Genomic DNA, 133860 nt, shown 5'->3' with positions numbered 1-133860 from the left:
ACACTACGTGCCAGGCACACCTAGGCTTCTTTCACAGGATGCCTCCAGCTCCAAAGAACCACACGCTCAGCCCTGAGCAGGTGTTATTGGAAGGAGGCCCAGCAGGCTCAGCTAGGAGCTCCAAACGCGTGTCCAGGTGGAAGCCGGCCCAGCCAGCAGGAAGGGGCCTTGCCTAGGAGAGATGTGGGTTGTAGACCTGTGCCGACCATGGGACCGGGACAATATGCTCAGCCAGACTACTGTTAGTTCCTTCTAAAGCTGGGGACTGTCTTGTTCATCGTGCTCTCCCTCCAGTACATATCGTGGTTGGGACCCAAAGTATCTTGGCTGAGTAAATTAATCAATGAATGGCACTGTGTCTGGACTTGCCTGAAGATAAGTATCACCTGGGGTGTATGTTAAACTACTGATTCCTGAGTCTCAATCCAGGCCTTTAGCATTCGAATTTGGAGAGAGACCTTGGTAATCTACATATTTAACCAGTACCCCTGTGATTCTTATCAGACAACTTTGAGAACCTGGGTGAGCTCGGGTCTAGTTACAGCTTGGAACCCACCTCTCTGCGTTCAGTTTCCTCATCTGTAAACCATGACTGGAGATACTTCCTTCCATGAAGATTAAATAAAACAAATGCGAAAATGCTTTGCAAGTGCTTAAAACCTGGTGTTTTTGTAAAGCCTTAAGCATACAGATTATTATGGGTGCTCCGTGGTTGTCATTCAACTTCCCCAGCCTGGGGGCTTGCAGCCTGGGGCTTGTCAGTCCCGGCCCTCTGCATCAGACCCCTCCCCAGAGGCAGAAGGTGCCCTCACCCAGGTTATGAATATATAAATAAAAAACAATGAGAGATTGTGGTTAGACAGAGGTATAAGTGTCAGCCTTCCCCCAAACCTACATGTCCTAGAATCCAGGGGGTCCCTGTTTAAACAGGGGCATTCAGAATGTAGTAGTCTTATCCACCAGCATTAGGGAAGGAATAAAACAGATGATCTCCTTCCCGTACTGGACCAGAAGCTTCTTGAAATTAAGCTTTATTCATTCTGTGTCCCTCCTACTATGTGGCATATAGTAGGAGCTCAGTAAATATTTCATTTAAAATGACTGATAATAACGATAGCTAACGCTTATTGAGCGCCTAATGCAGTAGGCATTCTGGTAATCACCGCATTGATTTTATTATCATCCCCACTTCAGGGATGAGAAAACAGAGGCTCAGAGGGAACCTGGTAACTTGCTCAAGGCCACACATTTACAAGTGAAAACAGCCAGTATGTGAAGTGTACTGCTTGTTACCCAAACCCATGCTTATAGCCTTCTGGCTTCCCCATAGATGAGAGGATGGACATGGGCCTTGTCCTAAGACTTAAAAAAAAAAAAACAACTCTCAAATAAAGTCTTGCTTTTCCCAGGGTCCGGGAGCAGCAGACACAACTCATTTCTGATGTGTATTGGCCCAAAGCCCTGTGGGGAACTGCTTTCTGACCAGCAAGAGGGACTCTGTCAAAGCCCATTCATCACTGAACTTTCTCCAGCTGGGGCGCTCTTCAGGACGGAGGCTAACAGTCATTCTTCTCATTTTTAAAAGGTACTTGTTCATCCAGGATCTGTTTCCTGCAAGAGGGACCAGAAGTGCCTTCTTCCCAGGAGGGGAATGACACCTACTCGCTTCCCCTGCCCCAGACAGACTGACCGACAGATTACCTGACCTGGGAGATAACCTTTCACGGCCAACCCAGCTGGCTGGAGAGTGGGGAGCAAAGTCCCTCGAAGTTCTCGAATGCTTTCCATTGGGCCGTTCTGGACCCTTCCTCCACGTGAGCAACGATATGCAGGGTTAAGTGCTGGGGCTCTGAGGTCAGGCTGCCAGAAGGCAGACTCTGGATCCTTCTCTATCGCTACCTGGGCATATTAGATCACTTACCATCTTGAAGCATTTGCTCCCTCAGCTGTAAAATTGAGATAAAGAATAGTATCTACTTGACAAGAATGCTGTAAGCAGTAAATGTGTGTAAAGTAGTGCTTGGTCATTTGTTTATTCATTCATTGAACAAACCTGCTTATCTAGGAGTCTAAGGCAGGTTACCGGCAAGTGCTAGATTCTCAGGAAGTCAGGGCAGGAAGGCATTTCAGTTCCGCACATATTTAATGAGCATTTCCTATATGCCAGTGTGACACTGGCTGTCCTCGCATATATGTTAGCCTATAGAAGCCTATGTAATCCTGTTTACCCCCTCCCTGAAGCTCTGTAAGGTATGTAAGGCATTTTAGAGATGGGGAAACTGAGGTACAGAGGAATTAAATGGCATCATTATTTTGAAGGTGGAGGGCGTCTGCTTTAATCACGCTCCTCCCATGCCTGGCACAGCTCCTGACACACAGGAACTCAGTAAGGACTTGTCAGGTGATTGAATGAGGTCCATATTCCTGAACAGGTTCCCAGCACACCTCTGCCTTTCACATGCTCCTTCTCCATGCAGCCTCCTGCTGTTTCCACTTAATCTCCCTGGTAAACTCCTTCTCACCTATCAAGACACAGCTTAAACGCTGCTGCTTCCTCTACAAACCTGTCACTAGCTCCCTAGCAATTTGGCAGAGTCCTCTTCTAAGCAGAGCGCCGAGGAGCAGTTGTCCCAGCCCTCATGAGTAACTGCCATCAGACTGTGAGCTCCCTGGAAGTGCAGACGACTCCTGTCTCTGAAGCCCCAGCCCCTGCTTCCTAGCTGACCATTGCTTGCTGTGATCCTCAGCCTGATGCAGTCCTGCAAATGGCAGAGGCGGGACTAAGCACAGGCTTCTGGCTTCCACCTCCAGTACTTGGTGCCCTTCCTGTACCCCTCACTGCTGGTCTTGGAGGGCCAATCTAGGTGCCTCTACTGGGCACATGTGGCTCTCTCTGTGATCTGGAGATAGAGACCTCAGCCTTCCTCTACAATCCCCTTGTACCCCAAATGCACTCTGGCCCCATGGAAACACCCACCCTTCCCCAAAGTTCAGAGCTGTTCTTGCTCTGCCCAGAATGATTTTTGCCTCCTCTTCATTCACACAGAATACACCTATTTATCCTACAGAATCCAGCTCAAGGGTCTCCTCTTCCACGTGGCCTCCTTCCCCCTTCAGGCTCTGGTCCCTGGAGCCCCTAGGAGTTTTCCACCAGGAGCCTGCTGCTGGCTGGCTCTGTATTCTGCAGTGTTCAGCAAAGGGCCTGGCCTTGGTAGGTAGAGCTTGCAAATCTGCCTGCAGCCCACCTTGGCTGATCCACAGTGTTTTGTCTGCTCCCAACAGTGTTTTGAAAGGTTTTTATTTAAATCACCAATACTGAAAGTTCATAAGATTTTGCAGAAAATAGTTTGTTTTCATCATTTAAGAAATGGGAAGGGCTAGGCCCTCATTTTAACAAAGCAAGCATTCCCTTAAGCTGAATAGGATCTGCTTCCTTTAGGCAGGGTCTGTTCTCTAAGGAGCGGCACAGTCCCCTCCACTCCTTAACTTACTGCACCCATGTGCCTGGCCCTAAAGACAAATGAGTTTGAGACACTTGCTGTATATTGGATGAGAGTAAGACACTCCGGAATCAGTTTGGAAGTGCAGGCTCGGGATTAGCCCACCCCATTGTCCTTCTCCAACTAACCCATGGATTGTGGGTACCTGGCCCAGGCTGGATGAAATAGAAATAATCTATTATTTAATAAGAACTTACCATGGGACTTCCCTGGTGGTCCAGTGGGTAAGACTCTGCGCTCCCAATGCAGGGGGCCTGGGATCGATCCCTGGTCAGGGAACTAGATCCCGCATGCATGCCGCAGCTAAGAGTCCGCATGCCACAACTAAAATAAAGATCCCATGTGCTGCAACTAAGACCCAGCACAGCCTAAATAAATAAATATTTTAAAAGTCACTTATTGGGCTTCCCTGGTGGCGCAGTGGTTAAGAATGCGCCTGCCAATGCAGGGGACACGGGTTTGAGCCCTGGTCCGGGAAGATCCCACATGCCGCGGAGCAACTAAGCCTGTGCGCCACAACTACTGAAGCCCGTGCGCCTAGAGGCCGTGCAGAGAAGCCACCACAGTGAGAAGCCCGTGCACCACAACGAAGAGTAGCCCCCGCTCGCCTCAACTAAAGAAAACCTGCGCGCAGACCCAACGCAGTCAAAAATAAATAAATAAAAATAAAATTTAAAAAGTCACTTATTAATAAGTACTTACCATAATGTGCTTGAATTATCTAATTTACCCTTCCTATCACTCCCATGAAGCAGACTGGATATTTACTTCCATTTTACAGGTGTGAAAACTGAGGCTCTGCAGAGTTAAGCCCCTTGCCCAGGATGGAATGCTTGCAAACGGTAAGGCTGAGATGGATACTCAGTCATTCTGACTCTGGAAGCCAGACTGGATATTGCCATGTCCCCACATGGTCGTTTATTACCTCCTTTACAGGAGGGGCCTTTCCCCTGTCTAAATGGACCTCCTGCACTCCATCAGGTCACCCTGTTCATTTCCTCCACAGCACTTCCATGGTTGGAAATTAAGTTGTTTACTTTGGTACTGTTTGTTTATTTTTTGTCTGTTCCCCTTCCCCAGCACTGGGCTGTCAGCCAGACTCCTGTCTGTTCAGTTCACCACTGAACCCCCAGTGCTTAGCACAGTTCTCGATTCTAGGACTCAGTACGTATATGTTGAAGGAATACATTTAACCCAGTCCCTGGACTGGGGGACACAGAGGTAAGAAGGCGGGGATAGGGGAGTCCCTTCTCCTCCAGTGGCCATCAAAAGGGTATGAGCCCCGCAGGTCACCAGCTTCCTCTGGTTTCAAGTTCTTCACTCTCCTGTGCACATGTAGGGTACATAGTAGGTGCTCAGTAAGTGCTCAGTACACCTGCTTTGGCTTGGGGATGTCTTGACACCAGCAAGAGAATGCCTTCCTGGCGCTTGTGACTCCTCGTGAACATGCTTCACGTTATTGCACCTTTTGCATGCATCGCTCATGCCGCCCTCTCGCCTCCATCCTCTCCCCTGATCCTTGCAGGAGCTGAGGGACCTGAGCAGGGCTGGTCTCTCCCTCCCAGAGAGTGACTGGCCCGAGATGGTAGAACTGGTAAGGGCCAGGCCTGTCTGATTCTAAATCTCCTGCTCCCTCCAGCTCCTGTGGCCAGACTCTCGTCCCAGCCCCTCCTGGGTGGAGCCGAGGCTCGACTTGTGCTTCCCACAGGGTCAGGAGGTGAAGGCTCAGCCTGCCCTGGGAAACAAACAGAGAGACCACCAGGAGGGTCCCTCTCTTCCCACCCCAGAAGCTTCTCAGAGATTCCCGCAGCGCAGTCTGCCACCCCTGCCTTCGCCTTCCCACCCCCCCATTTCCCTTCCACAGAGAGTCACTGGTCCTGGAGTTGAGCTGGAGTTTGATGACCCAGCTGAGCCTGGGACCGGGAGAAAGCTCTGTGCCTGTGTACATGCGTGCGTGCGTGCGTGGTGTGTGTGTGTGTGTGTGTGTGTGTGTGTGTGTGTGTGTGTGTGTGTGTGTGGAGGGCAAGGAAAAGAATCACTACTAAGAACAAACCCTTAGGGGAGTGCTTCCTGTGGGGGTAAGGAGTGCTTGGGGAGCGCTTACAGTGGACCAGGCACTGACTATGCTAAGAGGTTTATGTGCACTATTAGCTCAGTGTCTCCCAAAACTGTTTGACCATAACAATCCCCTGGGGCACTTATTAAAATAAAGGGAGTCCCAAAAGTCATAGTGTGCTATTTTTAGTGCTCTTTTAAGCTTTAATAGCCTCAAAAATATAAATGATAGAAACTTACAAAAACCATCCTTTGATAGTTTAATTTTTTAAATTCCTTTTACACCTATTTAGTTTTGTGAATTTTAAAAAATTAATTAATTAATTTTTGGCTGCGTTGGGTCTTCCTTGCTGTGCGCGGTCTTTCTTTAGTTGCGGCCAGCGGGGGCTACTCTTCATTGCGGTGCGCAATCTTCTCACCGCGGTGGCTTCTCTTGTTGCGGAGCATGGGTTCTAGGCACATAGGCTTCAGTAGTTGTGGCTCATGGGCTCTAGAGTGCAGGTTCAGTAGTTGTGGCGCAGGGGCTTAGTTGCTCTGCGGCACGTGGGATCTTTCCAGACAAGGGCTCGAACCCGTGTCCCCTGCATTGGCAGGCGGATTCTTAACCACTGCGCCACCAGGGAAGTCCCTAGTTTTGTGAATTTTTAATAATACATTTTTAATTAAAATTTTTTGTTTTAGTAAACATTTGCTATTTTTTAAAACATAATTAAAATTTCATTATGCAAAATTCAAAACAGTGGATGATTGGATAAACAAATAATGGCATATATCTGTACATTGGAGTACTACCTGAAATAAAAAGGAATGCATTATTGATACATATAACAAGGATGAATCTTAAATAATGATGCTGAGTTGAACAAGCAGACAAAAGACAGTATATATACTGTATGATTCCAATCATATAAAATTCTAGAAAATGCAAACTAATGTTTGCAGACAAGCAGATTAGTTGCAGAATGTGGATCAGTGGTTGTCTGGCAGGAGAGGGGAGAGGGAGGATTCAGCAGGAGAGTTTTGTGGGTGATAAATATGTTCATTATCTTGATTGTAGTGGCAGTTGTACACATGTGTCAAAGCTTACCAAAATGCACACTTTATTTGCAGTTGTTGTGTGTCAGTTATACTTTACTAAAGCTGTAAAAATGAACATAAATACAATAAACTTTTAAAATATAAGAATTACTATTAAAAATTCATGTAACTAAATAAACAAAAGAAATTTATTTTTTATGTTTTTTATTTTCCCAAATTTCTTACCGTTTAACAAAAGAAATTTAGATAAACTTTGTGTTCTTTGTAAGTTTGTAGCATTTATACTTCTGAAATAGAACTATACTTAATAGAATATTAAGTATATTCGACTAAATATTAAGTATATTCTAATAAATAGTATATTCTCCTGTACTTCTACTACAGCTTAAGAATGCACTAAACTTTAAGGACACCAAAGTCTCATAGGTCTATGGGCTCAGTAGGCCTGGAATGGGACCCAGGAATCCCTGCCCTTCCAGAGAGCCTTATCAGGTAAGATGCAAAACACAGCATCATCTCTTTCTCTTTTCTTCCCTCTCTTCTGTCTTTCCACAGACACACAAGGTAGATGCTTCTGCTGGCTTCTTTCTACAGCTGAGGAGTCTGAGGCTCGGAGAGGCCGGGCAACTTGCCCAAGGTCATGCAGTTAATTAATAGCAGTGCTGGGATTTGGGGCCAGGCAGTCTGACTCCAAAGCCTGCACGTGGGGTAACTCACGCGGGGGACTTGTATTTCCAACTCTCCCACCCCCACCCCCGCGCAAGCCCTGTGCCCTGTTAGCCACTGACCTCAGGGCTAGAGGGATCCCAGGCTGGTGCATCCCCCATTCACATCAAAGAACCCCAGACTTCAAAGGCAGCTTGAAGGGAGATGCACATACCTGGCTGGGTATGCAGGGAAGCCCTGGAGAGCTAATATGATTAACCAGAGACCCAGTGGGGCAGGAAGAGTTTTCATGAAGCAGATAACTCAGTGGAAGCAGTTTGAATCCATTCTCACCCACCATTCACCCTCAGAGCCTTTCATTCTATGGCTACTGGCGGAACCTCCAGACACCTGGGAATTGGGGGTGAGGGGAGGGCTGAGCCAAACCTGTGTCCATTTCATAGATGGAAAAACATGTTGAAAGCCAGCTGTTACCTTTGTGCCGGGCATAGTGCTGAGTGCTTTGGACACATGCCTTATGCACAGCTCTAAGGAGCTCCTTTCACACTGTGTTCTATAATGATTCCCGTTTTACCGATGAGAAAACTGAGGGCTGGATTGCTTAAACACTTGCCCAGGGTCAAGTTGGTGCTAAACAGCTCGGCTGGATTGGAGTCCAGGTCTGTTTTGACCCTAACCTTCATTCTGACTATCTCCTCTGCTGTTTCAGAGCCAGAGGATCAGGGTTGTGAGGCTTGCAGGAGGCTGTGCTTCCTCAGCTCCAGTCTTGGCCACACTGGCTTCCCTCCCCGGGAGACCCCGGCCCAGCCCCCTTCCCAGCCTACTCCTGGCTCTCTTCATTCTTGCCCTCCCCACTCCCACCCCAGCTCTCAGCTCCCCTTTTCCATCCTCCCTGTGGACTACACCCCTCAGAACTGTGTTCCTTCCCCACTGGTAAGAGGGCGCTGCCCTGCTGGGGAGTCCAGTCAAGGAAACTCCCAAAGAGCAGGGTGGGGAGGGGGAGAGGGTATTGGTCTGAATTAGTACCAGTTAGATTGGCATGCAGGAGGGGAGGGGGCGAGGACATCTAGGGCCTCCTCTCAGCTCAAGCCAGACCAGCATGTGACCTTGGCCAAGCCACATGGCCTTGTTGAACCTCAGTTTCTGCATCTGGGATTGTCCCCAGCTCTGTCCCCCACTTGGCTATCCTGGACTTGGTGGAGATCTGAGACCAGTGAGTGGAAGTGTTTCCTAACATTCAGGTCCTGCACATGTGGGCTTTGCAGTTTCTTCCTCCTCTGTTCATCCCAACCAGTTGATGAAATGTTAACAAAATTTTTCCGCTTAGTTCCTTGTATTGTGCTTTTCTGTGTACAGAATTAACGTATATTCACTGTAGAAAATTTACTGCATAACAGTACATAGAGGAAAAGAAAAATCCCCTCTAATCCTGCAATCCATATGTAACTGTGGTTCTCATTTTGGAGTATGTCCTTCCTATCCCCCCTCCCCCGGGCATTTATGTGCACATGTGTCTTTTACTTAGAACAATCACACTGTGTGAACTGTTCTGTAAACTGCTTCTTTCATGTAACCTGAACATATTTCCAGGCCAATAAGCATCCTTCACCACTATCTAAAAGGAAATGTTGCTTATTTTAAGAGACCACCTCCTCCAGGAAGCCAGCTGAGATTTCTGCAGTCCAGTCAGCCCTCTCTCAGGACCCTTAACTCATGCCCCCTATTACCCACCTCCTCTTAGACTATGAGCTTTTAGGGGACAGAAGTCTCCTCTGCACCCCTGCACTCAGTGCCATGTGTACAATAGGTGCTAATTAAGGGGGATGAAAAAGTACTTTTCTTATAGAGCTTGCTTTCCCCAGGCAGGTTGATTGTTGTCATCGGGAGGTGACGGAGGCAAAGGAAAGGAACACTCATGGAAGCCGTGCCCTTCAGCGTGCATGCCTGCCTCTGGCTTTGCTCTCTTGTTTGTGGAGAGGAGTCCTAAAGGGATGTGTGCAGGGCGGTGCCCAGTCCCGCCAGCCGCGCCCGCCTTCTTGGGAAAGTGCTCGGAGGGCGACCCAGGCAACTCGGCCGCCAGCTAGCCAAAGGAGCGGAGTGGGCTGTGGCGCCAGAGGAAGCTGGAGGAGGCGGTGAGTGGCCTGGAGCCCCGTCGCGGGTCCCCAGCGCGGCGGCGGGGTGTCTCCTCCCCAGGCCCCAGTGGGTGTGAGCGCTGCAGGTCTTGCCCGTGTGTCGCTGTGCCCACGACTTGGCGCTGCACCTCGGGCAGCTCCCCCGCCCTGCGAGTCTTGCCACTTGGTCCCGGACTGGAGCCCCGAGAAAGAGGGACCCTCTGGAGTGAGCCCCCGACCTGGACGTAGTGGTCAGGGATCTGGGTCCGCTGGATGTGTTCCCCTCCCGTCTATCCTGTCCCCCCCCTGGACCTACTCTGTAAGCTGGGGCCTCAGGAGGACGTTATGGCTCAGGGCCATCTGCAGAGCCCCGACTTGGTGCCAGGCTGGCTCTGGGGTGGGGGTGGGACAGGTGCGGTGGGTCACCACCACCTTTTCGTGCTCCCCAGCGCTTCTGCCCCTGGACTTAGGGAGAGCAGAGCCCCCCACCCCCACCCCCAGGGGAGCCCAGTCCGCAATAGCCACTGTCACAGTTTGTCAGAGCTCACCCGCAACCCTTTGCACAGTTATCTCATTTAGTGCTCACACCTGTGCACGGTGGGTGCTGAGAGATGATGTCAGTTGCTTCAGGCGAGGGCAGCCACAGGTGGAGTTAGTTACCTTGAGGCTGATGAAGGGTAAGTTTCACGCCCCTCCAAGGTCCCCAGCTCTAATTTGTATTTGTATTTTTGTGTTCTTTCCTTCAAACCCCCTCTCCCAACAGTATGAGGCTCGGGCCCCATAACAAGTGATCTTTCCTGGGTACCTGGTCTTGTCTGCTGTCCCCTGCCACACTGCCCAGGGTGGGGGATTGCCAGAGCTGGGCAGTGCAGGCCTGGCAGGGAGGGAAGGGCGTGCAGACCCATCAGGGGCCCACATGACCTCTGCACCATTCTTGGCTCCCCATGACTCCAAACAGCCTGCCCACCACCCGGCTCCCTGGCCCCCTAAGGAGCCAGCTTGGGCAGAGCCCTAGTGTGACCTTGGGCCCCTCTCTGGGGCTCAGTTTCCCTCATCAGAGAAAGAGGTGGTTGTTACAGGGGTGACTAGAGAAGCCAGGGTGAAAGTGGAGGAGCGGCAGAAGAAAGAGGCTCTGGAAAGCTGCGGCGTCCTGCAGCCCTGCCTGTGTCCTCCATGCTCTCCCAGCCCCCATGCCCCAGGCCAGTTCCCATCAGAGCACCCCACCATGCCCTGACACCCCGTCTTTACAGCCACACACCCCAGTCCCCTTCCAGCTGCGCATCTTCTCGAATTGTCATTGATGGTGCTGCCTTCCCACACTCCCTGCCTCCTGGTCACTCTTCACCTCTGAGAGCATCTCCCCTCGCTCACCATGGACACTGCCCTGGCTTGGGTTGTGGGACACTCATGTTGCCAAATTGGTTTAGTCCTGCTTGACCTCAAGGCAGCTTTTGACACAGTTGAAACACTCTCCTACCCCTTGACTTTGGTGCCACCAAGCTTCCCTCCCACCTCCCCGGCGCTCCTGCTCCCGTTCTCTAGTGCCCCCCACCCACTCGGCACTGATGGCTCCCTCCGCTCCCTCTATATCCTTCTTCTGGAGCGTCTTGCCCTTCTAAGGCTTAAACCCCACCCGATGCTGATGGTGCCCTGCCTTTCTCTATGTCTGAGTCCAGGACCCACACCCACCGCCCACCTGTGCATCCCCCCTGGGCTCCCTCATGGGCTTCTCCAGCTCCCCTCCCATCCAGGACGGAGCTCTTCACGTGCTGCTCCCGCAGTGCTCCCACTTCACTCAAGCCCCTCCCTCTACTCAAGCCAGACACCCTGATTCCCTCCTCTCCCCAACATCCCAACATCCGATCCAACACTAGCCCCACCGATCCTGCTTTTAAAATCGTTCTCTAGAATCCATCTGTCCCTCTCCATCTCCTCTGTCATCACCCTGGTCCCAGTCACCCTTTGCGCTGCACTGGCCTCCTGGCTGGTCCCCACAGTCCGTTCCTCCCAGGAGCGGCAGCCGTGGGTGGGATTGCAGCGCTTCCCTCGTTGAAACCCTCGGAGCTCCCCTTGCCTCGGGATCAAATACAAGCTCCTGAAGCCCAGGCCCTGTGCCTCATGCCTCATTGCCCTCCACCTGCAGCAGCCTTCCGCCTTCTTTCAGTTCCTGGAATCTGGTGAGCTTGTTCCCACCTCAGGGCCTTTGCCCTTGCCATCCCCTCTGCCCAAATGCCCTTTCTCCTGCTCTGCCTGGCAAACACCTACTAGCCTTCAAGTCTTTGCTTAAATGTTACCTCCTTGGAGAGACCTTCCCCCAGCACGCTGTTGAAAGATGACCCCCTCACACTCCCTCAGAGCACTTATTGTCAGCTGTGGTTACATCTTTGCTCGGGGGCTGTTGGTTCATGTTTGCCCCCCACCCCCAGCAGACTGTAAGCGCGGCAAAGCCTGTTGGGTTTACTGTCTGTGTTGCTCTGCACCCCTGCACTTAGCATGGTGCTAGGCACATGGAGAGCACCTGGGAAACACCTGTTGTGAAGGAGAGGAGCGTGTGTCTGCCAGGGCTCTCCTGCTTCCATCTGTCCAGCAGGTGGCCTCCCAGGGCAGAACTTCATTGGTCCTCTGATTCCAGGACAGCTCCCACTGCGACCCCACAGCCCCCAGTCAAGCAGCAGGTGCAGGAGTCAGGCTCCCCTCTTAACGTCTTCCTGCCCCACAGAGCCCTCTGTTCTCCGCTCTACTCTTTGAGATTTGGGGCTCTGCATCGTGGTTATGTTTACCAGCATCTCCTGCAGGGGGCTAGAGGCAACTTGAAGCCAGTGGCCAGATCAAACCCGTTTCTTTTTCCTTGGTGCCTGTGCAGAGCTCAGAAAACTGAATGACCAGTGGGGCGGTTGTCATTAAGGCTTTGGAGCCTGATTGGTTGGGTTCTAACCCTCACTCTACTGCTTACTAGTTGTGAGACTCTGGGCAAGTTACATAACCACTGTGTGCCTCATTTTCCTCCTCTGTAAAAGTGGTAATAGTTCCTGTCTCATAGGCTTGTTGTGAGACGAGAATGAGGAAATACACAAGTATCTAGCATGGTACCTGGGTGTAGTAAATACTCAGTGAATGACAGCTTTTACTACTGAACAGTTCTTTACCCCCATGGGAATCCCCATTCCAGATGTGGGAGAGACTGTCCGTGCTTGTGCATGACACACACACACACACACACACACACACACACACACACACACACACAGAAAAACGCAGGAACAACACATACCTCTCCCAGCTGTGGGCTCAGGCAGGCCAAGGTGCCTCCTTTGCCAGGACAGGGGAGCCCAGGAGATGCCCAATTGCCTTCCTGGCACTGTGTCTCCTGCATTCAGTGCCAGTGGCTTGGCAGGACAGTTGCCATGGCAGCAAGTGACCCGGCCTGCAGACAGGGACAGTGGCTGGCTTTTGCTGAGCTCTCTGACTCTTTAGAAGGGGTGGTTTCCTGCCAAGGCACAGGCCCTCCTGCTGACCAGACATTCAGCTGGCATGGGCAGCCTTGGCCACACCCAGAGCCCACCAGTCTCCCTACCCTGGGAACTGGGAGGCTGAGCCAGCCACTTACTCTGGGCATTCCCTCAGAAGCCCTGGTGAGTTCAGGTTGGGCCTGGCACCTCGTAGGCCTCTCTTGCATGTTTTTGGGGTGAATGAAAACACAAACAATGAATTCCCTCTCACCACTTTGAAGAGTAAAAGTTTGAGACATAATCTGACCTTCTCTAGAAATGGCCTTCTCACCCCACAAATATTTATTTAGTACCTACTGTGTGCCAGCCATTGCTCTAGGTGGAGCCAAGATTTGAACCCAGCTAGACACGTTCCTGCTCTCAGGGAGCTGACATCCTAGTAGGGGGAGAAAGACAATAAACAAACAAACAGCCAGAACAAGGAAAGTATCAGATAGTGATGGGTGCTGTGGAGAGAATTAGGGTGACGGAATAGGGAGAGAATGAGGGACTGCTTCAGGTGGAGGCGGCAGAGAAGGCCTCTCCAAGGAGGTGGCAGGTAAGCAAAGACCTAAGTGGAAGGAAGGAAGATCTGGAGGAAGAGCATCTTAGGAAGAGGGATCAGCAAGTGCAAACACCCCGAGGAGGGACCACAACTGGCCAGTTTGAGGAACTGAAAGAAGTTAGGCTGGAACTTAATGGGCAAAGGGGATGATGAAAATAATGCATAAAGTGTACTGATTTTAAAGTCATAATCTGATGAATTTTCACAGCTGTATTCGTCTATGTAACATATCCAGATCAAGATATAGAACATCCCCAGTGCCCCAGAAGTTTCCCTCAGGCCCCCTCCCAGTCAATGTCGCCCCTCACCCAGAGGTGACCACCCTTCTGCCCTCAATCATCATAGGCTAGTTTTACCTGTCCTAGGAGTTTGTCTAAATGATGGAATCTTACACTACATTTTCATTTGGATCTAGCTCTTTTCGTCCATGATGTTGGTGAATTGGTAGTTCATTCATTTTAGTTGCTAGGAAGTATTCCATTAAGACACTGCACCACAATTTGTTTTTGTTTTTTTTAAAATAATTTTTTAATAGATTTATTTATTTTTATTTATTTATTTTTGGCTGCATTAGGTCTTCGTTGCTGTGCACAGGCTTTCTCTAGTTGCGGTGCACGGGCTTCTCATTGGGGTGGCTTCTCTTGCTGCAGAGCACGGGCTCTAGGCATGCGGACTTCAGTAGTTGTGGCACACGGGCTCAGTAGTTGTGGCTCGCGGGCTTAGTTGCTCCATGGCATGTGGGATCTTCCCAGACCAGGGATCGAACCCTTGTCCCCTGCATTGGCAGGCAGATTCTTAACCACTGCGCCACCAGCGAAGTCCCCTGCACCACAGTTTGTTCATCCATTCTTCTCTTGATGGACATTTGAGTTGTTTACATATTTTGGGCTATTCTGAATAATGCTGCTAGGAACATTCTTGTAGATAGCATGCCCGAAAAGATATTATACATGCACTTTTAGGTATGTTATATACACCAGTGAAGGATCAGCAAGCTCTACCCTTTCATTCTGCAGGTGGAGAAACAGGCCCAGAGAAGGGAATGGACTTGCCCCCAGGTTACCCATGCAATCAGTGGGTGAGGGGGGATGCTGCTGACCGTTTTTGCACCACTTGTGCTAGGCAGAAGGCCCTGGGTCCCCAGGAGGGAAGAGGAAAGAAAAGAAATTTTTTGAGCACCTACTGCGTTTCAGGCCCTTCATAGGTATTATATCATTTGTGCTAATCCTCAAAGAATACCACCAATTAGGCATTATTGTGCCCATTTTACAGATGGGGGGCCTAGTCTAAGAAGCATATTTATAGAGATGGAATCAGGACTCAGGCAGGCCTGTCTGATTCTAAAGCCTGACACCTCCGTGACATGCTGCCACCCAGGGGAGTGAAGGCTCCACGTGCCAGGGCTGCAAAGGCCGAGTATAGAACCTGCGGGGAAATGAGAAACTTGAGAGGCTCCTCACATTAGCAGGTCCCCAGGCAGGATGGGAAGCAGCTGGGAGAAATAGCCTAGGTATTCTGTTTTAAACTGCTGCCAGACCCCAACTGGCCTGTATTTCCCTTCTGAGGACAGCTCAGGGCTGGGTCTTCTCAGTGGGCCTTGTGGTTAACTTGCTGTGTTACCTTGGGCCAGGCACTGCCTCTCGGTGCCTCTGGTACCTTCTGGCTCTGACCTGGGGTTGGGACTGGGGGTCTCCAGGCCTTCACTGGCCTGACAGGTGCCCTTTGCTCCAGGGCTGCCACTGGGGAGGCTGGTGGGGAGAGGCGGCTTTGGGACTCCCAGGACCGCTCCATGGGGCTGGTGTGGGGTCTCTACCTCCCAGACAGTGGTCTTCCTACTCAGAGCTGGAACTCTGGCCCACTTGGGACTTCTTGGTGAGGCCTTTTGTGTCGGGGGGAGGGGGCAATTATTTTCTCCATTCTGTGGGTTTTTTTTAAAATTAATTTTTATTGGAGTATAGTTGCTTTACAATGTTGTGTTAGTTTCTACTGCACAGCAAAATGAATCAGCCACACACATACATACAACTCCTCCTTTTTGGATTTCCCTCCATTTAGGTCGGGTTTTTTTTTTATTGTTGTAAAATATACATAACATAAAATTGACCATTTTAACCACTTTTAAGTATACAGTTCAGTGGCATTAAGTGCATTCACATTGTTGTGCAGCCATCACCACCATCCATCTCTAGAACTTTTTCGTCTTCCCCAAATGAAACGCCATACCCATTAAACACTAACTTATTGAATAGGGGTTTTTGGAGGTGGGGGTAGGAGGTCGCTGTCCCTGAGTGACCAGGGGGAAGCTGTGAGAGGAAGTAAGAGAACGTGGAACAAACTAGTGAGGAAGGCAGGGATTTGTGGCAGAAACTGGGGCCCCTGAGCAGGGAGACTTAGCCCGCTCCCCTCCAAGACCCTGTCCTGGGCTGTCCTGATCCCCTGCACGGGGCTCTTTATTTCCTTCCCACCGGCCTCCCGCTGCCTGCCCCACCCCCATCCTGGCCTCTCCCTCTGTCTCCCTACAGAATAGTGAGCATTTTTAACGGCTTCACTGCTTCACTGCCAGCAGCAGCTAGAGATTTGAAGGGGGGTGGTGACAGGCTGGGAGGTGCGTGCCTTCGGGCTCCAGAAGGACACTTGTCTGCAGGTTTCTGAATGTCAAATGTCAGCTAGGTGTGAAGTCAGAGCCGGGAGACCAGTTCCCTGGGGGTAGGGAGGTGCTGAGTGGTGAGAGAGAAGGGTTTCATTCTCTTCTCGACCCCCTTGGGAAAGAGCTCCCTGGGGGACCTGGAGGTGGAATAACAGTTAAGGCCTTTTCCGGTCTTGGAAGTTCTCACGGGTCTTGGAAGCTCCCACGGGGCTTTGAAAGCCCAGGGGTTGTTTAGCTGGAGAAGTCTGCAGGCAGGGTAAGAGATGGCATTTCTCAAATATTTGAAAGGAAGAGGTATGTACCTGTGCGCTGGTGGTCCCAGGGTGGCTGGGACAGGACCAGCTGGGGACTGAGGAGAGTGGCTGGGAAGTGGAGGTCAGATTCATGTTAGGAGGAGGACAGTTCTGCAGAGAAGTCTCCCTAGGGGGTGAGCTCCCATCCCGGGGAAATTAAAGTCAGGTAGCACTTTGGCTGAACTCAAGGGCTCTGAGGTCAGAGATGGCTGAGGGACGTGGGGCAAGTTCCTCAACCTCTCTGTGCCTCGGTTTCTTCATTCAAAAAATGAGGATAGTAGTGGAATATGCTTTTCAAAAATGAGGAATGGGACTATGGATCTGAAGTCTAATACAGTACCTGGCACTTAGAAAGCACCCAGTAAAGGATCGGAGTACAGTGGGGAGCATTCTTGGGTGAGGTGGGGAGTTGGGTTAAATTCCTGCAAAGAGCCCCTCAGCCCCTCAGCCCCTGATGTTCCATGGAAGGAGAACCATGGGGTTCATTCTGACAGTGCACCAGAGTTGTCTGAAGTTTGTCATTTACCGCCAAATGGACAATTTGTCCACCTATCCACCATAGATGGGGTCTGAGAAGAGTACCTGTGTTTATGTGCAAGGCAAGAGTTGTTTATCTCATTTTACAGATGAGGAGACTGAGGCCCAGAGAGTTTCCTTTAATTGCCCAGTGTAGACATGGTGAGGCAGGATCTCGATTAGGGCTTGAATCTCCAGAAGCCTGGTCAGGGGCTCTGTCCAAACAATCCGTCTGGTCATGGCCTTTATCAAGACCATGGCCTCTTGGTTTTCTGCTCAGTTAGAGGGGTTGCCTGACTCTCTTGCTGGAAAAAAGGTGGGATGAGGGGTACCAGGCAAGGTTAAGGAAGCTTCTTTTCCCCAGGGCCTAAATGTGGACCCCTTTTCCCTGCTTTTGCCCCAGGAGGGGTCCCTGCCCAGGGCTTCTTGTGGACCTGCTACAGTGAGCAGGGCACAGTAGGCTTTGGCGTCAGGAGAGCCATCCTCAGAGGAGTGACATCACCACTCCAAGCCTCAGTGCTCTGGGACGTGGGAGTGGCACCTACTTCTCAGGTTGACTGAAAATAGCCAGCACGGTAATTTTGAGAAAGCCCTTTGTAATCCAAAAGCAGGACTTGAGTCCAAGCTTGGTGTATGTAGGTACTCAGGACTTGAATTTCTTCCTTGTTTCCTCTGCCCAAGACCACCTCTTACAGTGGAAGCGGCTGTCCTGCAGCATTTGGAGGTTTGGCCTGGCCAATTATACAAGCATTTATTAAGCTCCTAGTATATGCTGTGCCCTGGGCTGGAACACAGCAATGAACGGTACATATTTCCCTGCCCTCCGGGAGCTCAGAGGTAACAGTACATATTTCCCTGCTTAGTGGTGGAGGGACAGGCAAGCCAATGGATCATGCCAGGGGTGGCAGCCTTGAGGTGTGCTATTCTGAGCTCCCTTGCAGAGAACTTGCTGCAGGATGCAGTTAGCTGACTGCCCTCAGCTGCCCCACCTTTGGGATCCACTGCTGCGTTCACACGGAGGCCACCACCTCCCTGGGCTCCTGGCCAGTGGCTGAGCCCCGGGCGGGTACTAGAGCTGGGCCACATCTGCCAGATGCAGGACTCCTCTAGTGGGCAATCTTTCTTCGGGTCTCCCGCTTGGCCTCGCTGAGGTGTTCTCAGGGCTGCCCTGGGCCTGGGGCTCTTCCTCTCAACCCTCCTTCCTTCCCCATCCTTGCATAGGTGTCAGACCTGCAACATGGTCTGAAGGCTCTCCCCACTCATTCCTACCTCCTCGCCCGTTGTCTTTCACTGGCATTTCCCCCAATAAACCAACTGCACTGCTAACTTTGCCTTGGCCCCCACTTTCCAGAAATCATAACTGACACGCACTGTGGAGGGACACATAGCCTGACCCAGGGACGCCTGGTTACGCAGAGCATAGTCTCGCTGACCACACTTTGGACAGCAGATGTCTGGCTCGGTCGCTGGAGCACAGGGGCAGGCTGAGCTTTTGCTGTGGGTAGAAAAGCAGATCTTTGAAGTCAGGCTGCCTGGTGTGAATCCCAGCTTGGCCCCTTACCAGCTGTGTGCCCTGGGGTGGGTTAGTGCATCTCCCTGAGCCTCAGTTTCCTCACCTGCTAAGGAGGATGAGATGACTCCTGCCTCGTGGGGCAGGGGTGAGGCTTCAGTGAGTTAATGCATGTGAACTGTGGCACAGAGTAAACACTCAGTGTCTCCCTTCCCCTGTAGGAGGGAAGACCTTGCAGGGGAGGGGGCGAGATGCCATCTCTGAATCTGTGCCTCTGGCCTCAGAAAGCACCCTGGATTTTGGGGGGCTGTCTGTGCCCTTCTGAGCCTTGGCCAGCACACTCTTAAGAGGAGTTGGCATCACCTGGTCCCCTGCCAGCCGCAGGTGGGAACACGACACCCTGGGCTGGGCTGGGGGCAGGCCAGAATCTTGGTACAGAGGCAGGCTGCTAAGAGTCGGATTGGCGCTTTGCAGAAGAGGGACTTGGAGTTACTTGGCCCAGTGGTCCCCAAACACCAGATACTTGACTATTGCCTTAGAACCACCCAGGGGGCTTTCCCAGGCTCCAGCCCTGGAGATTCTGGCTTAGGAGGGCTGGAGTGGAGCCTGGGAATCTGTGGTCGAATCCCTCCTGCTGGTGATTCAAATGCACACATAGGCCAGCTGGGAACAGTTGTCCAGTCCCGGCCCCAGGTTTACCCCTGACTGCCAGGACAGTGAATGCCTGTCTCAGACGGCCTGTGGGGGGGGGGCGCCTGGAGAGGCCTTCCAAGCCAGCAGGTCTTTAGTCGCCTCCAGTTTACGTGAACGTGCCTGGCGTGCCATTATGCTTCTGAGTTTGTTTTGGAAAGGAAGGGGACTCTAATGAGCTGGGCTGTTTCTCTGTGGCTTTGAGCTGCTCTGCCCATGGCTGCGTGCCTCCAAGACAACAAAGGGAATGGGGGCTGGTGTCTGTCCCTTCTGAGAAGCCTAGCTCTAGGCCATTAGGACAAAGAAGGAGGCTGGGTCAGGAGTGAGTTCCTCGTCTCTGGGAACAGTCAAGCAGAGGCAGGGACCACTACCCCTCAGAGATTTCATACAGGGAATCCCTCTAGGTCTGGCAGGGTGCTCTGTCTGGCCTCTTAGACTTCATTTCTTTAAGATGTGTTTACTGCATCCATCATATTCTGATGGAGGTTGGGGTGAAATTGTGTAATGTCTGCGGGTTGCTTTAAAATACTCCAGAAAGAAAACCAAAAGAGAAAAAAAAGATAACAGTAGATGAAGCAAGAGTGGCAAAATCTTCATAATTATCATATCTGATAATGGGTATATAGTGTCGATTATGCTATTCTCTACTTTTGTGCATATATAAAGTGTTCAAAATAAAAATAAAAAATGACAGTTATTAGGAAATTCCCTGGCGGTCCAGTGCTTAGGACTCTTCACTCTCACTGCCAAGGACCAGGGTTCAATCCCTGGTCAGGTAACTAAGATCCCACATGCCTCGTGGCATGGCCAAAAAAAAAAAAAGACAGTTATTCGAATATATCATAGATGCATAGGGTAAAAAAAGCCAACTGTACAAAAGGATAGTGAGTGGAGGGCAAGCCCAATTCCCCTCCCCAAGCTTCCTGCTTCCCCTCCCCAGGCCTCATTTATCCTCTGAGGGCTAAGCCCTCTTCCCAGCATCTTCTGTAGACTTCCAGAGACTGACCCTGTGTATACAAACCTATCAGCTGATTATTATTATTTAAAAATAGGTAACACATCCACATGGGACAAAATTCAAATGCACAAGAAGGTATGCAGTGAGAAGTTTCCATCCAGCCACCCAGTTCCCTGGAGGCAATTAAAATCACTGGTTTCTTACCTGTTCTTCAGAGACATTTAATGTACAGTTTACCCTTGAACATCGTGGGGGTTAGGGGTGCCCACCTCCGTGCAGTCAAAAATCCGCGTGTAATTTAATTTATAGCTGGCTCCTGGTGGTATCTCCCGTTCTGCATCCCCAGATTCAACCAACCGTGAATCTTGTAGTATTGTAGTAAAAAAATTGCATATAAGTCGCCCGCTGCAGTTCAAACCTGTGTTATTCAAGGGTCAACTGTATTCTGTGTGTTTATGTATATATAAGCAACTCTCCATATCCAGTTTCCACATCAGCTGATACCCACTGTACGTACAGCTGATACAGCTGTACTACTATATAAGGGACTTGAGCATCTGCAGATTTTGGTATCCATGAGCGTCCTGGAACCAACCCCCCAGTGGATATTGAGGGACAATATCTATACAGCTCCTAAAGTGCTAGAATATTAGAGACCTGTCCTGCAATTTCCTCTCCTCCCTCCCCACTTCCCTCCTTCTTTTTTACCTCAGCTGCAGTTGAGTAAATAATTTTCCTCAATCATCATCAATATATGTGAGCCTTTCTCTTGCATTGTTCTCTTTGTTTCATTTCCCCTTCATCACATTCCTTTTTCTCATAGGCACCCATGGTAGTGTGTTTGATCAGTGTTCTTGCATAACGCACATATCCTCATTTTTAAAAAACTATGGTTATTCTTCTGTGTATGAGTGTTGTTACTTTACATCAATGGTATTGTATGGCTAATCCAGCTCTATTATTTTATCACAGCATACTGTGTTTTCAAGCTCACTCCACATCTTTGCATGTGCACCTGGAGTGTTGGGTGTACCTGTTGGATGGGATTCTGTGGTTGGAATCCATGTGACTTATCTATTCCCCTAGAGACAGATGCCAACGCTGGCTCCAGTGCCCACTGTCACAGACTACGCTGCCCTGACCGTCTCTGTCCATGTCCACTCCTGGACTTTGCTCCCAGCTCTAGAGATCATTTTCCATCAGCCCACATACATCTGCCTCGTGTTTTAAAATAGCTGCATGGCCTTTCCAGTTTCTAGATGTTCCGGAGTTTATCTAGCCAATCATCTCTCTGTCCACAGACTTCGGCTGTTTCCAATCTTTCACCATCGCAAACGAGGAATAACCTTGCACAGTTGTCAATCTGTCCGTGTGCAGGCACATCTCTAGGCTAAATTCCTAGAAATGGAATTGCTGAGGCGAAGAGTCTGCATTTGTCGTGTGGATAGATACTGTCAAAAAGTGTGAGACCGTCCCTTTCCTATCCCTCTTCCTTTTTTTTTTCCTATCCCTCTTCTGGCACTAAGGTTGTTTGAGGCTCAGAGAGGTGGATGACCTGGCTGGGATAACACAGCCAGTGAGTTTTGGTACCGACACTAGACCTCAGGAGGCTGAGCCTGGGCCAGTGATCTTTCCAAGGCACTTCGTTGGCTCCTGTGTGTCCCAAGCTTTGGGGAGTCTGGGATCTTCCCTGTAAGTCTGGGAGGTCTTGGCCTCTACTGGAATGTTTCTGGTAAGCAAGCACTCCTCGCTGCCCACTCCTCTGGTGAGGGGTCAGCCCAGGAGCTCTGTTCCTGGGGACCAGGAACTTGCCATCTGAAGGCCTTGGGAAGGCGCTATCAGGCCTCTGTAGCTCCCTTGACCCCCACCCCACCCCCTTTTCCCTTGCAGCATCTTCATAAATGGCTCTGTCAGAGTGAGACATCCTTGGGCTCCTGAGTAGTGTTGCTTGGATACAACTGGGCAACAGATCTGGGTTATTTAAGGGAGAAGGATAGTGGGAGGGAAGGGGTGACAGCCTATTTATTCAGGGATGGATGGTCTTCCTGCTGCAGGGCTTGGCAGACCCCCTCTCAACACCCCCCATCCCACCCCACCTCATTATTTTCAATGTCCAGGGCCTGGGGTTCTGCAGTGAGACCCAGCAGAAGGCCACTTGGAGCTCCTTTCTCATAGCAGTGGGGGCAGGGGATTCTCTGCACGTTATGAGAGGGGAGGGAGAGGAGGGAGGAGGTGAGGGCAGATGGAGACCCCTAGGAGGGGATCTTCTGATGATGCTAGCAGCCACAACTACTATTATGTTATTGAGCGTCTTCTTGGACAGCTATTTGTTCAGGACTTTAAATTTGTTAGTTCATTTAATCTCAAAATCCTGTCGAAGCATGTGTGACTGTCCTCATTTTATAAGCACTTTTTAAAAATTTAATTTAATTTATTTTTTGGCCAGGCTGCGTGGCATGCGGGATCTTAGTTCCCAGACTAGGGATCGAACCCACGCCCCTTGCAGTGGAAGCACAGCGTCTCAACCACTGGACTGCCAGGGAGGTCCCAATCCTCATTTTATAGATGCGGAAACAGAGGCTCAGAGAAGCTCAGAAACTTGCCTGAGGTCACGTAGCTAAGAAATGGCAGAAACTGAATTCAGACTCAGGTCTCTCTGATGCCAAAGCTGAAACAAATCAGTGTACATCACTGAGCTGGTAGGGCCCTCCCAGGACATCCACTTCCACTCTGAGCTGACCTGGGAGGTGGTGCTGGTGTCCTCTTCACAGCCCTCCCAGCACCCTGGTCCCCACTCCACCCTGCAGGAAACACATCTCTCTGAAAATTTACTGCTCTGCCTGCCTCACAGGTCTGGGAGCACCTAGGGCAGGGTGGGGTCTGCACCCTGAGACCAGGGTCAGGCACATAGTAGGTACTTAACGTTGCAGCTTGGAGCTCAGATGCTTGAGCAGCTCACCTGAGACAGGGATCCTCACTCACTTCCCTACAGCCCTGCAGGGACCAGAAGACAGTGTCCTGCCTCTGAGCCTTCTCTGCTCCAATTGAACAGACCCGGACCCTTCAGCATTTCCTGGGGCTGGGCTCCAGATCTCCACCCTCTTGCTATCTTGCTGGGAGTCAGCACCCATGTTCCTGGGCAGGTGTCATCTGATCAGCGGGAGACCACAGAGGCGCAGGTGGGGTGCTGAAGGCTGCTGGTATCTGTCCCTGTGCAGCTCAGGACACCCACCAGAAGGAACTTAACTCTTCAGTGGCCCAGCTCTTAGGGAGGACTGGTCAAACTGGGCTGGGCTGAATTGTAGGGTGGGGTGGGAGTAGGGAGCTGTGGCTTGGGAAATGGGGAGAGACATGCCAGGTGAGCTGTGCAGAGGAAGAAGCCAATACGTGCGTGGGTCCTGGGTTTGTGCTGTAATCAGCGTGTCCCCTCATCATCCTTTGAACCCCAGTACAACCTTACACTTTGCGGAACTTTATCACAACCTGCCTTCAGTCACGCTTATCCATCGAATAGCGATGATGGTAAAGGCCACTCTGTGCTACATACTTTGAAGTCATCACCCCATTTAAGTCCCACAACCACCAGCTCAGGTAAGTGAGGTAAGTGTCATGAGTTACCTGAGGCTCAGAGACCTCCACTGTTTCTAAAGTAGCCCCACTTTTCTTTACCATTCTATTATTTTCTTCATTGCATGAATCACTCAGGAATGATGTTGCCTCTGTTATTATTTACTTGTTTATTGTATCCTTTGCCCCGCCCTACTAAAATGTCAGCCCCATAAAGGGACATTGCCCCATGACGGAACTTGTCTGCCTCATTCACTGCTCAAGGCCTAGAACAGGGCTTGGAAGATAGAAGGGGCTCTGTAAATGTTTGTTGATTGACTGACTGACAATGAATGAATGAAATATCTGCGGACTGAATGAACCAGGATTCCTTCTCCCTTTTCTCTCTTCTTCTTCTGATGGAGGGCTCTCCTTTTAGTACTTGAGGAATGTTCTGGAGATAGAATCACCCTCCTCCCGCATGTCCTGGGCACTCTTCAGTCAGGCATTGAGAAGTGCTGGGGGACAGGTAGGGGGGAGGTCCCCTTGCCCTCGGGGACCTCATTGTTCTTCAAGGCATTTTCAAACTGCAGGTCACAGGTAAAATCAGTTTTGTGCACTGTAATCAGTAAAAACAAAAAGAAATAGGATAGGGGCTTCCCTGGTGGTGCAGTGGTTAAGAATCCGCCCGCCAATGCAGGGGACATGGGTTCGAGCCCTGGTCCGGGAAGATTCCACATGCTGCAGAGCAACTAAGCCCGTGTGCCACAACTACTGAGCCTGTGCACCTAGAGCCTGTGCTCCACAACAAGAGAAGCCACCACGATGAGAAGCCCGCACACCACAACAAAGAGTAGGCACTGCAACTAGAGAAAGCCCGCGCGCAGCAACGGAGACCCAACACAGCCAAAAGAATAAAAATTAAAAATATATAAAAATAAATAAATTTATTTAAAAAAAAGAAAGAAGTAGGATAGGATAGATTAGAAAGTATCAGAGTGCATCACATGCAGTAAAGCTAAGCATTTTTTTTTTTTTTGGTATATTTATGTCTCTGTGTAGCTGGCGGTCCCAAAGTAAAAAAAAAAAAAAAAAAAAAAAATATATATATATATATATATAATATAGTTGATTTACAATATTGTGTTAGTTTCAGGCCATGATAATATTGTGTTAATACAACCAAGTGATTCAGCTAATATATATTTTGCAGATTCTATTCCATTATAGGTTATAAGATGTTGAATATAGTTCTCTGCGCTATGCAGTAAATCCTTATTGCTTATCTATTTTATGTATAGTAGTTTGAATCTGTTAAACCCATGTTCTTGATTTGTCCCTCCCTCCCTCCCCCTTTGGTAACCATAAGTTTGTTTTCTATGTCTGTGATTCTGTTTCTGTTTTGTATATAGATTCATTTGAATCCTATTTCAGATTCCACATATAAGAGATATCATACAGTATTTGTCTTTCTCTGTCTGACTTCACTAAGTATAATATTCTCTAGGTCCATTCATGTTTCTGCAAGTGGCAATATTTCTTTTTTTATGGCTGAGTAATATTCCATTGTATAAATATACCACATCTTCTTAAGCCAAATGTCTGTTGATAGGCACTTTGGTTGTTTCCATGTCTTGGCTATTGTAAATAGTGCTGTTGTGCACATTGAGGTGTATGTATCGTTTTGAATCAGAGTTTTTGTTTTTCTGGATATATACCCTAAAATGTATTTCTTTTTTTTAAATATTTAGTTATGGGACTTCCCTGGTGGCGCAGTGGTTAAGAATCCGCCTGCCAACGCAGGGGACGTGGGTCTGATCCCTGGTCTGGGAAGATGCCACATGCCGTGGAGCAGCTAAACCCACGCACCACTACTGAGCCTGTGCTCTAGAGCCTGCGAGCCACAACTACTGAGCTCACGTGCTGCAACTACTGAAGCCTGAGCACCTAGAGCCTGTGTTCCACAACAAGAGAAGCCACCACAACGAGAAGCCTGTGCATGCCGCAACTAGAGAAAAATCCCACGCGCAGCAACGAAGACCCAACTCAGCCAAAAAATAAATACATAAATAAATTTTAAAAACTACTAAAAAATTATTTATTTATTTATTTAGTTGCATGGGGTCTTTGTCGCAGCAGGCGTGTTCCTTAGTTGCAGCTTGTGGGCTCCTTAGTTGCAGCTTGCGAGCTCCTTAGTTGTGGCATGCAAACTCTTAGTTGTGGCATGCATGTGGGATCTAGTTCCCTGACCAGGGATCGAACCCGGGCCCTCGGCATTGGAAGCGTGGAGTCTTATCCCCTGCACCACCAGAGAAGTTCCTAAAATGCATTTCTTACTTTGAGTTTCGTCAAAAAATTTGAACCTAGTGTGTGAATTTAGGAGGTGGGAGATGCTATCCTTGGACCTAGACCCAAAGGAGGGCCAACCAATTAAATTAATAATCCAGCTGATAATTATAATGTCAATTATTGAACGTGTATTCTGTGCCAGGCAGGAGTGCTCAAGTACTAGGGCCCTGCACAGAGGTGAGGGGGAAGGAGTCCAGGGCAGACAGAGATCCTTTGAGCAGGGAAGACTGCCTGGAGGTGGTGGAACCTGAACTGAACTCAGCCTCGGAGAACCCCTCTGCCCTGGCAGGTGCAGGGCTGGGTGAGAGTGTGAGCTCAGGTGGCAATAATAGTAACAATAACAATAGCTTCAGTCAGTGAGCTCTGGCCAAGTGCCAGGCACTCCTTTAATCCTCCAGACATTTCCTGGAGGCATAAACTGCTCTTCATACCAGTTTACAAATGAGGAAAAAAAGACTTGGAGAAATGTGGTGACTTTTAGGGTAAGGGTCACATAGTGGTAAAATTGCTGAGGTTAGATCCAGGCAAATTGGCCCTACTCAGAGCCCGTGTCTTTCAGCCCTGGACTGCACACAGCAAGGCCCGAACAAGAGAGGGCTGCTGGATCCTGGTGGTGGGGCGGTGGGCCTGGAGAGGCAGACAGCCAGAGCAGGACCCTGAGGCAGCTGGGGCAGGTGGGGACGGGTCTGTGTTGGGCCTCAGAGACCACCTGGCTCACAGGGAAGACTGCAGGCTCCAAGACGCCCACCAAGGAGGGCCCACGTGGGTCCCAGTCTTGGCAATAACATGGCCACGGGGAGTAGCGTCAGATTGGCTTCCTGCCCTGATGTTGTCTATTCCTCGGGCCCAGTGTCCCCCAGCCTGTGGTGGGCTTGGCGTGCAACGAGGAGCAGAGAAGAGCAGTAGAGCCTGTTTCTCATCTTTTGTCAAGTCTCATCTTTGTTGGTTTGAACCCAGCTCCTCTGCCTTCCGGCGAGTCGTTTCTACCTGTCAGGAAATAATTCTTGGCCTGAGCGTTCCCACGAGGGAACCGGGGGTTCGCACAGCTTATGTTTCTTCGCAGGGATTGAACTTGGGACTTGCTTGCCTGGGCAGAGGGGGCTGTGGATGGCCACTGGCAATTTTCATGGAAGCGTGAGTAATGGGGTGGTTCACTACCCTTTGCAGTAGCGGCTCGCCTGGTTTTGGACGGTGGTGGGTTAGTTTGTGTGTGTGCTACACATGCCCACATACACACACATGCTCACTCCTACAACCACACTCACACCCACTAGACACTCGCACAAACATGCACACTCTCATTCACATCTCTGCAAACATACATGAGCAACACGAGCATATATGTGTACATACACGTGTTCACACACGAGCACACAGTTGTACTGCAGGGCCACCCGCGTGGCCTGGCATTCTTTAGATGATAAGGTGGTGTCTCGGGTGCTTGTGCATCTGGGATGTGGGGTGGTGGCGGTAGTTCTGGTGGAGGTGCTGGGTCAGTAGGGGTGGGTCCTGAGCCCTCTAGTTTCTGAGATCCTGTTTGGGGACCACTGATCCTTTCTCAGTGGACTTCTGGGCTTCTGCTCTGAGCTTACAGACTTCTTGGGGAGCTTCTGCGGCAGTTTGCGCTGAGAGAGTTGGCCCAATTGATTCTTCCGTTCTGCCTGGGGTTGGAGAGAGAGGGCAGAGTGCCTTCTTTGGGGTATACCTAGGGCTGCTGTGTCCCTTCCTTCGTCTCTTCCTCAACATTCAGTCCCCTTCCCCCTTCCAGGCCCCTGGGTCCGGTGGGGGGCAGGATCTGGTCCTGCAGGCTTTCTTGTGGTGGGGGGAACCCCCAGCATTTGCTGCTCTGAGCAAGGACTTGACAGAACCTCAGGGGCTGGGGACGGGCTGGTGAGGCCGGACACTGTGATCTGGATGCCATCTGTACCCTGTTTCTGAGATACCTCTAAACCTTTAGCCCTCTACTTCTGGGGTCTACCAGCCCCGAGGCTGTCTGTTGGAGCCAGAAGGGCAGTGATTCTGGTTCTTCCGGGGACATCTCTGCCCTGGGCTTTTCTGCTTGATTCAACCAGAACACCTACTGTGTGCATGGTGAACACGAATGAATGAATGAATGACCAATGTGCCAGACACTGTGCTGGGGACCAAAAGACAGGTCAGACACAGACTTTTGTCCTCCAGGAGCTCAGTCTAGAGAGGCAGCCAGCCACAGATCCCAGGGAGGAAGAGTAGTGTGTGCGTGCATGTGTGTATGTGTGCATGTTTGTATATGTGTATATGTGTGTGCTCGAGCACAGTCTTAGTGCACATACGCACCCCTACCTTAGTCCTGGCTGCAAGGGGGTATTATCCTGGATAATGCAGGATAATGAGGATGCATTATCAGCATCCTCAGTATGGCAGGGGCTTCAGTTGGGGAATCTGACACGGGGTGGGGTGGTTTATGAGGTTGTACAAAGAGGAGGAAGGAAGGGAGCAGTGCCCAAAGATGGTGCCTACAGTGTGCCACATGCCACGCCAAGGCATCACATGCCCCAGCTTCCTGGCTTGTCAACACCTCTTTGAAGGAGGACAGACCATATTCTGGCTGAGGCACTTGAAGATCAGACAGGTTATGTCACAGACCACACAGGCAGTAAACTATGAGCCAACTTGAGCCTAGCTCTGCTGGTCTCTGAAGGTCAGGTCTGCTTCCCAAGGCCACTCCTGGGTCTTCTCCCCTCCTCTCCTCCTCGCACATCTTGGTTGTTACAGGAGGAGGCCTGGAGCTGAGAGCGAGTGTTCCCTGGGCCTCAGTTTCCTCATCCACTAAAAGAGGGATAATAAAAGTAGTTATCTCATAGAATCATCCAGTGAAGCTACTTGAGACCTGGGTGCTGGAGACTTGGTAAGAGCACCACAAATAATAGCCATTCCGCTTGTCTTTATTTGTTCTTAGGGCTCCCATGGACTGCAGGGCCTGCCTGCTCCTCTCCTAGCCCAGCGCCTCTGGCCTGACTTTGGTGAGGCCTGTGCTGCCTTCATCCTGGGGAAACTCAGACTTCACCGACTCCTGCTGCAGCCCTGATTGTGGGTGAGGCAGGTAGTGACAGGTGAGGAAGACCGATTTCCCCAGTGTGGAGCAGAGTGAAGGAAGAAGTGACTCACCAACCACGACAAAGCCCATCTCCCCCAGAGGAAACAGTGGCGAGAGAGCGAATGCCCTTGGGTGACTTTGGGGGCACGCGCCAGCGGAGGGCTGGCATGGCTGCTGGGGCGTCGTCAGGGTGCGCCTGGCTGGGCTGCCGAGCCCTGCCAGTGGGAGGCGGGGATAGGCCCCCCCTGGGGGTGGGGATTGTACGTATCACTGCAGGGAGCCATGGGGTGGGGGCAGAGGGACCCCTCCCCTTCCAAAGTTTCTGCCCCATTCTTCCCTTTTCGCCTCCGGGGACTGAGGGTGTCTAGGGCTTGGGAGAAGCCCACGATTGAGTGGACAGTCTGCTTTTTAAGGGCTCAACCGTTGACTCCTGTGGTGGCTGAGGTCCAGAGAGGGCAATCGCCTTGCTCAGGTTGCACAGCACAGCGAGGATTCTTCCGGTGCCCAGCTGCTTGTCTCGGTCCCGCCGAGGCTTGGCCTGGCTTTAAAAAGCGGAGAGTGGCGAGGGCCAGCCGATTTCCCGGGGAGCTGGAGTCTGGGAGGGGGTGTGGCGCCGAGAGCTTTTGCTTCTTTCTCCTGCCAGGGAGGCTGGATGTAGGGTTTGGGCTTCTTCCAGAACTAGCCTAACTAATGACAAGGGAAGAGGAGCTGGCTTCCCAGGCCATCTCCCCCGTCCCAAACTTTTCCTCCCAGGCGGAGGGTGGATGGGCGAAGGGAGGAAGCGGGGCGGGAAAGGTGGGGCCAGCCGTTCCTCCCCGCCAGGCTGCCGAGGCTCTGGAATGCCAATCTGGATGCTGCTTGGTGAGTGTGTCTTTAAATCCGAGACCCCCGCCCCCTTGGCGGCTGGGGCCGGGGCTCGGGCTGGCCGGGCGGCGGCGGGCTCGGTGATTGGCGGCCTGGCCGGATCCGCCCCTCGGCTTGGGGGTCGTGGGGCGCGGGGAGCGGAGCGGCGCGCTCGTTCTGGGGTGGGCAGCTCCCTTCGCCGGCGAGCGCGGGCTCCTTCTCTCGTGGCCTCGCCTCGTCGTGCCCGGCCTGCCAGCCTCCGGAACCGCCTCTGCCCACGGATGGGCTGGGGAAGTTGGGAGGAGCGAGCCGGAGCCCGCGCCGGGCGCGACCCGCCGCTGCCTGACTCGGCGCCCGCCGTTCGGGCGCAGCGCGCCAGCCGCAGGAGCGCGGATGTCCCGGAGCCGCGGGCTGGCAGGTACCGATGCGTCCGGACCCGGGCTGGCGAGGGAGGGCTGATTCAGGAGTTCTCTGGGCACTCCCGGGCCGGGGTTGCGCCGACCACCCACTTCCCATCCCCCAGATCGCACGCCTCCCTGGGCTCCGCGGAGAAGAGAGGTCCTGGGCCCCCACCCAAACCCGCGCGGGATCGTTGCCTGGGAGAGAAGCGGAACCTCACATATTAAACAGTGAGGAGTTATTGAGTCCTTCTGTCTGTCCGGCTCTGGGCTACCGACTTCCTCGAGGAGGTTTCCCTCGGACTGGGGTAGATGTGGGCTGGCGACACCTCCACTCGAAATGGCTAGGCCTGGGGCAAGGCCCAAGAGCTGGGCTTCCTGTGCAGCTGCGGCGAGGCAGGACGCTTCATGATCCACACTTGGGGTCCCTGGGCTCATCTTTAGGGGCTTGAGGCCCATGGCACCAGGAAGAGTCCAGAGAACCCAGTGGGTGCAAGCTTTGATGCTGGGCCCCATCTGGTCCTTTCCTTCTGTAGGCCTGGGACTCCTAGGGGAGCCCCCTTTTCATCTTCAGAGGTTTTTCCTGAAGGGGCAAGAGGCCTGGTCAGAAAGCAGAGTGCAGTGTGCGGGAGACTGTTGCCTTGGACTTTCGAAAGTGGCCAGGGTGGTTGGAACGTGTTCTTATCTCTTGGGGAGTCAGAAATGGAAGAAAAGCTCCACCGACTTCAGGAAGCTTCCCAGCTTCCCTACTCTCTCGACCAGAATTCCACGCACCGACTCCTTGGCTTCCTGCAGAGCAACCTGGACCCGTGACTGAGCATTTCCTAAACGCCAGGGAGGGTGGCAGTGGTGGAAGGTGTTGGAGGGTTCTCCCTTTAGGTGGCTCAGCCCCACGGGGGGAGACAAGACATAAACACAAAGAAAGTTCGCTAATACAGGGTTTCCATCCCAGTTCCGGACTAATTATAATACTAGTGGAAATACCAAGAGCATACACATGATTAATTGCTGAGTGAGTGACAGGGTCTGCAGTTGCTAGGGGAGCTGGGATGCAGTTCTCAGGCAGCCGTGCAAATATGTTTAAAATGTTGAGCCTCCATACCCATCCTTTGTGATTACCGTGCTAGTGGTCAGGCCCTCTCGCCACTTCCATGGATAGGGAGCAGCTGGAGTGTGCCCCAGCCCCACTCCCAGGTGTTTTTTGTTTTTATGTTTTCCTGCTGGTGGATTTCTGAAGAAGCACATTTGGTTTCTGGGGTCAGGCTGCCCATAGGACTCTCCCAGCCTCCCTGGGGCTCTTGAGGTTTAGGGTCTAGATCCAGCCTTACAGGAGGAAGTCCTCTCTTCCTTTCGGAAGAGCCTCTGTCGCTGGGGGCTGGGGATGAGTTTGTCAGGCTGGAGGCCCTGAGCCAGACACTGTTTCCTGTGAGTGCAGACAGACAATCTTCCCCTCGCTGGCCATCCGGGGTTGGAGTTGGGGTGTTGGAGGTGGGCAGGCCTGGCAGGGCTGGCTTGAGGTGAGTGGTACCTGGGGCATCCTGACCTCACCTCTGAGGTTCTGCTTTGTCTAGGGCTCTGCCCTCTCCCGCATCATCCCTGGCAAGTTTCTGTTTTCTGGAACACTTGGCAGAGGTGGCAGTGTGCTTGTGCCTGTGGTCTTGGGAGCTGTTCTGGGGGTGGGAGTTGCTGAACTCACCCTTTAGCCCTTGGCCGGCACTGTGAGTACTTGGGTGAACACAGCCACCTGCCTCCAAACAGGTGGCACACACAGGGTCACCAGGGCACAGGTTGGGGGAATGCTGGCATGGGAAGAGATGTGCGCGTGTGCTCAGGTTTATAACTGTGTGGGCAAGGGCTGTGAGGAACTGGATACAGATGGACACGAAGGCAATGGAGGTGGGCAAGCAACCCAAGGCACAGACACGTGCAGGGGCAGACAGTGTGAACACACAAGTGTGGACCACGCACAGGCCGCAGATACTCTATAGGTGGACCTACGCTATCATGGAGATTTGGCTGGTAGAAGTGGACAGGCATATGGGTGGGCTCACGGAAGCACAGACAGGGATGTGAGCTGACACTCACCAACGCGAGACATGGAGCTGCACGGACGTGCCTTGAATCCTGGGCAGACGTGGAGTTGGCTCTGGGCCCCTGGGACACAGACCACACAGACAGTTATGCCTGCTGAGTCTTCTGGCAGCAGAGGGCAGAACACAGTCGGAGGTAGGTACCAAGATATAGTATGAGGCAAGTGCTGCTCAGTTATCCCTGTGACTCTGTGTGGCAGCAGTGCCTGAAAGCTGACCTGTTTGGGGTGGAGGTGGTACAGGTGCTGTGTGGTGTGGCTTCATTTCTGGATTCCCGCTTTGGAGTTTGAAGACCCCAAAGGGCTCAGTATCCTCTGTTTCACCCTGAGAGTTCTTTGACCTCCCTACGCCCTAAATTACAGGGCTGGGTGCATGCCTTAAACACCATCAGGGACTCCTTGAACTTTGAGGCTCATCTCCCCTGGGTCTCCAGAGCTTCCTGAAGTGAGGTCGTGTGGTCAGGGTAGGGGAGGTACCTGGCTGGGGACTCTCCTTCTGAGCCCAGGCCTGAGGGTTTTTGGCAGGGAAGGGACAATCCCTGGGGAAGAGAAAGAGTAGACATGTAGTTGGGTCTTTGATGAGACCTTTGCTTTCTGGTATGGATGGACTGCCCCTCCCCCAAACCCTTGGACAGGGAAGGCCCCCCTGCCCCCAATCTGGCTATGGCTCAACCTGGAGATTGGGAGATACAGCTCGACACTAACTCACCGTGTTACCTGGGCAAGTTACTTAATGTCTTAACTAGCTCTTTAATGTCTTAACTAAATCTTTAAAGTGAAACGCCTCATCTTTAAAATGATGCCAGTAACCCCTCGCCCTTGGGGTGTGGTGAGGGTTAAATGTGAGATAATCAGTGGAAAATGTGTGGCCCAGGGTCTGGCATAGAGCGAGCACTGTCAGTGGGGCCTTGGTGACCAGCCTTCCCCTGTGGCCAGGACTCTCCAGAGCTGCTTCAGCAGCCAGGTGCCTGGCCCTGGGAAGGCTAGCAGGCCAGGCACCTCTCGGTTGAAAGATGGAGGGCTTTGTCCTCTCCTCCTGCCCACCAGTCGCTCCTTAGCCCTGTGGGACTTCTGCACGCCTGCACGCAGGGTGTATGAAGCTTGGGCCTGCCTCCTGCTGGGCCTCTGGGAGGGGAGCCAGTGGTTTGCTAAGAATAGCCCCAAATTATGGCTCTGCCTCCCAGCGGGCAGCCGTGCATCTTCCCAGCCTGGGCCAGGGGGCTTGCAGATGGGCCTTTTGTGTTTCCTGTAACTGGTACTCAGCACTGGGATGAGCTTGGGAGCAGCAGGCTGGATCTGGGAGGAGGCCCTGCTGTTCTTCCTAGGTGTTTGGCTGGGACCTGGGGAAAGGGAAGGTCTGGGGAGAACTAGCCTTTAAAATCTCTGAGTTCCTCTTCCACTTAGAGCTTGTCCTGACAAGTGACCACCTTCCTACCCCTCAACAGACCTGTAGCGATTAAGAATACCGGGCCTGGAACCAGACCACTGTGGTCTGATTTTCGGCTTCCTCTCTTGCTAGCTGTATGGCATCGGACAACTCACTTAACCTCGCTGTGCCTGATTCCCTTGTGTAACAGGATTAATAATAGTAACTCTCTTATAAGAATGTCACAAGGGTGAAAGGAGGTAGCACATGGAGAGCCCTTGGGGTAGTGTGTGGCTCATAGTAAGTGCTCAGTAAACATTAGGTGCTTCTGTTATCATGGTTCCAGTTAATCTCAGCAGAGGGAGAGACCTGTGAGGCCACAGAGGCCAGGCTGTTTGCACAGTGCCTCATGGTGGGAAGGCACCAGGATGGCTTCTTGGTTCCAATTCCTGGCCTTTCCTGCCCCCAGGTTCAGTATGAGGTGCAGGGGACCAAAGGTGAGTGAGACTCAGTCCCTGCCAGATGAGAGAGGCACATGTCTACCTTCTCCCACTGGTACCTTCCCGGGGCCTGTGCCAGCTGTGATTGGAGCCGGAGGGAGGGAAGGGCTTGCCTGGGGACGGGGTGGTGCTTCAGGTGGGCTTTGAAGGATGGCCAAGAGTTTGCAAGGATGAGAAAGGCTTCCCAAGCAGAATGAGCAGCCCATGCAGAGATGTGACAGCTTGGCGTGTTTAGGGAACGTGAGCGGATCCACGGACCTGGGGTGGGACCCACGCTCAGCACTCCTGGCCTGTCAGGAGAGACCTTTCTGCGTCCTGCTGTCCCTCCCACACTGGGCTCAGAGGCAACCCTGGTGTGCCTCTTAGGACATAAGCTAGAGGCCCCCCGGAATTCTGGCCTCCCCCTTTCCTTTAAAGAATCACCTTCACCGTCCCCCCATTCTCCAGGGGACCTCCCCACCCTCTTATAAATGCCTGCCAGCCCTTCCTGGGACCCCTCATTTTTGAGCTGGGGACTCCAGACTGCTCTCACCCCAGCATCAACATGCCTATTTTTGCTCTTAGCTGAGATGCCTATAGGTTAACAGGTCCCCTTCCTCAGGAGTGAACTGAAGCCTTTGAGACCTCTCCTAAGGAGTGAATGTCTAATAGTAGAATTAGAAGGTGTTTTATTTCCTGTAGCTGACATGTGGACTGGCTTTAGCTCTGAAGGGTGCCCCTGCTTGGGCTGGAGCTGGGGCACACTGATGAGGGAGAGACATGGGGCATCTGGGGTTACCTCCATGCCCATGGCAGGCAGTAGAGAGCATCTTGGAACTGGGTGTGCCGCTCCTGACCCTGTGGGCTCCCAGGGAGCAGGGCTTTCAGAAATTCCAGGAGGAGGGAGGGTGTGGTGCTGGGACAGCTGTGGGTGCACGGCTTGGCTTCCCTCCCTCGCCCATGAGAAACAGCCCCACCGCCAAGAGGCTGCGTCGGGGGCATGTCGGGGGGGAGAGAAGTGAGTGCCCTCAGATGACCTTGGGCTTTGCCAGACTCTGCATCCTGCTGAGCCCCAGGCCCTGCCTATCTGCAGGCGGTGTGTCTTCTGTCCTGGCCCTCCCCAGAGTGGAGGACCGGGACACTGGGCGTTTTTGAAGATTCTGTTTAGAAAGCAGAGAGGGGAACTTCTCCCCTTTTCCTTTTCCTGGAACTGCAGACCCCAGGAAGGACTTAACCCCTCTCCTGCCAGTCACAAAGTGGCTGGTGGAGTGTCCACTTTGACTGCTGCCCTCTAGTTACTGAGTCCTTCTCCAGGGTCCCTGATGTTGGTGCTGACCCCTCAACTCCCCAGGGCCCTGACTGGCAGGACCTAGAAGACCTCATCCACCCTGGATCTGATCGGAACCCTCCCTACCCCCATCCTTGCTTTAGCCTTGGTTAGACCACCCGCTTGGTAGTGGTGCTCACTCCCTGCCCCCATGGCAGCCCTGTCTATTGATGGAGCTCGCAGACTTTGGGAGTCTCCTGCAGGTGCTGCTGTGCTGGCTTGCTCCAAGGCCTGTCGGGAAGCTCTGGTTTTCAAATGCCCCAGAGCCAAGGGCCTCTCTGGAGATCGGGCCCCGGTGCCGCAGAGCCTTCTGGGGAAGTACAGAGCAGGTCTCTCTCTTCTACTGGGTGTAGATGCTCTGAACTGGGTCTGAGGCATAGGTGGATAAGCCCGGGACCAGCAGTTGACTGCTTCCTCTGAGCCCAGTTTTCTCATCTGCAAAATGGGCGTAATAAATTTTTACATCTACTTAAAATAAAATAAAAAAAATTGAGGCGAAATTCACTTGACGTAAAATTGACCATGTTGAAGTACACAGTCGAGTGGCATTGAGTACATTCGCAGTGTGTGGGACCACCACTTCCATCAAGTTCCAGAACATTTTCATCACCCCAAAGGAAGACCCCTTTCTCATTAAGCACTGACTCCATTCCTTCTACCTCACTTAGAAAGGAAGTTTTATTGAGGTACACGTACCATAACAGTCACCCAGCCTAGGGGGCAACTGGCTGAGTGTCGGTGAAGGCCATGGGCGTGCAGCCCCACTCCAGTCGAGTGTGCGAACGCTTCCATCACCCAGAAGCTTTCCTGGGGCTCCCCTGCCGTCAGTAGCCCCTCCCACGCCTGGTCCCCGGCCGCTTATCTCCTGTCACTCTGGTTTTGCTTTTTTCTAGATTTTCACATAAGTGGACTCAGGTAGATAATAGGTATTTTTTATTTCTGCCTATTCTACTAAGCGTAATGTTCTCGAGTCTCATCCACGTTGTCGTGTGTTCTGGGAGTGCCTTCCTTTTTCATCCCAATGTGTGCGGGGAGCATAGCTTGCTTACCTAGTTTCCAGTTGATGGATGTCTACCCTGCTTTTGAAAATGTTTTCAGTTAAAACAAAATTAAGTAGTTATCTTTATGAAGGATTCAGGTAGTAGCTTCATAGAGAGAGAGAGAGAGAGAGAGAAAGAGAGTAAAATCTGAAAGCCACTTCCCCCTCCTGACTTCCTCTCTTCCCCCGAGGTATCCCTCTCAGCAATTTGTGAATATCCCACCATCTTCTTTTCTGTGCCTCTGTGTGAGTTTGTGTAGTTTTGATTTGGGGATATAGATGGGATGGCACTTGGTCCATGGCTTTGGGGCCCGCTTCTTCACTTAGCCCTTGGTCTTGGGGGTGTTCCCAGCACAGCCATCTGAGTTCTTCGTGTTCCCTGGGAGCCAGCCCTGAGCTGAGGGCCCAGAGGTGGGGGCCTGGGCCAGGTGAACAGGTGTCCACTCTCTCCCCCTCCCCCAGCTCCGAGCTGGGGCTCAGTGAACCTTTGGGGAGACAGAAGAAGGCTTCCTGGAGGTGGTCAATTGCAAGAGGTTTGTGGAGGAGGGAGGCACTGGGACAAAAGGGGTCCGTCTGTCAGGGGTGGACGTGCACTCCTGCTGGCTTCACCAGCGCCTCCCACCCAGCAGCTGCCGGCAGGGGCTTCCTCTTCCTGTCTCTGTAAAGTGCAGCTGGAAGGAATAGGCCCAAGGAGAGGGAGATTTGCTGGGTCGACAGAAGATGGGCCCTTGAGGCCTCCCTTCTTGTTGCCGCGGAGTTGCCCCTTGCTGAGGCTGGAGGCAAGCAGCGTGCTTGGATAGGGACCCTGTCCTGCGGGCAGGCTGTGCTGGGCGAGTGTGGGTGAAGGGTGAGGATGTCGGCTGCCTCCCCAGGATGGGGGACTGCCTGTGCTCAGATGTGCTGGCTCCTGGCTCTGGCCCATCCCCAGCCAGCTGTGTCACTGAGGTGCTGAATCTTTATCGTCATGCTTCTTTCCTTGACGCTGCCGCTGATGTATACGTGAATCACATTCCCTGCGTACTTACTGACATTGGTTGTTTTCATTGTTTTTAAGTTTTTCCGAATTTAATAATTCAAATAGTGCCGTAATACTGTTGTATGAAGCGGATTCCAAGGGATAGGAATCCTGTGCTGTGGTGTCTGAGGGCAGCCAGCTGCTCACCCTGGGTGGGCTTGGCTTGTGACTTAGGGTTTCGTCTTAGCCTCTGTCGCCTGAGCCCTTGGGCACAGTATAGGCGGAGGAAGAGTAGAGTAGGCCTGGAAGGGAAGCCGTGAATAGGTGGGTTTGTTGATTTCCCTGTGATTTTTCCAGCTTAATGCAGCTCAAACCTGGGTAATAGGTCGACCCTCCCCCCCTTTTAAAAATAGCTTTATTGAGATTTAACTCACAAGCCATACAGTTCAATGATGTAAAGTATACAGTTCAATAGCTTTTAGTGTATTCAAAGAGTTGTACATCTGTCACTACAGTCTAGTTTTACAACATTTTCATTAAACCAGAAAAATACCCTGTACTCATGAGTCATCACTCCCCACCCCACAAGTCTACTTTCTGTCTCTATAGATTTGCTTGTTCTGGACATTTCATATGAATGGAATCATAAGTATGTGGTTTTTTCTGGACTCCCTTTTAAAGGAAAAAAAAGCCTCACCTGTTAATTTAAACTTTCTTATTAGAATATAACTTAAATGTACAAATATAAAACTTGGTGTAAGTGCCTCAGACTTACATAGTTTTTACATAAGTATAAAGCAAACATGAAATAAAGCCAGAATAAAACTAATAAAACCAGAAAGCCGGCCCATTTCAAATGAGCAATATTAATTTTTTTTAAAAAATAAATTTATTTATTTATTTATATTTATTTTTGGCTGTGTTGGGTCTTCGTTTCTGTGCCAGGGCTTTCTCCATTTGCGGAGAGCAGGGGCCACTCTTCATCGCGGTGCGCAGGCCTCTTACCGTCGCGGCCTCTCCCGTTGCAGAGCACAGGCTCCAGACGCGCAGGCTCAGTAGTTGTGGCTCACGGGCTTAGTCGCTCCGCGGCATGTGGGATCTTCCCAGACCAGGGCTCGAACCCGTGTCCCCTGCATTGGCAGGCAGATTCTTAACCACTGCGCCACCAGGGAAGCCCAGCAATATTAATTTAATTGGAAGGATGTGAACTGAAACGAAATTGCCATCGTTGGGTTGATAGCAGAGAGCTGGCCCCTTCTGTTTCCCCTGCTTCTGTCGCTTGTGCCTGCTGGGCTGGCTGGCTGGTTTGGGGTGATTCTGATTACAGTTGTCCCTCGGCAGCATCCTGGGCGGGGGGATTGGTTTCAGGACCCTCACGGATTCCAAAGTCAAGATGCTCAAGCTCCTTATATAAAATGGCACAATATTTGCATATAACCTATACACTTACTCCCTTATCTTTTAAATCATCTCTAGATTACTTATAATACCTAGTATAATGTAAATGTTATGTTAATAGTTGTAAATACAATGTAAATGCTATGTAAATAGCTGCCAGCACACAGCAAATTCAAGTTTTGCTTTTTGGAACTTTCTGGAATTTTTTTTTTTCAAATATTTTCAATCTGAGGTTGGTTGAATCCGAGGATTACAGAACCCAAAGATGTGACTGGCCGGCTATACCCACATTTGAGCCTGAACTGCCGATGAGTAATCCCCAAATGGCTGTTTTAATAGTACACCACTTGATAACCTGGAAAGCTGGCTCATTTGATCAAAGATACGGGTGTAATAATGGCGTTATTGAAATCTGCATATAGTGGCTGTTAAGCCCACTTCTCGTGGGAATCAGGAATTTGGCACAGAGATGGGCTTTGCTCAATTCACACGGATGCTCTCAACGTGAACACAGTCCTGACTGCTAAGAGATTGGGCCTTTGAACTGGGCACATCCAGGCTGCCATGGGCTACAGGGTGGCTCGATTCTCCACCCCACCCCCTTCTCTTATTTGAAGCACAACCTTTGTTTGTGTTGTGTGCAGTGATGTCATTTGGCCTTCACAAAGAAGGAACTGAATCATAAACACAGGAGCAGACCGAAGCCCCAAATTGCACAGCAGCACTTGCTTGTGAGATGGTCATTTGGATGACCCAGGGCATGCTCTCATTACTTTTAAAAAATTTTTTATTATTTTTTTTAATTTTTATTTTTTTAACATTTTTATTGGAGACTTAAAAAATTGAGGTGAAATTCATATAACATAAAATTTACTGTTTCAAAGTGTGCAATTCAGTGGTATTTAGCACATTCACGAAATTGTGCAACCATCACATCTACCTAATTCCAAAACATTGAAAACATTTTTATTTTATTGTGGTAAGAACACTTAACATGAGAACTACCCTCTTAACACATTTTTAAGTGTATAATATCTTATTTTATTTATTTATTTATTTATTTATTTATTTTTGGCTGTGTTGGGTCTTCGGTTCGTGCGAGGGCTTTCTCCAGTTGCGGCAAGCGGGGGCCACTCTTCATCGTGGTGCGGGGACCGCTCTTCATCGCGGTGCGCTGGCCTTTCTCTATCGCGGCCCCTCCCGTTGCGGGGCACAGGCTCCAGACGCGCAGGCTCAGCAATTGTGGCTCACGGGCCCAGCTGCTCCGTGGCATGTGGGATCTTCCCAGACCAGGGCTCGAACCCGTGTCCCCTGCATTAGCAGGCAGATTCTCAACCACTGCGCCACCAGGGAAGCCCTAATATCTTATTTTTGACTATAAGGACAATGCTGTACCGCAGATCTCTAGAGCTGATTCACCTTGCTTAACCGAAACTTTGTGCCTGTTGATTAGTAACTCCCCATTTCTCCCTTCGCCCAGCCCCTGACAACCACCATTCTACTCTGAGTTTATGAATTTGACTATTTTAGATCCCTCATGTAAGTGGAATCATGCAGTATTTGTCTTTCTGTGACTGGCTTATTTCACCTAGCGTAATGTCCTCCAGGTTCGTCCATGTTGTCGCATACTGCAGAATTTCTTTCTTTTTAAAGACTGAATAATATTCCATTGTGTGTATGTACCACATTTTCTTTATCCATTCATCCATCAGTGGACATTTGGGTTGCTTCCACCTCTTGGCTGTTGTGTCTCGTGCTGTAGTGAACATGGGTACGCTAATGCCTCTTTTGAGATCCTGATTTCAATTCTTTTGGATAAATACCCAGAAGTGGGATTGCTGGATCATCTGGAAGTTCTATTTTTAATTTTTAGGAACCTCTAAACCTGTGCAGTTTTCCACAGTGGCTGCACCATACTACATTCCCACCAACAGTGTGCAAGGGTTCCAATTTCTCCACATCCTTGCCAACACTTGGCTTTTGTTTTTTTATAATAGCCATCCTGACAGGTGTGAAGTGATATCTCATTGTGCTTTTTTTATCCCCTTATTTATTTATTTATTTTATTTGTTTTTGGCTGTGTTGGGTCTTCGTTTCTGTGCGAGGGCTTTCTCCAGTTGCAGCAAGCGGGGGACCACTCTTCATCGCGGTGCGCGGGCCTCTCACTATCGCGGCCTCTCTTGTTGGGGAGCACAGGCTCCAGACGCACACTCAGTAGTTGTGGCACACGGGCTTAGTTGCTCCGCGGCATGTGGGATCTTCCCGGACCAGGGCTCGAACCTGTGTCCCCTGCATTGGCAGGCGGATTCTCAACCACTGCGCCACCAGGGAAGCCCTCATTGTGCTTTTGATCTGCGTTTCCTTGATGATTAGTGATGTTCAGCATCCAAAACATACTCATCGCCCCAAAGGAAACTCTGTATCTACAAAGCAGTCACTCCTGATTCCCCCCTCTCCCCAGCCCCTGGCACCACTAATCTACACTCTTGTCTCTATGGATTTACCTATTTTGGGTATTTCATGGACATGGAATCATACAGTATGTGACTTTTTGTGTCTGGGCTTCTTTCACTTGGTGTAATGTTATCAAAGTTCAACTACATTGTAGTGTGTATCAGTGCTTCATTTCTTTTTGTAGCTGAATAATAATCCATTGTATGATATACCACATTTTGTTTATCCATTTATCATTTGATGGACATTTGGATCGTTCCTACCTTTTGGCTGTTGTGACTAGAACATTCGTGTACCTGTTTTCAGTTCTCTTGGGTATGTACCTAGGAATGGAATCGCTGGGTCATATGATAATTCTATGTTTAACTTTTTGGGTTTGATATTCTAGAATTAGGTAGTAGTGATGGTTGTACAACAATGTGAATGTATTAAATGCCACTGAATTGTATATTTTATAAGGGTGAATTTTATGGTTATGTGAATTAAATCCCAGCGGTGAGGGGGACAGGGGAGAGCTCACGGATCCCGAAGCAGACATCCCTGGAGTCTGGATTGAGTCATATTCTCAGCTCTGGGCAACCCAGAGTCCTCATCACCTCCTGGGATCCTGCGGACTTCCTGGGTGGTGAGGACACCGGGCTTCAGCCCCATGGTCCCTGTTTGGGGTGGTAGGTGGGAGCTGTCTGCCTCCCAGCCTTAGCTCACCCTGGCCCTTTCTGGCTTCTAAATGAGAGGTGCTCACTGTAGAACTCAGTGCCCTCAGTTTCCCCACCTGTGACGTGGACCCATGAGCAGCCAGCCGTGGCCGTGGCCCAGGCTCTGTGGGCAGCAAGGCCTGTAGTGGGTCAGACGTGTGGCAGGTCAGACCTCCGACGCCACCTTCCCCTCTCTGGCTTTCGTATTGCTTTCCAGAGGGAGCTGCACAGACCTCTTTCTTTTCAGGTCTCCAGGCCCTGCTGCTTCCTTCTGAGATTGCAGTGGGATGGAGACCATGGCCACCCTGTCTGTCTGCTCAGCCCTCACCGCACATTGCTTCCCCCTTTGTCCCATCTCAGTGAGTGGCAGCCCCATCCCTTTAGTTGTTCAGGCCAAACCTGAAGTTGTCCGTGGTTCCTCTGTGTCTCTCACACCTCAGAAACGTGTCAGCAAGTCCTCTTGGCTTACCGTCAAAATGGGTCCAGGACGAGCCATGCTGCGGGCCCAAGCCGCTAGCATCACTTGCGCGGGTGCAGAAGACTCCTAACAGGCTGTTGGCTTCCGTGCTTGGCCCCCGACAGCCTCTTCTAGCACAGCAGCAGGGTGACCTTGTTGGAATGTAAAAGTCAGCTCAGGGCACTTCTCTGGCCCAAGCCCCCGCCATGTAGTTCCTCATTTACCTACAGGGAAGGCCAGTGTCCTTACTGTGGCCTCCATCTAGTACCCACCCGCTCGCTCTCACCTTGCTCGTGGCTGCCTCACGCCTCCTTCAAAACATTGGGAACACCCCACCTCAGGGCATTTGCACGAATGATCCCTTGACCAGGGATGCTTTTCCTCCCCAGAGCCACATAGCTTGCCATGTAACTTCCTTCAGGTCTTTACTCAAATGTGAAGCCTCCCTTGGATACCCTAAAATTCCATGCCTCATCTCCATAACCCTTTTCTTTCTTATCAGTTATCACCTCCTGATATACCATGTATTTTACTAATTTGTATAGTTTATTTCTGTGTCTCCAGCTAGCATGTATGAGGCAGGAATTTTTATTCTGTACTGTTAGCTCCTAGAACAATGCCCTGCACATAGTAGATGCCCCAGAAACGTTTGTAGAATGGCTGCATCAAGAGGGAGTGAATTGGGCCATTTTATAGATGAGGAAGCTGAGTCTCAGAAAGGTTGACTTGAACCTAGTCTCTTGACTCCCAGTGCTCTTTTGCTGAGCCATAGTTCCACCTCCTTCTCCCTATGGCCCTGTGTCTAGGGACAGCCATGCTAAACCTCGTGGGTCTGAGGCTTCCAAGCTCCCCTTAGGAAGCTCCCTTTGTTAAAATGGTAACTACGGAGTTGACGTTCATGCAGGTGATGGAACAGCCTGCCCCGTTTGTTGAGCGCTCACTCTGTGCTAGGCGCTGGGCTCAGCAGCTTAGATGGATTTATTTCTCAGTTAAACCTCACCGCATCCTGAGGAGGAGGAGGTGTCATTTACCCCATTCTGTGAATTGGGTGTGGAGAGCTTTTGTGTGGAAATAGAGAGCTTTCACGTGGGCAAAAGTGGAAAGGATCCATAACTTCTTGAACCAATGAGGATGTGTCTTAAGGAATTCTGGTTGCTGTATGATGTGCTACAACCGTTTGGAAAAGTAATACGGCACTTAGTTACTCTAGTTTTTAAAACGCACGTGCCTTTTCATCTAAGCAGTCCAAATTTTGGTAGCCTGTCCTAAAGAAGTCAAATTATCAGGACATAAGGCTTTGTGCACAGGGATTGAGTGGCCGTACCCCAGAGACCACGCTGTCTCCTTTCACTTCTGTGTTCTCCCCACGCAATACCCTGGCACGGGCTGTGTTCCTCTTCCTGGCCTGCTTTTCACGTGGCCCAAACCTTCCTGTTCTTTAGATGTCAGCGTAGGCCTTCCGTGACCATCATATCTACAGTATAGACGGTCCCCAACTTACAGTGATTCGACTTAGGACTTTTTGACTTTAAAATGGCGTGAAAGAGATCTGCAGTCAGTAGGAACCGTACTTGGAATTTTGCGTTTGGATCGTTTCCTGGGCTAGTGATGTGCGGTGCGCTCCTCTCCCGTGATGCTGGGCGGCAGTAGCCACGGCTCCGTCAGCCACGCGGTCCTGAGGGTAAACAGCCGATACACGTGTAACCATTCTGCACCCACACGACCGTTCTTTTCACTTTTGGTAGAGTATTCAATAAATTACACGAGGGATTCAACACTGTATTATAAAACAGGCTTCGTGTTAGATGATTTTGCCCAACCGTAGGCTAATGTAAGTGTTCTGAGCATGTTTAAGGTGGGCTAGCTAAGTTTTTCAGTAGGTGAGGTGTGTTAAAATGCATTTTTGACTTGCGATATGTTCAATTTATGATGGGTTTATTAGGAGGTAACCCCGTCATAAGTTGAAGATCTGTATGTCCTTTTCCTACCTTCCTCATTTTCTGTCTCAGCATCTCAGCCCTTGGAGCCCTCATCACAGTGTATGCAATGTGTCACTATTGTATTTCTTTTTTTTAAAAAAATAAATTTATTTATTTTATTTTGGGCTGCGTTGGGTCTTTGTTGCCGCGTGCGGGCTTTCTCTAGTTGCGTCGAGCAGGAGCTACTCTTCGTTGCGGTGCGCGGGTTTCTCATTGCGGTGGCTTCTCTTGTTGTGGAGAACGGGCTCTAGGCATGCGGGCTTCGGTAGTTGTGGCACGTGGGCTCAGTAGTTGTGGCTCGCGGGTTCTAGAGCGCAGGTTCAGTAGTTGTGGCGCATGGGCTTAGTTGCTCCGTGACATGTGGGATCTTCCCGGACCAGGGCTTGAACCTGTGTCCCCTGCATTGGCAGGCGGATTCTTAGCCACTGCACCGCCAGGGAGGCCCCACTATTGTATTTCTTTGTTGACTCCCTCCCTCTCTTTTTCTCTGTTGTGGGAACGGCTGCTCCCAGGTGCCTATCTGGTTGACATGGTTAATACTTAGTAGCTCTTTGTTGAATGAATAGTGATACAATGAAATGACACACCACCATTAAACAGACAGGGTTGGAGTTGTATGTAATTAACTGGAAGGGGCTGTTTGTGTTGTCTTGCTAAGGAAAAAAAGCTTGTTGTAGAAGGAAGCTTAACAGGTGGGCTTGGAGGGAGATGAGACAGGCATAAACTTTTTCTTTATACATCCTTGTTTGACTTGTGGCATTAAGTACAAATTTCGTAATAAAAAATCTGGCCAACAACAACAAAATCACAAAAGAAAAGATCATATCCAGTCAGAGGGAGCATCAGGACTTGAACCCTGGTCCTTCTGACTCCCAGCCTGTGTTCTTACCCACCACCCAACACCTTTCTTAACCTTTCCACATCCAGCTTCGCAGTGTCACCTCACTGCAGTCCTCAGAGGAGGACAGAGTATGAGTTATTAGCTGTTTGGATTTTATTTTGTAAATTGAGATAAAATTTTCAGACAGTAAACCAGGGCGTGGTTTGATGAATTGTTACAGGTATATCACCTGTGTGACCCATACCCAGATCAAGATATAGAACATTATCAGTGGCCTGGAAGATTCCCTGGAGTCCTTTCCCAGTCAGTTAACAGACTGTCCCATCCTCTCAAGTGGCCATGCTTCTGAGTGCCTTTCAAGGATTAGTCTTGCCTGTTCTTGAACTTTATGTGATTGGAACCATATGGTATGAGCTATTTTTTTTTTTTAATAAATTTATTTATTTATTAATTTTTGGCTGTGTTGGGTGTTCGTTTCTGTGCGAGGGCTTTCTCCAGTTGCGGCGAGCGGGGGCCACTCTTCATCGCGGTGCGTGGGCCTCTCTGTCGCGGCCTCTCCCGTTGCGGAGCACAGGCTCCAGACACGCAGGCTCAGTAGCTGTGGCTCACGGGCCCAGCTGCTCCGCGGCATGTGGGATCTTCCCAGACCAGGGCTCGAACCCGTGTCCCCTGCATTGGCAGGCAGATTCTCAACCACTGCGCCACCAGGGAAGCCCGGTATGAGCTATTTTTATCTGGCTTCTTCTGGCTTCTTCCTCTCAACATGAACTCTGCGATTCATATGTGATGCTGCAGCTTGTCTTTTTCATTGCTGTGTATTATTCCATTGTGTGGATGTATCACTATATATATATATATTTTTTTTTTTTTTTTTTTTTTTCCCCTGTAGATGGACTTTTGCCTAGTTTCCAGTTTTGGGGGGATTATGAGAAAAGCTGCTGAACACTCTTGCCTGTGGACACAAACACTCACTTCTCTAGCATGTAGATCCAGGGGTGCTTGCTGGGTGCTGGGATAGAATCCAGAAGTAGATCCAGTGTAGATCCAGAAGGGGAAGTACTTGCTCAAGGTCACACGATGACTCATGGGTGAAATCAGCCTACCTACCCCACCCCCGAAGCCCTCTCACCCTGGTCTTACCAACACTTTCCACCCCTGGCCTGCTTCTTCTCACCCCGGCCTTGTGGAGGGTCAGACCCCTCCTCGTACTGGAAAGAGCCTCGCGGAGCGGCTTCGTCTGGGGCTGGCGCACGCCTGGCTGGGACCGCCTTCTCTCGCAGCCCTCCCAGGCCGCAGAGGCAGCCTTGTGTCTCTTTCCTCAGCTCCCTCCACTCAGTTCTGTAGCACCAGCTCCTCGGGAGGTGGTGCCTTTAGCTATTTCCATACCTGTCCCACCTCTCCACCCTGAACTCTCCAAGGGTGGGGACAGAAAAGAATATGGGCATTTTTTTTTTTTTAATTGGAGTGAAATTGCTTTACAGTGTTGTGTTAGTTTCTGCTGTACAATGAAGTGAATCAGCTATATGTATAACTATATCTCCTCCCTCTTGGACCTCCCTCCCTCCCCTCCCCCCTTCCCCCTTCCCCCCCTCCCCCGCATCTAGGTCATCACAGAGCACTGAGCTGAGCTCCCTGTGCTTATTGAGGTAAAATATACATACCATACAATTTACCCTTTTAACCATTTTTATTTTTATTTATTTATTTATTTTTAACATCTTTATTGGAGTATAATTGCTTTACAATGGTGTGTTTCTGCTTTATAACAAAGTGAATCAGTTATACATATACATATGTTCCCATATCCCCTCCCTCTTGCATCTCCCTCCCTCCCACCCTCCCTATCCCACCCCTCTAGGTGGTCACAAAGCACCGAGCTGATCTCCCTGTGCTATGCGGCTGCTTCCCACTAGCTATCTATTTTACGTTTGGTAGTGTATATATGTCCATGCCACTCTCTCTCACTTTGTCACAGCTTGCCCTTCCCCCTCCTCATATCCTCAAGTCCATTCTCTAGTAGGTCTGTGTCTTTATTCCCGTCTTACCACTAGGTTCTTCATGACCTTTTTTTTTTTTTTCCCTTAGATTCCATATATATGTGTTAGCATACTGTATTTGTTTTTCTCTTTCTGAAACCATTTTTAATTGTACAACTAAGTGGCATTAAGTACATTCACATTGTTGTGCAACCATCACCACCATCCAGCTCCAGAACTTTAAAATTTTCCCAAACGGTAACTCTGTGCTTATTAAACACTAACTCCCCATCACCCGCAGCCCCTGGTAACCCCCCTTCTTCTTTCTGTCTCCGTGAATTTGACTACTCTAGGTTCCTTATATAAGTGGAATCATTGTAATTGTCCTTTTGTGTCTGGCTTATGTAAACACTTAGCATAATGTCTTCAAGGTTCATCCAGGTTGTAGCATGTGTCAGAATTTCATTCCTTTTGAAGGCTGTAATTGTTCTTTGGAGCACATTTTAAAGGAACCTCAGATCTTCAGGATTGAGTGAGGGGATCAACTTGACTGTGGGAGTGGGAAATAAATAACATTTATTCACATCTCCTAGGCGCCAGCCCTTCCCCTATGTTGTCTCATGTAATCCTCACCACATCCTTATGAAGTAGGTACTAACATTATCCTCATTTTACAGATCAGGGTACTAGGCTCGGTAACTTGGCCAAGGTCACACAGCAAGTCATTGGTCAGCCAGGATTGGACACTAGGTCTGCCTGCCTGCACAGCCTGTGATCCGAGTCCCCACCGCCACCCAGGGCAGTGCCCCGCTCAGGCTGAGAGTCATTTCCTCGAATTCTTCTTATCAGCTGATTGGAGCTGAGTGTAGGGCCGATGGGTGCCAGCTGGCTCCGAGGAGACAATGGCAGTGGCTCCTCCTCCCTGGCCCAGGTCCCCCTTCCTGGGCCCTGGTTTCTGTTGAAAGCCCCTTTGTGAAGCAACCTCCTTGGGCCGGGCAGGGGTCTGCAGGGATGTGGGCCTCAGTGCCCCCCCTCCCCCCGCCCCCAGCACAGGCTGGCAGGGGCCACTTCGTCCAGCACAAGCCTGGCAGGGCAGCCAACAGCAGGATGTCACTCTTGGCAGAACTTTCTCTGAACAAATAACTACCAGGAGTTTTGGGATTGAGAGGATAGATAAACAGGAAGAGGGAGAAGCTTAGAAATATTTTTCTTCCTCTCCTGTGCCCTGGAGATTTCTCCCTGCTCTCCCCTTGGCCACTGGAGGTTTGAGGTGGTGGAGCTCTTCACCTGTCAGAAACCGCCCTGAGGCCTGGGGAGCCATGGCTGGCGAGTTTTAGGTTTTAGGGTTTCAGGCTTTGTTTTGCCTGATGGGCTGGGATAAGCCTGGGCACTGGGGCCAGAGAGTCCCCAGTTTGAATCTTGGCTCCGCTGTTTCTTTGCTGTGTGATCTAAGCTAATTAATTCAGCCTCAGTATGGGTCAGAATGGAGAAATGACGTAGTGAATATTCATTGAATACTGGCTGTGGGTGCTCAAGTGGGCATATACAAGGATTATAATGTCAGTTAATCCTCACAGCCCTCAAAGGTGGGCAGGGTTATTGTCTTTATTTGACAGCTGTTGAAGCACAGAGAGGTTAAGTGTTTCTGTCAAGGTCACACAGCTGCTGGTGGTGGAGCTTGGGCTCGAACCTAGGCAGCTGTGTACTTAGTGCCCTTCTATTTTATCAGTTTGGCATCTGGTACAGACCTTGGCACACTGGACTGTTGGTACTCTTAATTGCTTTCCCTTCTCTTTTACAGAGAAACCAAGTTTAGTTGGGGGTAATGTCATGGTGGTGTGAGGCCTGCTGAGCTCTGGGCCCCAGCAGTCCCAGAGCAATATTTAGCCCTTTCTGAGTTGGCTTCCCACAGGCTGCCTCCTCCATGCAGCCATCTTAGGTTGACACAGGGTGTCATCATGGCTCTCTCCAATTGCCCCGGCCTGGACAGCACATCTCACCCCACGGAGCAACATCCTAACTCTCTGACATGGTCCCCAAGGCACTTGGGGCTCAAACCAACCTTACCCCATCCTGTATTCTAGCCTCACAATGCGATGATAATAATACTTCCTAGGAGGCTCTGCACAGTGCCAAGCATCTCTCTCTCTATGCTGTTCCCTCTGTTCAGAATGACTTTCTTGTCTGTCAAATGTTGCTCATCATTCAAGGCCCAGCTCAGTGGCCTCCTCTTCCAGGAAAAGTTCAGTGGCCTCCTCTTCCAGGAAGCCTTCCTGGAGTTCCCAACCCTGAATTAGCATCTCCCTCCTCTGTGCAGCTCAGGGTAATGGGAAAGGTCCTGGAGTTCCTGCCGTGTTGTCAGCCTCTCTAAGCCTCAGTTTCCTCATCTGTGGATTGGAGATTATTGGACGAGGGAAAGGAGAAAGCCTGGATTCTCAGGCCCTGGCCTGTGTAGAGTTCACCAGGGCTGGTGAAGCTTGGCCCCTTCAGGGTTAACTCCCTGCCATGCCAGGGGCGGAAGTGAGGAGGACAGAGTGTGAAATGAAGTCACTTCCCTGCCTGGGGGTCTGCCATGTGCCTGGCCTTCTGCAGTAAATCCTGTTTCCTCCTTGGCCACTGTGTGCCCACCCACTCCTGGCTCCCATGACCCTGAAGGTCACCAGCAGGTGGGGCTCCCCATGGAATGTTGGCCTGTGGTTCATCCGGCGAGGTCACTTCCTGTCTGGATACGCTGGCCACCTTTCCTGCCACAGCCTTCCACATGCGGGTTTCATGGGAATCATGGGTGTGGGGTCCAAGGGAGGCTTCCCGAGGTCAAGTTCAATGCCCAGTGGATGCCTTTTATTCTGGGGGCACTGGGGCCCAGGGAGGGCAGGGCACTTCTCGAGGTCAGGCCTCTGGACCACACTGCAATTGTGGGGCCTCTGTGGGTGTCCCCCAGGGTCGCAGGCCTGTAGGGTAAGGTGGGGAGGTCATTCAGCCTCCCTGGGCCTCCTTTTTCTTCTTCTGTGGAACCTGGGGGAGCCTGTGTGTCAGATCTGCCTCGAGAACTGACCTGGTCAGCCCAGGACATCCTTGACCTCATTTAATCCTCACTTCACTGCAGGGGCCCTGAGGCTCATAGAAGCTCAGGAACTGACCTGGGTCTCTGGTGGGGGGATGGTGCTGGGAGTCTACCCAGGCCTCTCTGACCCCAGTGTCCTGGTTTATTCCACGGGAAGGTATTTAGCTTTTCCTCAGTGGCAACTCAGGAACATCCCCACTCCTCTGCTCTTTTCCTGTGGGATCAGGGTCTCCTTGGGCTGTAAAGTTGATGTAGAACCCTGGTCCCTGGCATCAGTGTAGTGTGCATACTGTGTAGTTCCTTTTTCCCCCTTCTTTTTTCTATAAATAGTATATATAGGAAAATCAGAGTAAATAAAGATATGCAGGAAGATTAGAAAAATCATCTGTGATTCCACTTCTCAGTGATAACCACAGTTTATCATTAATGTTTTGAGATTTGTCCTTCCAGACATTTTTTGTGGTGTGTGTTTGTGATTGTGTGTGAGTGTTTGTGCTTGTGTACAGGAACCCTCTCTCCTTTTCAGTGGGATGAAGCTGTAAATTACTGTTTAGTGTCTTTTTTTTTTTTTTTTTTCAAACTCAACATACAATAGATATTTTCCTATGTCAGTAAATAAACTGCTCCTTGCTTCTTTTGAAGGAAAGCTTTTTTGGAAACTTTTAAGTTGAAATTTAACGCACATCACAAGTATACAGCTCGATGATTGTACGAAGTGAGCACAGCCTTCGGAGCCTCACCAAGTCAAGAAACAGAATTCCTCCAGCACCCCGACCCTGTACCCCATCACCGTCCCCACCTCCTTCCTGCTCCAGATGTGACTTTGTGCCTGATTTCCAACACCATACACTAGTTTGGCCTGATTTTGAGTTTTAGATAAGTGGAATCATATAGTGTTTGCTTGTGTTGGCTTCTTTGGCTCCACATTCTGTTAGGGACGGTCATCTGATGCTCTGTCCATTTTAATGACGATGTGATGATGTCCATGATACGTTCAACTTTGACCACTGTTGATGTGAAAGATGTTTCCAGTCTTTGACTAATATAAACAAAGCTGTACCCAACACCTTTGTGGCCGTATCTTTGATTATTTCCTTTGACTCAGTTGACGAATTGCTGGGTCAAAGGGTTGTAAATTGTTAAGGTATTTTAGGAGTATTGCCAGATTGTCCTCTAGGGAGCTGTGCCAATTTACATCCTGCCAGGTGCTTAGGAGGGAGCCCATCCCTGGCACCTATGCAGAGACCTGTTGTTTTCATCCTGCTGTGCTTATGATGCCGTGAAAGGCAACACGTGGCAGCTCCTCGTTCCCAGTTTTTAAATTAGGTGAATATCTTTTCTCACAGTCATGGTCGTTTGTATTTCTTTGTTGAGTTTTTGCTTTTTTTTTTTTGGTATGCTTTACTTTAAAAAAATTTCTTTTTAAAGTTTTTGTCCACGCTGCGCGGCATGCGAGATCTTAGTTCCCTGACCAGGGATCGAACCCGCGCCCCCTGCATTGGAAGCTCGGAGTCTTAACCACTGGACTGCCAGGGAAGTCCCTGGTATGCTTTACTTTTAAGACATACTTGCTTTCTCATTAAAAAAAAACCCCTCTATATTAAATATGATAAATAAAAATATGTTGAAAATATTTTTATCCAATTTGTCATTTGCCTTATAACTTTGTGGTTTTTCTGTGTTGGTTAAAAGCTGACCATTTTTTAATGTAGTCTGGTCTATCGATATATAACTTTATGTCTCCTCTAGCATTTGCATAGAAAGTTCTGTTATGCCCCAAGATTATATAAATATTTACTCATGTTCTCTTCTTTCACTTCTCTGGTTCCCTTTGTAGTGTGTCATTGTTCATCCTTCTGTACTTACCTTGGGAGCATGGTGTTAGGTGAGGGACAACTTAGAGGTTAAGAGCATGCACTCAGAGGCTTTCAGCCACCAGTGTACCCTTGAGCAGATTACAGAGACCCTCTGTGCCTCAGTGTCTGTAGCTGCAAAATGGGAATAATGCTAGGACACGATAACCAAGGGCTTATGGTGGGGGTTAAATCACGGTTATTTGTAAACTTTTTAGTCTCAATATTCCTTCCTTTACACTCTTAAAAATTGAAGACCCCAAAGAGCTCTTGTTTATGTGGGTGATATATTTATAAATTGATATTTACAATATTAGAAATTAAAACAGTATATTTAAAAGCATATATTTATACATTCATTTAAAAAATAATGATAGCAAACCCATTATATGTTAAAATAAATAAATTTTTTCCTAAAAAATAACTATGTTTTAAATATGGTAGGAAGAGTAGCATTGTTTTGCCATTTTGCAAATCTCTTTAATGTCTGGTTTAATAGAAGACAGCTGGATTCTCATATCTGTTCCTGCGTTCAATTTGTTTGTTTGCTTTTTTTTTTTGTATTTATTTATTTTTTTTTGGCTGCGTTGGGTCTTCGTTGCTGTGTGTGGGCTTTCTCTAGTTGCGTCGAGCGGGGGCTACTCTTCTTTGCGGTGCGCGGGCTTCTCATTGTGGTGGCTTCTCTTGTTGCGGAGCACGGGCTCTAGGCGCGTGAGCTTCAGTAGTTGTGGCACGCAGGCTCAGTAGTTGGGGCTCACGGGCTCTAGAGCGCAGGCTCAGTAGTTGTGGCGCACGGGCTTAGTTGTTCCGCGGCATGTGGGATCTTCCTGGACCAGGGATTGAACCCGTGTCCCCTGCATTGGCAGGCGGATTCTTAACCACTGCGCCACCAGGGAAGTCCCCAATCTGTTTTGATATGTTGTTTCAATTGAAGTATAGGAAGAAAATCCAGCTTCACACAGGTAAGTTTTTGGAAAAGGGAGGAGCATTTTGTTAGCCTGTGGATATTTTCCTTTGATACTACATAAAAGTTCAACAAGTGATAGTTTCTTAAAGGGAATGTAGAATCTGAAAACATATTAATGAACTTTTCATATTTTGTTACATTAAAATTCACTGGACTCTCTTCTACTATGAATGGCTCTTTGACCAGGTGTGATTTTGTAACACCATCTATCAGTCATTGGGAAAATATTAGTTCACTGAGTTGTTCAGATGTTCCAAATGTGGCACAATTCATTTCATCATATCCAAAAATTACATATGTTAACCATATCATCGCAAAATCTTTGTGTTTTATGAAGCTTTTAAATTCCTGGTGGATGATGCAAGTTTTTGAGAATTCTAATTTTTCCTTAAAAGTTCAAACTTTATCACTGACAATAAATGCTGTCAGTTGTTTTCCTTGAAGGGACAGGCTCACTTTGTTCAGTTTTGAGAAAATGTCTACCAAATATCCAATTGTGAATAACCATCATTTGTTTGTCAGCCATTCTTTCACATGAAAGTGGTGCTCCACGGACAGAGAGGCTGGTTCAGCCGACAGCGCAGAGCAGCTCACAAGGGCTTGTCCTGCAGACATCTGTCGTTTGCCACTAACTAGCCCATGTGCTCTTCCCAGGTCAGCACACAGAGTATTGAAGAGACATGTACTCAAGGGCTGAGAGTCAGTGAAATTAATCGGTTTCACTGCTCCATCAAGGACATTCTTAAGTGACACTGGTGTATTTTGTCACCGCAAGTGATGACCAGCCCAGTTCCGGGCCACTGCTGGGCCTCCTGCTGAGCCTCTAGCAGTTTCACCCACCGTGGCCTTTGCTCCTCATGGTGAGAAAGGCAACGATGTCTTAGTACTGTCCTGAGAACACTTTGACCTTGTGCTTCATTCTCTGGAGCAAGAGAGCTCTTCCTGGTCAGGGTCTTCCCTGCTCAGTAAAGTGAAGCAGAACAGCAGGGAGGTGCAGGGAGAGGGGTAGGAGGCCCCCGGTCCTGGCCCTGCTGGCCACTGTCTCTGTGACTGGGCAGGTCTCTGGCCTACTCTATACCTTAGTTTCCTCTTCTATAGAATGAGGGGGACAGACTAGGGTCTCAAAGGTGGCTATGACTCTAAGATACATGTTGGTGCCTAAGGGGAATTTAGACCCTGTCTTGTGTTTGCGAGTGTGTGTGTGTGTGTGTGTGTGTGTGTGTGTGTGTGTGTGTTGGGTGTTGGGGGATGAGGCCCAGGGCAGGCAGTGGGCTGGTCTGAGCCCCTACCCTGGGTACAGACTGAAAGTTTGATGCCCCCTTCTTCTCTAACCTCCTCCCCCAGCTCTCCCCTGGCCCCATAGTAGGGGAGCCCTGGAGCATGGTGACTTCCTCTGTGTTTGTTCTGCAGCTGAGGCAGATGTTTCCTGCAGCTGGCCACTCAGCCTCCTGCCCTATTTTTAGCTCCATTGTTACCCACCCCAGGCATCTGGCTGCCATGGGTGTGTGAGGGGCTGTGGCCCTGGAAGGGGCACTCTTCCCTGGGTTTAGCTTGTTCTCTGCCTTCTGCCGGATCCCTGGGTTAAGCTTCCCAGTGTCTTTTGGGAAAGTGAGGGTGGCTACGGGAAAAATGGAAGAGTAGATGGATGCGTGGATGATGCAGTACAAAGGGCCCAGCCTGCGAACCAGAGGCCTGGCTGTTGTTATGTAATAAACTCTCCATGCCTCAGTTTTTCCATCTGTTAAATGGCATAATAGCTTGCACTTCTGCCTTTCTCATAGGGTTGTTCTGAAGCTGAAATGAGATAGTGGATGTGAAATTTGTTTAGCAAAATGACATTAGGAACCTACAACTATTGTGGGTTCAACCCTGTGAGGGCCCCGGAGGAGCATCAGATCCAGAGTGGGGAGATGAGGCATGTACTTTCCAAACACTGGGCCAGTGGACGCAAGGTCAGGGTCGTGTGGGGTATAGGCTGCGTTTTGGAAGGTTTGGAGGGGAGGGGAACATTTCCACTGGATGTTGATGGATGGGGTGACGGGGTGAGGGTGGGGATGGTGTTCCTGGTTGTTGGACCAGGAGGGCAGAGGCATGGAGGCAGGGAAGGGCCGGATGTGTCCTGGGAGGTCCAAGCAGTAAAGGGCCTTGAGCATTTCTGGCCGGTAGCTCTGGAGCTGCTCCCCTAGGAAGGGGCCCCACGGTGGGTCTGGGGGCAAGAAGCCCAGCAACCCCCTTCCTGAGCTGGCAGCCAGCACAGCAGCTCTGCTTCTGGCTGTTTTACACACTGGACTTCCATGAAAGATTGATTTTGTGCAAAGGATTGAGCTGCTAAAATGTCCTACTCATCTTGTCCAGCTCCCTCACTTTCCAGGTGGAAATCGAGTGTGGCCCAGAGAGGGCTGTGTTGAACTTGAGGCCTCTCCGAGAGCCTGTGCTGGAGGGAAACATCTCCTGGGGCTTTTCCTACTCCACACCATAGGGCAGCTGGGACCTGGCTTTGCCTGGAATGTCGGGGGTGTGGAGGGTAAATAGGGGATGATGAGGGTGGGAACGGGGGTCTTGAAGGCCAGGCAAGGGAGTCTGGACTGGAGGCTGCCGGGGTGGGAGGGATGGGGACAAATCTCAGAATTGGGTCATGGTTCTTCCCAGCTCCTTAAAGTGATACTTTGGGTCCCTGTGGCATTGCTGGAGGTCAGAATTGGGGTTCAAGTGTAAGTTCCCACTGACCTTTTGGGGCCCAGTCCCTGGAAGCAGCCAGGAGAGTGTCAGCAGGGCCAGGGTCCTGGGTGTGGTGTCAGGAGACTCTAGGTTTCTGCTGACCTTGAAAATGCCCAAATGCCCAGCTTCTTTGTGCACCATCACTGAGCACGTGAGCACGTGAGCATGTCCATATACTTTTAACCCTGCTCTCCCCAGGGCCCTCCCTCTATTCCCAATCTGAGATGGACGGGGGCTTTAGGCTCTTTCAGGCACAGAATGAATGTCCTTCCCAGAGTTGACTGGCGCCTCCCTGGGGATTTTTACACTCGCCTCCTGCTCGTCCTTGAAAGAACCTACAGGCAGGGTCCCTCCCAGCCAGATAATACCTTTTTGTTTTCCAGGGAGTTCCCCTGCTCAGAAAGGCCCCCGAGAGGGACACAGAGAGACTCCAGATGGGGAGACTCTTGCGATTTCTCTCTACCTTTTTGGAGGAATGGAGCCCAAGGCTCTACCTACACTGTAGAACAAACATTTAGCAGCTTGGAACTTTCTAGATTTATACAACTGACTCGGGGAGAGCTCCTGCACCACACGGCCTGTCGGTTGATGGTCCTGTGACGCGTGTGCATCTCCTCAGCTGCCCCATGGGCCCTGGTGGCCAGGGATAGTGTCTTCTGTATTCGTGAGCCGCCGTGGCCCCAGCAAGGGCTGGGCTCACAGGATCCTGGCATCGACCTGCTCGAGCATGACCGGCAGGGAACCCAGTGTTCTACCGTGAAAGGGGAGAGAAGGAAGTTGTGCCTTGCAGTGTATGGTCATTGAGGGCCAACCCTAAAAATGACGGAGTGCATCAGTCAGGATTAGATTTGCCTGTGAGCAATAGGAAAAGCCAAATAACAGTGGCTTACACGAGAGGGAAGTTTATTCCTCTGTCCTGTCCGAGCCCAGAGCTTTGCGGTCCAGGCCTGGTGCGGTGGTTCGGCTCCACAGATTCCCGGGGTGTGGCTTCACGTGCTGGCAGTTCAAGACGGCTCTGAACCGTCAGCCATCGCGCCTATGTTCCAGGCAGCAGGATGGAGGAAGGGGGCAAAGGGGGCTCGTAAGGAAGGATCTGGAATTTGCCAAGGGCACGTACTGCCCCTTATGTTCCATCGGCTAGAATTAGTCACCTGGCCCCAGGTAGCTGCAAGGGAGATAAGGAGTGTGGTCTTGGCCATGGGCAGCCATGAGCTCAGCTAGCTGCCCCGTCCCTCCTCTGGTTTGTTTAGTGCAGACGGAGGGAGGGAGGGAGGGGATGAAGGCATTGTGGGCATTTTGATCAAACCTGAGGATGTTCCCAGGCTGAGAAACTGGGCCAGCGGTTCGGGGGCAGCAGAGCCTCACCCAGGGAGATTTCTCAGGAGGAGGCCAGTCCTGCCTTGGGGCCAGAAAGCTATGCGCCCCAGGCCAGGAAGGGAAGCAGGGGCTGAGCCTGAGGGAGAAAGGCTTTCAGGGGGCTGGAGCCAGCCCCGTGGCGTGGTCAGAATGAGGGAGGTGGGCCACCCTCTTCTCAGAGGGTCGGGGTGTGCTGAGAAAGTGCTGTCCCCCGTCCAAGATCCCATATAAGCAGAGCTTCCTATCAGGCACAGCTGACCCACCATGGGGAGCTCCAGACCTGGGGGGTTCCCCCGGCCTGGAAGCAGGTAACTAGGGGTGCTGGAAAGGGCCCTTTTCTTTCCCAAGGGTCCTGAATTCCAGGAACCCCCAGCCCCACTGGAGCACCTGGTAGCAAGTTTCAGGGTCTATTGCTGGCCGCGGAGCAGGCAGGCGCCCCCTCTCTGCCCTCCGCCTGTCAGGTGAGCCGAGAGGGAAGCTTGTTGCCCCTTCACTGAGGGCGGGGCCTGCAGCTTCTCCCAGCCCAGGGGCCCATCTGCAGGGTGATCCCCCGGCTCCGCTGCTGCCCCACACCGGCCCCCGCTCTCCACAGCTCCTCGGCTGGCCGCCCGGTCACTCTGCCCACCTTCGCCCCACCTCCAGAGGCTCCCCCCGGTTTGCAGGCTGAAGCCCGGAACACAGGGCCCACCTCACGGAGGCAGCCCACCTGATGGACACATGGCACTATTTCCAAACATTCATCCACCTTCTGTTTTTAATTTTTAACCTTTTTTTTTTTTTTTTGGTTTAGAAAAACTAAAAACACTTCAGAAACATATAATTTAACTGGTGAAGGTCTCCTGCAATCTCAGACCCCAGACAGCTTTATTTTTTAAAAATTGATCTTGTCCTAATTTTTAAAAGAAGGAGGCTAAGGGGCAGCGGTTGCGAAGGGATTGGTCTGGGTTACCACCAGAGACATGAGGTGAAGGGCTACGACGCAGCAGAAACCAGAACTCTGCTTCTACTAAGCCACGTAGCCTGGGGAAATTCACATCATTGACCCTGTTTAGCTGCTTCCTCTCTGCACAGTGGGAGCCGTAAACCCTGTCTCGCCTCCCTTGAAGGTGGTTGTCAGCAACAAAGACAGAGAAACCACAAAGACACAAAAAGCACCACCAGGCTGCAGGAATGGAATGATTATCATGGGAACATGGATGACCACAGGCAGAGGGTGGCAAAGGCCCTGAGCCGAGGGAGCACAGGGGGACTTGGGGGTGGGTGAGGTGGGGGATGCACTGGGTGAGGAGCTGTGACCTTTGTCCAACTTTGAAACTATTACACATAACCACACTTAAAAACATTCCCAACGTAATCATGTTCATTGTAGGAAATTTAGAAGTGATGGATAAGCAAAAAAGAAAATAAATACTGTACTCAGTCCCCCAGCTCAGGAATGAGTACCGTAATGTTTAAACATCTTCCCCCTTTTGTACCTGCTTGTTGTTGGGTGCCATCCTTGGTCCCATCCACAAGGAGCTGGGCAGGGTGGGAAGGTGAAGTGATGGAGCTGATTTGTTCCATCAGCAATTGTGTGTCTGGCTCCCTCAGTGGGGCAGAGCCAGGAAGGACACAGGATGGCCCCTGCTGGGAACAGCATGCAGTGGAAGGGAATGGAATGTCCCATTTTGTGATGCTCACAATGGGCTGTGGGAGTTGAGGGATGGGGGTGGGTGTGTAGTCAGTCTGGGAGAGCTTCCTGGAGGAGCTGGGCTTTAACTTCCAAGGGTGGGTAGAATGTGGGGGAGGAGGGCAGTCCAGGTGAGAAAGTGCGGGGTGGGAGCATCTTCCCCCGCACCCTCTTTTGTGCACTGAGACCTGCTCCTTGATGCCGGGTACTCTTCTGTGAGTCCTGAGAGCTGCAGATGCCCCCAGGTTGTCATCTATTCATCTCAGAAACATTTCCTGAGCATCTACTGGGACCCGGGCACTGTTCTGGTGCTGGGGCCATGGTGTGGACAAATTAGGCACCGTACTGCTCTTGGGAAGTCAGGGAGGCTGCTGCTACAGACATAATCCCGTCAATGAGGCAATTGAAAAATAAAAGGAGGTCATAAGCTGGAGAAGAATTGAGGGGTGTGTGTGGACAGACAGCATCGCCGGGACCTCAGAGAGGCTTCTGAGGAAGGACGTCTGAGCCAAGACTAGGGGAGGGGGCGGCCACATGAGCAGGCTGCGTGGTGCTCCAGGTGGAGGGGTGGTGGGTAAGAAGCTTTCGTGAGTAGGAGAGGGTCTGGGGTGTTGGAAGGAGGAGGAGGACGTGGCCAGTGGCTGGGGCATCATAGCGAAGGGAGGGGTGGGGGCCTGTCCGCCGGGCTGAGGGGTTTGCATGTTACAGTGTGATGGAAGGAAATGACATGACCTCCGCCCGAGCGCCCTCTGCCTGTGATCGTCCGTGTTCCCGTGGTGATCCTTCCATTCCTACAGTCTGCTGGGGCTTTTTGTGTCTTTCTGGTTTTTCTGTCTCTGCAACTGACAGCAGCCCTTGAGGGAGGCGAGACAGGGTTTATGGCTCCCACTTTGCAGAAGAGGAAACAGCTAAGCAGGGCGAACGATGTGATTTAGGACTTTAGAGATCCTTCTGGCTGCTGCATGGAGGATGGATTGCAGGGGTCATCCATCCTTCCGGAGGGAAGGAGAGAGACTCCTGGAGGCTGCTGTAGTCACTCTAGGCAGGGGCCAGTGACCAGTGGTGGCAGAGCAGTTTGGACCGACTAGGGGTGCGAACCCATACATCTGTGGGTGGGCTTTCAGAGCAGTCAGAGGACTTATCCAAGGCCCCAGAGCAGAGCTAGGCTCTCTTGGTTCTTGATTAAGACCAGAAGCAGATGGAAATCTCCCTAGATGGCTCACTGGGCAGAGTGAAACGGGGAGACTTGTAATTCTGTGTTACTACAGTAGGGCAGCTGCTGCGGCCCAGCCCCACTCGGCCCTGTTGTTTGCCCGGGATGAGAGCCAGGGGATTGCAGAGCCCACTTATTCCCTCAGACTATTCCTTTTATAGGCAATGTCTGGGCACGGCCCTGGCCCTGGCCTGGGGGGTTTAGATCTGGTACCAGTCCGTGGTTGCAGGGAGGGGATATGGAGAAGGTGGGGAGAGAGTGCAGGCAGAGTGGGGCCTGGGGGGATATGAAGGGCTGCTGGTGAGTCGCGCCCTCGCTGTGTTTGGGCTGGGTAGGTGTTGCCTTAAACACACATTCACTTATTTCATTCCCATACGATCCAATTAAGGAGGTAGAGTTATGGTCCCCAGTTTATAGTTGGGGAAACTGAGACTCAGAGACGTTAAGCATGTGCCACACGACTAATACGTGGTAGAGATGAGAAGATCGGAATCAGCCAGATTTCGGCCCCAGAGTCGAAACCACTGGATCCCCCAACTAGGTGTGAGGGTGTTGGGGAGTTCTCACTTTCTATCTGTTAAATGGAAATGCTGCCACTGCCTTCCCGGGGTTTCCTCATGCCTCAAACAGAGGGTTTTAAGTTCTTGCCTGCAGCAGGCATTTGGCTCAACTCTGAGGACCCTGAGCTGCCGAGAGGGGCCCTCAAGGACCACGGAGGACTTGAGACTCAGCAGCACTGTCCAACAGGAGTACAGGTTTCCCCGCTACCCGAAGGCAGAGCATTCCTGTGGAAGCTTCGTTAGCTGAAATGGCATCCAGCGGAGAAACAGTTACCTTAGGACAAATGCACTTGCTAACGATGCACAAAATAAGTTGGATAAAGCACAGATGCGCACCGATGCAGTTCAAACCTCTGGGCTTGCTGCTGAGATGTTGAGAGTGGTTCCTGGGAAGGAGCTTGGCGAGGGGTGCGCGGCCCCTGTAATGGCTCCTGCAAAACAAACGCTCAACACTGTTTTTGTTTTCCAGGTTTTTTTTGTGGTAAAAGCAAAATCCTCTTCAGATTTCTCTTGGTTAGCGGAAACAGTTACTAATGTAGGTCTTCCGTAAAAGCAAAGTGGCATAAAGCGAACTTTCAAAAAATGGGGGATACCTGTATGAAGTGAGCCACGTGTTTTTTTAATTGAAGTATAGTTGGTTTGCAATGTTGTGTTAGTTTCACCACGTGTCATTTTAACTGGCCACATAAAAAAGTAAAAAGAAATAGGTGAACTTAATTTTAGTAACATGTATTATTTAATCCCAGTATATCAAAATATTCTCATTTTGACATATAATCAATATAATAAATTGTTAATGAGATATTTCACTTTTTTTGGTACTACTGTCTTCGAATCCAGTGTGTATTTTACACTTGCAGCACATCCCAGTGTGGACCAGCCACATCGCAAGGGCTCAGCAGCCAGTGCAGTGGTGGTTACTGTATTGCACAGCCCAGCTCCAGAGTCTGATTGATCCCTGCCCCCACCTCTGCAGTGCATGATAACAGCTGATTTTTATGGAGGACTCACTGATCAGGCCCCGTTCTGATGACTTTCATAGTTACACAGTGGACCCTTGAACAACACAGGTTTGAACTGCGCAGGTCCACTTATACGTGAGTTTTTTTCAATAGATAGCTACTGCACGATCTGTGGTTGGTTGGATCCAGGTACACGGAACTGCGGGTACAGATCTTAAGACTGCCCGGAGGGTCAACGCCCCTAACCCTCGTGTTGTTCAAGGGTCAACTGTATTGTTGAACCTTCATAGCAACCCCTCAGGGGAGGTACTGCTGTTGTCCCCATTTCATTGATGTGGCAACTGAGGTCCAGAGAGGTAGCTTGGCTGAGGTTGCACAGTGGGTGAGTTGTGGAGCTAAGGAGGAAGGTGTGATGAGGGAGGCAAGCTCCTCTTGTTTTTAACAGATTTATTTAGGCAAACTTCATACGACAAAATTCACCCATTTTAAGTGTACAGTTCACCACTGGCAAATGTATGTAGTTGTGTAATCAGCACATTCAATACATAGAACAATTCTATCCCCTAAAGGTACCCTCGAGCCCTTGTGCAGTCAACTCCCCTGTCCCTGACAGCCATCGATCTGCTTTCTGCCCCTGTAGTTTTGCCTTTTCTCGGATGTCATATAAATGGAGCCATATAGTTTGAAGTGTCTGGGGCCTGCTTGTTTCTCTTAGTACGATGTTTCTGAGGTTCATCCCATGTCATGTGTATATCAGTAACTTGTTCCTTTTTTATTGCTGAGTAGTATTTCATTGTATAAATGTGCACGTTTTTCACATTTTTTTCATCTGTTCACCAGTTGATGGACATGTGAGTTGATTTCAGTTGGGGGCTACAATGAATAATGCTGCTGTGTACAAGCCTTTTTCTGGACATGGTTTCATTTCTCTTGGGTAGTTAGTTACCTGAGAGTAGAATTGCTGAGTCATATGGTAATTGTATGTTTAAATTTGTAAGAAACTACAAAGCTGTCTTCCAAAGTGGCTGTGCGATGTTACACTTAAGCACCGTGTCTCCAGTCCCTCCACAACCTTACCAACACTTGATGTTGTTGGCCTTTTAAAATTTGTCATTCTATGAGACTTTCCTGGCAGTCTAGTGATTAAGACTCCATGCTTCTACTGCAGGGGGTATGGGTTCAATCCCTGGTCAGGGAACTAAGATCCCACATGCCGCGCGGTGCAGCCAAATAGAGAAAAAAAAAATTGTCATTCTAGTGCATTTTGCTGATGACATAAGATGCTGAACATCTTTTATATGCTTATTTGGCATCTGTATGTACCTTTAAATCTTTTGCCATTGTAAATTGGATTTTTGGTTAACTAAATATTGAGTTGTAAGAGTTGGCACCTCTTTTTTTGGTCGGGATTAAATGAGATAATATGCGTCAAATGCTTTGCAATCAGAGGTCCACCCACTGGCCCTCCTGGCGTCCCTCTGGGTCAACACTCAGGGTCACTGGCTATCTTAGGCACCCTGTTTAGACCCTCCCCTTCCTGCTCACCCAGGGTAGGCATAGGAATCACATACTTGACCAACACCCCCTGATTTGGCTAGCAGTACAATGTCTGCTCAAATCGATCTTCCTGCACTCACTGCAAAAGCTTCCCCTTGCCTCAGGCCAGAGTCAGCATGGCCCAGCCAGGGGGCCTGGAGTTGGGAGGCAGGAGCCCTGCGTCCCAGTTTTGTCCTTATGACCTCTTCCCTTATGACTTGGAGCGCATCACTTTCCCTCTCTGGACCTCAGTTTCCTCATCTGTAGAAAGAGAAGGTTGGACTAGGTAACCTCCAGGGGTGTAGCCAGCTCTGAATCTCTGCTTTTGGGGGCCTTGGTGACGGCCATTTGTGGAAGTTCCTGTGATCACAGCATTCCCTAAGGCAGGACTTGGGGGATTTTGCAAGAGGGTCTGGCGGGCAGGAATGGCAGGAGAAAGGGATGGGGCAGGGTGGTGGCTGGGTCAGGAGCAGATGTCCAGCTTTCTGCTTCAGTTGCAAGAGCCAGACTCTGCTTTGGAAAAGCCACCATTCATCTTTTCCAAGCCTGTAGGGTTTGACAAGCTGGAGGTCATGGCTGCTGTTCCATGACCAGGACAGAAGACATGGGAGAGGGGGGACTGTGAGCTTTGGATGAGAGATGGGGAAACTGAGACCAGAATGGTGATGATTCACTTCTACCAAGAATCATATGAAAAGAAATGGACTTGGGCTCCTGCGATGTTTAGGTCCGGGGCCTTAGGAATCAGCTGTTGAACCTCTTGTCTGTCTTCCCCACTCTAGGACCCGGAATGGTTGTCTGCAGCATCCCCTTGGCTTGAATACAGCCATTGACGAGAGGCTCACTGCTCCGGCAAGCTGGGCGTTTATGCTATAGCATCAGGCAGTTAGTTGATGACTTGGAGCTAATATTCCAGCTCCTGAAGTTTGATTCTTCTTGGAGAAATGAGGTCACCTCTCTGTGAAAGATTCCATAGGGTGGTTTCTTTTCTCTTGGGACTTGTCAGTCGCTGTTATACTGAGGAACAAGTCCTGAGAGCAGGTGAGGGGATTAAGAAGAGACGGGGTCAGGAGGGTGGTGTACAAGCACACACACCTTTATTTCCCATCAAAACTCTTTTTATAGATTGCAGTAGGCAATACATGTTTTTGTTAAAATCACAAGACAGAATCATCAGACAGTATTTCCTTAATGTTGAAGTTATAGTACAAAACATACTGCGAACCAGAATATAAACATGCGTGAGAACAGACTGTGATTACCAAAATATGCCAAGGACAAACTATAGTTAGAGAAACCGCAAGCAACCTCATGGGCCAAGACTCATATCTTCTCTAATAACTCTTTCGGGTCCTGTCAAGAATTAAGCAGGACTTTGCCATGCTTTAAGCTGCAAGGACTGCGTCAGCGTGCAGCTGGTTCCCGACAGGGACTGACTGCTGTGTGATTGCCCAGAGGCAGGAGGGTGGCACGTCCATGTGTAGAACTTTCTCAAATGCTGTTGTAACTGCAGCCCAGATGATTCTGTGGCTTCTTAGCTGGTCACTGAGGACTTTTGTGGGTGAAATGGAGTCTGGAGTCCTCGCTCCCTGCATGGGAGACTGTGTGTCTCTCTTCCCCTCTAGGAGGTCGTGTCTGGGTGCCCTGGCAGAGAGTGGAGTGGATGGGGGTCCCTAAGGTCCCTGAGTGGCGGTCAAGCAGATCCAAGAGGGAGAGGAGAGTGTGTGGGGTGTTCTTGCTGTCAGGGTCAGCTGTGAAGAGGCAGGGAGGCAAGCTTACGCTGCCACTTAGCAAAGGCCAGCTGTCCTCACCTGAAATGGACACAGTGAGGCCTGAACCTTATAGGGTTGTGTGTAGGGGGCACCATATGTTGTAAAACACCCAGCATGGTGCCTGGCACTTAGTAGGTGCTTTGAAATGTTAACAAACAGAAGCAAAGGAGAACCGTGGAAGGGGGCCTGTATTTGGTGGGGCATGGTCTTCCCTTAAAGCAGTGGTTCCCTTTTATTTGCCAAGAGCCCCTGTAGCAGAATGGCAGAAGCTCACAGATCCCTTCTCGGAATGATGTTTTTAAATGCACAAATTAAATATTTGGGATTACGGAGGGAGTAAATTTTATTGAGAGTGCTATCAAAATACTAAAAAACAAACTTGTGATGTAGTAATACGTGTCCTTAGATATTCTTGCGTTAACACGATAATCCATTAAGTGAGTTAAGGTTAAATTTTATTTTTTTAAAGACACACCAGCGTCAAGGCTACTGTTGCTTGGCTTTGATGGGGACATTCATCTGGCGTGTGCCTTTGAGGGCATGTGGCCAGCATGGTGGACATGCAGGCATTTGCGATTGGTTCGATGGTCCCAAGTGTGGAGAACCCCATTTTGCAAACGGCATGGCAGCTTCTTTACAGCTGGCTTCGTAAGGTGAGGCTAGGCTTCTCGCTCGGATCGTCACATTCTCCACGCTTGTTGAGTGAAAGACGGTTGTGTGAATCTGGATCCCGCTCTGGGGGATCAAGACCACCAGGCGCAGAGTTGCCCAGAGTTGGCCGGTCCTGTCACCCGAGATCTGGGGGCAGGGGACCCAGGTCTGATAATTACAGTGGTGTGAAGGGAGTGATGAGTGCAAGCCACGTTTCCAGATACCTGCACGGCTGCTGTGTGATGTGAAAACGTCTCTGAGCTCAGTGGTGACTGTGTCCTGGGCTTTGCGACACAGCAGCAGTGACCTTCACTTGTGGTTAAGGAAATGTTAGCTTTTAGTTAGAAGTTAGGAAAATAAGGCCTAATTGTTTGCAAAACCATCCAGGCTCATAGACCGCCCCCCCCCCGCCCCCCCATCTTACTATCTAGTCTCATCCTAGTCTACCCCGATTCTCCCCCCAGCAGAGGTTTGAGCACTAGGGACCCCACCTACATGTCTGCCCTTGCTGACCCCTGGCCCTGGCAGTGGACAGCAGTGGTATCACCACTAGGACTGCCAATCTTAGGAGCCAGATCCATTTGGAAGGGGCCTTCAGACTGTCCCATCCTTCACTGTCATTTTATGGCTGGGGCTGCCAAGGTCCAGAGGGGAGAAGTAAGTTGCCCAAGGCCCCACAGCATGTGGCCAGCAGGATGAAGGGTCCTTTGCTGGCGAGGCTCACTCTAGGTGGGCTGGAGAGACTTCAGGGGGAGAGTTGCAGAGTGAGAAGCCTGGGAATCCCAGGGTTTCCCCCTCCTCTAGACATTTTGGAGACAGGTCAACTTTCAGACGATACGGTCTTTCCCCCACGCCTGCAGCTGTGCACATCTGTATTGTCTCCGGGCTGTCCTTATAGGGACCGGCTGGGACCTGTCACCGCCTGTGGAGCCCTTGAGAGACTTAGAAGGCAGGAGCTGGAGCTTTGGGGGAGGCGAGGGGCAGGCGAGATGGAGGTGCCAGGCCTGGCCCGGCCCCGTGGGAGCAGGGCCCAGCCTTGGCCTGGCAGCTGTAGCCAGCTGTTGCCTCCTGCAGGCCCTTCCCATGTCCTGTCCGTCAGTCCCTCCTTTGGGACAGCCTCCTGAGTCCTGTTCTGGGAGGAGGCTGTCCCCACCCATGCCTCCTTGGCCCAGGCTGCTGAGAGGGGTCTGGGGAAAGTTGGTGAGCCGTGTTGGGGGCCTGCTGTGGCAGGCGAAGCGGAGAGAAGGTTCTGGCTCTGCTGACGGTCAGCTGGGGGTCCACTGTGCAGCCCCTCACCTGCTCTGAGCTCCTGTGTTTCTGTTTGGAAACAGAGGCTCATTCCTTCCACCTTCTACCGAGAAAAACAAGAAGAGAGATTGGACCGGGTGTGGAGAGTTGTGATGAGGCTCTTACAGAAACACTAGGTTAGCGTGTTAGCAGCGCTGTCACCCAGCTGCTGGGAGTTGTCAGGGGTGACGAGGCTGGGCCGGAGAGAGGTGGGGAGCCCTTTCCAGACTGGAGAGCGAGAGGGGGGTGGTTTGGCGTGCTGGGAGGGATGGAATGAGCGGTCGTTCTGTCTAGGTGGCTCTGGGGAGGCGGAGCCTGAGGGCACAGCCCCGGGGAGGCCCTGGGAGCTCCCGCCTTGGGACCAGGAGCTCTGACTCAGGATCTGGGAGGGGAGAGGGCGCAGTGAGCTCAGCCTTCAGACTGACATGCTGACCCCTGACCCCACCATCCACTGCCTGAGGTGCCGCTGCTGCTTATGAGAGGGCAGGGGCGGAGCGTGGATGGTGGGGGACAGGTAGCCCCCGCTGCCTGAGGGGGAACAGCTCATGCCAGGCTGAGGGCAGCTTGGGGAGCGGAGGGGAGTCGTCAGGTTCTAAAGACTGCTTATCACCTCAGAGGGGAAGTATCTCAGGGTGCAGGTCGGGGGTGGGGGCTGGCCAGGCAGGTCGCTCCTTCCCCCTCCTGATCCTGGTCCGTCAGCGCCACGTGGGGCCAGCTGCTGCTGGGCTCTCAGAAAGTTCTTTGAGCCTCTGTCTCCCATGTCTGTCGCCCCCTCTCTTGGGTCTGTGTGGAATTCCCAGCCCTTTCCCTTCCCTTCCCAGCCGCCCTGGTTCTTGGACGCCTGAGTCAGTCCTCCCCACACCCTCTACCAGCTCTTAGCAGCTCTCCTGGCCTGCTTCCCCAGCCATTCTTTTTATTTGTTTTAAATAGATTTTATTACCCAGTGTTCAGAGGAGAAAAATCAGAAAATGCAGATAAGGCAAAAGGAGAAAATAAAAATTGTCTGTAATCTCATCACCAGGTGATGACTCGGGTTAGCATCTTGATGTGCCTCCTTCCAGATTTTTCTCCTGATACATGTTCATGCATTAAAATGAGATTATAGCCTGTGCTTGCTTTGCAGCCTGCTGCTTCCACTCCTGTTTCCTAGATATCTTTCCACATCAGTCAATAAGATATTTTTAAGGCTGTTTAACATTCCACCTTAGAGATACCCCACAATTTATTCAGCAAATCCCGTTGCAGGCTGTTTGCAGTGTTTTGTTACTATAAGTAACATTGCGATCAACAAAACACCCTTGTAGCCCGCTTGTTACGCGCAACTATCAATATTTCCCTAGGAGAGAGCCCTGTGAGAGGAATTGGGAATCCACGAGGATGCCTGGCATGCCGGATGTTGGGCAAAAGCTTTGGCTGTTGAGATGTTGATGGTGTTGAGGTTATTGATGTAGAGTTCAGGGGCCTGGTGCTTTTGTTGAACCCTTGATCTGCTGAGAACTCACCCAATCTGGACTTCCCTGGCCTCATTTTGTGACATTCACGGCTAGAATATCCTCCTGCGTCCTGTTCCCATCCAAATCCTTCAAATCTGCCTCCAGACTTCCCTCTGCCTCTGCCTCGGGTTCTCCCTCTGGTGAGGGCCTCCTCCTTCTCCCAGTCTAGAGGGCGTGGCCTCCATGTGGCCTGACCCAATTACTTGGAGCCCTAGGTCCTGCCCTGATGGGGATGGTTAACCCCTTCCTGTCTTATCTTCACTAGGGGAGTGTAAGCTGTAAGGGGTCAGGGGGCTACATCTTCTTGACTCTCCATGTCCATAACTCCCCCCAAGGCAGCAGCAGGGGGCCAGGCACACAGTAGGTGCTCCGCGAACATGTGCTTTGCTGGGCACCGGTGTGGAGGCAGCAAACCCACCCTCTGTCTCCAGCTGCAGGGTGAGCTGGCCTTCTCATGGGCCTCAGACTGTGTATCTGTTCACAGGGTAGGGATGGTGGGTGGGCTGGGTCCCTTCCTGCTGTGGCTTTTCCCACGCCCTCCTTGACCTCTTGCCCCACAGGTCTTGGGTCCTGAGGCCGCCGGCAGACTATGGGTACAACGGCCAGCACAGCCCAGCAGACGGTCTCAGCCAGCGCCCCCTTTGAGGGCCTCCAGAACGGCGGCACGATGGACGGTCGGCACTCACTCAGTGTCCACTCCTTCCAGACCACGGGCTTGCACAACAGTAAGGCCAAGTCCATCATCCCCAACAAGGTGGCCCCCGTCGTGATCACGTGAGTGGCAGGACGAGTGTGACCGTGTCCCCTGAAGACATGGCTGGGGGGAGCTACCTGGAGGGGTGGTGGCATACAGCACTTAACGTCTCCAAACTGCTTTCATAGATGAAGATACTGAGGCCCAGAGAGGTTAAGCAGTTGGTCTGGAGTCACACAGGAAGTGGGTGGCAGAGCCGGTGTCTGTCGCGGGTCTCTTAGCCCATATTACTTACCATGTCACAGTGCCAGGGAGTGTGGAGAGGGAAGAGTGGCTGGGGGAGGGGGTACACCCTTTTGAGAGTAATTTTTGGCTGACGTTTTCAAAGGAAGTTTAATTCTTAGATGCATAAAATGTAGATTCCCCCCCCCCCCCAACCTGTAATTATGGTTCGAAACTGAGGTTAACACCGGGCCATTAAAGGGCCTTGGGCTGAAAAAGCTAGAAGCTGTTGGTCAACTCTCCTAATTAGGCCCTTCAAGGACATTCCCAGAGGGGGCTGAGGGTTTGTTCTGGCCCCATATTTTGAGAGAGCTGGACACACTGCATTTGTCCTGTGGGCCCAGGGAAGGAGCGGGTGCTGGGAGCCTGAGGCCAGGGAGACAGAAGGGGCATTGGATCCGTCTCCTGGTGAGTCAGGAAGCCTTGTCTTATATCATATCTGCCCACCGAGCTTCCCTGCCTCTGGACCCCTCCAGGATGGAGGAAGTGGGACATGATGAGCTAAGAATTAAATGTGTTCCACGCAGAGACGTTTGGCAGAGAGTTAGCAGATGGGGCCTTCTGTATAAGGAAACCTGAGGAGTGGGAATGATAAATCCGGCCTGCCGCCTTTGGGGCCTGACAGGAAAATTGCAGTCATTAATACGTTACTGTGCTCATGATAAGGGGAGGAAAAGAGATGTTAAATAAAAGGGACTTGAGGGCTTCCCTGGTGGCTCAGTTGTTAAGAATCTGCCTGCCAATGCAGGGGACATGGGTTCGAGCCCTGGTCCGGGAAGATCCCACATGCCGCGGAGCAACTAAGCCCGTGTGCCACAGCTACTGAGCCTGCGCTCTAGAGCCTGCGAGCCACAACTACTGAAGCTCATGCGCCTAGAGCCCGTGCTCCGCAACAAGAGAAGCCACCGCAATGAGAAGTCCGCGCACCACAACGAAGAGCAGCCCCCGCTCACCGCAACTAGAGAAAGTCTGCGCGAAGCAACGAAGACCCAACACAGCCAGCAATAAAAAAAATAAAATAAATTTATTAAAAAAAGAAAAAAGGGACTTGAAATATAGTCTTTGGACTAGCAGATGACAAAACTAGGTTCGGGTCTTGAGTGCAGTGTTGGAACCTCGTGTCCTGGGCCTGGCTCTGCCTCTGCCCTGCTCTGTGACCGTGGGCAGATACTTTTCTCTCTCGGGGCCTCAGTTTCCTTATCAGGATATGTGGGGATGAGATTCAAAATATTTAAGCGTGGTGTGGCTCAGGACAGTCACCCGTCTGCTTCAAAAATCCACTGTAGTGAGACTGTGTGCTCCCTGGAGCCAGCCGTGACCCAGTGATCCTTGGGTTGTAGCTTGTTTGAGGTTCAAGGGACCTTAGAAGATCATCCAGTACAGGGGCTGGCAAACCATATCCTTCAGGCCCATCTCCTGTTTCGGTAAATAAGAGTTCATTGGGACACTGCCACTCCCGCTCATTTGCATATTGTCAGCGGACGCTTAAGGCTGCAATGGCAGAGTTGAGTAGTTGCAGCTGACTGCGTGGCCCACAAAGCCTAAAGTATTTACTATCTGGTCCTTTATAGGAAAGGTTTGCTCACTCCTGATCTGATAGCTATTAGATCAGATGTGAAAACTGATCTCTAGACACAGAAACTGAGTCTCGGGAGGCAGAAGGGTTTGCTCGCCACGGGTCCCGTGTGATGGAGGCAGAGCTGGCCGAGGGAGCCCAGGTCTCTGGACTCCTGTCTAGTGCTCCCCACCGCACTCATTCCCCCACCCTGCCTTTCCTTTTGTAAAGAGGCTCAGACCCCAGATCACGAGCTCTGGGAGGCTGTGTCTTATTCATTGTTATAATCAGCACAGAAACTTGTTGGGTCTTGAGTGCACAGCACTCCCCCTGGTTTAGCATCTACAGAAAGCTGTGGGTTTTGTTTGAAATGGCCCTGTGTGGAGGTAGAACTACTGCTAGTAATTGTAGTTAGATTACTAAACGATCACAGTCTTCGAGGCACTGGGCTAAGCACTTACTTCATTAGCGCATTGTCTTCTCACAGCAGCCCTTAGGAGGTTGCAGTTACTGGAAACGGAGCTATAGAGCAAGTAACTCCAAAGCCTGGAGTTACTGAGCAGTGGAGTTGGAGTCATACCCAGGCCACATGGCCCCAAAGCCTGGGTCCTGAACCACTGCACTGTGCTAGGGGGTTGTCGGTGTGGGGTTGTTCTCAGAGACAATCTGATGGAGGGACCGTCTGGGATGGTCCTTGTTAAGCCTTGTTTAAGGAGGCCTTAAACAAGACAGAAGCTTCTCTCTACACAAAAGTCCAGGAGGTACTCCCGGCTGATGTGGCTGCGCCATGATCAGTCAGGCTCCTCCTCTCTTGTTGCCCCACCATCATCAGCATCTACTTTCTGCCGTCATTTCTGGATGCTAGACAGGGAGAAGGAGGGAAGGGTAGAGGGCACACATCTTCTCTTTAAGGGGATGGGCCAGAAGTTGTACACATCACTTCTCCTCACATCCCATTGGCCAGAACTGAATCACATGATCACACTAGCTGCAAGGGAGGCTGGGACATGTAGTCTTCAGCCCGATGGCCCAGTCACAATTCCAGGGTACTAATGCTGAGGAAGAAGGGGAGAGTGGCTATTGGGGGACAGTGGGCAGCCTCTATCATAAATGCGTGGGTGGGATGGGGTGGCCCTGCCATAGGCCTGGTGAGGGTGGAGCGGATACTGGCCGTGGAGGTTGCCTGACTCAGTCTCCATTCTGCCCCTGGCAGGTACAACTGCAAGGAGGAGTTCCAGATCCACGATGAACTGCTCAAAGCCCATTACACGCTGGGCCGGCTCTCAGATGCCACCCCAGAGCACTACCTGGTGCAGGTGAGGTTGGGCCTGTCCCTCTCTCCCCCTTGCGGCCTCTCCCACCCTCTTGCCCTCCTTCCTCACAGGCTCCCTCCCTAATCTCCTGCTTTCCACACTGTCCCCCTTCTCTGCTTCACTGCCTCACCCCACCCTCTGGGGTCCTGATCCCACTTCCTCTCACCCTCTGGTTTCCTGGGCCCCGTTCCTCCTGCCCTGTGGAGCCCCCTGCTCTTCTGTCCCCATCTGTCCCCTGCCTGGCCCCATCCTGCCCACACCTCTCTCTCAGAGCACCAGGGTGAACAGAGAAGGGAGCCTGAAGGACCTGGGACCCCAGACGGCTCCCCCCAGGCTGGGAATCTCCATCGCATTCTCTTTTGAAGTTTCAGAACTTCTCTGGAATGTAGATAGAGATGTAGATGTACATGTACATCTATCTATCTGTCTTTGTATCTTTTTTTTTTTTTTGCCTTAAATATCCCCTGGAAAGTAAAGTCTACAAGGGCAGATGACTTTTCATGTGTCTTGTTCACTGCTGTAGCCCCAGGCCCTAGAACAGTGCTTGGGTATAATGTAGGTGCTCAATAAATAGTGAATGAATGAATGAATGAATGAATGATAATCATGATGATTAAACTGTATTTGTTGAAAGAGGGTCCGGGTAGGAGGTGGCAGTGGATGGGTAGATGGGTGAACAGGTGGATGAGATGACCTCATGGTTCCTTTTTGCCCAGGAATGTGTCTTCTGGTTCCTCCTGCTTTCACCTGATCCCTGAGTAGTCTTTTCCTCTTTTCTCTGTAGTCACTGCCTCCCCACCTGGGGAGGGGAGAAACCTGCCCATTCCCAGAGCTGCAGGCCTCTAGGAAGTGGCTAGCAGTTTTCTCCTGGTTGGTTCCTGGTGCCCCAGCTGTGACTCCCTACTCGAGCCCCTTTTCCATGAGCTTCCTCTGGGTGTGAGAGTTCTTTCCTATGTGCTCGGGGAGCTGCAGGCCCACCCTAGAGGCAGCTTTGGTCTTCTGTTTCATGTCCCTGGAGTGCCTCTCCCTGCTCTCCTTCTTCAAGGCCAGGCTCAGGTGCCACTTCCTGCATGAAGCCTTTTTGGATTCCCCCTCAGGAGGAGTTGCCTTTCCTTTTTCCACACTGTACGACACTTCTCCTGGCGTCACGGATAGTCACGTATTTTGTCTACTTTTTCCATGAGTCAGCGGACAACTTGAGGACCATGTCCCCCACCCCCTCTCCCTGCTCCCCATCCCCTGGGGCCTGGGACAGAGCCCTGTTTGTAGAAGACGTCCCTGAGTCATCTGAGTGACCCCCTGTGGCTCTCCCCCTGCCAGGGCCGCTACTTCCTGGTGCGGGATGTTGCAGAGAAGATGGATGTGCTGGGCACTCTGCAGAGCTGTGGGGCCCCCAACTTCCGGCAGGTGCGGGGCGGGCTCACTGTGTTCGGCATGGGGCAGCCCAGCCTCTCAGGATTCAGGCGGGTTCTTCAGAAACTCCAGAAGGACGGACACAGGGTAAGCATGGCCATTCCCCAGGCAGGGGCTAGCCCCCAAATCTGGGGAAAGGGGTTCCCGGAGGGGCAACTTCAGAGACTCTGGAGGAGCCTGGCCATATCATAAGGAGGGTGACTGGTGACCAGGACCAGGCCCTGCCAGGCCTTCAATGCCATTATGGTCACTGTGATCAGCATAACTGGGAAATTCTGGCTAAATGTTTATTGCATTGTCCTGTGTGGACATGGGAGCCCCAAGGTCAGAAGCCCCTTATACACCCCACAGGATGATGATCACAGCTAACACTTAGGTCCTCATGTCAATCCTATGAGGCAGTTATTCTCCCATTTTATAGAGGAGGAAACTGAGGCCCAGAGAGGATAAGTGACACAGCCCCTGAGTGGTGTCCCAAGACACAAACCTAGACCCCTGGACTCCACGTGCCTGCTTTACATGCCTGCTCTCTCCTGCCTGATGTGGAGGTGGGGTTTTGAGTGTCTCCAGGACAGAGGATGAGTGTCCGCTGTGATTGCAGGCTTATGGCGGGCAGCCGAGTGTGATTTGACCTGGGTTAAGATGGAGAGTCCTTAGTGAACCAGAGTGGGGAGGGGGTGTTAGCTGAGCATGGATTCCACCTTCCCAGCAAGTTCTCCAGGGCGGGGCCTGCCCACACATCTCTCTGTACGGTGCTCAGTGAATGAATGATTACATGGTGTTGGTGGGCGGCATTCACTTCTTCAGCTGATGTTTATCAAGCACTTGATTTACCTAGGGCTCTGCACTAGGAATTGTGGGGACATAAAAATGACAAGGACATGATTCTACCCACAAGGAACCTGTAGTCCACAAAGGGAGAAAGATGTATTCATTGATAACGTTAATCCAGAGCAGGAGTGAACACCACAAGATTCAGATGAAGGGCTGTTGGCCCTGAGAGGAGGGAGGGTCAGGAGCAGGTGGCACTGGGACCTAGCTTTGCTTCTGGGGTAGGATTCAGGTTGCAGGGGCAGAGTGGGGTGATGGGCCCGCGATGAGGGGGAGCGGCTAGCTCGGAGGCCCAGAGGTGGGGCAGTGGAGCAGGTGTCCACTCCGGGTAGTGGTGATGGGTCCTTCCTTCTTGGGTTCCCAGCAGGAGTGCGTCATCTTCTGTGTGCGGGAGGAGCCCGTGCTGTTTCTGCGTGCTGATGAGGACTTCGTGCCCTATACGCCTCGAGACAAGCAGAGTCTTCACGAGAACCTCCAGGGCCTCGGACCTGGGGTCCAGGTGGAGCGCTTGGAGCTGGCCATCCGGAAGGAGGTGAGGGCCACCGGTGTGGGTGGGAGGCCGCCCTCCTGGTAGGCCTTGGACAGCTGAGTTGAGCCCCAGCCCCCAGCCCCGCTTTGCTCTCGCTGGCCCACGCTCGCTCACTTTTCTGCCCTGCTTGGGTGAATGGCTGCTGCAAGGCTGGCTCCGGGCAGCCAGGGGAAGGACTTCTCTTCTCGGCTCTGTTTGCCTCTGCCCCTTTCCCACCCTGCTTTTCTCCTCCAAACTCAGCATCTTTATTTAGAAAAGGGTCTGGTGGAGGGGAAAGAGCACGAGACTAAAAGCCCCAAGACAAGTTCAGCCTCCTGTGTGAGGCCTGGGCTGGGTCACTTCTCTCCATGGGCCTCTGTTTCTGAGGTCCCTCTGTCCTCCTCCTTCACAGCTGGGAGGTTTGTCAGGGTCTCTGAGGCTGTTGATGCACCACAGAGGTGTGTAAATAGTGGGTGGGGGTCATGGCATCCCCTGCCTCCCCTGGGACATCCCGGGCAGGAACGGAGGCCGCAGCTCAGGCTTTCTCCCCTCGAGCTCCCAGCTGACCGAGCTTGCTCCTGTCCTTCAGCCTGGCGGTTTAGCCAATTCCTGCTGCCCACTGGGCCAAGCCCTTCCAACCTGGCCCCAGTGTGGGCCGTATCAACTCAGGCGTAGCTGGCTGCCCTCGGGCCAGCGGCCACCCTGGTCCCGTCAGGGCTCCCAGGGCACAGAGAGGACCTCTGGTGTGTAGTTCTCCCTGGAGAGAAAGCAGCCTGTCCATGGCCTCTGTGTGGCCTAGGCGCTCCAGAGCTCAGCCAGGAAAGTCCGTCATGGCCCTCTGGCCCCCTACCTCCTCTAGATCCATGACTTTGCCCAGCTGAGCGAGAACAAGTACTACGTGTACCACAACACCGAAGACCTGCGGGGGGAGCCCCACGCCGTGGCCGTCAGGGGCGAGGACGATGTGCACGTGACCAAGGAGGTGTACAAGCGGCCCCTCTTCCTGCGGCCCACCTACAGGTACCGAGGGCCTGCCCAGGGCCCCAGTGTGCTGGGCGTGGCTGCTCGCTGGGCCTGCTCTCCAGCTGCGGCCTCAGTCTCACCATCTGCAGGTTGGGCTGAGTTCCCCACGCCTGTGTCTCCCATGGGAATATGGGGTGGAGGGGATGTCCGGGGTGTGTGGCCTGCCTGATGGGCCGCTCCCCCTCACCCGGTAGGTACCACCGTCTCCCCCTGCCAGAGCAAGGGGCCCCCCTGGAAGCCCAGTTTGATGCCTTCGTCAGTGTCCTCCGGGTAAGTGGGGGCAAGAGGGGTGGTGGGAGCACAGAGGGTGGGCAGGTGCCTGGAGAGTGGGTCTGTGTCAAGGCCCCGTCTCCATGGAGATGCCCTGGTGGGTGTGGCTTCTGGAGGAAGGCTGAGGGTGTGAGTGTGTGGGCTGTGTGTGTGTCTGGTGTGGGTGTGTATTTGTACATTCTCTAATGACAGAGCCCAGCGCTGACCGTCTGGAGGCCTGGACTCTGGCTGTGGCTTGGCTGCTAACTTGCTGTGTGATCCTGGACAGATCTCCTAACTTCTAGGCCTCAAGTTCCTCATTTCTATATTGGAACTAAAAATTCTTACCTTCCAGGCTTCAGCTGATATCTCCTGAGTACCGGTGTTTCTGTCCCAACCACCTTGGGAGGTCACCTTATTTAATTTGCCTCTCACAGCAGAGTAACTGTGGCCCTGTCCCCTGTGAGTAATTCTCACCTCCAGGGCCCTGGGAAGGAGGCAGGGCCTGTGCTCCTGGGGTAGGTGGAGCAGATCGGGCCGTGGGGCTGGGCGGCCCATGTCATGACCCCCCAACCCCAATTTGGTCCTCAGCTGAGGGCTTTCCGGTCACGCTGTTACCTGCTCTTCATGGTCCTTCCCCAGGAGACCCCCAGCCTGCTGCTGCTCCGAGATGCCCACGGGCCTCCCCCTGCTCTCCTCTTCAGCTGCCAGACGGGCGTGGGCAGGACCAACCTGGGCATGGTTCTGGGCACCCTCATCCTGCTTCACCACAGTGGGACTGCCTCGAGGCCGGGGTGAGTGGCCTGTGGGACCCAGTGCCCCAGGGGACTGCAGGGATAAGGAGAGGGGAGGGCGGGGCTGCCCCAGGTTGCCGGGGACACGTCAGAAGCCCAGAGCTACAGCTGGAAGTTGGGCAGCTGGGGTTCACTTCCCGGTTTGCCGCAAACTTCGCTGGCTGACCTGGAGAAGGTCACTTGACCTTTCTGGGCCCCAGTTTCCCCAGTGGAACAAATGCCTCTTGTCTCCCCAACTGATTTGGAAGGAAAACTTGGAGCATGTAGTCCGGTGCCTCTCAGCGGGAGGGTGTGGACAGCGGGGCGTCCTCCAGGCCTTTGGGAGCGCTGATTATGCTACTGCCCCTTCCTGTCAGGGCTGCCCCTACGAAGACCAAGCCACTGCCCATGGAGCAGCTCCAGGTGGTCCAGAGCTTTCTGCACATGGTGCCCCAGGGGAGGAGGATGGTGGAGGAGGTGAGCGAGGGGGCTGGGCAAGGAGCTGGGGGCGGGGCGGTGGAGGGGCACTCGCTCCCCTCACTGGGGGACCTCTTCCTCCCCTGCCCCCTCCTTCCCTTCCCGGCCAGTCATTCTCTTTCCCCCTCTCTTCTCTTCTACCTCCTGCCACCTTTCCTTGGCCCTGCTCCCTCCCTGCTGCTGTCCCCTCTTCCCTGCCCTGGTCTCTGGCACCAGGTGGACAGAGCCATCACCGCCTGTGCAGAGTTGCACGACCTGAAGGAAGTAGTCTTGGAAAACCAGAGGGAGCTGGAAGGCAGCCCGCCGGAGACCCCGGCTCAGGTGAGGCACGGAGAGCTGCTGCTTTTGCCTGAGCCCGGCAGCCTTGTTTGGTTGGGCCTGTTGACTGGCCCCCTTCAGACTGGCTTTTCCTAATTGCTGCTTCTCCCATGAACAGAGCAGTTTTCAGAGGAAGGGGAGATGGGGAGCTGGACCTGTAGGAAGAGAGGGAGTTTACTTTCTCTGACCAGGACCCCTTGATGCAGAATAAACAGGATGGAGGAAGGGGCTGCTGGCAAGGTGCTGGGGGCCTCTGGCTCCAGATACTTCCCAGGCTGCTCCCGGCTCCCCCTGCAAATAAAACCCTCGCTGTTCTTTGGGAAGGCCAGGGTTTGGTCCAGCCGCTGATTCTGGAAGAGTGATGGGCTCTGGGCTGTCTCAGCAGGCCTGTCCCTGTGCTCTGGGGAGAGGAGGTTGGCTTGTTCGCACACAGCGCATGGAAAGAATCTAAAGCCCGCAGAGTCTTTTTCTTCTTTAACACTTAAAAAAGTGTTTTAAAAGCAATATTATATTATAGAAAATTGAGAAATTAGAGAAGGAATAAAACTGCCCGTCATCCAAGCCCAGCTGCCGTGAGCATTTTGGCTGCCTTCCTTCAGTTTTCATATTTCTGATGTTCTTTTGTAGGTTGCCTAGGGCACGTTTATGTCCTGCTTATTTCATGTAACCCCGTCTTTCCCATGTCATACCTGCTTGTCGTTGTTGAGGTTTACTGGCTGTGGAACCAAAGCCATTGCGAGGCTCAGCCATCATTGGCCTGATAGGTTAGGAGCAGAGCTCTGGCTCGATTGCCTGAGTTCTGTTCCTGGCTCTGCCACCTAGAGGCGTGTGGACCTGGGCAACCTGCTTCACTGCTCTGTGCCTCAGTTTCCCCACTCGTAAAATGGGGCCACTAACAATAACTACCCCATAGGGTTGTTGTGAGGATTAGGTGAGCTCAGGTCATAAAGCCTCAGAAGGGAGCCTGACAGAGCAGGTGTTCCTCCTGGCCATCACCTGCTGTGATCTGCAGGCCCCTTCTAGTTGCACAGTGGGGTCAAAGTAAATACTTTGCATTGAACTACTTCATGAAAATGAGGCTTTTGTGTATTTAGGATTTTTCCCCTTATAAGGTCTAGATTAGGGGTTGACAGACGATGGCCCACGGGTCAAATCCAACCCACCACCTGTTTTGATAAATAAGTTTTGTTGGAACGAGGTCTTGCCCATCCATTTATGTACCGTCTCTGGCTCTCTTATGCTGCCATGGCAGAGTCCAGCTGTTGCAAGGCAGATCGTGTAGCCCACAAGCCTAGAAAATTTACTCTCTGGCCTTTTACAGAAGTAAAAGTTTGCTGACCTCTGGCCTGGATTCCCAAAGATGGGATTAAATTTCATCCAAGGGCATGACCTTTTTTTCGGGCCTATACGAATCTCACTTGCCCTCCAGAAGGTGGTGCTGACCCAGCAGGGGAAGCCTGAGATCCGAAGGTGAAGAGAGGGACCCTTGGAATTTTCTGTGACAGCCCCCTGCCCAGAGGACGCTGGGGTGGGGAGGGTCACAGCTCTTAAGCGAGGGCCTCTGGTTCCGGGAAGGGTGTTTATACACTTGCTGCTTCAACATGGATTGTGGGCGGCCCTGCATGGTGAGTGGCATTGGAGCAAAGCGGCGAGGCCCAGCCTATCTCTGGGCACAGAACCTCACCGAGAGCTGTAGTGCCTGCTGGGGTCACCAGTAGCTCTTCCTGCACCATGGATAAACCACAGCAAATGGGATAGGGTTGGAAGAACTTCTAACCTGGCGAAACAGGGTTACGCAGGGTTGGGGTAGATTGTCTAATGGGAATTTCTGAGGCTTAACTCCTGCCCTTCTGGGGATGGGGATGGGTGGCTTAGCAGCCTCATCTTTACTGCCGGCCCTCCTTCCTGGTCCCTTCCTCTCAGGAAAGCGGCAGCCAGCGCGGCGTCCGGCAGAGGGCGCTGCGGAGCCTGGAGCGATACTTCTACCTGGTCCTGTTTAACTACTATCTCCATGAGCAGGTGGGGTGGGGGGATGAGCGAACCCATCCCCCTTTCTCCTGGGGCCCCTCCAGACTCCCCACCCAGTGACTGGCATGGGGTTGATGGGGACCCCTGTGGAGCTGGGGAGGGGAGTGGGGACATGTGTGTTGGTTCCAGAGGAAGGCGGGTTTGGGGGAGGCAAGGAGAGACCCAGATAGAGGGACGGTCCCCGAGCAGGTCAGGCAAAGGGAGGCCCCACGTCTCTTTCCTCTGGGCCCATCTCTGTACCCTTAGCCAGGGCATCGGGGCCTGGAGGGATCTCGCTTCGGATATCCTGGTCCTCTCTCCCCAGCCCCTCATCCCTGCCCTGGGCCGTGATGGGTATCTCTTGGGGTCCCCTGACCAGAGGGCAAGCAGGGAGAGTTTGGGATGGCCATGTGCCCCTGAACTCCCGTCTCTCTCTGCCTCGGGCTGCAGTACCCGCTGGCTTTTGCCCTCAGTTTCAGCCGCTGGCTGTGTGCCCGTCCCGAACTGTACCGCCTGCCTGTGACACTAAGCTCAGTGGGGCCTGTGGCCCCTCGGGACCTCATCACCACTGGCTCCCTGGTGAGTGCGCCTGGCTGGCTGGGGAAGTGGGCGTGGGTGTGGGCTAGCCCTGGGGTTGGTTACAGCCTTGGTTCTTGTGGGGTTGGGCTAAGCATTGCCCTCACAGGAAGCAAAGGGAGGATGGCCTGTGGGGTGATGGGATCCTCCTGTGAACAAACTGGGGCCATTCTCAGGCCCTAAGAAGCATTTGCAGCTCTGGCTATTGTTCCAGTACCCGCTCCTCATTCTCAAACCCAAGCGCTCTGGGCAGGGAGTCAGGAGACCTGGTGCTGGTATCTTTGCCACCAGCCTCTCATCTTTGAGCCTCAGCTTCCTCATCCGGAGAGTGGGCACCATTGCACTTGCCCTTGCCAGGGTGGTTATGAGGCTCCAAGTGTGCAAAAGTGCTTTCTAAACTGTCAAGTGCTGGTCTCACCCCCCCGCCCCCCATGCCCACTTGGGGCCAGGTTCTGAACCTCAGTCGGCCGCTGAGGGTCCCAGGCTTGCTCCTCTCCCAACAGGGGGCAGATGACCTCGTCTCCCCGGACGCACTCAGCACCGTCAGAGAGATGGGTGTGGCCAACTTTCGGCGGGTGCCCCGTTTGCCCATCTACGGCACGGCCCAGCCCAGTGCCAAGGTGACCAGCCAGGGGACCCACTTGTGGGGTGAGGGGAAGGGGGGTTGAGCTCTTTTACTGACGGCCATCTGTCTCCCCAGGCCCTGGGGAGTATCCTGGCCTACCTGACCGACACCAAGAGGAAGCTGCAGCAGGTCGTGTGGGTCAACCTGAGAGAGGAGGCCGTGCTGGAGTGTGACGGGCGCACCCACAGCCTGCGGTGGCCTGGGACCCCCACGGCCCCTAGCCAGGTGGAGGTGAGGCCCTCCTGCCTTGTACGCACCCCTGCCTTGGAGGCCCTCTGGGGACTTGGCCTGAAAGGGTCTTCAGAAGCGTCTGTGCTCCTACTGTACAGATGAAGAAACTGAGGCCCCGAGAGGAGCAGTCTCAGGGAGTGGCTGACTCAGGACTCCCTTGCAGCCCCGGGTCTGGTTATAAACCTTGAGGCTTGAGAAGGGGGAGGGATGGGCCCGAAGGCCAGGACTATCCTGGCCACAGAGGCTCTGGTCTTTCAGGGCTGGCCCAGGGGCTGCCGCGTGGCCTGAGCCCTCCGTCCCACCCTCCCCTAGAACCTGGAGACCCAGCTGAAGGCCCACCTGAGCATGCCTCCCGCAGGCACCCAGGGCCCACGGACCCACAGGTTCCAGACGTGCCTCACGACGCAGGAGGTCTTCAGCCAGCACCGCGGGGCCTGCCCTGGCCTCACCTACCACCGCATCCCCATGCCAGACTTCTGCGCCCCCCGCGAGGAGGTGAGGGGGCTGTGTGGCTGAGGCCTCTGGGGAGGGAGAGGACGCCCCCCCTGCCTCCCTCGGGCCTGGGCCTTGGCTGTGGGCACAGCTCCCCAGAGGGACTAAGAGCTTGTTCTGCAGGGTTTCAGATTGGCCTAGGTGGTTTATTCACATGCCTACCAAGCTCCGTGTTGGCGTGTGTGCACACGCACCTGTGTGTGTGTGCATCATGTGTTGTAGGTATGTGTGGGGTGGGTGAGCATGTCTGTGTGTGTTCAGAGTGGGTGGGGGTGTGGTTGTGGAGTGTGTGTGTGTGTGTGTGTGTGTGTGTGTGTGTGTGTGGTGTGTCTGTGTCTATGGAGGCTGTGCCGTGCCACTTGTCTTTACTGGGGGACGCGTGGAGAGCGTGTCTGGTGGGGAGCTGTGTGGTGTGGTGTGTGTAGGGGGTTTGTGGAGGAGGGTGCTGGGGAATGCTGTGTGTGACTGAGGGAGTTTGTGTGTGCATGTGGTATCTGTAGGTTTATGCCTGTGAATGTCTGTACGGTCTGTGGGTCTTCAAGGTTTGTGTGGTGTGTGTGCCTGGCATGTATTGTGTGGGGGTCGCTGTGTGCCTGTGTGATGTGTCGGTTGTTTGGGCGATGCGTCTGTGTCTGTCTGTCTGTGAGACGGGTGGTGACCGGGCTTGTATTGCCCCCTCACTTTGCTCTGTGGGTCTGGTTGCCCGTAGTTTGTTGCCCCCTAGTGGTCTGGCGCTGCAGTGATCGGCTGAGGTCGGGACTGCCCTCAAACTGGGATCTGGGTTGGGTCCACCTCAGGGGGGCAGTAGGGCCGGGGGTCCACGTGCAGCCCAGGGGCGCAGCACATAGGAATGTGCTTGTTTCACCTGGCAGATGGTGGGCACCAGGAACCTCAGGTGTGTGCCCGTGTCTGCTCATACGTCCAGTGCCTGGTTATATGGGAGTGAACGTGTTTACGTGCACGTGGTCTTGTGTGTACTGCAGTGAGCTGAGTGTGTGTGCATACAAGGTTGTGAGCCTGACACAGCCAGGCTCAGGGCAAACACTCCCAGGACAGCTCCCGGGGTTGCCATTTGGAGGGATGGGCCATCTTGGGAGTCTGTGCAGCTGGGAGCACCCACTGACTCAGACCTCGGTCTCCCTGTGCAGGATTTTGACCGGCTGCTGGGGACCCTGCAGGCTGCGCTCGCCAAGGACCCGGGTACCGGCTTCGTGTTCAGCTGCCTCAGCGGCCAGGGCCGGACCACGACCGCCATGGTGGTGGCTGTGCTTGCCTCCTGGCACATCCGAGTATGTGTGGCCTCCTGTGTGAGGACAGGGGTCTGCCCAGGCAGGGCGGGCATTCGGTCCCTGGGGACCCTGGCTGTGGCAGGAAGGTGTGGTCCCAGAGCCCCCTCTCATCAGCCCTGGGCAGACGGTGCATGGGCTGGCAGACCCCCGGCACGGGCTCCAGCTGTGGGCAGAGCTGGGGGAGGGTGCGGTCTGGTACCCATGCTCCCAGTCCCAGCAGCTGTCCTCCCTTAGGGCTTCCCCGAGGTGGGCGAGGAGGAGCTCGTGAGCGTGCCTGATGCCAAGTTCACCAAGGGCGAGTTTGAGGTGAGCATGCCCTGTGGGGTCCCCGGGGGACACCTGGGGGAGGGGAGGGGTGAGTCTTGCTGGCAGGTCTGGGGGAGATCTTCAAAGCTCCTTCTAAGGCCATTATCTTCTTCCACCTCATCGTATCAGCCCTTCCCTGTTCCCATTTCACAGATGAGCAAACCAGGGCACAGGGTAGCTTGGCTCTGGGCCCTGGCAGATGGTGTTTGGAGAAGAGGGGGCGGATCCCCCCCACTCCTGGCCCTGCTGCTGGGCTACTGGCCACCATCTTGTCTGGGTAACATTGATGACCACCTCACGGGCACCTGGGACCCAGCTGTGGTTGGTGACCCTGGTGCCGGGCCCCGGACCGCCCCACCCCACCCCCATTTCAATTCAGGGCACTGGATGGACAGTGCTAACATCTCACATTTAGCCACCCATGTATCGCACCTCATGTGCCTCATGTCATCTTCCCTGACACCCTGTAAGTAGGTGGCAGTGTCCCCATCTTACAGATGGGCACGTGGAACTCAGAGTTGGCACGTGGCTGCCCGGTGTCGGTGTTGTGGTCGGCTCCTGCCTACCTGGCCGGCCTGGCCAGTGCCCCTCCCCTGCCCTCCCTACTGTCCTGACACCCTGGCCTCCATGCAGCTCCTCAAACTCACCAAGCGCTTTCAGCCTCTGGGCCTTTGCATATGCTTTTCCCTTGCCCTGGACCACTTCTCTCTTCCTTCTTCTGGCTGATTCACTGATTCTTTTCTTTTTAATTTTTTATTGTGGTAAAATATACATAACACGGAATTTACCGTTTTAACCATTTTTCAGTGTACAGTTCTGTGGCGTTAAGTACATTCACATTATTGTGCAACCATCTCCAGAACTTTTTCCTTAGGACAAATTGACCGTATCCATTAAACACTAACTCCCCATCTCCCCTCCCCCAGCCCCTGGCAGCCACCATTCTACTTTCTATCTCTGTGAATTTGACTGTTTTACATACCTCATATGAGGAGAATCATACAGTATTTGTCCTTTTGTGACTGGCTTATTGCACTTAGCATAATAGCATCAAGGTTCATCCGTGGTGTAGCATGTGTCACAATTTCTGTTTTCAAAAGGCTGAGTAGCATTCCATTGTAAGTATTGACCACATTTTGTTTATCCATTCATCTGTCTGTGGACACTTAGGTTGTCTTCACCTTTGGGCTATTGTGAATCATGCTGCTGTGAACATGGGTGTACACGTATCTGTTTGAGTCTTTGCTTTCAATTCCAGAAGTGGAATCACTGGATCAACTGGTAATTCACTGTTTAAATTTTGAGGAACTGCCATATTGTTTTCCATAGCAGCTGCACCATATACATTCCTACCAGCAAAGCACAAGGGTTCCAGTTCTTCCACATTCTTGCCAACACTTGTTGTTTTCTGTTTTTTTTTTTTTTTTGATAATAGCCTTCCGAGTAGGTGTGAAGTGACATCTCACTGTGGTGTTGATTTGAATTTCCCCACCGACTAGTGATGTTGAACATTGTTTCATTTGTTTTATGGCCATTTTTGTATCTTCCTTGGAGAAATGTCTATTCGAATTCTTTGCCCATTTTTGATTTGGGTTGTTTTGTTATTGTTGAGTTGTAGGAACTCTTTATATATTCTGGATATCAATCCCTTGTTAGATATGTGAGAGTTCGGTGGGTTGCCTTTTTAGTCTGTTGATAGTGTCCTTTCATGCAAAAATTTTTAATTTTGATGAAATTCAATTTGTTTATTTTTTCTTGTTTCCTGTGCTTTTGGTGTCATATCCAAGAAGTCATTGCTAAATGCAATGTTATGAAGCTTTTTTTCTGTGTTTTCTTCTAAGAATTTTATGGTTTTAGCTCTTACATTTAGGTCTTTGATCCATTTTGAATTAATTTTATTTTTTAAATTTTATTTATTTTTTTATATAGCAGGTTCTTATTAATAATCCATTTTATACATATTAGTGTATATATGTCAATCCCAGTCTCCCAATTCATCACACCACCACCCCACCATCACCACTTTCCCCCCTTGGTGTCCATACGTTTGTTTTCTACATCTGTGTTTCTATGTCTGCCCTGCAAACCGGTTCATCTGTGCCATTTTTCTAGGTTCCACATATAGGCGTTAATATACGATATTTGTTTTTCTCTTTCTGACTTACTTCACTCTGTAGGACAGTCTCTAGATCCATCCACGTCTCTGCAAATGACCCAATTTCGTTCCTTTTTATGGCTGAGTAATATTCTATTGTATATATGTACCACATCTTCTTTATCCATTCGTCTGTCGATGGGCATTTAGGTTGCTTCCATGACCTGGCTATTGTAAATAGTGCTGCAATGAACATTGGGGTGCATGTGTCTTTTTGAATTATGGTTTTCTCAGGGTATATGCCCAGTAGTGGGATTGCTGGGTCATATGGTAATTCTATTTTTAGTTTTTAGTTTTTTTTTTTTTAACATTCTTTTTTTTTAAAATTAATTAATTAATTAATTTATTTTTGGCTGTGTTGGGTCTTCGCCTCTGTGCGAGGGCTCTCTCCAGTTGTGGCAAGCGGGGGCCACTCTTCATCGCGGTGCGCGGGACTCTCACTATCGCGGCCTCTCCCGTTGCGGAGCACAGGCTCCAGACGCGCAGGCTCAGCAATTGTGGCTCACGGGCCCAGTTGCTCCGCGGCATGTGGGATCTTCCCAGACCAGGGCTCGAACCCACGTCCCCTGCACCGGCAGGCGGACTCCCAACCACTGCGCCACCAGGGAAGCCCCTATTTTTAGTTTTTTAAGGAACCTCCATACTGTTCTCCACAGTGGCTGTATCAATTTACATTCCCACCAACAGTGCAAGAGGGTTCCCTTTTCTCCACACCCTCTCCAGCATTTGTTGTTTGTAGAGTTTCTGATGATGCCCATTCTAACTGGTGTGAGGTGACACCTCATTGTAGTTTTGCTTTGCATTTCTCTAATACTTAGTGATGTTGAGCAGCTTTTCATGTGCTTCTTGGCATCTGTATGTCTTCTTTGGAGAAATGTCTATTTAGGTCTTCTGCCCATTTTTGTTTGTTTTTTTTTTTTTCAAGCATTGTACATGGATGACCACAACAAAAGCAACAATGATTGCAATTACCAAACATGAAACACAGTTATACTATGTCATAATATTGACATTCAGTCCAGTAATCCTCCACTGTAACAGCTCCTTTACTTTGCAGTGAAAATTGATTTGTATATTCTTTTCCTCTGAGTCCTTGTGGGATTTTTTTTTTAATTCAGACAGAAAGTCACAAAAATTATACTCATCCTCATCAGTTCACTCAGTCCCATGTAATTAATTTCTTTTTTTTTTCATCTTGATCTTTTGTTAGCACTTTTATGAGTTCATCAGTTTTTCATTAGAGTTCTGAAAATGCTTATTCATTCAGTTCAGCAGTACAGTCAGTTACCAGAAACCTGTACTTGTCAGAGTCTTTTCCATGAATTTCTTGAAGATGAAACCCTTTTATAGGAACATATTTGCAAAATCATCAGAGTACACCCAGAACTGTCTGTAAATGACAAAAGACTTAAACATGACCATGGTTAAAGATTTGATGAAAGTTCATAATAATGCAGTTGACAAGAAAATTAGTTATTTCTGAGATATACATTTTAAAGTAATAACTAGGATTATTACTTATAACATTATACCAGAACATATAAGATTTTTAGACGTTTCCTGTAATGTCTGAAACATTTATATTAACATATTTCCATACATATTTCCATACAAATACAAATATAAGATTTTTAGAAATTTCATGTAATGTCTGAAACATTTATATTAACATATTTCCATACATATTTCCATACAAATACAAATATAAGATTTTTAGAAATTTCATGTAATGTCTGAAACATTTATATTAACATATTTCCATACATATTTCCATACAAATACAAATATAAGATTTTTAGAAATTTCATGTAATGTCTGAAACATTTATATTAACATATTTCCATACATATTTCCATACAAATACAAATATAAGATTTTTAGAAATTTCATGTAATGTCTGAAACATTTATATTAACATATTTCCATACATATTTCCATACAAATACAAATATAAGATTTTTAGAAATTTCATGTAATGTCTGAAACATTTATATTAACATATTTCCATACAAATAACCCAATGAAAGTTTAGTATTAGTTGTTTTGTTTGTTTTTTTATACTGCAGGTTCTTATTAGGCATCAGTTTTATACACATCAGTGTATACATGTCAATCACAATGGCCCAATTCAGCACACCACCATCCCCACCTCATCGCAGTTTTCCCCCCTTGGTGTCCATATGTCCATTCTCTACATCTGTGTCTCAACTTCTGCCCTGCAATCTGGCTCATCTGTACCATTTTTCTAGGTTCCACATACATGCATTAATATACGATATTTGTTTTTCTCTTTCTGACTTACTTCACTCTGTATGACAGTCTCTAGATCCATCCACTTCTCAACAAATGGCTCAATTTCGTTCCTTTTTATGGCTGAGTAATATTCCATTGTATATATGTACCACAACTTCTTTATCCATTCGTCTGTTGATGGGCATTTAGGTTGCTTCCATGACCTGGCTATTGTAAATAGTGCTGCAATGAACATTCGGGTGCACGTGTCTTTTTGAATTACGGTTTTCTCTGGGTATATGCCCAGTAGTGGGATTGCTGGGTCATATGGTAATTCTATTTTTAGTTTTTTAAGGCACCTCCATATTGTTCTCCATAGTGGCTGTATCAATTTACATTCCCACCAACAGTGCAAGAGGGTTCCCTTTTCTCCACACCCTCTCCAGCATTTGTTGTTTGTAGATTTTCTGATGATGCCCATTCTAACAGGAGTGAGGTGATACCTCATTGTAGTTTTGATTTGCATTTCTCTAATAATTAGTGATGTTGAGCATCTTTTCATGTGCTTCGTGGCCGTCTGTATGTCTTCTTTGGAGAAATGTCTATTTAGGTCTTCTGCCCATTTTTGGATTGGGGTGTTTGTTTCTTTGATATTGAGCTGAATGAGCTGTTTATATATTTTGGAGATTAATCCTTTGTCCGTTGATTCATTTGCAAATATTTTCTCCCATTCTGAGGGTTGTCTTTTCGTCTTGTTTATGGTTTCCTTTGCTGTGCAAAAGCTTTGAAGTTTCATTAGGTCCCACTTGTTTATTTCTGTTTTTATTTCCATTACTCTAGGAGGTGGATCGAAAAAGATCTTGCTGTGATTTATGTCAAAGAGTGTTCTTCCTATGTTTTCCTCTAAGAGTTTTATAGTGTCCAGTCTTACATTTAGGTCTCTAATCCATTTTGAGTTTATTTTTGTGTATGGTGTTAGGGAGTATTCTAATTTCATTCTTTTACATGTGGCTGTCCAGTTTTCCCAGCACCACTTATTGAAGAGACTGTCTTTTCTCCATTGTATATCTTTGCCTCCTTTGTCATAGATTAGTTGACCATAGGTGCGTGGGTTAATCTCTGGGCTTTCTATCTTGTTCCATTGATCTATGTTTCTGTTTTTGTGCCAGTACCATATTGTCTTGATTACTGTAGCTTTGTAGTATAGTCTGAAGTCAGGGAGTCTGATTCCTCCAGCTCCATTTTTTTGCCTCAAGACTGCTTTGGCTATTCGGGGTCTTTTGTGTCTCCATACAAATTTTAAGATGATTTGTTCTAGCTCCGTAAAAAATGCCATTGGTAATTTGATAGGGATTGCATTGAATCTGTAGATTGCTTTGGGTAGTATACTCATTTTCACAATGTTGATTCTTCCAATCCAAGAACATGGTATATCTCTCCATCTGTTGGTATCATCTTTAATTTCTTGCATCAGTGTCTTATAGTTTTCTGCATACAGGTCTTTTGTCTCCCTAGGTAGGTTTATTCCTAGATATTTTATTCTTTTTGTTGCAATGGTAAATGGGAGTGTTTCCATAATTTCTCTTTCAGATTTTTCATCATTAGTGTATAGGAATGCAAGAGATTTCTGTGCATTAATTTTGTAACCTGCAACTTTACCATATTCATTAATTAGCTCTAGCAGTTTTCTGGTGGCAGTTTTAGGATTCTCTATGTATAGTATCATGTCATCCGCAAACAGTGACAGTTTTACTTCTTCTTTTCCAATTTGTATTCCTTTTATTTCTTTTTCTTCTCTGATTGCCGTGGCTAGGACTTCCAGAACTATGTTGAATAATAGTGGTGAGAGTGGACATCCTTGTCTCGTTCCTGATCTTAGAGGAAATGCTTTCAGTTTTTCACCATTGAGAATGATGTTTGCTGTGGGTTTGTCATATATGGCCTTTATTATGTTGAGGTAGGTTCCCTCTATGCCCACTTTCTGGAGAGTTTTTATCAGAAATGGGTGTTGAATTTTGTCAAAAGCTTTTTCTGCATCTATTGAGATGATCATATGGTTTTTCTTCTTCAATTTGTTAATATGGTGTATCACATTGATTGATTTGCGTATATTGAAGAATCCTTGCATCCCTGGGATAAATCCCACTTGATCGTGGTGTATGATCCTTTTAATGTGTTGTTGGATTCTGTTTGCTAGTATTTTGTTGAGGATTTTTGCATCTATATTCATCAGTGATATTGGTCTGTAATTTTCTTTTTTTGTAGTGTCTTTGTCTGGTTTTGGTATCAGGGTGATGGTGGCCTCATAGAATGAGTTTGGGAGAGTTCCTTCCTCTGCAATTTTTTGGAAGAGTTTGAGAAGGATGGGTGTTAGCTCTTCTCTAAATGTTTGATAGAATTCACCTGTGAAGCCATCTGATCCTGGACTTTTGTTTGTTGGAAGATTTTTAATCACAGTTTCAATTTCATTACTTGTGATTGGTCTGTTGATATTTTCTGTTTCTTCCTGATTCAGTCTTGGAAGGTTATACCTTTCTAAGAATTTGTCCATTTCTTCCAGGTTGTCCATTTTATTGGCATAAAGTTGCTTGTAGTAGTCTCTTAGGATGTTTTGTATTTCTGCGGTGTCTGTTGTAACTTCTCCTTTTTCATTTCTGATTTTATTGATTTGAGTCCTCTCCCTCTTTTTCTTGATGAGTCTGGCTAATGGCTTATCAATTTTGTTTATCTTCTCAAAGAACCAACTTTTAGTTTTATTGATCTTTGCTATTGTTTTCTTTGTTTCTATTTCATTTATTTCTGCTCTGATCTTTATGATTTCTTTCCTTCTGCTAACTTTGGGTTTTGTTTGTTCTTCTTTCTCTAGTTTCTTTAGGTGTAAGGTTAGATTGTTTACTTGAGATTTTTCTTGTTTCTTTAGGTAGGCTTGTATAGCTATAAACTTCCCTCTTAGAACCGCTTTTGCTGCATCCCATAGGTTTTGGGTCGTCGTGTTTTCATTGTCATTTGTCTCTAGGTATTTTTTTATTTCCTGTTTGATTTCTTCAGTGATCTCTTGGTTATTTAGTAACGTATTGTTTAGCCTCCATGTGTTTGTCTTTTTTACGTTTTTTTCCCTGTAATTCATTTCTAATCTCATAGCGTTGTGGTCAGAAAAGATGCTTGATATGATTGCAATTTTCTTAAATTTACTGAGGCTTGATTTGTGACCCAAGATGTGATCTATCCTGGAGAATGTTCCGTGTGCACTTGAGAAGAACGTGTAATCTGCTGTTTTTGGATGGAATGTCCTATATATATCAATTAAATCTATCTGGTCTATTGTGTCATTTAAAGCTTCTGTTTCCTTATTTATTTTCATTTTGGATGATCTGTCCATTGGCGTAAGTGAGGTGTTAAAGTCCCCCACTATTATTGTGTTACTGTCGATTTCCTCTTTTATAGCTGTTAGCAGTTGCCTTATGTATTGAGGTGCTCCTATGTTGGGTGCATATATATTTATAATTGTTATATCTTCTTCTTGGATTGATCCCTGGATCATTATGTAGTGTCCTTCCTTGTCTCTTGTAACATTCTTTATTTTAAAGTCTATTTTATCTGATATGAGTATAGCTACTCCAGCTTTCTTTTGATTTCCATTTGCATGGAATATCATTTTCCATCCCCTCACTTTCAGTCTGTATGTGTCCCTAGGTCTGAAGTGGGTCTCTTGTAGACAGCATATATATGGGTCTTGTTTTTGTATCCATTCAGCCAGTCTATGTCTTTTGGTTGGGGCATTTAATCCATTCACGTTTAAGGTAATTATCGATATGTATGTTCCTATGACCATTTTCTTAATTGTTTTGGGTTTGTTTTTGTAGGTCCTTTTCTTCTCTTGTGTTTCCCACTTAGAGAAGTTCCTTTAGCATTTGTTGTAGAGCTGGTTTGGTGGTGCTGAATTCTCTTAGCTTTTGCTTGTCTGTAAAGCTTTTGATTTCTCCATCAAATCTAAATGAGATCCTTGCTGGGTAGAGTAATCTTGGTTGTAGGTTCTTCCCTTTCATCACTTTAAGTATATCATGCCACTCCCTTCTGGCTTGCAGAGTTTCTGCTGAGAAATCAGCTGTTAACCTTATGGGGGTTCCTTTGTATGTTATTTGTCGTTTTTCCCTTGCTGCTTTCAGTAATTTTTCTTTGTCTTTAATTTTTGCCACTTTGATTACTATGTGTCTCGGCGTGTTTCTCCTTGGGTTTATTCTGTATGGGACTCTCTGCGCTTCCTGGACTTGGGTGGCTATTTCCTTTCCCATGTTAGGGAAGTTTTCGACTATAATCTCTTCAAATATTTTCTCTGGTCCTTTCTCTCTCTCTTCTCCTTCTGGGACCCCTATAATGCGAATGTTGTTGCGTTTAATGTTGTCCCAGAGGTCTCTTAGGCTGTCTTCATTTCTTTTCATTCTTTTTTCTTTAGTCTGTTCCGCAGCAGTGAATTCCACCATTCTGTCTTCCAGGTCACTTATCCGTTCTTCTGCCTCAGTTATTCTGCTATTGATTCCTTCTAGTGTAGTTTTCATTTCAGTTATTGTATTGGTCATCTCTGTTTGTTTGTTCTTTAATTCTTCTAGGTCTTTGTTAATCATTTCTTGCATCTTCTCAATCTTTGCCTCCATTCTTATTCCGAGGTCCTGGATCATCTTCACTATCATTATTCTGAATTCTTTTTCTGGAAGGTTGCCTATCTCCACTTCATTTAGTTGTTTTTCTGGGGTTTTTTCTTGTTCCTTCATCTGGTACATAGCCCTCTGCCTTTTCATCTTCTCTGTCTTTCTGTAACTGTGGTTTTTGGTCCACAGGCTGCAGGATTGTAGTTTTTCTTGCTTCTGTTGTCTGCCCTCTCCTTCTGCCCATTTTTGGATTGGGGTGTTTGTTTTCTTAATATTGAGCTGCATGAGCTGTTTATATATTTTGGAGATTAATCATTTGTCCATTGATTCGTTTGCAGTTATTTTCTCCCATTCTGAGGGTTTTCTTTTCGTCTTGTTTGCAGTTTCCTTTGCTTTGCAAAAGCTTTGAAGTTTCATTAGGTCCCATTTGTTTATTTTTGTTTTTATTTCCATTACTGTAGGAGGTGGATCAAAAAAGATCTTGCTGTGATTTATGTCAAAGAGTGTTCTGCCTGTGTTTTCCTCTAAGACTTTTATAGTGTCCAGTCTTACATTTAGGTCCATTTTGAGTTTATTTTTGTGTATGGTGTTAGGGAGTGTTCTAATTTCATTCTTTTACATGTAGCTGTCCAGTTTTCCCAGCACCACTTATTGAAGAGACTGTCTTTTCTCCATTGTATATCCTTGCCTCCTTTGTCATAGATTAGTTGACCATAGGTGCATGGGTTTATCTCTGGGCTTTCTATCCCATTCCGTTGATCTATAGTTCTGTTTTTGTGCCATACCATATTGTCTTGATTACTGTAGCTTTGTAGTATAGTCTGAAGTCAGGGAGTCTGATTCCTCCAGCTCCGTTTTTTTCCCTCAAGACTGCTTTGGCTATTCGGGGTCTTTTGTGTCTGCATACAAATTTTAAGATTTTTTGTTCTAGTTCTGTAAAAAATGCCATTGGTAATTTGGTAGGGATTGCACTGAATCTGTAGATTGCTTTGGGTAGTATAGTCATTTTCACAATGTTGATTCTTCCAATCCAAAAACATGGTATATCTCTCCCTCTGTTGGTATCATCTTTAATTTCTTTCATCAGTGTCTTATAGTTTTCTGCATACAGGTGTTTTGTCTCCCTAGGTAGGTTTATTCCTAGGTATTTTTTTCTTTTTGTTGCAGTGGTATATGGGAGTGTTTCCTTAATTTCTCTTTCAGATTTTTCATCATTAGTGTATAGGAATGCAAGAGATTTCTGTGCATTAATTTTGTATCCTGCAACTTTACCAAATTCATTAATTAGGTCTAGTAGTTTTCTGGTGGCAGTTTTAGGATTCTCTATGTATAGTATCATGTCATCTGCAAACAGTGACAGTTTTACTTCTTCTTTTCTGATTTGGACTCCTTTTATTTCTTTTTCTTCTCTGATTGCCATGGCTAGGATTTCTAAAACTATGTTGAATAATAGTGGTGAGAGTGGACATCCTTGTCTTGTTCCTGATCTTAGAGGAGATGCTTTCAGTTTTTCACCATTGAGAATGATGTTTGCTGTGGATTTGTTGTATATGGCCTTTATTATGTTGAGGTAGGTTCCCTCTATGCCCACTTTCTGGAGAGCTTTTTTCATAAATCTGTGTTGAATTTTGTCAAAAGCTTTTTCTGCATCTACTGAGATGATCATATGGTTTTTCTTCTTCAATTTGTTAATATGGTGTATCACATTGATTGATTTGCGTATATTGAAGAATCTTTGCATGCCTGGGATAAATCCCACTTGTTCATGGTGTATGATCCTTTTAATATGTTGTTGGATTCTGTTTGCTAGTATTTTGTTGAGGATTTTTGCATCTATATTCATCAGTGATATTGGTCTGTAATTTTCTTTTTTTGTAGTATCTTTGTCTGGTTTTGGTATCAGGGTGATGGTGGCCTCATAGAATGAGTTTGGGAGTGTTACCACTGCAATTGTTTGGAAGAGTTTGAGAAGGATTGGTGTTAGCACTTCTGTAAATGTTTGATAGAATTCGCCTGTGAAGCCATCTGGTCCTGGGCTTTTGTTTGTTGGAAGATTTTTAATCACAGTTTTAATTTCAGTGTTTGTGATTGGTCTGTTTATATTTTCTATCTCTTCCTGGTTCAGTCTTGGAAGGTTGTGCTTTTCTAAGAATTTGTCCATTTCTTCCAGGTTGTCCGTTTTATTGGCATAGAGTCACTTGTAGTAGTCTCTTAGGATGCTTTGTATTTCTGTGGTGTCTGTTGCAACTTCTCTTATTTCATTTCTAATTTTATTGATTTGAGTCCTCTCCCTCTTTTTCTTGATGAGTCTGGCTAATGGTTTATCAATTTTGTTTATCTTCGCAAAGAACCAGCTTTTAGTTTTATTGATCTTTGCTATTGTTTTCTTTGTTTCTATTTCATTTATTTCTGCTCTGATCTTTATGATTTCTTTCCTTCTACTAACTTTGGGTTTTATTTGTTCTTCTTTCTCTAGTTCCTTTATGTGTAAGGTTAGATTGTTTATTTGAGATTTTTCTTGTTTCTTGTTCCCTCTTAGAACTGCTTTTGCTGCATCCCATAGGTTTTGGATCATTATGTTTTCATTGTAATTTGTCTCTAGGTATTTTTTGATTTCTTCTTTGATTTCTTCAGTGATCCTATTTAGTAACGTATTGTTTAGCCTCCGTGTGTTTGTGTTTTTTACGTTTTTTTCCCTGTCATTGTTTTCTAATCTCATAGCAGTGTGGTCAGAAAAGATGCTTGATATGATTTCAATTTTCTTAAATTTACTGAGGCTTGATTTGTGACCCAAGATGTGATCTATCCTGGAGAATGTTCCATGTGCACTTGAGAAGAAAGTGTAGTCTGCTGTTTTTGGATGGAATGTCCTGTAAATATCAATTAAATCTATCTGGTCTGTTGTGTCATTTAAAGCTTGTGTTTCCTTATTAATTTTCTGTTTGGATGATCTGTCCATTGGTGTAAGTGAGGTGTTAAAGTCCCCCACTATTACTGTGTTACTGTCGATTTCTTCTTTTATAGCTGTTAGCAGTTGCCTTGTGTATTGAGGTGCTCCTATGTGGGTGCATATATATTTATAATTGTTATATCTTCTTCTTGGATTGATCCCTTGATCATTATGTAGTGTCCTTCCTTGCCTCTTGTAACGTTCTTTACTTTAAAGTCTTTTATCTGATATGAGTATTGCTACTCCAGCTTTCTTTTGATTTTCATTTGCATGGAATATCTTTTTCCATCCCCTCACTTTCAGTCTGTATGTGTCCCTAGGTCTGAAGTGGGTCTCTTGTAGACAGCATATATATGGGTCATGTTTTTGTATCCATTCAGCAAGCCTGTGTCTTTTGGTTGGACATTTAATCCATCCACGTTTAAGGTAATTATCGATATGTATGTTCCTATTACCATTTTCTTGAGAAGTTCCTTTAGCATTTGTTGTAGAGCTGGTTTGGTGGTGCTGAATTCTCTTAGCTTTTGCTTGTCTGTAAAGCTTTTGATTTCTCCAATGAATTTGAAGGAGATCCTTTCTGGGTAGAGTAATCTTGGTTGTAGGTTCTTCCCTTTCATCACTTTAAATGTGTCATGCCACACCCTTCTGGCTTGTAGAGTTTCTGCTGAGAAATCAGCTGTTAACCTTATGGGAGTTCCCTTGTATGTTATTTGTCTTTTTTCCCTTGATCCTTTCAGTAATTTTTCTTTGTCTTTAATTTTTGTCAGTTTGATTAGTGTGTGTCTCGGCGTGTTTCTCCTTGGGTTTATCCTGCCTGGGACTCTCTGCACTTCCTGGACTTGGGTGGCTATTTCCTTTCCCATGTTAGGGAAGTTTTTGACTATAATCTCTTCCAATATTTTCTCAGGTCCTTTCTCTCTCTCTTCTCCTTCTGGGACCCCTATAATGTGAATGTTGTTGCATTTAATGTTGTCTCAGAGGTCTCTTTGGCTGTCTTCATTTTTTTTCATTCTTTTTGTTTATTCTGTTCCACGGCAATGAATTCCACCATTCTGTCTTCCAGGTCACTTGTCCGTTCTTCTGCCTCAGTTATTCTGCTATTGATTCCTTCTAGTGTATTTTTCATTTCAGTTATTGTATTTTCATCTCTGTTTGTTTGTTCTTTAATTCTTCCAGGTGTTTGTTCTTTAATTCTTCTAGGTCTTTGTTAAACATTTCTTGCATCTTATCGATCTTTGCCACCATTCTTTTTCCGAGGTCCTGGATCATCTTCACTATCATTATTCTGAATTCTTTTTCTGGAAGGTTGCCTATCTCCACTTCATTTAGTTGTTTTTCTGGGGTTTTATCTTGTTCCTTCATCTGGTACATAGCCCTGTGCCTTTTCATCTTGTCTATCTTTCTATCTGAATTAATTTTTGTATATGGTATAAGGTAAGGGTCCAAGTTCATTCTTTTGCATGTGGGTATCCAATTTTCCCAGCACCATTTGTTGAAAAGAATGTCCTTTCCCCATCGAATGGTTTGGCAAAAATCATTTGACCATATACACGAGGGTTTATTTCCAAGTCTACACGTCGGTCCCTCAGATGTGATAGTTAGAACTCTCTACTCACACCCAGTCCTGTGCCAGGAGCTCTGTGTGTGCTCCCTTCTTCACCCTTCACAGCCCCCACGGGTTAGGTGCCCTTAGTACTCCCAATTGATAGATGAGGAAACTGAGGTGCTGGGAGCCAAGCTCATCACCCTAGAACCACGTCAGAGAGGTGATGGGGTCAGGGCACAAGCCAGGTAGTTGACCTCTGAATCTGTGTTCTAAAGTTACATCATGTGACCCAAGGATGCCCCTGTACCCACATCCTTACCCACCCCAAGACATCCTCATGTCTAGACCAGCTTCTTTTGTAATTAATCAGGCCTATTGAGCCCACAGACCAGTGGGGAACATTCAATAGACTGTGAAGAGTGCTGAAATAGACATTGGTTCTGAGCGCTGAAGGTGAAGCTGGGGGAGCCCAAGAGGGCTTCGTGGCGGAGGTGACATTTGAGTGCATTTTAGAAAGATGAGTGAGTCTGCTGGGGCTGGGGGGAGGGGTAGTGTGCAGAGGGGATCAAACGTGCAAAGGAGGGAGTCTGGAAGGGGCAGGACCTCTGGAAGGCTGCAGTTGGCCAGAATGGAAGGAGGCAGGGCTGAGGTGGGGGCCCTGACTGTGAGGACCCTGGAAGACCACACTGTGTGTTTGACCTTATTCTTGGGACCAGCAGAGAAGTAAGGGAGGTCATGATCAGATTCTCATTCTGGAGGCCAGTGTGTGGAGGAGGGTGTGGAGAGGAGAGCCTGGGGCCTGAGTGAGGCGGGGGCCACCCAGTGAACAGGAGCCCAGTCACCATTGGCTGGTCTTGGGGGCCATTGGTTGTGAGGCAAAGAGGGAAGACACCCAGGATGACCTCAGGTTTCTGGCTGGCACTATTGACAGCCAAGGAGATGAAGAATTCAAGGGGAGGAGCAATTTAGGGGGAGGGGCTAGGAGTTTGGTTTATTGCATTTGAAAAAGCTGTAGCCCGCTGCCTGAGGAACTGCTCCTGGGCCATCCTGGGGACCTGCCTGTGGTCCATACTCCTCTCAAGCGAGATGTCCGACCCAGAGCTTGGGATCTGGGTGTGGCCTGAGCCGGATTAGCCGAGGCTCCTCCCAGGTGATGGGTCCTCTTCTCCCACTGGGCTGTAGCTCCACCCCTGCCAGTGTGCCAGCCCTGGGCCAGTTCCTTCTGAGAAACGCAGGGGTGAGGGAGTGCCCTCCCTGCCACGATCCCGCTAGGGCCCAGTCGTGGAGATGGGTCAGATTGAGAGAAGAGCTGAGTTGGGTAGGGTTTTGGTCTTTCATTCATTTAGCATCATCCACGGGGCACCTCCTAGGTGGAAAAGCTATTGCCCGCGGGGATGAGGGAGCTTCTTGTCTGGTGGGGAGCGGATGTGAACAGGTGGGCACACGGATGGATGGAATGGATGAGTAGGTGGAGGTCGACTTCGGGGCTCTGAAAGGACTGTGCGGGCTGTTGGGGTGACTGAGGGGGCCCCAGGAAGGCGTTGGAGCCCTGGGGGGGGTTACGAGGGAGGCTGGGAGGCAGGTGGGGTCAGGCACTGGGAGACCTTGTAGATGTGGGGAAGCTTTTAGTTTTTATGTTGAGTGCAAGGGAGCCAGGAAGAGACTGAAGCCCGGGGATTGCACAAACAGGACGTGCTCCCACTTATGCTTTCCTGTGGCCTCTCTGGCAACCAGCGAGGAGGAGAAGGAGGGGCTGCTGCAGTGGGGGTGGGAGGCGCTGGAGGCCTGGGTTGGTGCTGCCGCAGGGGTTGCAGGGTAGGCACATCCCGAGGGGGGTCCACAGGGGCGTGGTCGGGAGGGTGACTGTGGGGGGGAGCCCTGCCCAGCAGAGTGATCTTAACGGGCCTCAGTTTCCCCGAGTAAAGGGGGGCTTACTTCAGATGAGCGGTGTCCACACTGCGTTCCCCAGAGCTGGGTGTTTCCGAAGTGCCTGGGGGCTGCTGCCGGGTGGAGGGAGAGCCAGCGAGGCCCCAGCGTAGGCCTGTCCTATACCTGCCCCTCGCCCTGCCAGCCCCGGTTACATGACAGCTATCTGTTTTACCGGTTAGAGTCCTGGATAAGGCTTCGTTTGAAGCAAGGTTCCTGCTGCTTAAAAAATAAGCACCTCAGGAGCCCTGGCCTCAGAGATACAGAGGAACGCTCTTGTTCCCCGCCCCCATCTGAGAACCAGGGAGTGGTCAGGGCCCGGGCCTTGAGGCCAGTGCGGCCCTTGGTGTGGGTGAACCTGTTGCCGGGGCTGGAGGGCCCCCCCACCTTCGTCTTCTCTCTGCTCATCCCTCTCCTGTGGTCCCAGGTGGTGATGAAGGTGGTGCAGCTGCTGCCTGATGGGCACCGCGTGAAGAAGGAGGTGGACGCGGCGCTGGACACGGTCAGTGAGACCATGACGCCCATGCACTACCACCTGCGGGAGATCATCATCTGCACCTACCGCCAGGTGAGCCCCGGCCCCGGCCCGGGTGCCGTCCCCACGTGCACAGCCCAGGAGGCGGCCACCGTGGGCGTGAGGGCTGGGGGCCCCACGGGACCCGCAGGGGCTCTCGGTCACTTCTTCACCTTCTGGGAGCGGAGGGGATCCCTGACATGGAAATACGGCCAGCCCCGGCTCGTCCCGGCTGCGTTCTAGAGCGCTCGGTGGGGTGTGTGCGGGGGTGAGGTACCGGGTATTTAGCAGCCACTGCGGCTCTGGGACCCGTCAAGGATGTGAGCAGTCAGAGGGAGCACCCTGTCCTAGATCCCTGTGGTGCCAGGCATTCACCCTCTGGTTTCTGGGCCACGGGGAACCTGGGGGTCCTGGGCAAGACGCAGGTTGGTAGATGGGTCCTGGAGAGTGGCTGTTTAATATCCGGTGGGGAAGCTGTTCAGTGTTTTCACAGCTGATGCTGCCGGAGGGACTGGGCATTCAATCATACAAATCAGAAGTTTTCTAAAGAAGTCCAGATTTCATATAAACACTCAGATTTTTAGCCTATCCAGAAAAAATGTGCCCTCCAGTCGGCTGTGGTTCCCCGTGCTCTGTCACATGTGGCCCAGCTGGTGCGGCCATGTAACCCGCCGGGCCGCTCTGGGCATCAGACTCTGTGGCCTCTGGCCTCTGTGTGGAGCACGCTGACCTGTTCTTCTGTTCTCCTCTGGCCCAGTGAACTTGCTTGGCTGCTGGAGAAGAAGAGGGTGCTGGAGTGGGAGGGAGCAGCTGTGGGGGGAGCCGAGAAGACTGAGTCTGAAGTGAGGGAGTACCCCTCTGGGTGCCGACCTTGTGCTGTCTGCTGTGGGCCAGCGGTCCCCAAGGTCAGCTTCTGCCTGTGGCCCCTGCAGAGAAGGGGCAGCTCCAAGCCAGCCCCATGCGCAGCCTGCACCTGGCACATGTTGTGAATGGCTGATCCAGGCCAACCTTTGCTTAGGGTCACCGATCAGACCATGGTTGGGAAAAAGGGTGTTGGGCTAGAGGCAGGCCATCTGGGGTCAGGCTATGCCGAAGGTCAGAGGTCACTTGGAAGGGCTGCCAAATTTGGGGTGGGGAAAGGGGTTAAGGAGTTTCAGAAAATGGACTTTGCTGAGCTTTGGAAGATGGGCTCGTTTTCCCCAGGGCCAGCAGCTCCATTGTATATCCGCTTTGGAGTTGCCTGTGGGTCTCACTCATGGTGGTCTTGTATGCTGCCACCAGGTGGCAGCAGTGAACTGAGAGCCTGAGCTCCTCTTTTCAGGACACCCCGAGAGGGCGGAGAACTGACGCTTCCATTTCTCTCTGTAGCTGGAGGCCCGAGTAGTTGACAAAGGATGCCTAGCCCTGCCTCAGAGCACCATAGGCCCTCTCCCAACACTGACCACACTCTGTCAGAGTCCCCCTCTCCATCAGCCCCTTCCTTCCGGCCCTGCTAGCTCTTCACTACCTTTAGGTAGTTCAGGGACCGCCCCCCCCCCGCCAAAGGTGATAGGCCCTCCCCTCCTCTGAGCTCTGCAGCCATGGTGTTCATTGTGGGGCACACCGAGGGTGCAGCAGGGAGCATCAAGGGGACGTGAGCCTTGGGAAGAGAGGAGAGGTCCCACAGAGCTGGCCTTGAACAATCCCGAAGTAATGAGAGCCAGGCGAAGGCACTTCAGGCGGGAGGGAGCTCCTGGGCAAAGGCCAGGAGGCTGAAAGGTGCAAAGTGAGTTCAGAAGCAGTGAAGGTGCTAGAGAACACAGTTGTGTTGGAAGTTGTCAGAGATGAGGCTGGGTGGGTGAGTTGGCTCTACTCTGTTGGCAGTGGGAGAGAAGGGTGGTGTTGTTGGGGCTATGTTCAGCAGTAGATGCTCTGGCTGCCTTTGGGGTGTGGGGTGTTTTAATGGAAGCAGACCCAGCAGAGGACTCTCGCCCCCCTCCCCGCCAGGCCAGCCCCCTCATTTCCGTTCCAAAGGCTAGGATGGTGCCAACCTCTGCAGTGGGAGGAGGGGAATCCCTGAGCCCCATTCCTGGGCTTCCCGGTGTTGGTGATGGAGGGATAAGGGTCCGGGGCAGGGCTTCCCTGGTGGCGCAGTGGTTAAGAATCTGCCTGCCAGTGGAGGGGACATGGGTTCAATCCCTGGTCTGGGAAGATCCCACATGCCGCGGAGCAACTAAGCCCGTGTGCCATGACTACTGAGCCTGCGCTCTACAGCCCGCGAGCCACAACAAGAGAAGCCACCGCAATGAGAAGCCCACGCACCACAATGAAGAGTAGCCCCTGCTCTCCGCAACTAGAGAAAGCCCGTGTGCAGCAACGAAGACCCAACACAGCCATAAATAAATAAATAAATATATAGATTAAAAAAAAAAAAAGAGTCCGGGGCAGAAGCAAGATGTAGATTCATTCCCCAATTTGGCCACCAGGTGGCACCAGCGAGCTGGGGTCAAACTCTCAAAAGAGCTGAAGAGGAGGGGGGCCTGAGACACCCTCTAAACCAGTTCTTCTCACCCTGGCTGTGCAATAGATTCACCTCGGAGCTTTAAAACAGGCCCATGGCTGAGCTCCATCCCCAGAGTCTGATTTAGTTGGTATGCTATGGGGGCCGGGGCATGGAGCTTTTCTTAAAGTAACTTAGGTGATTCCAAAGTACAGTCAAGGTTAAGTACCACGTACTCTAAGCAGGGGTCCCCAACTTCAGTGAGGTTCAGGATCACCTGGAGGACTTGTTAAAATGCATATTGCTGGGCCCGCCCCCAGGCTTTTGATTCTGTAGGTCTGGGTGTCTAGCAAGCTCCTAGATGACGCTGACGCTCCTGGGCGGGGACCGCACTGCAGGTTCTGCCGCTGTAGTGTCTTGCCCTCTTGCTCTCTCCTTTTTATAACAGCTTTATTGAGATGTAACTCTCACACCACACAAGCCACTTATTTAAAGTGTGCAAGGCAATGGTTTTTAGTATATTCACAGAGTTGTGTAACCATCGTTACCACAATCAACTTTAGAACATTTTCATCATCCCAAAAAGAAACCTCTTGTACGCATTAGTAGTCGTTCCCCATTTCCCCCTCTCCAAGCCCTAGGCAACCGCCAAGCTACTTTCGGTCTCTGGGGATTTGCCTATTCTGGACATTTCATATAAATGGAATTATACAATATTTGGACCTTTGTGACTGGCTTCTTTTACTTAGCATAGTATTTTTGAGGTTTATCCACATTGTAGCATGTATCAGTATTTCACTCCTTTTTATGACTGAATACTATTCTGTTGTGTGGATATATCACATTTTGTTTATCTCTTCATCAGTTGACGGACATTGGGTTGTTTCCGTTTTCTCGCTATTATGAATATAAAGCTGCTATGAGCATTCATGTATAAGTATTTGTGTGGACATGTTTTCAATATACACAGGAGTGGAATTGCTGGGTCATACTATAACTTTAGGTTTAATCTTTTGGGGAACTGCCAGACTGTTTTCCAAAGTGGCTGCACCATTTTATATTCCCATCAGCAGTGTGTGAAGATTCTAATTTCTCCACATCCTTGCTAACCCTGGTGATTGTCCTTCTTAAAAAATTTTTTTAAAAATTTTATTTATTTTTTTGGCCAGGCTGCGTGGCTTGTGGGATCTTAGGTCCCTGACCAGGGATTGAACCCATGCCCTCGGCAGTGAAAGTACAGAGTCCTAACCACTGGACTGCCAGGGAAGTCCCTGGTGATTGTCCTTTTTGATTTTAGCCATCCATTATAGCTGTAGCCCAGATGATTCTGTGGCTTCTTAGCTGGTCACTGAGAACTTTTGTGGGTGAAATGGGGCCTGGAGTCCTCGCTCCCTGCATGGGAGACTGTGTGTCTCTCTGCCCCTCTAGGAGGTCGTGTCTGGGTGCTCTGGCAGAGAGTGGAGTGGATGGGGGTCCCTAAGGTCCCTGAGTGGCGGTCAAGCAGATCCAAGAGGGAGAGGAGAGTGTGTGGGGTGTTCTTGCTGTCAGAGTCAGCTGTGAAGAGGCAGGGAATCAGTTTGGGGATTGCCATCTTTTTTTTTTTTTAATTTAATTAATTATTAATTTTTGGCTGCATTGGGTCTTCGTTGCTGCACAAGTGCTTTCTCTAGTTGCGGCGAGCGGGGGCCACTCTTCGCTGCGGTGTGCGGGCTTCTCATTGCAGTGGCTTCTCTTGTGGCAGAGCCCGGGCTCTAGGCATGCGGGCTTCAGTAGCTGTGGCTTGTGGGCTCTAGAGCTCAGGCTCAGTAGTTGTGGCTCATGGGCTTAGTTGCTCCGTGGCATGTGGGATTTTCCCGGAACAGGGCTCGAACCCATGTCCCCTACATTGGCAGGAGGGTTCTTAACCACTGCGCCACCGGGGAGGTCCTGGGGATTGCCATCTTAACAATAGTCACTCTTCTGACCCATGAAAAAATAGGGTATCTTTCCATTTATATCGGTCTTCTTTAATTTCTTACATGATGTTTTGTAGTTTCCAGCGTGTAAGTTTTGTACTTCTTTTGTTAAATTTATTCCTATGTATTTTATTATTTTTATGCTATGGAATAAAGTGGAATTATTTATGCTAATTATTTATGCTAATTATTTTATGCTATGGAATTGATTTCTTAGTTTTATTTTTTTACTTTGTTCATTGCTACTGTAGAAATACAACTGATATTTGTATATGGATCTTCTATCTTGCAACCTTGTAGAACTCGTTTATTAGTTCTAATACTTTTATTTTTTTTAGTGAATTCCTTAGAATTTTCTATATACAAGATCATGTCATCTGCAAATAGAGATATTTTATTTTTTTCTTTCCAATATGCATGCCTTTTATTTGATTTTCTTGTCTGATTGCCCTGGCAAAATCTTCCTGTACAATGTCGACTAGAAGTGGCAAGAGCAGACATCTTTGTCTTGTTCCTGGTCTTAAGAGGAAACTTTTCAGTCTCTCACCGTTAAGTATGATATCAGCTGTGGGTTTGTCACAGATATCCTTTGAGGAAGTTCTCTTCCATTCTTGGTTTATTGAGTGTGTTTTTTAATGAAGAGATGTTAAATATTGTCAAATGCTTTTTCTCTGTCCATTGAGATGATTCTGTGGTTTTTGCCCTTTATTCTATTGGTATAGTATATTGTTGGAATTAATTTTTGGATATTAAACCAAGCTTGCATCCCTGGGATAAATCCTACTTGGTCATGGTGTACGATCTCCTTTATATATTGCTGCATTTGGTTTGTGGAGGATTTTTGCATCAAATTCATAAAAGCTATTGATCTGTAGAGTTCTTTTCTTATGATATGTTTGGTTTGGCATCAGGGTAATATTGGCCTCATACAATGTTACCCTGTCATGGGGAGACAGAAACCTAGGGAGGGAGAGAGGGTATCACAAGTGTGTTAGTCAGCTTGGGCTGGCATACCAGACTACCACAGACTGCATGGCTTAACCAACAGAAATTTATTTTCTCACAGTCCTGGAGGCTGGCAAATCCAAGATCAAAGTTCTGGCTGATTGAGTTTCTAGTGAGGGCTCTCATCCTGGCTTATATACAGCCGCCTTCTCACTGTGTCCTCACATGGCCTCTGTGTGTGTGTGTGTGTGTGTGTGTGTGTGTGTGTGTGTGTGTGTGTGTGTATGGAGAGAAGGGAAGGGAGGGAAGGGGCTTTCTGGTATTTCTTCTTATAAGGACACTAATCTCAGAGGTCGTCTAATCACTGACGCCTGGAAGTGCTGTTAGAGAACAAAGAGAATCCAGAGACCTTATTCCTAGCCCAGGTTTCACAGACCAGTGTTAACAAAGGGAAGGATCTTTCAAGGGTTGCCAATATGTAACCTTGTTAAATGTGTTCATTTTAAAGGAAGGAAGGAAGTAAAGAAGCAAAAATGAAAAAACCCAACTACCATCTAACATGGTTGGCATTTTAGAAAAGAAAGGATATTTTAGTACCAGAAAAGTAGGGTGGATGTTCTCAGAATAGAGGACAGTCCTTGAAAAGATTTATATTTCTAAATTGCTGTGGAGTTGTGAGACTGGTCATAGACCTAGATTTGGGAATTGCGACAAGGCCACTGTTTACTTTAGTCAGAAAGGCCGAATGCCTCCTTCAGGGTCACCCCGCACTCGCCCCGGCCTGACTGGACCCAGAGCCCCTGTCCTGCCTGAGGTCAGGGTGATCTGAGCGGTCCCAGCTGCCTCCAGATTTGAGGGGGCATCTGGCCAGCTAGGTGTGTGTGTGTGGACCCTGGAAGGGACTTAATTATGACCGTCAATCCCCATGTGGATGGGAAGGAAGCAGGTTAGATTGTCCGGGGTTGACTGGCGGAAGGAACGAGGATGTGGGAGCTGGAAGGAGCTGGGTTCCTACAGGACCATCTTCATCCTCTCTGACTACCTTTGTCCCCCTGCCTACAGGCTGGACTAATGCTGCTTCCTGGCAGGGCTGTGTGTGGGAAGGACACAGGGCAGGCTGTGTGTGGGAAGGACACAGTAAATGCTCGAAAATGGGAGGCCCCAAGGATCATTGTAGGGCACAGTGTCCTGTGATGTTCTTCCTAGCTTCAAACCCCCTGAACAGACTCTCAGATTTTAGTGCCAAGGGGACTTAGAGAGCATGTGATCTCTCTGTTTACAGAGGAGCAGGAGAGCGGACTGCCCAGGGCCCCACGTGAGTTGATGGCAGATCAGGGATGAGAGGCAAAGATCCTCACTCCCAGCCCCGAGCGCCTCCCCTGACCACGATGCCCTTGACCCCAGGTCTCAGTCAGTGTTGCCCTGGTGGGCTGTGGTGGGCTTGCTAAGGCTCCAGAGGCAGCTGCTTCCTCTACCCTTTCCCTCTGAGGGACTGACTCCTCTGGAAATTGGCAGCCATGTCTCACCCCTGGTACCAGGCTGTTTATTTAGACCCCTGCCCTCTGGTTTCAAGCCGGAAGCCCCTGGGTGCTCTCTGGCGGAGCCTGCAGGTGTCTGCTCAGAGCAGGCCAGGTGCTGCGTGTGCAGGTGACCCTCGTTCGCCTGGTTGGACACCCAGGACCTCTGAATGGAAATGGACCTGAGCCCAGGCTCAGGTTGGGGGTGTATCGCCTACATGGGGTCCATTTGCCTGGGAACATTCCAGGTCCTGTCCACATTCTGCCCCTCAGAAGGTTTCCTCCCAGGATCCCACAGCCTTGGGATTCTGAGATTCTGAGCAGCACGTGCTCCTCAGCTCCCTACCCTGCACCCCAGATCCCCCAAACAGTGCATTTCCCTTCCCTGGCCCTGCCAGGTCCAGCAGTCAGCTTACACCTTAATCACAAGCAATTAAGAAAACGGCTCCTGGAACTTGGCGAGTGCACTTCTGCCAGCAGTAAAACTATTTCAGGGCCCTTGGTGGAGAAGAGCCGGAGAATGTGGAGGTTGCTGCTCTGTTGTGGAGCAGAAAGGAGGGCTCAGAGTGTGTGTAAGTCTCCGTCTGCACGGCGAAGTCACACACCAGCGATGAGGACTGTTTGTAGCTTGTCTGTGGTTTTGGAAATGGTATTAGACCATTACCCAGCCTCCCAGGGCCGGTTTCAGTTTTGCCTTCTCTTTCTGGTCTTTGTGCGTGTGCACTCACTTCCTCTCACAGGGGTGATCGCGGTGTGTACACAAGCTGTCCTGCTTATTCACCTGGGTGACGTTCTTGCATTTAAACATGTGCTCAGGCAGCACATGCTTACTGAGCGCCTGTCCTGTGTCTGGGGACGGGACAGTGAGTGAAGCTTCACTGAGCTTATATTCTAGTAGAATGAGGAGTGGCTCATTAATAAATAGTTTGAGCCCGTGGACACTTTAGCCTGTCTGTTGAAGAGCCTCTATATCATCCTATGGAATGTCGGCATAATACCTGGTTGAGTGGATGTACTCCAGCATCACCTGTTCTTCCTGTGGAGGTGGCCCATGAGATTACTTCCTGTTGTTCTCTGGGCAGGTGATGGTACCATGAGCCTCACAGCGAATGCTGCTCTTTCATCCATGTGGCTTGTTTCTGTAGGCTGATTCTTAGAAGTAGGATTATTGACTGAGTTGAAAAATAGGAACTTAGTTCTTCAAATTATTTTGGAAAATTTCAAACAGAACAATTCAAAGTAGGGAGAATAATTTCACACACCCTTGTGTGCCCACCTCCCAGCTTCAGGAATCAGGGCCAGTCTTATTTCATCTGAAGCCCTCCCATTGCCACCCACTACCCCAACTGGATTATTTTGAAACAAGCCCCAGACCTCATATTACTTCCTCTATAAATATTTCAGCATATCCATCAAAGAAGGGATCTTTTAAAAAAAGACCATCATAGGGACTTCCCTGGTGGTCCAGGGGTTAGGACGCTGTGCTTCCACTGCAGGGGTCACGGGTTTGATCCCTGGTTGGGCAACTAAGATCCCGCAAGCTGCGGCGTGGCCAAAAAAAAAAAAGACCATCATAACGCCATTATCACACCTAAAACGACAGTGATTTCTCATCCTCCAATACGTAGTCAGTGTTAGATTTACTTACTGATCTCACGACGTATTTCTGCAGTTGGAGCAGGACCCAAACAAGATCCACAGGTGGCATTTGGCTCATGAGGCCCTTAAGTCTCAATGAATCTAGAACATTTCCCCTCCTTACCTCCCCTGAAGTGACTGTGATGAGGTAACCGGCTTATCTTCCTGGGCGTCCCACAATCTGGATCTTGCTGATTGCACCTGTGGGTTTAGTTGAGCCTGTGTTGCAGTTCCTGTGCTTCCTGTAAATGGGTAGAGCAGAGGCTTGATCAGATTTGGCTTGGCTTTTGGCCGGCACAGTCGCGGGTGGTGCTGTGTGCTGCCACGGGGGCCTGGAAGGTCCTGTGGTCTCTACTGTGACCTGGCAGCTGCTGGTGTTCATCCCCTGGATTCCTTATTTCTTTGGGGGTTTGCAAAATGGTGATACGCCGGCTCTCTCATTCCCTCTGCATTAATTAATTGCTTACTTCCAGAAAGAGACTTCCCCGAGATGCAGTGAGGGCAGGAAGGCAGGGCCGGTGCTTGCTTTTCCCTTGGATTTACCCGTCCCCAGGGGAGGTTTGGGAGATGCTTCTCTAAAGCCGAGGGGAGGTACTCAGTAAGCCCTAATGTTCCTCCAGACTCGGATGGCACTGGAGTCTGTGATGAGGGGCTGGGGGTGACTGGGTGGGGGTGGGCCGGGAGAGGGCAGACGGAGGGGCTCATGAGGGGAGGCTGGGAGTTGCTGGAGGCCATTGCTGGAGGCCGGGGGACCCAGGCCCCACGTGTCCTTGGGCAGCTCAGAACCAGCCTGGGAGGTGTCGAGGCCAGGCTGACTGTACATTTTCACATCCACAGTCTGGCTCAGTCTTCCCTGTGTGCCTGTGCCTGACCAAGGCAGCTTGTAACATTACCTCCATTTGAGGAAGGGAGGCCCTGGGCTTGTCCGAGGACACACAGCTGGTAGATGGTGGCAGGAGGAGAGCCCGACCCCAGCCCCCGACTCCCAGATCAGGCCCTCTCCACTGTGCCACACTGCCGCCCAAGGAAGAGGGGGCAGTTTCACCTCCCTTGCCCATCTCCAGCCCCACTGGGGGAAAGCATAAGGCCTGGAAGCCATGGTCCTTGCCCTTGTATTCCCCGCCTGAGTAGGGGGAGGAGCCCAGAGGACAAGAAGACATCCCACACTCGGGTCATGGCTGTAGAAGGGCATGGGACCAAACCTGCACACACATTTTCCGTGGAGACAGACCTTCCCCGGTGTAGCAGTCTGGACGCCTCTCTTTGCCGAGGCCTGTCTCAGGCTTCCTGGCCTCTGGGGGCTGCAGCCCGTGATGCCTCCTCCATTCCTATAGAGGCAGTGAGTTTGGGTCAGGGCCTGATCACCCCACGTGTGTGAGGCGGCCAGAATGCTCAGGGTATTTTTAAAAATGCCTCAATAGGAAAAAAGAAAGAGAAGATCCTTTGAACTAAGCCACTCCATGAGTTTGGAATAGAGGTGAGAAGGCTGGGCCCCCGACTGAGGAGAATGCAAGGGGCCCCCAGCCCACAGTGGTGACGCCATCTGGTGAATGAGTTGTTTCCTGCTCGGCCTGGAAAGGGAAAATACTTGTGACAGAAACCAAGGTCAGGGCTCCTGAAGGAAGTCCTGTTAGAATCATTAATGCCAGGGGCACTTTTCCTTAGCCTTGGCTAGTGACATTAATTCTGTGTTAGTTCTGTGTTTAAGACAGTCTGATGTGTCTTCCGTCTGTCCCTTCAGAAGGAGTTTGAGGAAAATCTGAGGTGAAGGTAACCACACGGAGAGAAGTAAAACGTCCTTTGGTCTCAAATTGAGATTTATTTTATAGACTATGATGCTTTAACTTTGAGCCGTGCTTTTCGAGTTTCCTAAGAACTTCCCTGTCTTTCCTCTGGTCCGCAGAGCAGCTGGTGAGGAGGTGAGGGTGGGTTTTATTAGACCCATTTTCCTGAGGAAGACACTGAGGCCTAATGAAGTTTTGTGACCAGCTGGAGGCAGGATTAGCACCAGTCTCCCAACTCCTTGGCCTGCATTCCTTTCCTTCACTGTGGTGGCCACGACCCAGGGGACAGTTCTCTTGTGGCAGAAAAAAAGGGTTGGCAAGGAAGCCACCAGCCCTTCCTGGTTGCACTGCCCTGGGTTGGTGCAGAGTTGCTAAGAGGTCAGAGAGATCCAGCTCAGCGCCGCAAGGACGAATATTTTTTCTTTTTTTAAAAATAAATTTATTTATTTATTTATTTTTGGCTGTGTTGGGTCTTCGTTGCTGCGCGGGCTTTCTCTAGTTGCGGCGAGCGGGGGCTACTCTTCATTGCGGTGCGTGGGCTTCTCACTGCGGTGGCTTCTCTTGTTGTGGAGCACGGGCTCTAGGCGTGCGGGCTTCAGTAGTTGTGGCACGCAGGCTCAGTAGTTGTGGTTCGCGGGCTCTAGAGCACAGGCTCAGTAGTTGTGGCGCACGGGCTTAGTTGCTCCATGACATGTGGGATCTTCCCGGTCCAGGGCTCGAACCCGTGTCCCCTGCATTGGCAGGCGGATTCTTAACCACTGCGCCGCCAGGGAAGTCCCGAAGATTATTTCTTAAGAGAAATGTAGAGAGAGACAGCTCTGGCCCTGAGCCCCAAGTGGGGTCTCCCTCTGTCTCTCCAAGACTCCGGCTTGGCCAAAGTTGTTCCCTGGAGACCTCATTCTGGTAGGTAAAGTGTCTCAGGCGGTGCAATTAGAGCAACCCTGGAATGCTGTGAGCTGTCGCGTAAAATATGATGGAAGAAAAGGGTTGCTTCCCAAAGCTCTTTCACACCAGGCCAAAATAGAGCCAGTGGATTGGTGAGCGGCTTTCGTTCAGATGGAGTGTGGGTGTGTGGGTCTGTGTGTGTAAGTGTGAGTGTGTGAGAGTGTGTGTGTGAGTAGGCTCAGGTTCTCAGTAGCTGCGACCTCCCTTGCTTTCCCTTCCTCCCCATCATACGGCTGAGCTGGAACCGCTTCCACCCTCCAGGGGGACCATGCTGGTTTGTTCGACGGCATCCATCCAGTGAACGCTGACAGGGTGCCAGGCGTGGTTTCTGAACGTGCGCCATCAGGCTTGGGATTTTCAGTGGTTCCGGAGGGGTTCAGATCTCAACCCCACCATCTCCCTGCCTCCCCCCTACCCCCCGCACCCTCTCCGTCTCCTGAGACCCTGCCTCTGTGCTTATTGCTGTCATTGTCAAGTTTGTGGTTGTCACTAAAGGTGCCCTTTCTGCGGCTCATCTCTGTTCCACGTGCAAGGGCTCATCCCTGAAACCCTGGCTCAGACCCTGCCTGGCACAAGTAGGGCTTCACAGGTGTCTGCCTGTGAGCGGATGGAAAGCGGACAGTTGAATAAGTCATTGTGTGATTAAATTGGAAACCCGCCCCCTACCATCTTTGTATCTTTTGGTTCTTTGTCCACATCGTTGGTCTCCAGGAGAGGGCGCTCTTCTCCAGCAACCAAAAGAGCCCTGGGAGGGGGTTGGAAACCCCGGTCCTAGCCCAGGCTCTGCTAGTAACTTCCGGCACAACCTTGGGCAAATCACTTTGACCTGCCTGGGCCTCTGCTTTTCCATCTGTCACCCGGGGTCACTACTGCTGCCCCGCCTGCCTTGAGGGGTGGCGGTGAGCACCTGCCTGGGTACCGGTGAGGTGGGAGTGGGGTGTACAGTTGCCGGGACACCAGGCTGACTCGCTTGGTTATGTGTAGGGACAGTGGGCTCCTGAGGCCGGGACCGTGTCTGGTCAGCACTGAATCCCAGAGCCTGGTCTAAGGGTGAACGGTGTTTGTTGGATGAACAGCAGAGAAGCACATGGCGCCAAGTTTAGCCCCTTCATGCTTTGAAAGTGCTGATCAAAATGTGACATCTTTGGAAAACCAGTTACCCGCCTCTGGGGCGAGGGCCCCTTTCTCCCAAATGGGGACTAGGCGTGGAAAGCAACCTTGGGCTTGAGGCCCCTCAAGCCCACGCAGGCCTGAGGATGGAGTCTGCAGGGACTCATGCAGAGCCCCCAAGGAGAAGGGTGGGGTCTGAGCTCTGGGACCCTGCCCCTTAGAAACTGACCCTCTTTGAGGGCCGTCGGCCGCCCGTCCAGTCTGGACCCCACCTCAGCTGGAGGGCGGTGGTCGCCAGGCCACGCTTGTTCCTGGGGAGCGGGTGGGGAGAGGGCAGCAGGGAGGCTCCAGTAATGACCGCAGGTTCTCGCAGGGTCACTCTGGTGCCGCGCTGAGACTGGACAGTAGGGGCGGGGTTGAGGGCGGTGGCAGGGAGGCCAGTCAGGCGCCGTCACCGAGATGAGGTGGCTTGACTGGGGCGTGAGAGGGGGCAGCTTCTGGGAGTGTGTTGACATAGAGTTGACAGGATTCCCTGATTGGCTGGATGTGGGGCTGAGAAAGGGAGAAGTCGAGGAGGGATGTCGGTTTGGGCCTGAGCAGCAGGGCTTGCCTGTGAGATGGCAAGCGTGTGGGCAGGGCAGGTTTGGGGAGCGGTCCCGAGGTCCGTTTGGAGTGCGTTGTGGAATTTGAGGAGCCCGAACCTTATCCATGCGGAGCTCTTGAGCAGCGGTTGCACGTCTGAGTCCGGAGCCCCGGTGCAGATACACACGTGGGGGTCCCCAGGGAATCTGGAATGTCAGTCCTAGATGACACTGAGAGTGTGACACTGAAAGGGCGACATGACCCAGGGAGTGAGTGCCCGTTGACCACCTGAGCACCCTCTGCACGCTGGGTCCTAGTAGACGCTCAGGGCAGCGGGAAGGAGGCGGAGATGGAAACCTGGTTGTAATCTGGGGCCTGCCGCCCCGGCGTATCGCTGTCTTGAGGAGACCAGTCATGCCTTGGAGAAGCGATTAGAAGCCCTCACGATGGAATGTAACACAGTAGTTAGTGAACTGGTGCAGAGCAGAGGAGGCTGAGGAGCGGCCGGTGGGGCTGGATGGTTCAGAGCCTCGGGAGAGCAGTGGCTTGTCCAGGGCCTGGAGGGAAAGCTGAACGCGGCCAGCCCCGGTGGAGGGGAGGGCATTCCAGGCAGGAGGAAGAGAGAGGGTAAAGGTACAGAAGCAAGAGTGAGGAGAGGAGCACTTGAACTTGACTGTGGTGGGAAGGCCTAGGGTGTTAGGAGAGCTGGGGTTTTGGAGTTGATGTCCCAGCTTGGAACTCTGTGACCTTGCTGAGCCCCATCTGCACCATGAGATGTCCCTCTTGCTTCATGGGTTTGCTGGAGGGCATATTAGAATCTCCTCATCAGATCTACGTGCGTTGTGCTCAGCCTGGCACCAGCATGCAGGGGGCCTGGGCACACCCGGGGAGGCTCTCCAGCCCTGCCTCCGTGGGCCTCTCCCAAGTGGCCCAGCAAGGAGCAGCGCACCTCGGGGCCCGCGTTGATGCTGGGCAGCCTGGAGGCTTGAGAGGCCTGACGAACCCAGTGCCCTGGCCACCTTCCCGGGGCCCCGTCTGTTTTAGTGCTTAGTCCCCAATGGACGAGGAAGCCTTGTCCGCTCCACCACAGCTAATGACAGCCTGGCTTGCCAGGCCCTCTAAAAACAGCTCCACTATTTTTATCTACTGGAGGTGGCTGGCCTGTCCTCCTCCCTCCCCAGACAGTGCCAATATGGGGTGATTTTAAGGAAACCAGGGCTTTGCTAGGAAGATGGGTCATTGTCTCAAATCACAGACTGCGGTCAGGCAGGAAGCGCCCATGGAACCTTCCGGTGGGTGTCAGGCGTCACCTTGACCCAGGGGTCTGAATTTAGAGATAATTCCACCCTACCTTGCCAGTAGGGGCTCGGAAGGAATCACTTGGCCTCTCCACCCAAGATGTTCCTCAGAATCCTTGCTGGAGTCTCTGGGGGCAGCAGGCTTCTGTCCCCTCTGGAGCAGGGGCACCAAGAGGATAGAGCTCTGCCCCCGGGGCCAAGTCCCGAGCTGAGGCCTCTTCACACCCACAGGAACTTACTTCTGAGCTCTTGAAAGTAGTTTAAAGTGACTCTGCCTGGTGGCACTGTGGGTGAATTCCTTTCCTTCTTTCTAAGAAAATGTGTTTAACTAGGCTCCCAGCCTTTGGATGGAGATTGGGGAGCAGCGTAAGGGATCGGGTGGTGAATGCCCAGCGCCGCGCGGCTTGAAATGGTCACCCTTAGAGACAGGCAGAGTCGTGCTGTATTGGCCGCAGTTTGTATTTAGGTAAAATCTTTTTTTTTTGGTCCACTGGCTAACTTCTAAACAAAACTGCTTTTTTTTGGGCACTTGGTTGGTTGATCCATCCTTAAAACAGTAGGCGTCCTGCCCCTACCGGCCCCAGTCAGCTTCCCGCACCAGTGGCCCTGGGGCCATTCCTACCCTCACATCCGCCAGAAGCCCTCACTGGCCCCTTTGTCTGTAGGGTCAGGGCTTGCCTGGCTCTGGGCCCCCTGCTGCTACAAGCCCCTCCCCCTCTGCCTCCCTTGAACCCACCTCACTCTTTGACCCTTTCCTCCCCCTCTCAGGGCACCTTTCTGTCCCCTTCTTCCTAATGCACCTCAAATCCTCCTCCTCTTGGAGGCCCTCCCTCGTCCGCTACCTGCCTTGCCTCGATCCCGTGATCCGGCTGCTCTGGGTGTTTGGCAGTTGTCCCCTGTCTCCCCCAGACCACGAGTGTCTCTGCAGGCAGGGCCTGTGTGTGCCCCACCTTTGTGCCGTGGCTCTGGCCCCCGTTCCGTGAATGGCTGGACCCATGTGGCCCCCCAGGGTTTATAGGTGCTTCCTCATGCCATACTTTACTGAGCAATGTGACCTCCAGCAACGTGGGGCTGAGAGTTTAAATGGCAGAACTGGGACCAGAACCCAGTTGTGTCTCCCAGGGAGTCAGGGCACTGGCTGTGGTCCCCTTGCCCCAGCTGGGCCCTGTTTGCTGTCCGCCTTCCACCCCTGCTCCGTCCCCAAGGTTCCAGAGCTCCTTCTGGATGGTGTGGTGGGCCAACCGTCCACTCCCATGACCCTGGGGGCAAAGACGGCAGAGGCACCAGAGGCTGAGTCACCCGAGGCAGAAGTGGGAGGTGGGGGACTAAGGTCCCACAAGCAAGCCCACTCCAGCTCGCGGTTCTTAGGGCTGTGGGTCGTGTCATGTCTGGGGCGGGGGCCCACCCAGGAGCCTTCCTGAAGCGGCCCGGAGGAGACTCGTGTAGGCTGACGTGTGCCTGCGTGGGAGGGCTTCCAGCTGTGGCCCAGTTGTTGGGAGACTGCCCTTCCTGGTTCCCGGAGGCCCAGAGGCCCGGGGGCTGGCTGTGCCCTCCCCTGGATGGAGGCCAGGGCGGGGCGGGTGTGGGCGAGAAGGGGGGAGGGTGCAAGTGCAAGGTGAGGTGTGGCGTTCAGTCCCCCGGGCTCCCCCCTAGGGCGACCGTCCATCTGCGGTGGGTTGGAGGAGCACGCCCAGATATGGTGGCAGACACCCGGCAGGGGGAGAGCTGGCTCTGTGTGTCCTGGGCCTTGTCCCCCCGCCTACCCACTGACCCCGACACTGAGGAGAACCTGGAGAGGACCCCGTATAAGTCCTCTTCCTTCTGAGCATTAGTCTCCCGCGAGTCTTCCGTTAACAGGTCACTCCTGTTCTCAGAGCTTCAGTGGCTCCCCAGTGCTAAAGCCACGGAGCTCAACCCTGGCTCCCTAGAATGGCCCCGGGGACTTTTCACAGCCCCCGTGCCCAGGCCCACCCCGCGGAGGTTCTCGTCTGATTGGTCCGGGGTGGGGCCCAGGCATCTGCACACCAGGGTTGGGAAGCTGGCTTAGAGGGTAGACTTCTCGGCACCAGGGTGGCTTCCACAGTTGGGGGCCAGCCCAGTTCCCCTCTTGTCCCTTCGCACCCTTGTTCCAGCCAAGCCAGCCCCTTCCCAGTCCCCCTACCTGCTGGGCACCATCCTCGCCTCTGGGCCGCCCCGTCTGGTGCCCACTGTCTTCATCCGAGTCCACCCAGGCCCTCAAGGCCCAGCTGCATCCTGTGCTCTCTGGGAAGCTACCTTTAGTCACTTGGCTGTCCCTTCCCTCCCTAGCGTGGCCTGTTCTCCTAGAAGGTGCTCAGGATTGCAGTTCAAAAGACCGATGCCCCACCCCCCATCCCAGCCTGTCCCTCCCTGAGCTCCTGCACCTCTTGCTGCTCCTGCTTCTGTGGTCTTTCTGTGCTCTGTCCCCAGCCTCGGAGAGTGTGTGTTGTGTGAGAGTGTGTCTGTATGTGTGTGAGTATGTGGGGGGGTGTGTTGTGTGTATGGTTTGTGTGTGAGTGTGGAGTGTGTATGCGGTGCGTGTGTGTGTACGTGACTGTGTTGTGTGATTGTGTGTGGGGTGTGTGTGACCGAGGGCATGTGGTGTGTGAGTGAGGTGTGTGTGGGTGGGTGTATATGTGTATGAGTGTGTGTGTGGTATGTACGATTGTGAGAGTCTGTGAGTGTGTGAGTCGGGTGTGTGTATGTGTGTAGAGCGTGTGTGGAGCGTCCCTGGCTGGGGGTGAGCACCCACTCTGACTCCCGCCCCGTGCCATCCGACCTCTAGGCGAAAGCGGCCAAGTCAGAGCGGGAGGCCCGGAGGCTGCAGCTGCGGAGCCTGCAGTACCTGGAACGCTACATCTGCCTGGTGCTCTTCAACGCGTACCTCCACCTGGAGAAGGCCGGCTCCTGGCAGAGGCCCTTCAGCGCCTGGATGCGGGAGGTGAGGGCGGGGGCGGGGGCCGGGACCGCCCTGTGCGTCTCCCCCGGGCCCAGGGACAGGCTCCCTGTTGAGCGGGCAGAGTTCTCATCTCACTGTACAGGACGCTTCCCTGTGGCTGAGATTGTGTCTCGTTCAGCTCTGGGTCCCCAGCACGGCCTCTGCGCTCAGCAGGCAGTGAGTGGATGGATGAGGAGGAGGAGGGAGGAGACGAGGCGCCTGGGGACAGCGCAGGGCGGGTGCTGGGCTGGGCCCCTGCTCCCTGCCTGCGTCCCCAAGGCCAGCGTCACCTGGGTGCTTCACGCCCACTGTTGTGTTCATCCCTCCCCTGTGCCCTTCTGGCTCCCCGCTGTGGCTCGGCCCCTGCTGCCTTGCAACCGTGACCTCGGACAAGTTAGTTAACCCCTCTGAGCTGCTGTCCTCGGCGTTACCACGTCAGCACCACCTCAGGAGGCTGTGGTGGGGATTCCATGAGATGCATACAGTGCCGTCTGCTAGAGCTTGTGTGAGCGGGTCTGCCTTACGTGGCGACTGTGACTGTATGCTCCCATTCTACAGAGGAGGAGACTGAGTGCAGAGAGGTTAAGTGCCATGTTCACGGTCAGCGTTAGAGCAGGTTGTTTGGCTCCAAAGCCCACCATGTCTGGCCTAAGACGCTGCCCTCTCATGCCGCCTCCACCCTCCCTCTCTGCTTGGCTCTTCCTGGTTCTTCCCCCGGCTCGCCTGCTTTTAGAGGAGGAGCCACTGCCTCGGCACCTCTAGGGCAGGAGAAAGGCCTCCTTCCCTCCTTGGCAGAGGAGCCTGTAATTACCCCTCCGCTGGGACACTGGCCCCTACTGACCTCACCAGACTGTCCTGGCAGTTCTAATCTGGACTCAGGGCTGGAATTGGCTCCCGTGGGGCAGGTGGGCAGGAGGATGGGAGGCTGTGATGGGTATAGGAAGGGTATGGGGGCTTAGGTAGGTGTGCATGTGGGGTCAGAGCTGTGAGGGAACAGAGGCAGGGAGGCCACCACAGGGCCTGGTGGCAGGAGTGGTGGCTGCTGGGTGTTTCTGCTGAAGATGGGCCTTCAGGGTGTTCCTGATAGGGCGTGGGTCACACCAAGGCCACATTGGGGCCACCCTCTTGAGCAGGCCTTGGGCTCAGCTTCCTCTTGGAGGTGGAGGTGGTGGGGGACCTAGGACACTTCTGCTTGGGTTCTGCTCGGAGAGCTGAAATCAGGGAGACCAGGGGCTGGGGAGGAGCTTGATCCCCTCGCCAGCTGAACCCTGGTGGTGGGTGTTTGGGGACGTCAAGGAGGGCGAGAACTGCTGGTCCAGCCCCGAGCGTGGGTTCCAGCCTCAGGGGATGAACAGAGGGCAGGGGTGCGGGTTGCCCGGAGACCTCTGTTTGGAGTGGAACCTGCATCCTCCCCATCCCCCAGGACGGTGGGGAGAGAAGGAGGCTGGTCGTTGAGTAGTTTGAGTCTAGTGCCAGGGTCTGGGCCATAGGGCTGTGTGGAGACTGTCCAGGGAGGCCCCAGTTAACCCGCCTGAGCTGAGGCCCTTGGTGGGCCTCCCTGCTCCACAGCCGGAACTCACAGCCAAAGGGCTCTTGCTGGCTGCTGCATCCACACTGCCTTCCCCAGCGCTCCCTGAGGGCCCAGCTGTAATACCGGGAGCAGCTGGGCCTCTGCTCCTGAGGTCCCCATGGGAGCGTCCCCATGGGGCTACACAGGCATGGGGCGTGCTTGGCCTCCCGCGCTGCTCTCCGCTTGCTCACTACCTGCCGGGTGCTTTCTGTGAAGTGTCGCCCTCCACACTGTGCAGTCCCATTATAAGGAAACGGAAGCGCAGAACAGTTAATAGTAATCAAGATGCAAACTTGTGCAGGTCACTGAGCTGGGGGGAGGCAGCGCTGGGCCCCAGACTCGCCTGTATCTGCGGAGCCTAGTGAGGGGAGGACGGTGTGACAGAGGGGGACGGGGGACCTGAATGATTACCCCCTTTCCCTGGAGCTCTGCCCCCATCTCTGCTGTCCTCCCCAGGTGGCAGCAAAGGCCGGCATCTACGAGATCCTCAACCAGCTGGGCTTCCCCGAGCTTGAGAGCGTGGAGGACCAGCCCTTCTCGAGGCTGCGCTGCCGGTGGCAGGAGCAGAGCCACAGCCCCGAGCCCTCCGCTGCAGGGGACTTCCTGTAGGAATGGGACTTCCTGTAGGACGCGCTCCCCCTGCCCCTGCTACCGTTGCCTCCCGCGGGGCCACCTCCTACCCTCGCAGGCTGGGGGTGCCAGTGCTCTTCACTGACAGTGGCCCTGAGAAATGATTCCTCAGCTTAGCAGAGAGACTGGCATGGGTGGAGACCCCTTTTCTGAAAGAGTTTTTATAGGACAATTGGCGCACAGTGATACCTTGTGAATGGCAGGCGCGGGGAAGGCCTGCAGGAAGGCCGGTGTGGCATCACGTCTCCAAGGAGCTCATTCCCCAAGTTGCCAAGCGAAACCCCTTGCCGCTTCGCCCTCCCCTCTCCCCCGAGCGGCTCTGATGGCCCCTGGCGCGGAGCAGCCCTGGCCAGTGTTGGTTTCCCTCTTTCCCTCTCTCGTGGCTCTCCCATGCGGCTTCTCCCGTTTTGCTGCTTGAGCACTGCCCTGGGGGCCCCGGGATCCCTAGGGAGTAGACTGTGTGCTGGCTGATTTGTTACCTTAAAGGCAGCTTTACCCAGTTTTCTTGCCTCTCATGCCTCGTCTCAACCTGGAGACTTGAAGAAGGACAACCACACGTCCGGTGGGTCCCGCAGGGGCCTCTGTTTCTCCTTCCTTTGCCCTCTCCCCTCCCCTGGGCTGGCAGGACTGTGGAGGTTTCCAGGGAGCTGAAAACGAAATGGAGTCCCTCTCGGGGGAAGAAAGAGCTTTCAGAAGGTGCATGCAGCCCTGTGGAAGAGGCCAGCTCCATTTCTCTGGAACCATGGGCGGGAGGTCTAGGGAAGCACTGCCTCCCTGCCCCGCCATCCAGAGTGGCCTGTGCCCCGACCTGCTGTGGCAGGAGCCCCGGAGACTGCCGGGTGACCCTGAGCGAGCAGTGGGGCGTGTGAGAGTGGGCCAAGGATGGCGTGAGGGGGCACTTGGATTCCAGGCCATCCTTGCTGAGCATCCTTGAGCTGCCTTCCAGTGGGGGCAGAAGGGGCCAAGTGCTGCTGAGTTAGCAGCTGCCGGGACCAGCTCTGGGCAGACAGTGGGAGGGTTGCTTGGAGAGGCAGGCGGTGTTGAGCTGAGTCTGCGGCTCTGCCTCTGGGGGCTGGTGTCCCCCGAAGCACAGGGGCTGAATGGTGTGGACGCTGTCCTCCTGGCCTGGCTCGTTGGGGCCAGGGAGGTCTCTCTTGGTTGGACACCGGCACTTGTGCAGAGAAACAGGTGATGTGTCACTGGTCATGGTATTTTGAAAAGGGGGAAGAGGCCAAAGTTGTTCACGTCTACCTAGTGTTGGAAAATTTATGACCGTTTTAGCTGAATTCTTTTGCAAATCTACTGTATGTCTGTTCACTACCTTTTCAGATTTGTTGTTGTTTTCGGTTTTATTTTTGCATGTAGTAAAAAGTGTTAATTTTGTTGCAGACAAGGTCTAGAGGAGGGGTCAGAGATCAGGGCTGAACTGGGAGGGATCCTTTGCATTCTCACGGTTGGCCCTGACTTTCAGCTGTGCTGGGACTACTGGCTGGTCACATCACCTCTCTGCCTCAGTTTCCCCATCTGTAAAATGGGAGAATAATACTTGCCTACCTACCTCACAGGGGTGTTGTGAGGATTCATTCGTGATTTTTTTTTTTTTTTTTTGTACAGAGCTTTTGAGCATTAAAAGTGGCTAAATGTGAAGTGCGCTTGGCTGCCTGTCTTTAGTGTGGGTCAGGTGTTACAGAACTGATGCAAGCTGGGGTCCCTGCTCCTTCAGAGTAAGGATGGGAGGGCAGGGAGAGCCAAGAGCACCTGCCTGTAGTGCACCTGATTCTCAGAGAAGGTGGATTTTCCTGGACGCCTCTCTCCTTCCTTCACATCCCCAATCATGTTTGACCATCTCACCCTGGATGCCCACAGCTGACGTGCTGAGCCCCTTCTTGAAGAAAGCAACATAACAGGCTAATTCACGCTAAAGTGTGAAGGACTGTTATATCCAGGGAAACGGAACAAAATAGAATTTCAAGGGCTATGAAGGAGGGTGGTCCTCAACCTCTATTTCCTTTTCTTATCCCTACAGTCTCCCCTTGGTCCCTTTAGGCCCCTGAATGCTTGAGCACACTTGTGCTGAGAAATTGGTGTGTAAAGAGGCAGTAAGGAGAGTGAGGTAGAGAGAGTGCTGACCTGAGGCTTCTCTCTAAGCTCTTCCAGGATTAGGGGAATCAGACCCTCTAGGTTGTAGTTCCAAGGTCAGCTGGGGGTGGTGAGAATGGAATCCAGAGCCCTGACCGCATAGGGTTGGTGATCTCCCCAGCCTTGGAGGGGAGGCCTCCTGGGGTTACTTCCCAGCACAGCAGAGTCCAGGCATGCTCTGTGTGGCTTCTGAATGTGAGTGCAGTGGTGTATACACCAGTGTGCATGTGTGTCCGTATGTGGGGTGGTTCAGCACTTCTCTGCCAGGGGTGAGGGGATTGTAAAAATATGATGAGTGGAAGGATCTCCTGGGACCCTGATGGAGGTGCGGCAGGGTCTTGGGACGACCAGGACTGGGAACTGGAATACTGTCCAGGGAGCCCTAGAAGTCCTCTGCAGCATCAACGGGGGTGCGCCGCTCCAATCCCCCCTCAGGAGAACCCGCTGCAAGAGCAGACGGCACAACTCCAGCCGCTGCAGCTTCGATCCAACACGCACCAAGGCCGCGCTCCGTCTCCAGCCCTCTCCCCGCTCGGGCTCTCCCAGACATGACTGAGGCCGGCAGGGCTCTCGAGCCACTAGCCACGCTGTTTCTGCCCGTGGCAGCCTTGCCTGGGGCCTCCCCGTTGGTCTGGCTGGGGGTTCCCCAGACCCACCCTGCAAAGTGGGGCTCTCGCTTCCTCTCTCCTTTCACGGGCGTCAGACCCGCATCGTGGTCTGCACGCTCTTCCTGCCTTCTGCCTCCTCCTCCTTTATCCTTCACAGGGGTTTCCACAAATAAATCTCCTGCACATCTGATCCCATCGTGGTGTCTGCCACTCTGAGGACCTGAATGACACACCCTCACCCTCTTCTTGGCCTCCCTGGGCAGCTTCTTTGTCCCTCTTGCTGGTTAAGGCAGCCTTCTCTGGCACTGCGTAGGGACACCACCAGCCCGGTTTCCAGCTTCATATGTTACAGTTCCAGCCAGACTCAGTTGTCTTTCTCTCTCTCGCACCGCCCTGCCCTTCCATCTCGAGTGTGGGGCTGCGGGGCCTGTGGACTGGGGCCTGTGTGGAAGGAAATTGTTGCTCACCTTCTCTGTGGATGGGGTGGGGTGGGGAAGGCGGGACTGAGGCGCTTAGAGTTATCTGGGTGGATACCCCTAAATCTGCGAATGGCAGTGCCAACCTCTGATTATTTCCTAAATAGAGGGACTATTTCCTAAGTAAACCATTATAAAGGTTTTCAATTTGTCCTCCAGAAATGTCCTATTGGATAGTCTCAAATAGCAGTTAATGAGCTCGCTGTTTCTCATGCCTGGCCAGCACCGCCTATTCCACTTTTTTAAAAACTTCTCGCTAGTTTTGTGGCTCACAATAGAATCTCATATGTGTTTAATTTTATATTTTATTTATTTACTTTTTTTTAATTGAAGTATAGTTGCTGTACAATATTATGTTACAGGTATGTAATATAGTGATTCACAATTTTTAAAGGTAATACTCCATTTATAGTTCTTATAAAATATTGGCTGTATTCTCCATGTTGTACAATATATCCTTGTAGCTTATTTTATACCTAATAGTTTGTACCTTTTACTTCCCTACCCCTGTATTACCCATCCGTCCTTCCCTCTCCCCACTGGTAACCAATAATTTGTTCTCTATATCTGTGAGTCAGCTTCTTTTTGGTTGTATTCACTGGTTTGTTGTATTTTTTTAGAGTCCACATATAAGTGATATCATATAGTATTTGTCTTTCTCTGACTTATTTCACAAAGCATGATATTCTCTAGGTCCATTCTTGTTTCTGCAAATGGCAGAATTTCATTCTTTTTTTATGGCTAAGTAATGTTTGTGTGTGTGTGTGTGTATGTGTGTGTATATATATATATATATATATATATATATATATATATACACACACACACGTATATAATACCACATCTTCTTTATCTGTGTGTCTGCTGATGGACACTTGGGTTGCTTCCATGTCTTGGCTATTGTAAATAGTGCTGCTGTGAACATTGGGGTGCATTGTTTGAATTAGTGTTTTTGTTTTTTCTGGATATACCCGAGTGGAATTGCTGGATCATATGATAGTTCTTGTTCTAGTTTTTTGAGGACCCTCCATACTGTTATTGAAGAGACTGTCTTTTCTCCGTTGTATATTCTTGCCTCCGTTGTCAAAGATTAATTGACCATAAGTGCATGGGTTTATTTCTGGGCTCTCTATTCTGTTCCATTGATCTATGTGCCAAGAGAGTGTCTGACTCCAAGCCCGTGCTCATTTCAAAGGTGGATGTCGGTGCCAGCTCTGGGTACTGGAATCCTCTCTGACATTTTCAATGATGGGGAGAGAGATGTCAGTCCTTCTGGAAGTGTGCCCTTGCTGGGGCGGGTTGGGAGACGGGTGAGGGGAAAGCATGATTACTTTGAAAACCTTCCTACAAGGTCTTGTGGTTCTCACACTCAACGCTTTTCAAACCCCTTTGTTCTTTCAAGAGGTTCCCCTCAACACCACAAGAAGTACTTGTTTCCTGTGAGTCACTTTGATAGATTATGATGGGGGCTTTTGAGTTTCATTTTGCGCCTCCCCTTAGTATATTCTTTCTTTTCCTACCATCTGCCCACCTCACCCTGAATTAAACATCAATAGTTTATGAAAACACACATTTCCCCATTCCCACCCCAACATTTGAAGTCACCAGTCTTTTAATTTTTGCCCATCTGATAAGGAATTGCCCATCTGATAAGGAAACAGTCTTTTGTTTTTATTTTAATATGATTTTCCCAATTACTAATGAGATGAAACATCTTTTTATAGGTTTATTGGCCATTTGGATTTGCTCTCTTATGTGTTTGCTTATTTTTCTACTGGGTTGTCTCTTTTAAACTAATAGGCGTAAAAATTTTAATACAGTCTGTTTCATTCGTAGGTGGATAGATAGATATACAGCCAGTTCTTTCTTCCAGTTTATCCGTAATTGTTTTGGAGTTTATTTTGTTAAATTTTTGCCTTTTATATTTTGTGTCTTGTGTCAGCAGACCTTCTCTACCCAAGGTTACTTATCTATTTCCTGGTTTTCTTTGATTGCTTGTACAGTATTGTCCTTTATGTTTCTTTCTTTAATTCACCTGGAGTAAATATTTGTGAATGGCATGTGGTAGAGAATATAATTTATTTTTTTCCAAATGCGTATCCAGTTGGCCTATGTTATTTATCGAGTAGCCAAGTTTCTCTACTCCTTGAACTGCAACACTTGTCATATGTTAGGTCCCTGTGTATACATGGGTCTGTACAGTAGACATGTGATTGCCATTGCCTCTAGCATCCATTCATCTTCCAACAACCATCTCTGACTTTCCATCCTAAGTTTAAAAAATCTCGAGTGGATTTTTAATTTTTTAAATCTTTATTACTCTTTTCTGGACTTGTAGTTTTCCTTGGGTCAACTTTGGTAAAATACCAACATTTTCCCAGAATAACACATGGACATCTGTCAAGATTTTCAAGTTTATTAATGTAAAATCATATGTAATATTCTCTCTTTTCTTTTGGCTGCTCCCAGCGGCATGCAGGATCTTAGTTCCCCAACCAGGGAGCAAACCCATACACCCCGTGCACTGGAAAGGCGGAGTCCTAACCACTGGAACGCCAGGGAAAACCTTGTAATATTCTCTTAAGTATTTAGAAGGCTCCTGTGCATCTGTGACTGTCTTCTTTCTCAATCTTAATGTTTATGAATATCTTACATATTTTCCATGGTCACATTTGCAAGTTTTTCTGTTATCTTCAGATAACCTATTTTTGTTCTTATAAATGTAAACATTGAGAATCTGTGATCACATAAACTAGTAGAGGTGACTGTTTGCTATAGTAATGCTACTTGATTCTATGAACCTCTTCTGAGTAATATGCCAAAAATCACATCATGATCTCTCATCAAAGCATTAAAAATTTCTTTTTCTATTAGCTGTCAGTCAATTGGGCACTCGTGTAATTTTGTTATAAGCATTGAGAATTGGAAAACACTGGAATTGCAAAAGGATGTATTACCTGGATATTGAAGTCATTAACTCTCTCACTTTCTGGAAAATATGCCCCCAAAAGTTTATTAAGATTTGTCAAGTGACTACTAATTATATCTCTTACTCTTTCACTCAGAGGTACCCTGTATAAACTAACATACACAAAAATAGATGAGGAAAATATTTTTCATTTTAACTCTCCTTTTCTAATACAAACTTTTCTTTTTTTTTTTTTTTAGTTCCAAAAAGTTTTTTAAAAACTTTATTGAGGTACAATTGACATACAATAAACTGTATATATTTGAAGTGTATAATTTGTTAAGTTTTGACATAGGTATACACCTGTGAAATTATCATAATCAAGATAATGACCATATCCATCATCTCTGAAAGTTTGCTTATATCCCTTTATAACTTCTCCTTCCTGACCTTCCCTCCCCCATCCCTCTCCGCAGGGACACTTTGATCTGCTTTTTGTCATCATAGATTCGTTTGCATTTTCTAGAGTTTTATATAAATGGAAGCATCAGTGTGTACTCTTTTATTTTCTGGCTTCTTTCACTCAGCATATTTCAAGGTCATCCATGTTTAATGTACATCAATTGGTCATTCCTTTGTATTGCTGAGTGGTATTCCATCGGACGGCTATACCCTCAGTTGGTTAATCCAAATTGTTACTGGATATTTGGGTTGTTTCCAAGTTTTGGCTATTACAAATAAAACTATTATGAACATGTACTAGTCTTCGTATGGACATGTTTTCATTTCTTTTGGATAAATACCTGGGAGGAGAATGGCTGAATGGTATGGTACGTGTATGTTTAAATTTTTAAGAAACTGCCAAACTATTTTCCAGATGGTTTCATCCCCACCAGCAACATATGGGAGTTCCATTCCCTCCACATTCTTACCAACCTTGGAATTGTCAATCTTTTTTGACTTTAGCCATTCTAATTGGTGTGTAGTGGATGTATTTCCTACCACCACCCTCCCAGGTCACATTTTTAATTGATAAGATTTCCAATTCAATCTTTTTTAGGGTAAGCCTAAAAGCGTTAGAAGGCTCATCTCTTTGAAGATATTAATTATTCTTATTTGAGGGCTTATTCAGTTAGTTCTATTTCCATGGATGTTAGTTCTTCTCTTTATTGAATTTGGTGTTTGTTTTTCATGGTGTTGGTTTTCCTCAGTGGTTGATGAATTTGGTTGTGCACTCAACTTTGTCTTGAGATTTCAGGTTATCCTGTTGGTAAGGCTTGTGACTATTTCACATAGCCTGGACTGGTGACTACTGGGGAGGGATGAGACTTGATGGCGACAGCGTGTGCCGGTGGCTGCCCTTCTGGATGAGGGTGCCCCCTTGCCGCTAGGTGGATATCAGCCCTAGGATGCCGCCTCAAGTGCCCCACTCGCTGCTACTACCTGGCAGACTCCACTGCTACCCAGACTTGACCTGTGCTGCTGAGGGGGGCACGGGGAGAGCCAAATTCTCCAGCTGCTTCTGCTGGAATTCTCCAACCTTGTCCTGATGGGGGTCCAGGCTTCCTCCTGCCTCCTGGCTTGGCACCTGTGAGCTGAAAGCTTCCTTAAAGCTGGTCCCTCCTCTCTCAGAGGCTTTCAGCTGCGTGGCTTGTGGGCTGTCATTTCCCCTGTCCATCCAGTTCCATCAATCTCTGTCTTTCAGGGATTCCTCACAATTTCTGACCTCTTGTTATTCTAGCACTGGCATAGAATTTAAAAAATAAATACTTTTAATGACATTTTGAGGGCTGTGGGTTGGGAAGGGGAAACTAGAGCATATGCTTAATCATAATTTGTATATGAAAACAGCTCATACTATGCACTAGGCCCTGTAGCAGTTAGGATCCTGGCAAAGAATGGATGGCAACCTTAGCTCCAAGTTCAAAGACAATTTAATGAAAGGACCATTTGCAGAGGTGTGGGCAGGGTTAAGGGAACCAGCTTGGAATGGTGAGAGGCATTCAGGAACTAGTTACAGGGGGAAGCAGTAACCTCCCCTAGACTTGAAGGGGCAAGGGGACAGCACAGTGTGACCTGAGCCTGCCACAGGTATCTTCAGGGGACTCTGGGGACCATCCAACAGAAACTGAGTTGAGAAGGGGGTAACCATGGCCAGAGCAGCATCCCTGAGCATGGGGCTGAGGGAGGAGGAGCAAATGCCTTGACTTCTCCCTTGTCTTGTCCTCTGATCTCCCGTCAGCGCCTTCCTTTGATTGCAGGAGGTGCCAGCAACATGGTCCACGGGGTGGGTCAGCCTCCGGAGGTGGGGAACGGAGAGAGAGACAAACAGAGGATAACCCGCACAGCCTTCTCCCAGGCGCTTCATGTATGTCGTCACCTCCAGTAGTTCCACGGCAGCCCGAGGAGGTAGGCCTGTTATCCTTATTTTACAAAGGAGGAAACCCAGGCACCTTGATCCAGTGACACCTCCAGAATTTCCCTCTGCTCCTCCCTCTGCCTGGTGTGCCTTCCCTCCCTTCCTAGCGCACTGCTCCTATGCTTCAAGTTCAGCTTGATTCAGGTCTCCTCACCACTGCGATCTAAGTGTTCTCAAGATACTTAGAGAAAGGGTTCTGACTTCTCAAGATGCTGTGCCCACATTTCCTCCAGCATTTCATTATGAAAATTTCAAAACTACAGGAAGGTTGGAAGTATTGTATGAAGAACAGCCCCGTACTCCGGGGCCCACTTCTCAAAAACACTTTCACACTATTGTCCGTCGACTTGTCTAAACCTCCACTAACTTGTGAATTCCTTAAAGGAAGGGCTACCAGTGATCAATCTTTGCATCTCAGGGTCTATGATGGCCTGGCACACAGAATGCAGTCAGTAAATGTTTGATGAATCGATAATTCACAAGGCATTTGGTGTTTCCCAGGAAAGGGGAAGGAGAGTTTTATTTATTGAGTGCCTACGGGTGGTTTTCATACATTGTGTGGGGCATTGCGTTCATTATTTCACCAAAGTCTTGCAAGTCAGACGAGGCTGGGATTATGATCTCTCTTTTACAAGACCAAGAGAAGTTTCATAATTTACTCAAGGCTCACATTGTATCCCTAAGGGATCTGGGATTCAGATCGTCAAGCTGCCCTCAAACCCATGCTGGTGACCCAGTGCCTTCTCTGTAGGCTGGAGGCTACTTGGTGCTGGGGACTGTGCTTTATGCATTTCTGAATGTCCCAGGACCTCGCAACTAGCAGGTGCAGTAAATATTTTTGGCAAGAATGAATGAATGAACCTTTAGTGAGTATTTCCATACTACTGGAATATGGCATTCACTGCTGGAAATTCATTCACTGTGGGAATATGATACCTGAAGGGAGCTCGTACACCTCTTCACTAAGCAAAGGAGGGATCTGAGGCTGGAAGGGCAATGACATCCAAGGTCATGCAGGGAGCCAAGGGCAGACTCAGTGTGCTGACTTCCTGCCCGGTGCGCTTTCTTTTCCCTTCCTCTTCAGATCCACCCGAGCATCTGGATTGGCACCAGTCACTAACCCAGAGCCTGGAGACCCACAGAAACCGCATTTCCTAAGGCTGTGTGGGTGGGTGCCTGCCCAAGCACTAGCTCGTGGTGCCTGTCTTCCTTCTTCTTCACTGAGGGTGCCATGGGCTTCAGACACTTGAAGTTGTGTGTGAAATTGTGTTTATATACTCTGCTCAGGTGAGCATCCAGTGTTTGCATCAGGCTCGCAAAACAAATACAAAAACCGTGACACCCCCCCCAAAGCGGGTGAGGCCTCCTTTACGTGTTCTCTCCAGTGGTTCCCCAAATTCTTGATTGTGCAGACAAACAGAATTTTTAAAAGAATATTAGGATGCAGATTTTTGCAAAGTTGGCCGATTAAAAAGAAATGAACCCCCCTTACAACTCTATCGTATCATAAAAGGATATTTTTAACCCCTCCAAACAAGAAGGACGAATTCTCTGGGGGATAAAAGGGACAGGCCTTCCAATTAGGTGAAATAGCTTTAACATGCTACACGGTCCTTATTTTGCTCACTTTGCTCTCGACGGAAAACGTTAGCGTGGACCAGCCTTTGGGAGCCTTGCTCTCCGTGGAGAAGCTTCCGCTTAGACCTGTGTCCTGGTGTGAGAACTCTCTGTGGAGAGTTCTCTTGAAAGGTGCCCCCTGGAGGTGACTGTGCGTGGGTTCTGTTGGATCCCTGGGTGCCATTTCCACCAGGGTGGCTGCCGGTAACTGGCCATGAACTTTGGTCACCTGGGGAGGTTATGTCGTTGTCCATTGGCTTAAGTTTCCTCACGAGGGTTTTGGGCGAGAATCTGAAGAATACAGGCTCTGAGTGCCCAAAGCAACCTGCTGTCCCCAGCTCCCTTGGAAAGGAAGCATTGCGTGGTGGGCACCTGTGGGAGCCCTGGGGGTGCAGGGCTGTGGGGAGCATGAAAGCACTGGGTGGAGGGGAGCTGTGGCCGTGTGAGATGACCCCACTCCCTTTGGGTTGCCCAGATCCCTGCGTCCTTCTCTCCTGCCAATGCAGGAGACAGGCCCTTGTCCTTCCTGCCTTGGATTCCCCCGTCAGGGCACTGGCTGGCCTTCTCTCTGGCTAGGCCCACCCTCTCCTTGGCTGAGGACAGGCAGGATCGCAGCTTTGTAAAGAGATTTGCCAGGGAAGGTTTGCTGAGGAGGGACGTTGGCCCCAGCAGGGAGTGGGTCTCTTGGCGGGGAGGTGAGAGCAGCAGACCAGCGCAGCAGGCTGTGGCTGGCGTGTCTTTGTGGTTCTGCACACAGTAACATCTCCGTGAGTGCTTCTTGAGTGACAGGTACTTCTGAGCATCTAACATGTGTCTGACAAATTGCTGCAACTCTCCCAGCCCCAGTTTCTACATCTCTAAAAGGAGCTGACAATGCTCTCCTGCCCCAGACCCCATCCTGCAGCGCAGGCAGGATTCCCCAGCTGTCTACGGGATCTGGGGCAGGACAGGCATCAACCCATTAAGTGGGGCCCCTTCCCGATGCCGCTGCGCCTGACGTGTTTTAGGTGCTTCCACATCCGACCCTTTACCACACAGGAGCCCACGTGTGATCTTAAACTCTGACCTAGGTGTTACTGTGTCCAGGCGACGTGAGGAACAGCGGACTCGGAGGGGAACCCATTTGTTCTAGGTCACGTAACAAGCAAGGGTGTAGCCCACTGCACACATCTGGTCTGGGAGGGCTGTGGGAATGCTCTTCACTCCAGATGGTACCAATAAAGGCCCTTTTGCTCAGTTTGTTGATACAACAAAACAATAAACAAACAACTGCTTTTTGGAAACAGTTGGGGGACATAATTAGGGAAGAATTGACCAGAACGTCTAAATCACTGAACGTTTTCAGGGAAAGCCCTAGTATTATTTTCAGATACACTACAGATGAAAACCAAGAGTAAGGTACCTTCTGGACCCAGCGGAGGCCCCTGCAGCACCTGCTCAAATACCAGATAAGAATCATGAGGGATTACTCATGGTTTATAAGCTAATTTGCACGGTTTGCTTAATAAGCACATTTGCATGGTCTTAATGGTTTCCAAAGGACTTGAAAGCAGTTTGGGTTCTTCACAAAGTTATAGAATCCCCTGCCATGTCATTTGCCCTGTGAATTGGTTCAGCAAACCATACTTCTGTTTTGTGTTTGAAATCAGAAACAGATGTTTATGTTTAGGCTGCCGGCTCCAGCTTAAACACAGGCTTTCTGTCTCTCCTCTGCCCAGTTTGCTCTTTAAGGGGCAGGGAGGTGTTCTGGCCAAGCTGAAGTCCCGTCTCCAGGCCCCTCCCCTGAGCTGCCTCCAGCAACTGGCTGCTCCCTTAGCAGCCGGCCTCCTGAGAGAGGAGAGAGCCCTTGGGGACGGAAGGGAATGGCTGCTAAGGAGTGGGTCCTTCTGGGCCTGTCTGTATGGCCTTGAGCAAGTCCCCCTCCTGTCCTGCCTGTGGGGTCCTTGCCTGGCAGCTGAGGGGGTTAGAGTGACAGAGAAGTGTGCTGCCTGGCACCAGTAAATGTGTCAGGGATGCCCAGTAAATGTGTGCCCTCTACTTTCCCTTCAGGCTTCCTGGAATTCCCAGCCAGCCTTCCCCACCCTCTTATGGTCCAGAGGGTGGGCATGGGAGCTGGGCTCAGTGAGTGTCCCAGGGAGGGGAACCGAGTGCACCCCTCGTTCTAGCCCCTGGAGAGCGATGTACAACCTGCAGGTGTCATTTCCCAGTGCTGAGGAGGACAGAGCGGGACAGCCAGGGTGGGCTAGGAGCCTCCAGTGCAAGGTGGGCCAGCGTGGAGGAGCGAGGAGCCAGAGGGGAGGGAGCCCTCGTGAGAGCCCCGTGCCCTGGCCAGGACAGGAAGAGTGACTGAGGCGCCTGGGCACCGCCCCAGTTCCGCAGTAGCTGAGGGGTGGATGCCCAGGGAAGACGGGTGGGGCGGGGTGTCGACTGGCAGCAGAGCCCCCGGTTCGCATCGTACCTTTCCCAGCACTAAGTAACTGGGAGACTTTGGACCAGTCATCAAACCTTCCTTAGCTTCAGTTTCCTCATTTAACAAAGTAGGGCTCTTAGGAAAAGTAAATGAAATCATGCATATTTACACAGGGCATGTCTCACAGTAGGCACTTAAGAAATGGTTGATAAAGGTAAAAACAAACTAGAAACCTTGAGATCTCATCCTCATCTTGGCATTTATCATGAGCTTGTGCACCTGTGCATGAGGGCAGGGGCACCTTGGTTGGCTCTGGTTGGAAGTCCCTTCCTCCCAAACAGTGGCTCCCCACACTGGGTCTCCAATTGTTTCAAGGTAAGAGGGGGAAGAGTTGGCCTTTCTGGGTGGGGGCAGGGCCGTGGGGGGCAGTGGGGAGGGAGGAGCTGAGGCCTCCCCTCCAGCCTGGCCTCGGCTCTTCTTCCCAGGAGCAGGGCTCAGTGCTCGCTCTCCCACCCTCCCCAGTCTCCTTGTTTCCCCCTCACCCAACAAGCTCATTGTCCTGTGAGGCAGGGGGAAATACATGCCAACATTCATTCATTCAACAGTGTTTTTGGAGCACCTGCTACGTGCCAGGTCTTGCTAGGGGTATGGAGGCCGTGATGATCAAGACAGAATGGGACAGTTCCAGGCAAGAGAATCCCGAGGCCTAGTGACGGTGCCCACCAATTTGGCTTTCTTCACTGCCCCCCACCCCACCCCAGGGCCACTGCTGTAGCGGGGAGCTCTAGGGGGAGGGCAGAGTGGTGGGCAGGGTGAGTTCCTTGGGGCCTAGAGGGCTTGGAGTCGCCATGGCCCTGTCGTAAGTGTGAGGTTGGTCTCTCCAGTTCTGGAGAGCTGGGCTGGATCTTGTTTGAGTCCTGATTTGACAGCTAGGAAGATAGGCACAGGAAGGTCAAGGCAGAGGCTAGCTAAGAAGCTGGTGGCAGGCTGCAGGAAACAGTTTGGTGGTTTCTCAAGAGGTTATACATAGAACTACCATATGACCCAGAAATTCCACTCCTCAGTGTTTATCTAAAAGAAGTGCAAGCAGGGACTCAAGCAGAAACTTGTGCCCCAATGTTCATAACAGCATTATTTACCATAGCCAAAAGGTAGAAACAATGCAAGTTTCCATCTATGGATGAATGGATAACAAAGTGATATATCCATACAGTGGAATATTATTCAGCCATAGAATGAATAAAGTCCTGACACAGCCGACAACATGAATGGACCTTGAAAACATTATGTGGAGTGAAAGAAGCGAGACACATAGGACAAATACTGTTACAATTCCACTTGCCTACCTAGAGCAGGGAAATTCAGAGACAGAAAATAGAATAGAGGTTACCGGAGGCTGGGTGGAAGGTGTTTATTGTTAATAGGTACAGAGTTTTTGTTGCAGAAGATGAAAAAGATTCAGGTATAGATAGGGGTGATGCTTACATGACACTGTGAATGTATTTAATGCTACTGAACTATATGCTTTCAAAGGGTTAAAATGATAAATATTATGCTCTGTATGTTTTTATCAAATTTTAAAAAAAGCGAGTGGCAGATGGCATGAGGAGATTGCTCTTCCTGAGAACACCCCCCTAAAGCGGGTCCTCTACAGCCACTCGAGGGCTTTATGTTGAGATGGTTGGGGAGACTGTGCAGACAAGACACTAGGGGAGATGGTGCAAAATACACTCTGGACACCTCAGGGGTCACACCGTGGGATGGCTGGAGAAACAAGCTCCTCGGCTTTTTGGGAGACCTCATTTCTAAAGCAGGGATGAGGACATCCACCACATAGGGCTGCTGGGACGATGCATGTACAGCCTTCAAAACACTACAGTAAGCACTCAAGAAATGTTATTTATTAGTATTTCACTTGTGGTGTTAGTGAGAGAAAAGTAAGGGGAGTGAAGAGGCAAAGGAGAGGCAGTGAGGTGTCTCAATTACTGCAACTTGGAAAAATGCCTTATGAAATGAAGTCCCATGAAGCCCCACATTCCCGAGAGAGCGGGATCTGGTGGAGGTGGGAATGACGTCCTCAATGACTGCCTCCGAGTGAAGGAAGGACCTTGGGTGAAGGTCCCAGCCCTCCAGGCGATGACTCCTGTGAATAAAAAGGACAGGGAGATGGGGGGACCTTCAAGATGGCGGAGGAGTGAGACATGGAGATCGCCTTCCTCCCCACAGATATATCAGAAATACGTCTACATTTGGAAAAACTCCTACAGAACACCTACTGAACGCTGGCAGAAGACCTCAGATTTCCCAAAAGGCAGGAAACTCCCCAAGTACCTGGATAGGGCAAAAGAAAAAAGAAAAAACAGAGACAAAAGAATAGGGGTGGGACCTGCGACAGTGGGAGGGAGCTGTGAAGGAGGAAAAGTTTCCACACACTAGGAAGGCCCTTCACTGATGGAGACGGGGTGGTGAGGGGGAAGCTTCGGAGCCGTGGAGGAGAGCACAGCAACAGGGGTGCAGAGGGCAAAGTGGAGAGATTCC

The 133860-nt window shown here is 50.6% G+C and overlaps 1 protein-coding gene across 5 annotated transcripts; it reads left to right on the top strand.

Annotated features, from left to right (window-relative positions):
* The first annotated feature begins 29510 nt into the window (after positions 1-29510).
* On the top strand, positions 29511-120395 carry PALD1 (phosphatase domain containing paladin 1). Of its 5 annotated transcripts, none has more exons than XM_057531315.1 (20): positions 29511-29869; positions 68966-69179; positions 72150-72252; positions 73570-73749; positions 74858-75025; positions 75861-76021; positions 76219-76294; positions 76916-77067; positions 77424-77523; positions 77740-77844; positions 79765-79860; positions 80299-80427; positions 80928-81044; positions 81125-81280; positions 81593-81775; positions 82921-83061; positions 83296-83367; positions 99250-99390; positions 116393-116548; positions 118572-120395. In XM_057531315.1, the coding sequence occupies exons 2-20, from the start codon at positions 68995-68997 to the stop codon at positions 118722-118724; spliced, it is 2574 nt and encodes an 857-aa protein (XP_057387298.1). In that variant the 5' UTR covers positions 29511-29869; positions 68966-68994; the 3' UTR covers positions 118725-120395. The 5 variants fall into 5 exon arrangements, with proteins under 5 accessions (XP_057387298.1, XP_057387300.1, XP_007167791.2 ...); XM_007167729.2 differs by lacking the exon at positions 29511-29869 and adding an exon at positions 29978-30269 and having other exon boundaries at positions 74861-75025; XM_057531314.1 differs by lacking the exon at positions 29511-29869 and adding an exon at positions 29978-30269.
* The last annotated feature ends 13465 nt before the right edge of the window (positions 120396-133860 follow it).

Source organism: Balaenoptera acutorostrata, chromosome 16 (genome assembly GCF_949987535.1).
Source record: "Balaenoptera acutorostrata chromosome 16, mBalAcu1.1, whole genome shotgun sequence".
Lineage (NCBI taxonomy): Eukaryota > Metazoa > Chordata > Mammalia > Artiodactyla > Balaenopteridae > Balaenoptera > Balaenoptera acutorostrata.
This window is presented reverse-complemented; position numbering and strand designations above follow the sequence as displayed.

Bases quoted from the DNA above. Each gene is read 5' to 3' on its own strand.
- PALD1 (XM_057531315.1), top strand. From the start codon at position 68,995: ATGGGTACAACGGCCAGCACAGCCCAGCAGACGGTCTCAGCCAGCGCC. The intron at 75,026-75,860 runs GTGAGGGCCACC...TACCTCCTCTAG, and splicing joins AGCTGGCCATCCGGAAGGAG to ATCCATGACTTTGCCCAGCT. The intron at 77,068-77,423 runs GTGAGTGGCCTG...CCTTCCTGTCAG, and splicing joins GGGACTGCCTCGAGGCCGGG to GGCTGCCCCTACGAAGACCA.